The 138539-nt window shown below is 43.8% G+C and overlaps 1 protein-coding gene across 1 annotated transcript; it reads right to left on the bottom strand.

Annotated features, from left to right (window-relative positions):
* Positions 1–19413: 19413 nt before the first annotated feature.
* GUCY1A1 (guanylate cyclase 1 soluble subunit alpha 1) lies at positions 19414–99458 on the bottom strand. Its single transcript, XM_083172208.1, has 8 exons — positions 98940–99458; positions 86626–86693; positions 71475–71578; positions 68205–68911; positions 33500–33991; positions 28302–28445; positions 27115–27269; positions 19414–25869 (listed from the first exon to the last, which is right to left on the bottom strand). Exons 1-8 carry the CDS (start codon positions 99204–99206, stop codon positions 25686–25688), a joined length of 2121 nt encoding a protein of 706 aa, XP_083028334.1. The 5' UTR covers positions 99207–99458; the 3' UTR covers positions 19414–25685.
* Positions 99459–138539: the final 39081 nt, after the last annotated feature.

Below are 138539 nucleotides of genomic sequence, written 5' to 3'. Positions count from 1 at the left end.
AGCAAATAATAATACATTACACTTGCAGAGTTAAATTGAACACTTAAAACCAATTATTTCACATGTTCCGATAAAAGTTCACCACAAAAAGATGACGAGGGACACTCGGTGAGGAACGGCGATATGAAACAAGAAATAAGAATCGCCAACTTCTCATTGAATACACTTTTGGCGATTCCCGTCGACTACCGGCGAATCCCCATGAAAATCCCTATACACAAAAAACGGCGATTTGTAGAGAATAACATTTGGCGATTGGTGCTTCATTCACCGGTCGTCATCGGCGAATAGAAGACGTTGAATAGGGTGATTCGCTTATACAGCTCAAAAAATCGCCGGCACACATGAAAAAAACACAGAATCGCCATAAAACTTGGCGATTCTGCCTCATTGAATACCGCCCAATGTCTGATTTTGAACTATATTGTGCAGCAGGTGCAGCGCATCAGGGCCCCTGAGGGCTAAGAGTCCCACTGCTACTCCTGTCACCCGCTAACTGTCACCCACTGTTTTCCCCTGATACACTCTGCCTCCCCCTGCCTCTCTCTGTCTCCCTCTGCCTCTCTTTGTCACCCACTGCTGTGTTGCACATTGTGAACTTGGGTTGGGGTGGAAGAGGGGGGCCCAAATATTTTTTGCACCTGGGCTCACCATCCACAAGTTCCACAACTGGTTTGATTTTGTATATACCGATGTCTTTTCATAAACCTGACCTCAATACACCATGAAGCATGAGATACCCAACGCCTATTTCTTTACATTTGGCATCTTATTTCATACTTGTCTGCCCATATTCCACCTTCTGATAGGTGGAATGTGTTAGATCAAACATCCAGCCTGAACGGTCATGTGAACGCACTGAACGGTCAGGTGACCACATTATTCCTATAGCAATTATGTAAAAAGACACACAGAGTCCTCTGGGAAGAAGGTCACTGGAACTTCCTGTTACCAGAGGAGAGGCTGGCACAGGCTATTTGAATCAAGAAGTTATACACTATGTCTTCCCTGGTGTCTGATGTAGCACCTGTACACTGATGTGGCAGGTGAGGTGGGTTTTAGTGCCTACTGGGACGGCACTGCACCTTGGACCCTGATTGGGTCACTGAGGGTCTGTGGGCCAGATGTACTAAGCTTGAAAAGTGATAAAATAGAGAGTGATAAACCACTAGCCAATCAGCTGCCAACTGCCATGTCACAGGCTGTGTTTGAAAAAATGAGAGGTAGGAGCTGATTGGTTGGTGGTTTAACACTATTTTATCACTTTTCAAGGCTTAGTACATCACGCCCTAACAGTCCAATTGTAGTGCTGCTGGAGCTGTGGTGCGAGTGCCTGTGCAGTCAGTACACTAGAACATTGTGTTCTGGTGTAACAACTTGAATGTGATCCAGGCAATCAACCAGCAGCGGGCATCCTCATTTGGCTGCTTTGCTGGCTTATCTTCCCTTACCTCCTTATGGGCCTTATTTTGGTTCATTCTTTCTGACAAAATCCTTCTTAGATGGGCAAAACCATGTGCACTGCAGGTGGGGCAGGTGTTACTTGTGCAGAGAGAATTAGATTTGGGTGGGGTTTTACTTCAAAGTGAGATCTATATTGCAGTGTAAAAATAAAGCAGTCAGTATTTTCCCTGCACAGAAACAAAATTACTCACCCAAATCTAATTCTCTCTGCACATGTTACATCTGCCCCCCCTGCAGTGCACATGGTTTTGTCCATCTAAGAAGGATTTTGTCAGAAAGAATGAACCAAAATAAGGCCCTATGTATCATAGTGTTTTGAGCCAGATACATACTGGGGATTCAGGGCTGGCGCTACCCGCTCAGCAGAGGATGCAAAGCAGGTAGGCGCCGGGCAGGAGATCCACTGTCCCTGCTCTGCATCCCCTGCTGTCCTCTGTGGTTGCCGGCTGCTGCTGTGCCAGTCACACTTGATGACAGGAAGCACTGCCGGAGGCACAGAGCTCCCTCCAGGCTCCTACCTAAACATCAGGTCAGCAGTAGTACGTGCTAAAAGGGGTGGGGCTACACGAACAGAGGGGAAGGGCTACACGGGCAGATGGGGCTGGGCTACACAGCATAAAAGGGGCGGAGCTATGAGGGAGCAAGACTGAAGACACAGGAGAGGATGAGCTGCCAGGAGAGTAAAGTGTGAGTGTACTATGTCGGCAACTGGTGTGGGCATGTGTATAGGTAGTGCTACTAATGTGGGCAACTGGTGTGGGCACATGTATAGGCAGCTCTACTAATGTCGACAACTGGTGTGGGGATGTGTATAGGCAGCACTAATAATGTCGGCAACTGGTGTGGGCACGTCTATAGGCAGCAATACTAATGTCGGCAACTGGTGTGGGTACGTCTATAGGCAGCACTACTAATGTCTGCAACTGGTGTGAGCATGTGTGTAGACAGCTTTACTAATGTCGGCAACTGGTGTGGGCACGTGTATAGGCAGCGATACTGTCGGCAACTGGTGTGATCACGTGTATAGGCAGTGCTGCTACTGTTGGCAACTGGTGTGGGCATATTTGTATAGGCAGTGCTACTAATGTCGGCAACTAGTGTTGGCACTTGTATACTACTGTCGGCAAATGATGTAGGCATGTGTATAGGCAGCGCTACTAATGTCGGCAACTGGTGTGGGCATATTTGTATAGACAGTGCTACTAATGTCGGCAACTAGTGTTGGCATAAGGTTACGCAGCGCTACTAATGTCGGCAACTAGTGTGGGCATGTGTATAGGCAGCGCTACTGCTGTCGGCAACTGGTGTGGGCACATGTATAGGCAGCGCTACTGCTGTCGGCAACTGGTGTGGTCATCTGGTTACACAGTGCTTCTTATGTCGGCAACTGGTGTGAGCACTACGTATAAGCAGAGCAACTACTTTTGGCAACTGGTGTGGGCATTATGAATAAGCAGCCCTTCAAATATGGGCATATGCATGAGTTCTCGGGGCATTATGTGTAGCATAATGTGTGTCAATGTCATATGGGCATTATGGTGCATGGCAAATTTTGTAAGGGGTATTACGGTGTGCGGGGCATTATGGTGTGCTGCATATTGTGTAAGGGGCATCATGATGCGTGGCATAATGTATAATTTGCATTACTGTGTGTGGAATAATGGGCATTGAGGTGTGAAGCATAATGTGTTATGTGGATTACGGTGTAATTGGTACTTTTATGTGACCACATCCCTTCCCCATGAAGCATGCTCCTCAGGGCCAGCGCCACTACTAGGCAGCCTTAGGCATTTGCCTAGGGCACCGGCCACTGGAGGGCGGAAGTTAGAGCAGCTGTCCCCCCCTCCACCCCTGTGGCCGCCGCATCGCCCATCGCCGCCCCCCGTGGAGTGACAAGCCAGGCTGGGGTGAGTCTGCAAAAGCATTCCCAACCCAGCTGTACCAGCTGCCCGACACCCCCCTTTCCGGCTACTAGCCGGGTCCGACGCATGCCCGGCACCCCCCTCCGTGTAGCGGGTGCTTGACACCCCCCCCTCTCCCGGCTACTGTGTAGCACAGTAGCCTGGTTTAACGCACGCCCGGCACCTGTCCCCCCCCTCCGTGTAGCAGCCGCCCGACACCTCTCCTCCCCCGGCTACTGTGTAGCACAGTAGCCGGGCCACCACACACTCGCACCCCCTCCTCCGTGGACCGGGTGAGCGCCGGGGCGCCCCCCCACCCCCGCCTGGGGCGCTCCGGTGCCTTGCACCGGCCCTGACTATGGGGTTTATTCTAGTTCATTCTTTCTGACAAAATCCTTCTTAGATGGACAAAACCATGTGCACTGCGGGTGGGGCAGATGTAACTTGTGCAGATAGAATTAGATTTGGGTGAGTTATTTTGTTTCTGTGCAGGGAAAATACTGACTGCTTTATTTTACACTGCAGTATAGATCTCACTTTGAAGAAAAACCCCACCCAAATCTAATTCTCTCTGCACAAGTTACATCTGCCCCACCCGCAGTGCACATGGTTTTGTCCATCTAAGAAGGATTTTGTCAGAAAGAATGAACTAGAATAACCCCCTATATTCTAATGCTGCAGAAGGTGCATGATAACAAAATACGCCCCCTGACAGCATCTGCGAGGGTTGCAGCCCTCTGCCCTGCCGTTCTTGTTTTGTTGTTCTGCACACCATTACCCTGTTGGTCGTCCTGAGGAAGGGGATTGCTCCCCGAAACTGTTGACACCCATGACCTGATTTCTGCACTTTTTTGCCTGTTATGATTTAAATACAATTTATTTTGCACTAAATCCGGAGAGTGCCGCCTCGTGATTCCACAGCTGTGGATCCAAAGCCAGCTATATATATATATATATATATATATATATATATATATATATATATATATATATATATATATATATATATATATCATCATTACTAAATATATAATGTACAGAATGATTGATAATGAACAATAAAAAATGTTTTTATTAAAACGTAACTCTAAAATATTTTATTTCACTTCTGTTTGTTCAGTTCATTACAACAGTAAATGACATGAGATCAGTCCAAACCCTACGTGTTTTGTCTTATGCAGACTTTATCAGGGGTTGCACATACAAGCTGTATGTCAAAGAAAACCTAAAGCTAATTAATCCTTTAAGGATGTACGTTTAGGTGTTCAGTGTCCAAAAAAAAATATATATATATATATATATATATATATATATATATATATCTTATGAGCTTCAGCGATATTAAAAGGCAATAGTCTCAAACTGATTCAGTGCCAGGGAAAGGGTGTATCACAGAATCTCCTCTGACAACATTTATATATAAAATATATGTGTGTGTGTGTGTGTGTGTGTGTGTGTGTTTTCTAAGTGGGGAAAAAGCACATGAGGAGAGAGTTATCTATCTATTCTAGATGCACACATATACTGACACTACGTAGCATACTTTTTTCATGTGGACACTGAAATAGAGAATATTTTATCCTGCTTCCAAACATACTTGGTTTACATACTGTACATCTCCAGTTTAAATGATGCAAGCTAGAGTAGAGTTTAGGTCCTGTGCCGCAGGTTGATTGACTGCGTGTGGCCGCTTAATCATGGGGTGGGGGCTGTGGTGGAGAGACTTTCTTAAAAGCTGTGTTGTGTCACCTCCATTTTTTGAGGTAAATGCTGCGTCTTCCAACACATTTACTGACCGTCATTGTGAGTAGGCTTAGGTTTCCTCAGATGGTCAAAGGTAATCCGCTGATGCACCTTCTAAAGAGTATAAGTGAATGTTTTGCCCCTAGTAATCAATCACATTCTAGATTATTTTATATATTGTGCTAGATAAATCATAGCTAATCTCTGGTTTCAATGGTTAACTCAGTGGTTCCCAAACTGTGTGCTGTGGCACCCTGGGGTGCCTTGAGGGACTTGCAGGGGTGCCCTGGATTGGTGGTCCATGATCAAATTTAAGTTGTTTATGGCCAAAGTAATAGCCAAATTGTGGACAAACAGAGGTGAATCCTGATAATTACCACATAACTGACCCTAAGGATGAGATATAAACACAAATGTATTAACTTAATATTTTTCTGACTTTCTTAATGAGAAACTTTTGACCTAGGAGTGCCATGAAAAACGATCTGATACTCTGGGGTGCCGTGATTCCACAAAGTTTGGGAACCCCTGGGTTAACTCCTCCACTTGCTGTCTTTAGGCTTCATAAATGTAAAAATTTAAAAAGTAAAATAAAATCGCAAAAAATCATTAGGCTTCCAGCACATGGAGTGAAGGAGTGAGCAAAACAGAGCCTGAAGGTGCTTTATCATTTTTCTTGTACAGTAGTCAGTATCCCAGAATTTAGCTTTTAAAACTTTTTAAAATAAGTGTCCACATAGAACCTCTATGTTTTAGTAGTTACCATGGATGTTAAGGGTTTTTTTTTTCCCCTTGCTTCCATTTTCCATCTAGTATCCAGTATTTAACATGAAAGCTTGTGTGTACTGAAACCTATTCCTCATCAATAATGATTTGTCTTTGACGCAGTTAAGTGTAAGATATAGACATTTGAATGATATAGACATTTGAAACCCCGCCCGGCAAACGACCACCCCCCCCCCCCCCCCCCCCCGCCGCCCCCTCAAAGTGCGGCTTCGCCCGAACAGCTGCGAATGGATGTTTTGCATAAACATCCATTCGCATGGTTCGGGTAACCGCCCACATCTTTCAATGGTCACCGACCATTGAATGATGTTTAGCGTGCATGCATATATAAGTGACTTTTCAGTTACTTACATTTGGATTTGGTGGTTTGTGCTATTATCTGCTTGTGGCTGTTATCCCGAGGACGGGGCTGTTTGCTCCAAAAGCACTCGATACTATGCCTAATACAGCGTGATTTTTTTTGCAAGAAAAATCTGAGTGCCTCTTTCATTGAACTTATATTTATTGATATTTGAGTGCACCAGGCGAGCTGAGCTATTTTATTGGAGTGCCGGCATAAAAGGAAACATATATATATATATATATATATATATACATATATATATATATATATATATATATATATATATATATATATATAGCTTCGGTGTAACCGCGGCACTGGGGACTTCTAACAAAAACGAAACAGGAAGCTGCCTGTTTCGTTTTTGTTAGAAGTCCCCAGTGCCGCGGTTACACCGAAGCTATTATTGGACCCAACCCGGGTCTCTACCGAGGGCACGGGCCCTAAGTGGTTCAACATTTGGAGCTGAGTGCCGGCGCACCGTCTTTGTATATGTATATATATATATATATATATATATATATATATATATATAAAGAAAGATATGAGGAAGTAGACTAAATGCGTTTCATTTATAGATATATATATTTTTTCAGGAATTCTTGTATCCACCATACGACCGTTAAACAGATAAGAGCACTATTCTTTTCATACTTTCCACATAATATTTATAAATGCCTGATTTATTTGGGGATTTTTTTATTTGTAATATATTTATTTTGGTTATTTCATGTGAAGATAAATATAATTTCCATTGTTTTTATTTTTGTGTTCCAGTTTGTTGCAAAAAAGTAATAAAGAAACAAGCGTCACTGGTAATTGAGGAACAAACTACGTTGTAGTCTCTGTTGTAGTTTGCATTATGGATGACGATGATGAGAATCTCAATACTTTCCTAGCTTATACAAAGAGCCCGAAAACAGCAAAAAGAACCTCTTTCCAGGTATAGTTTCACTTTTTGTTTTTCAGCTATTTCAGTATTGTGTGAAAGGTACCTTACTACCTGTGTAAGTAATGAAAGATATCAAGGTAACACTTAAAAAATGGATAAATTAGCTGCAGGGGAGGCTTCAGAGGTGGGGCTGCCGCAAAGTTCAAAATTTAAATTGGGGGGGCAGATGGGCACAGCAACTGCCATTAACCATTCCAAATAGACTCACTGGCAGTTGGTTTTGCTCCCCTATTTGAATTTTGGACTGCATCCCCTCCTCCGGAGCCACCACTAAATTAAAGTGAGATCCATAAGTGGTGTAACTCATAGGAGAAATGGTAGTGTTTGCCTCTTTGTTCCAGCAACCCTGGTACAGGCAGGGTGCTGTGTGTATCATTAGACATCCCCTTCGCCTACACACAGGGCCGGCTCTACCACTAGGCAGCTTTAGGCAGCTGCCTAGGGCGCCGGGATCTGGGGGGAGGGGGGGGGGGCGGGGGCGCCACCAAGTCTACCTATCAAAAAATCAAGGATGTCTGATGATCCTTGTTGTACTTAATGCAGGTGGTTGTTGTGGAACTTCTAAGACCTCACCTCCATACTTTCTCTTGAGGCATACTTCCCTACTGTGCTGCCCTCTCTTCCTTGTACTCTGTTGTGGGTGGCAAAGGGGAGGGTGCTGGGGGCTTCCAGGGAAAGTATGGGACTTGCCCACCTTCCTGGGGGCTGGGAGGATCACTCAATTTTTGGGAGGCTCCCTGCCATTCCAGAATGTTAGGCAAGTATGCATTAAGGCATGGGTCTTCAAACTGTGGCCCTCCAGATGTTGTGAAACTACAAATCCCAGCATGCCTTGCCACAGTTTTGCTATAAGGGAGTGTTAAAACTGTGGCAAGGCATGCTGGGATTTGTAGTTTCACAACATCTGGAGGGCCAAAGTTTGAAGACCCATGCATTAAGGGGTTGCAAAATGGCTATTGGTGGCAGTATGGGGGGGGGGGGGGGGCAGCGGGTTGAAGTTTTGCCTAGGGTGCTGAGAAGCCTTACACCGGCCCTGATGCTCCTACATTTTTGCACGTGCCTACGGTGCGAACTCTCCCTGGTTTTTAACTCATGGCACCAAAATTGTGCTACTATGTGGTGTAATTTGGATTGGGAGTACTATTGTGTGGCCATTCCCCTTCCTCGTGAGATCACATGTTTTTCTGTTGGTGTGCGCTGTCCCTTTGTAAAGCTTGGGTGGGTGCAAATATATAGTTTGCAGGAGGGCACCTGCCCTGTGGGGATTGACAATACCGTTGCTTACTCTGTTTTCTTTCGGATCATTTTCCCTTTGCCCATCTCCCCACAGCTGTGTGTGGCCATTGTCCTTCTTATATGTTGCAGGTTATCACATCAGAATGGAAGGACTTGCCTAGCTGGCCATTGCTCCATGAACCCTGAAGAACTACTGTGTTGCATAACTCAGCTTGCTGTATTATCTGGCTTCCTCTGGTCCTAGAGGTGAAAGTGGCTGGCAGTCTATTATGTCATCTATCTGGGATCATTATTTATGGGGTATTATTATATTTTATTTATAAGGCACCATAAGTGGATCACAGCACTGTACATGTGGCACACATTAGAACAATACAGAGTAAACAAAACTAAACATAACAGTAACAAAAAAGCTAAAACAGAGCACAGGTAACAATTAGCAGCACAATTCTCAGTATACTATACAGCTGGGATGTAGGGAAGTGAAGTAGTTGTCCAGGGGCCGGCTGACATAGAGAGATGAATGATTACAAGTGAGAGGAGGTGCGGGTATAGATGGTAGCTGAGTAAGAGAACTGTAATTGAAATGTGAGACAATAGGGCAGTGAGACCAGGAGGAAAGAGGGCTCTGCTCCAATGAGTTTACAGTCTAGAGGGAGGGGTAGACAGACAGGTGACAGGAGGTGCAGGCAAGGAGCCCTGAAGGTAGGAAGTGGGCATGGCATGGACTGGCCTTGACATAAGGTTGCAAGTAGGAAGAGCGACATCAATACCAGGTTATGTGGTTGGGTACACTTTGATGAACAGGTTAGTTCTAGTGTTGTCAGGTGTTTATCAGGTGCTTCTTCTTTTGTCCGTCTCCTTGGGCAGTATGTCTTCTTGTTTACAAATGCTCTCAAGGTTGGGTGACTGTGCATCTGGTACGCCTGGATTCCAAGTGACATATTGATTAGCCCCATTTACTATTTTTTATGTATGCATCATCCAATGTTGCTTCCTGTTGCTTTTAGACGCTATTATTTAGTTTTGCCTTTTCTCTTGCATTTCTTGGTGTTTTTAAAGTGTGCGAACTGTTGGCATCTGGCATGTCTGCAGTGTTGGCTTTGTCTTTCCATAATGTTATGTGATGGATACTACTGAACTGCTATGTAAATTGCAGCGCTCTAAGATGGATCTGTTGGGTCATTGGGTTACTCTTCAGGTTTGTGATGATGCTAGTATTTGCCCAGTGTTGGTTTCCCATGTCTATATAGCTAGGAGGCCTCCCACAAGGCATCATTGCTGGTTCATGAGGTTGTATCGTCACTTTCAGAGTCTATGTGTAGGCTTTGTGTGGTGGCTTTAAGGCTGTCTTCTGATTATCATTATCTTTTTGAATGGCTTTGCTATATCTGAGGCTGCTGCACACATATTTGCTTAGCGCTTCCAGCATAGGTGTGCGCACATTGAGTGTTAGGGGTGCACAGGCACCCCCTAATGCTGTGCCCCTCTATTAACACCTCCCTGCCACTAGCAATACCAGCAGTACCTTTTACCAAAGCATTTAGATTTTAAGAACTGTATTCCATTAAAAGAATCGCCCATCAATGAAATATGTGTGTTTTGCATTGTTAATTGTACTAGACCATTGTCATATCACTACATACCTGCGTCATCCATATATGTTTTTGACTATATTTGCATGTACTGTTACACAGAGTAAAAAACTGAGAGACGCTTTATATTGTAGCGAGTGCCAATAGATGATGGTAGACATGCCTGATTGGCGGTGTTTGACATGCTCAATAGGTGGTGTTAGGCACACCTCTTTGAAGGTGCACCCCCTAATGTGCTGCGCACGCCTATGGCTTCCAGGTATTAGGTGCTACAGGTATGTCTTTACTCCTGCTGCATCCATGAATGTAGGGAACCTAAAGCTGCTGCCATCTCAGTGGCGTAACTATCGTCCCGCAGCCCCCGCGGTGGCGGGAGGCGCTGAGGGTATGTGGGCGCCGGGGGGGGGCTGCGGGACTTTTGTTACTCACTGGTTGCCTTCTGCCGCCGGTGGTTTAATTTGCACCAGGTCCCAGCTCTCCCGAGTCCCGGCTACTGCTGCAGCGCTTCTAATACAAAAAGGTGACACTTGGAAAATGGCTGCCCCCATACCGCAGACAGTTTTTCGTCTGCAGTATGGGGGCAGCCATTTTCCAAGTGTCACTTTTTCATTAGCAGCAGTAAACGGGAGAGCCGGGACCCGGCGCAGATGGATGCGGCCAGAGGTAACACATACACACACACACATACACACAAACACGTCACACACACACAAACACAACCCCCCTCCCCCCGCTCCGTACCCCGGCTCCCCTCCGCTCCGTGTTTTTTTTACCCGGGGGGGGGGGGGCGCCTCCTGCATTGTCGGCAGGGGGGCGCAGAAAAACTAGTTACGCCGCTGTGTCATCTTCAGTTAGCATGAGCTTTGTGGGAAGGCATTGAGGGTTATTTTGCCTTTTATGCTGTCCTATAAGGGATTAAAATAGGCTGTTGGTACCTGATAAGGGTTTCAGGAATGTTTTACCTTATATCATTTATGTGCCCCATTTGCATCCTATTTTGTTTCTTTGACAAATCAGTTGTTTTTGTGATGTTATTTACTTGGCATGGCCTTGACTGGCTCTTCTTTCACATTTCATTTTCACAGGTACAGGTGGTTTGGGCTGACGCAGTCGATAGATGAATCTAGTATTGCCTCTCGGGTGGGAAGTGGGGGTTAACTATGATGGGGCCCATTTTCTACTAGTCCAGGTGAGTTTTGTGGTTCACCACGCTCCCATTTGGTTTCATTATGGCCATCTCTACCAGCCTTACATGATCTGCTTGACTGACAATGTTCTCTTTCTTTTTTGGGGCACTTTAATTTCTGCATGGTTTGTTGGTTTACAAGTGGCATTTTGGCTTATAGCCTCTTGTTTGGAGGATAGCAACTCTATCTTACTGAATGGGTCTTACCTTATAGACATAGTAGGGGGGAGAGCTTGCTGTAACTGGGCCCCATTTTGAGGATGGTCGGTTACACCCCTTTTTGACGCCTTAAGGCTACTGCAGTTGCAGAGTCATTAATTCCATCTAAACAGCAAAGTTATCTGGCTGCCCTTTTGGGCTAATTCAGACCCGTTCGAATGTTTGGGGTCTGCGCATGTGACTGACATTTCCTCACTTTGGCCACATTCAGGGGGACGTGTTTGTATACACATCCCCTCGCATGCAAAGGCGGGGATTCAGGCGCCAGGGAGGGCGACGTTTAACTGCGAACATATGCAGCCTAGCAAACCAGTCTGAATCATGTCCCTTGATACCAAAGTTTCTAAGTTTATGTCATCAATAAAAGTGAAGACCTATATAACTCAGTTCTCTGTGTTTTTATTTGTAGTTTTAAGTGTAGCTAAGACCGTAAAATATGTTCTCCAGGTACAGTGTCTGTGTTTTTACATTGGAAACCAAAGTATATTTTTATTGCAAAGGTGCAAAAAGCTTTTCTAGGTCACTGCTTAATGTATGATTGACATTATTCTATGAATTACCGTGTACTTGGCTATTTTATGTCTCTAATTTGTATTTTTTTCCAGGGGATAGTTTCAGGCAATCTGCCATGTTTTATTGCTTCAGTAAGCATGGAGAGCTCAGAAATAGAAAAGTTGACCATTATACCATTTTTGATGTTTCCAGAAACCACAAATAGAGGAGCGTGAGAACATTTTCATTAGAGCACTGCAAGATTTCTGTGTCCTGGGAATTCTGGGCTTAATATACCCAGCACCTGGGAATCTGGCCAGAAGTTGTTAATGTTAACCACAAAGGATTTAATTCTCTCACTCTCCCTAGTCCAAAGACGGCTAGGATTGTGTTTTCTGCGCTGGAATGTGGAATAAAGAATTTGGTATGATTTACATAAAAAATAGAGTAATCACTTGGCCCTCTAATGTGCAACAAAAGCTGTGATGTTTGGTTGGAAACGTGCATGCCTTTTATTAAGTTAAATAAACAGTTCAATTTCAGTCACAAAACATAGAGCCAACATTTTTAAAACATTTATAAATAACTCAACATAACATTTTTACTATTGCCAGTTGTACCATCTAATGGGTGTGGATCATAAGTCGTAAGGGAATAGGTCAACCGCTCTTGGTCGACAGGCAGTGGCTGACACAGCAAAATAGGTCAACATGCATTAGATTGAAGTGGTCAAAAGGTCGACACAAGCAAAAGGTTGAATGGAAAAGGTTCGACACGTGAGTTGACATGAGTTTTTTATTTTTTTTTGGTCTATGGTGGCAGATATCGAAACTGTATGGGTGTACCGTGTCTCCTTGCCATGTTGCGCACATGCCCTTTATATTCTCCCTCTATGCCCACTGGGATGGTAAAGTAGGAACAAGTCAGTTTTAACAAACAAATCATGAAAAACTCAAGCTGACCATTTGAATGTAGATTTTTGATTATGTTAACCTTTAAACCACATCAACCTAATTATTTATTTCAGGGTTGCCGACCCTCCCGAAATTTCCGGGAGTCTCCCGAAAATCGGGGCTCCCTCCCGGCCCCCCGGAAGGGTGGGCAACCCTCCCGGATTCAGGGGGGACCCCCCTGTCCCCCGGATCGCGGCATTAAAATGCCGCAATCCTCGGGTCTCAGAGGAGGGGGCGGAGCTAAAATGTCACAATCGCGTCATTTTAGCCCCGCCCCCTCCACGGAGATCACTGAATTTGCTGGTTTAACAGCATGGGGGCGGGGCTTAGTGATGTCACGCTTAAGCCCCGCCCCCTGAGTGGTTACTGAATCTCTCCTCTCCGGGCTTCTCCCGGAGAGGAGAAAAAGAAAGTCGGCAACCCTGATTTATTTGTTACCAGTTATTTATATAGCGCACACATATTCTGCAGCGCTTTACAGGGAATATTTGAACAATCACATCGGTCCCTGCCCCAGTGGAGATTACAAACAGGTCTGCACATGCCCACATAAGCGCATGTGCTTGCATATACCCCCACCATCGGAGATGGGGCCAAATTGGGCCCCTTCCGAACAAGCCTGAATCATATTTTTTGTGGAAGGAAACCAGAGTAACTGGAGGAAACCCACGCAAGCACAGGGAGAATATACAAACCACACAGTTACGGCCATGGTGGGAATCAAACCCATGACCTCAGGCAGCAATGCTAACCATTACACCGTCCATGCTCCCCCATGCATGTCGGCCTGGTCATTGAGCTGCAGGTGCTCAGGTCTGGTGCACAGTTCCCATTGCTTTCACCACCAGGCATTGGGGCAGATGTTTTAAGCCTTAACAAGAGATAAATGTAAGGGTGATAAAGAAAGATAAACGTCCAGCCAATCAGCTCCTTACTGACTTTTTTCAAACACAGCCTGTAACATGGCAGTTAGCAGGTGATTGGCTGGATGTTTATCTCTCTTTACAACCCTTGCAATTATCTCTTGTTAAGGCTTAATACATCTGCCCCATTGTGAGCTCAGAGGGGAGAGTCTGCCTTGGCAGAAATAGAGGCTAACAGTGGTGTGGGCGGGATCATGGTACATACATGAATAGGCCTGTCACTCTCCGAGTCAGCTGTGCTCTCTGCTAACCCGATGCTGTTCCCCTTCCACTGGTGGCACATGGCTGACTGGGCTTCATGTTAGGAGGGAGGATTGCTACAGGGCACTGCACACCTAGCCTGGTGCTGCATGCTGTAGCAAAAATAATTGGTGTTGTGTGACCATTGTGGGTTCTACTGGGTGCATGACCTACCTGGCCTCATTTCAGCTCTGTCAGACAACATCTTTCATACATCTCCCCACCCTCTCGCTCAAGGGCCTGCCTTCTGTGTTATCCCAGTTATAATGGTCCTGTAATACTATACATGGCACCTTGTTATTATTATTATTTACAGCTATATATATAGCGCACACATATTCCGCAGCGCTTTACAGAGGATATTTGAACATTCACATCAGTCCCTGCCCCAGTGGAGCTTACACTCTATATTCCCTACCACATGTACATGCACACGCAGACATTCTAGTATTCATTTCTTGGGAGCCAGTTGACCTACCAGTATATTTTGGGGTTGTGAGAGGAACCCGTAGTACCCGGAGGAAACCCACACAAGCACAGGGAGAATATACAAACTCCACACAGTTAGGGCCATGGTGGGAATCGAACCTTTGACCTCAATGTTGTAAGGCAGTAATACTAACCATTATACTGTCTGTGCTGCCCTGACAGAATTGTATTGTATCGTTTTCTCCTCCCATCGGAGTGTTCTGTGATAAGATCTGCAAAGTTGGAACCACTACTCACCTGGTCACACTGCACCCTGTGAAGATAACATGTATGCTGCACACACCTCCCATCTCTATTCATGTTTCATCCAGTTGACTAGCATATGTTTTTCACAAAAGTTGCTATGTCTTGTGTGGTAAATAGGTTACTTTAATTCTTTAGATTTATTACATATAGGTGCTACACCCATTAAACACCTTTTTATCTAGTCTATAACGTCAAGCTAATTGCCATGCACACACTTTCTAAAAAGCTTACATTTTAGTATGGATCAACTGCAGTGTTAACCCAAACCACTCCACCAACCCTAATACCATAAACTTATTCCCTAATCTAACCCATATAATTATATAAAAGGCAGTACTGTGTGGTGTAAAGTGAATAAGGAATTGTGTTGGTGCAACATGAATAAGAAGCAAAATAGGGCGGTGCAATGTGAATGTGGGACACTAACGTATGATGTATCATGAATATGGGACATTATCATGTGATGTAATGTAATGGGTGGCGCAACGTGACACTATTGTGTGGCTAACTCCGTTCCCAGCGGGATTATGCCCCTTTTTGGCATGCACTGTCTCTATTTAGAATATGGGGGTGTAGATGCCAACATTCTTACTGACGCAGGGCAACAAAATGTCTATTTACCGCTCTGTGGATGAGGATTACAATGGGTAATGAGTGTTACTGACTGCTGCCATCATCTGTGCAGCTGAGTAATAGATGCTGTGCTGGAAGTGTGCAAGATGCAGAACTAGCGGCGGTACTAAGGAGTACCAGGAGTACTAAGGAGTAGGGCTGGCTCTGTGTGCATCTGTGTGTGACTGAGTCACAAATCTGTGTAAAAAAGGTTCCTGTAGAAATGATTCCTTCTGCGCATTTTTTTATGTTTTAGCTGTACATTTACACATATGTTATACCAATTTTTCTGCAACAAAAGTAGTAACCTAGCAGCCCTGGTACACTGTGGGTGGCTTTGTATCTGGCTACAATGCAACTAACAAGCAATATTTGGAATAAATATGCTGTACTACCCATTGCAGAGTGTCGGAGTTGTGCCAAGCATCTCGCACCATATGGCATGTCATAATCATTCATGTTATCCGATCCCAAAATACGGTATTACTTAAATTGTATATTTTATCAAAGAACAGTATATTCTATGAATATTTAATTAGAATCTAGATGGGGTAAATTTGCTATTAGGATGGGAGTTCTATTGAAGATCGGATGTTCTCCATAGCAAACAATCAGATTCGGCTTCTTATTTATTTTGCACCTTCTAGAACAGGGGTCAGGGAACTTTTTTACCTTTTACCCCAAAGTATATTTAGATACACCGAGGTTACCCCCTTGATTTGAAAGGAAGGAAATCATATAATTATAATACACACTGTACCCCCAGAATTGATGAGATATCCTGATGGTACTGTACACAGCCTGGCAGCCATTGATAATGATGATGACGATGATTACCATGTATGGCTGTGTGTGATAAAAAATTTGTACCACACACAGCCATACATGGTAATCATCATCATCAATGGCTGTCAGGCGGTGTTTGGTATAGCCATTGATAATGTGACGTCCAGGCAACTACAGTATGAGTGTCAGTATTTCAAGATATAGGGACAGTCTGTGCAAATTTTTTCCCTAGACTAGAGATGGGTATACCCTTACAGGAACCTTTAAGCAGGCAAAGAAACTCGGTGCCGCAATGGCAGTACAGACTGCACGCTGCCAAGGTGGTGCAGCAACTAGTCAACTCTACTGAAGAAGCGGGTGGACTTAGAGGCGGTGCCAGGGCATCACACATGGAAGCGTGTTATACACAAGGGCCTGATGCACTGCACTGCGTCAGGTCCTTGTACACTACAGTACTGTAACACACACAGCCAATCATGAATATATAATCTATATATAGATACTATAATTTGTGGACAGAAGCAGTCATGAAGAAGTAGGACAACCGCCCTCAGTTTCCTGCTCTTTTCTACTTTCAATCAAACAGTATTGTAACATACAAGGGGTGTGCAATATGTTTCCGGATTCTCAGTAAATAGGTAGAGTAGACAAAATGTGACTGTATGGTTGTGACCTGTAATCTTTAACTAAAGTTCTTGTGAAATGTCAAAGAACTGAACTGTATATAAGCAGCACTGCACACCAAAGAAAGCAGCATGGTCACTTTCTTCACAAACTCGCTGTGGAACTCAATAGAGGCCACAGAAGAACCATGATCTTCTATGACTACAAGAGTAGTCTGCGACAGCAGTAGCGTTTTGACTGACTGCAAGCTGTTTTTAAGGAGGAAGAGCCATCCATTGGGGGGGGGAGAGGGGCATTACCCCATGAATCCATGGCTAGGGCTGACTAGCTGGGGGGGGGTGTAATGCTATGATTTGTAGGGACCAATATAAACGTGTCTGCCGGCTGTGGCATTCCCTCCCTGGCCAGTGGAACCTGGTGCTGCTTTTAAACTACATTGGACCCCTACATCTTTTTTCCTGTAACTTTGGATACAGGACCATTCCAAGAGCCTGCTACTGTATTTTTTCAATCAGGGCCGACTCAGAGAGCCTAGGCTGTTCATGACCATGCGGCGGGTCGGAAGCACTTTATTTCTTACACTATCTTAGTTTAAGGGTTAAATTACCTAGTATGAGGGAACCCTTTCAAGAGAACTTTGCTCATTTTTGATAGCCCCTTTGACTTGTGAGCCAAAACAAGAAACTTTTCCTTCCCATTTTTTTCCATGCTGGTCTTACTCAGTTACATTTATTTCCTTGATGCAAAATATTACAGATCTCATTTGAGTCTCCATTTAATCCCATGCAGAGATCCATCTGATTTCATTCAGATCTATTGCCCCATGCAAATGTGTGTTGATGATGATGACTGCTACTTTAACTAGAGAATGGATATATTGGGATACGGTAATTAGGTCTACAGCAACTAGGTCGACAAGCATTGGGTCGACACCACTAGGTCAACAGGCAACAAGGTCAACGGGTCTTTAGGTCGACACAAGTATTAGGTGAACATGGGCAAGGTCGACAGTCAAAAGGTCGACATGGGGTTTTTCACTGTTTTTTTGAGCCGACATGTGCTGACAGGCGTTATTTCATGCCCTACCATCCACTAGAGTGTGGTGGGAGAATAAAATAGTGTGCCTGAAGCATTGCGAGTGAAGCGAGGGGATGCGGTGCACTTCAAACTGTGTCCATGTCGACATTTATTCAAAAAAAAATCCATGTCGACATTTTGACTGTCGGCCTTGCCCATGTTGACCTAATGCTTGTGTCGACCTAATGTCCTGTCGACCTAGACCCATGTTGACCTTGCTGCCTGTCAACCTAGTGGTGTCGACCCAATGCTTGTGGATCTAGTTGTTGTAGACCAAAGAAGCCACACCCGATATATTTGGCTGGTTGAATACAGGCAGAAATATGCATTGAATTTGTAAAGTGTGCAATTGCATCTGCTTTACATGCTGTACAGGCTTAAAGTAATCATATGCACAATGAAACATAATGCTTTACTGAATCTCCCCCTAATGCTCAGTATAAGTCTCATTGACCAGCCCACCTACTGTGTAACCGATTTCATAAGCTATACCCCCTAACCAATCAGCCACTCGATATGTCTGGCCAGACGTGACAACTGTGCTGTCATTTAAATTTGCCTGTCCAGTATTGATGTCAATGTCCGTGGGCAATCCCCTGCACCTCTTTTGCCTGCTTCTGCAGCAGTGGAGGCAGGAGACCTGATTATGAGACCTTCCACTGCCCGTGGCACCGCTGAGCTGGAGATCAAACAGATGGCGCCGCTATCCAGGAGACCGGGCTGCCGGTGAAAGGAAGCAGCCCCCCTGCTCCTTTCTCGGTCCTGCTCATGCTGCTGATCCTGTGAGTGTCCAGGACGTCCCTTCCCGGCTGCTGTCACTGTCTCCCTGCCGCCAGTGCTGCGTTATGCAGTGTGTGGTGAGTACTGCGTGGATAATGCTAGTGTACATGAAGGGGGATCCGGTGTGTCACCTCATTATGTGTGACCCTGTTCACCCTTTCTTGTACCTCCCTGTGCCCCTCTCACACACCATCTCCTGTGCCCACCCTATGCCCCCTCATGTGTGGCGACGGGACACACACACACACAAATGAATCACATGCACCAGGCCCCAACCCTCTACCAACTCTCCAATTACAGTAGCTTAAGAGGTCATGTTGTATCCATCCCTGCTGTCCTCCATGGCTTGTGTGTGTTTTCCATTTAGGGCCTCTATATATGTTTGTGTTTTTTTTTCAAATGCAACACTTGATTTTTGATGATTTTTTCCCCCTGTGGTGGCCAATGGGTCTTTCAATGGTATTTGTTATTTTCCTTTGGGGGTTCATGTGTTTTGTTTGATCAAATCACACAGGCCAGATGTGATAGCCTCGGAGTTCGGTGGCCGTGTGATATCCCAGCCAAACTATGCAAAATCTGGTGCTCAGATTCTGCTTGGCATTAAACTGCGCATGCGCAGGCCAATTCCGAAATTGGACGCTCCAATACTGGTATTCAAATCCTGGGATTGCGCTGATCCTGGGATTGGCCACCCTAAGTAAGTTATTGACTGTTACTTTGATGAAATCTAGCGACAGTAAAAAAAAAGACAACCACCGATAAATAATGACGTATAATAAAAACATTTATTGCTATGACAAGTACAGTTTACAATATGAGTTTCAAAATAGAATTTAATAAAAGTACAAAGCACATATTGCTTGATGCTCACATCCAGTAAGCCAATGCTTGTCTCATAACAAGTACATTCCAGGGACCAATGGTGAAAACACATTCTGCCTGAGAAGTGGTTATATCTTAGCTGGCCAATCAGTACAACACATTAACTCTGAGAAGTTCTCGGTGACATATTTGTTCTACAGTTGTTGTTGTTTTTAATTGCAGCATTACATAATAATAACGGATAACAATGTAATGATCGTATTACTTAAACATACCACAGTTTTTTCAAGGCATTCCCAAATAAATACCGCTACAAGCTGCAGAAGCAATATCAGTACAACAACTAAAACTAAATACTATTTTTATCGGAAGCTACTCATTGTAACAGTATTTGGCAACATCAGTAGGAAGACTGTTAAATTTCCATCTGCATAATCTCAGACACTTACATAGACAGTAATATTAATATTAAGTATATTTAAGCAACTTTTAACATTTAAAAATAACCATTGTTTTTGTAAAATATATTTATAAGAAACACAGAAAATATACTTGTTAATTGCATGCACTGTATATACTATACAAAAATGTATTATATATTTATATATAAAATGCAGCACTCCAAAGTGATTGGAGACAGCTGTATAGGTGCCTTACACATACGCACACACACAAGCGCGCGTGCGCACAAACATACAGTTTGGCAATCTCAGGGTTTAAAGCAACAATAGGAAGCATATTGTGATGTGAAGATTACCACTTACGCTAGCACACTTCTGTGTGTGTATGCTTTGTTTTGTATAAAAATAAGCTCTGCAAGTGTTAGGAGTATTGTATGTATTAGTACTTAGGGGGTTATTCAGGTTAGTTCGCACGGACCAGAACATTTGCACGGGGACCGATGGTGAACGTATGCGCATGGTCATTTCTAAGCATGTGCATATGCTGGGTGCGTGTGGCCATGGTGAATAGACTGTTCCCCCGGTGCACGCTCCCAAGGTGTTTCATGGGCGTTCCCATGGTAATCGAACCATGATGTTGGTGCCGGGTAGCTGACATCATCAGATGTCAGCTGCCCACCTACTTCCCCCCCGAAGTGCACGCAAATTGAATTGACCTGAGAATGTGATTGACCGGGCGGGTTTTATGACTGGCAAGGCTGCTAATTCGCAGCCTTGCAAATCAACCAGAATAACCCCCTTAGTGCATTACCTTAATTGTATACAACCTTTGTAAAAAAATAAATAAATAATGTTCATAGATTATGTTGTGTACAAATAGGCTAATGTGGTCAGATAATATAATGGGATTGGGAAAAATACGGAATTGACCGGACTGGCTCCGTACAGCAAACTCTGCCATTCAGAAGCTTGTAGTGCTGGTGTCTTGTCCTGGTGGGTGTTTGTGACAGCTATCACCAGGGAGATTAGATGTTAAGAGATTGCAGCCTCCCATTATGGGATGGGGTCATGGTAAAAACCCGGAACGGTCCAGACCATGGGCCTTATTCTGATCTGAGCTCAGTACAAATTTGTTTGGAAAATGGGCAAAACCATGTGCACTGCAGGTGGGAAAAATGTAACATGTGCAGAGAGAGTTAGATTTGGGTGAGTTATTTTGTTTCTGTGCAGGTTAAATACTGGCTGCATTATTTTTACACTGCAATTTAGATTTCAGTTTCAGCACACCCCACCCAAATTTTACTCTCTTTGCACAGGTTGCATCTGCTCCACCTGCAGTGCAAATGGTTTTGCCCATTTTCCGAACAAATTTGTACTGAGCTCAGATCAGAATAAGGCCCCATATGCCGATGCTCTAATATCTCCCTCCCTGGCTCTACATTAACAGATGTCACAGGCAACCCAGGGACAGGAAACCCCCTACACAGGGCTGAATGGGGGCTCGCACTACAAACTACAAGTTCCAGAGTTTGCTGCAGGGAGTTGATCCGTTACGGCGTACCAGGGTCCAGACAGCTCCGGTTTTTCCTCACTCCCTAATAAAATGCCTATGTCTTCCCTTACTGCCTATTATCGTGTTATGAGTTGTTTAAAAATGTTAATGCAGATACAGTATAAGCATGTGTTTATTAATGCACTTGAGAGTCATAATAGACATCTTAAAGGAAAAAAAAAACAGTCCAGTATCCAACTGTAATTAGCCACAAAATGTATTGGACATTTTGACTTCCATTTGTCTTAAATAAATGCTCCGTCTATAAATATAATAATTGTCTTTAATAAATCAAGCAGATGTTAAGATAAATAGTGTATCCTCACAGGTTTAAACGACCTCAAGGGTCTCATAGCATTTATTATTGAAGTTTTTTTTGGACTAGCACCAAATGGAAGACTCTTTTCGAAACAAAAACAGTGACCCTATATGGGATGTAGAGATATGGAAAAAAAAGTGAAATATGATATATATGAAGTCCTTGCAGTGAGACTGTTTAGATTTGCAATCTAGTATCCAGGAAGCATGTATCATTATAGTGCAGGAGGATAGTGTGAGAGTGGTGTGTAATTCAAAAACAGTGGGTAGATTCAAATACAGAGAAATACTTAAAAAATACAAGGAAGCCTTTTGCTAATATTGGTACATACATTCTATAATTTACCAAAATAGGACTACAGTACATGATTAGAGTGTGTATGTACAAAGAAAAACGGTGTTGATAAAAAAAAACAATCATAGAGTTAGGATTTTTGAAGATTTCACAAAAAGTTACATTCTCTGGGCTATCACATAAGGGGCATAATTCAGACTTTACCACTAATTAGAGAATTTGCAAATCAAGCGATTATCTCAACAACTGTGCCTGCAAACTGATCACATACGATGCATACGAGTGGGATATTAGCAGAAGAAAATGTGTATGGATTGCCAATGTAATCCTCTCGCAGTTTGAGAGACAGGAGCTGGTGTTTGTGGACAGAATCCTGCCATTTTCTGGGTGAGTTGGAAAAATTGCAGACATGCCCATATGTTTTTAAGTAGGGTCTGTGATATCAGCGATAACCACTTCCACCCTGTCTCAGTCCCAGATTAGTGCAAGCCTCAGACCTACTTACATTTGCACAGACAGTAAAATTGTTTCAATGGTTTGTGAATTGCAATTATCTTGCAATTTTGCAAATGGCGGTTACTCCTTCTATCTGGGTGCTTACTCCACAAATGCAAATTACTCCACAATGCAAATTCTCACGTTAGCGGTCAAGTCTAAATAAGGCCCATGTCTCCTCAGTACAGTGTGTTCTGTATTGTGGGGACTCTGGAGCAGATTCCTTAGTGTCACACATAAGTCAGCTGCAGATGCAACCACATTTTGTGCTCAGAAATGAATGCGGACCTTCATCTGTATTCAAATTAACCATCCATGTGGATGCACTTCTATATAGCTTTCAGAACTATCAGAGTTGATTTGCATCAGCTCTATACTTTGTGCCAATGATCCAACAGATGGATTTTCAGCATACGCACAATCCTAAATAGCGCACAACTGTGTCTAACCACCCATGTTGCACTTCTCTACTTCTCTACATGCCGCACGATTTATTGCATGTAAGCCTGGGGAGCTGAAGGCAGGGGACGGCAGAATTAAAAAAGGCCTATGCAAATGACTGGGCGGCCACTTATTGGCTGAGAGCTCTGTCAGACAATCAGCGGCCTCCTACTCGGACAGCCACTGTGAGCTCTCTCAGCCAGTCTTTTTAATTGAATTTTTCAATTCTTGTTATCGGAAACATTTGGAGTGCTAAATTTATCTTACATGCACTTGCGATTTGGGCCGATTTCATGCCTCGCATAGTGTATGGAGGCCTTTAAACCCATGGTAAAATTTGAGAAGGGCTTAAAACATTTTTTAAACGTGTCACTCTCTGCTAAAGGTTTTGTTTGTATTTTTTTCCTTAAAGCCCAACTTATAACAGTTCATTCCCATAGACATCATTATGGTTTTTAATCATTTATTTTTAACTGACACAGTACATTTTGTACCTTTTTTATTTACACGAATCTGGAATAATTTTCCTGGAAGTTGCACTATAACTCAGTGTTTCCATCATACTTGTAGATGACATTGCTATGGCTGCCACTGGCTGTTTGTACTCAGGAGACTCTGTAAGGTCCCAGGATGCCCTTCCACAGTTTTAACATGCCCTGATAGCAAAACTTTGGCAAGGCATGCTGAGAAATTAGTCCATCAGCAGCTCGAGGCTGCATATTGCCCAACTCTGCAGGAGCATAACCTGATCTGTTAGCCTACAGCAGTCAGTCACTAAGCTCTTTGGTGGTACTGTGATGGCAGAGAAAGATAGGGTGGGGCAGCAATGTTTAATTCTATCAACGTTCTAAAACCTCAGTTACATCTGGGCCGGGATGTAATGGGAAACAAATTTAGCAGCTGCGAAAAAGTCTAACAAAATTGGACATTATAATGCCCAACTTTTTACCGGTACTTGGCCAATGTAATGTAGATACAGTCTGCAGATACAGTCACAATTATACACACAAAAAAAAGACATGCCGCATATCATTGTATGTGACTGTATCTGCATACCAAATTATGTTACCGTGTTTTGCTGGAAAACACTGTAACAAAACATTTTCAGTTACATACATAATACACCATTCTGCATATCATTTAAATCGGCAGAAGCTGCTTGTGCATCCAATTCGCATAGTGATGCATTTTACAGGGGGGAAAAATGCACAAATGACAGTTCATTAGCTATTTTGAGCTATTTCGAAGTATATTTTGGATTTGTATGGATAGATCTATGTTTACTTGTTGTAAATGTGCTGTAAATATGTACTTGGAATTGAGTTTGAACTTTGCAGAATAGAACTCACCCCCCCCCCCCCCCCCAAAAAAAAAAGCAGCTCTATTTAGGTCTAACTTTGTAGCTCAGTTTTGTGTCCATCTTTCTAACTCAGACTATTTATTACTTTGGCCAAGTTGTATGTTTAACATGGACAAAACATCTGGATCCGACTATTTACTGGGTGCTCCTATTCGATCCAATAACTTTTAATGAACTCCCTGATTGGCCAACTTTGCAAAATGTCCGACTTTTGCAGAAAAATCTGACATTTCACAAAATCACATCACACTTGCCTCCCATTACATCCTGGCCCATGTATTATGTAGCTGAGTTTGCACAATACACTTAGTAGGCAATAAATCATTAATAAAATCTTTACTTAAACCCATAAGAAAAATTAACATCTCTATGTGATAAGTATAGTAAATTAAAGAACATACTCTTTACACTGGACTGTACCTTTAGATAAATGTCATAGGGATGGACCTATTACTTGGCAAACACTATCATGCAGAAAATATACCTACAGATGTTTCCTTATAGTACAAGTGTTCATATGCCCTATGCATTGAGAGGTGTAGGGTATTTATGTCACACACAGGTCTTGTTTGCATCACAAAATACCCTTCAGGGCACACTAAAGATGATGGGCAGTGACATTATACGCACAGGTATTACCTTTAAACGTGAAACTTGTTATGAGAAAAAGCCACGGTTGCTGCCGTACTGCACTTCTGCACTCAGATTCAGAATTATTCTCACACAGGCGTCGCAAATCAAATTGATCAGTGCAATTTAGCACGCTCATTGTGACTGCTTTGTCCGGGTCCTGATGCCCAGGCTATTTATCACCACTTGAGCTTCTGTGTACTGTATGAGTACACATCTGCAGTTTTTTTTAGAAATGTTAGTATGCCATTTTGATAAAAAAATAAATAAAAAAAATTGGCAATTGCAATACAAAAAAAAGTATATTAACAAAATAGGGAGCTTAAATAAATCTTTTTTTTTGGTGATGAAAATACATTTATCATGAATTGCGACTATATTATTTCCACAAGTTTAAAAAAATATATGCCTTAAAACATATTAGCTATTTTTCTACAAATGACTTATCACAAAAATTGGCATGACAAAAAAAAAACAACAAGTAGAAAATACACCTAATTTAATTTTAGTATAAATAGGCAATTCTTGTGATTTTTTTTTTTTTTTTTATAATTTTAGATCTGTGGAACCTTTTTTGTGTGCAGTTATATATCGGCATTGTGAATTACAAGCAAATCAGGAGATGTATGTTTAAAAAAAAAAATACAAATAAAAAGGAAGACCATATCATTTAAAGCAGTATTTCTACAGAAAATGGTACAAATAAATTAGATAAAAAAGGAGCCTATTTTGTTTTACTGAAATGTGAATCTTCAACAGGCTTTTTTTGGCACCAAGTATTGTTCAGCAGTTCTTTATCAGGAGCTTCAAGAAAATAACATATACCAGGAATATCAGAAGGAAAGTTTGGCGGAAGATCATCTCTTGATCGAGGTATGAACTTGAAACCTTCGAATTCCTTAAGCAAACTGAAAGAATAATGACATTTATGAATCGGATCACTAAATAAAAGAGGTGCATATACATTTATATGGTTTATATATTCCTTTTATGCATTTATACACACCACCATACTTAACCCTTTGAGTGCCAACATCTCCCTTAGAGATGTGCAAAATAACTGCTAAAAATACCAGCGTCATTCACATTTGTTATATAAATTCAAATAAAAAATGCTGTTTAAAAAAATATTTTATTTCCTATATAAGGTAAACTGAAAGGGTTAATTACTTTAAAGTATTCCCTATCTTGTCCTGTTTTTAAATTATTCATATAATGCATCTAAAAAATATACAGCTCCTTCCACTGGTTCTCTCCTTCACATAGGTATTGCACATTATTTTACATATACAGTATAGTTAATTTCCAACCATAATTAACTACACTATATACATAATAACTGGTTCTTTGAACCTACTATTTAGTATGCCGATAAATTATTTTAATTTTGAAAGTAGAATGGACATTGCGGCTATTGAACAAACATGTTTGTGAGTGGTTGTATGCGCTCAGGAGCAGGGCCCTTCACCTTCTTGTTCTCTCCCTGTTCTCTAGTGCATTCCCACGTACAGCCAGCAACTCTGTTCCTTCCAGGGCCCTGGGTCATGGAATATTGCTGTACTGTCACTCACTTATTGTAAAGTACTTGTCTAAAGATTTCATTATTGACTGTTTCCCCTCAAATTGTACCAGTTCATACTAAATAGTTTGGTTTTGACGCTGTTAACATTTCTTTTAACTTCTGAGTAAGACTGTGGCCATACACACGCAGATTTATCTTCAGATCTAGCTGGTTGGAACAAAAACATGGTTATGGATGAGAGCACATTACAGTTGACCATTTGCTTGGAAATGCTGGAAAGCTGACAAACTGTCACTCATCCATAACCATATTTTTGTTCCAACCAGCCAGATCTGAAGAGAAATCTTACTAGTGTATGGGCACCTTAAGACTGTGGCCACGTATTCTGAGCGACAGAACTGAGCCAACTGAGCCATTTTGTCTGCATATGGAATTGTAGCCAACACCCTTTACTGCCCATAAATGGTGCGTGACTGTCAATCACTTTACAAATAAACCCTCACATGCATGAGAAGTGGCTAAAAAAAATCACCTTTGTACAAAATCGACGCCCATTTCCAAATGAAGACCTTAGAATTTTCATTACATAGCACAGCACAAGATAATGTTGACGACAAGAAAGAAACTGTACCTGTAAGTCGTAGGGCTGACATTGATTTTTCTTGGTATACTGCATGATTCAAACTTATTGGCAAGAGTAACATTGTTTCCAAAAAGGCAATATCGTGGCATCCTTACTCCCACAACACCAGCAAACACTGAGCCAGAATGTAGACCAATACGCATCTATAGAAAAAAAAACATGAATATGTAATTCAATTCTCAGTATAGCATGTTTTGGGCCCCATACATCAGAAATCACAATTAATGGTTTTCCAGATCCAGTGATTTTTTTTGGCCAGATAAGTGGTTTCTACAATCTATTTGACTTGCCCACACATTACAGATTTATTTCAGTGATCGGCAGATTTTTCCCATCTAAATATTGCATCTTCATATCTGGAAAGTGCCCATACATCACCTCAATCGATTGTCATTTCAGATGTTACTTCTTTTCATAATTTAAATAGAAGAAGACGAAACGGGAATGCCCACACATATAAAAAAGAACCGCAGATAATAGATTATTAAACATGTTTAAAAATCTGATTCAGCAATCGATTGGCCATCCCGATCAATTTTTGATCGGGATTGAGCAAAACATGGACCTAAGATGGAAGGTCTCAGAGGTCATTAAGCAAGTCCCTTAAGTGAAAATAGGAACGGTTTATTACATTGCCGTAACTAGACATATTAGTACCCTGTGCCAGAAAGTGAATTGGTGAAACCCCCCCACAGTTAAATTAGGAACAGTTCGTGCTGAAGGTGCCCGTAAAAAATGTAGGGGTGAGTAGTGTGACTTGTACACAGTGGGGGTTATTCTGTTTCAATTGGTCTCCCGCACGTTCGCACGGGGGACCGATTTTTCGCGACTTCAAATGTGCATAGGTTTTTATGCGTATGTGCAGCCGTTGTGTGAGTGCCCACAGCGTTCGCACACAGAAGTCCGGGCGGGGGACGCAGAGAAGCATGGGGAGCCGGGCCTATGGGAATGTCCAGCATTTCACAGGCGTTTCCATGAGAATGCTAGCCGTTTACATGGTAATTCCCTGGTGACGTGGGTACGGGGGGGCGGGTAGCTGACGTCAGCTACCCGCCCCCTGTCCTCGCACAGGGCACCCGCAGGTCTAAAACACCATAAAGGTGCCATTTCTCCCCCCTACCAGCACACATTAATAATTAATACTTTACATGAATCTAAAGTATATGGTAACTGACCTTGATAGGCTCACCATGAGGGGACGTGACTTCATCTGAAAGTTCCATCATTTTCAAAGCCATCAGAGCAACCTGAAATGCATGTGTCTCACTTTCCCTATGTAATCCTCCGGCTACACAGTATGCATCACCAATAGTTTCCACCTACAAATATATTAAAGGATATCTGCTTTATAAACATATTCAATATGTATTGTAATTATGGCACTTTACCTGTGATTGCGGGATGCATGATGCCAACGCTCACATATGCCTAATGCAGCAAAAACACTATATACATATAGGGTGAGGAAAAAAGAACTCACAGATTTTAAAGATGAACAAAAAGTCATGGTAAATACTATTCAAAATTTTAGTACACAATCTTAAAGTGCACGGAATACAGTTTATTTCTAATTGGTTTTGAATATGATATTGTCATTTATTGGCATGTATCAACCTTCAGTTCATAAATGGTTCTTGGTTGATGCTTGTAGACCTCAGTTTGTGGATGGCCTCGTTGTCTGTGTCATAAAGCTGATGAGGATTGTTTTCCACCCCGCAAATGAAAACTGTGCTTGTTATTCCTTTTTAGTGCCAAGTGAATTTGTCAAAATAGGTGTGAAAATTGGCAAGCAAACATTTTTATTCAGCATAATGACCTGTAATGTGTACCTTATATGGGAAATAGAATCTTTTTACACATTGGCCCTTATTCTGGTTGGTGCGGTAATATCCGCGTGCGTTCTTGCCGCCGATGTTTTGTGTCTGCGCATGTGCAGAGGCGTCTCTGCTTATGTGCGAGCGGAACACACGGCCACATTCCGCATGAAATGTGTACACTACGAACAGGTGGAGAGGGGTGTGAAGGGCTGTTCGGGCTCATTACCATATGTTTACACCCCGCGTTTCATGGGCGTTCCCATGCAAACGCTGGGCGTACGTATGGTAATGCAGCCGTGACGCACGTGTAGGGGGCGGACATATGACATTGCCGGATGTCAGCTGCCCCCCCAGATCCCTGCTTTTGCACGGAGAAATGCCCGTGTGGTCTGAGGTTGCGGGAGCTGCCTGGCCATTCGGTCCTGCATTCATCGAATGATGGGGGAGGTTCCCTGAGATGGAGGAGGTGTATTCATGAGAAATACACGTGCGGTCCGTTCGGACAGCTTCTTACCGCGTACGGACGGAGTTGGCGATCCGTATGGAAGGCGGGGTTTAGGATGCACGGTGCTGGCCGCATATTCGCATCCGGCTGCACCGATCAGAATAAGGGCCATTATTTTTTATCTGCGTTTATATAACAAATGTGAGCGGCGCTGGCATTTTGACCGGATATTAGCACTCAAAGGGTTAACACAGCCAGACAAATGAAGGTGAGCTTCGTAAAGAAATCACACCTTAATGATTGGTCGAGTGATGTGAATCTTCTGAAATCAACTACAAAATGTGTATCACGAATAAAGACCAACATCTGGCTGATTTCATAAATTAGATTAAGAGCCTGATTCAGACCTGTTCGCTAGGCTGAACATATGTTCGCAGCATATCGAACAGGTAACCCCTATCTTGCCACCTGAATCCCCTCACTAGCATGTGAGGGGATGTGTACGCGAACACATCCCCGCGCATGAGGCTGCCTGGATGAAAAATAATTTGAGGGTCACTGACCAATCAAATGATCTTTCCTACGTTCGTGGATAAAAGTAAGTCTATACCGAGAAGTCTATACTTACGTTTAGCCAGGATGGAGATGGTCGAAAAGGCAACCTCGCTGACGTCATGTGACGTCAGTGGTGGGCTGGGCCAGGGGGCAGGGTGCCATGTGCCCCCCGGGCCACTTGGTGTCCTAGCGCTTTGGGCCACCTTAAAATGTCCTGGTGGTCCAGTGTTGCTACAGCGTCAGCTATGGCTGAGACCCTTCAACATTGCAGCAGCCGTGGCAGTCAACAGCCGCGGCAGTCACGCAGCCAGGAGAGGGTGCCAAGCAGCGCCGGGGAGACAGTGCAGAGCAGCGGCCGCCTGCTGGGAAGACCCGAGCAGCGGCCACCGGCCTGGAGAGAGTGCCGAGCAGCGGCCGGAGAGTGCCGAGGATCAAGACAGGCAGTGGTCAGGGAGCAGGTGCAAATCTGCGGCCAGGGAGCGGGAGCAGAGCAGCGGCTGGTGCTGGGGCCAAGAGACCAACTGATGCTGGTGAGAGGACTTGCCTCCCCTACCCACATCACTCCTCTTTCCCCTCACCCAACCACATCACCCCTATAATCTCACTCCCTCTTGCCCCCTATCATCTCCCCCCCTTCTCCCTCCAGCACCTCTCCTGTCAACTCACCCTCTCTGTCAACTTGTCACTTCACCCCCTTCTCAAGTAACCCCTGGCCACCTCACCCCCTCTTGCCCCCCCCCCATCACCTCACCCTCCCTTTGCCCCCCCCAGCACCTCAACCTCCCTTTGCCCCCCCAGCACCTCAACCTCCCTTTGCCCCCCCCCCAGCACCTCAACCTCCCTTTGCCCCCCCCCCCCAGCACCTCAACCTCCCTTCGCCCCCTCTCACCTAACCGTTGGGCACCTCACCCCGGGTCACCTAACCCCCTATCACCCCTCTATTACCTCAGCCCCCCCAGTGAGCTTAATGACATGCCTCCTTTTGAGCGACCACACCCCTTTTTTGGGCCGGTGCTCTGTACTTGCCCCCTAGGCTAATCGTTGCCAGCCAGCCCCTGTGTGACGTCAGCCCCATGCAGGCATCCAGAGCGACCATCTCGGTGAGTGCGAAACTCGGCAAAGCTGTTCTCTCCTGAGGTAAGAGCATACGCATATTTGTGCATGCACAACCCCAAACTTCGTGGGAAGGGGCTGAATTCGGACCTGTATGAATGGGTATGAATCGGCCCCTAAGAACTAACATTTATAAGAGCATTTACCATACCTTTTCTTGTTAACATTTAAAGTCTGGGAGGGTTTTTGTTGACTCACCCAGTATTGGAAACTGGTGCAGATGGCGGAACATGTACTGAGAAAAGGTTATGATCGCAACTTGTACATTACACTAAAACATTTATATTAACAGAATCTCTGCAGTGACAGCAGATGCTGGAAGAATGTTAGCGGCTAGCACTGATCTATGATGAAGTACTGTGAAAGAAATGGTACTGTGGGTTTGATAAAGAGTTAGGGGGAAATTTACGAAAGTACCCTGCAGAATTAAAAATTGGAAAAAAAAGTAGGAAAGGGGCACATCCTTGCTAAACTCTAAATTGCAGTGTAATTTAGAGTTTAGGGGTTATTTTGGTTCACTCTTTCTGACAAATTCCTTCTGAGATGGACAAAACCATGTGCACTGCAGGTGGGGCAGATGTTACTTGTGCAGAGAGAAATAGATTTGGGTGGGGTTTTATTTCAAAGTGAGATCTATATTGCAGTGTAAATGCAGCCAGTATTTTCCCTGCAGAGCAACAAAATAACTCACCCAAACCTAATTCTCTCTGCACATGTTATATCTGCAGTGCACATGGTTTTGTCCATCTTAGGATTTTGGCAGAAAGAGTGAACCAAAATAACCCCCATATTGAGGGTATCATTTTTACATGCTTGGAAAGCAAAAATTGCATTTGCACCTCTTAAATAGTAAAATACAGTAGTTTGTCCAGTTGAAATTTATCACCCTTAGGGCTATATTTACTAACAGGTGGCTTTTATAGAAACAGAGAAGTTGCCAATAGCAGCCAATCAGATTCTGGCTATTATGTTCCAAAAGGTGCTAATAGCAGTCTAGTGCAATGCAGCTAGGTGGCATAACATTGATAGGGAGGGAGGGGTATAGTGTAGAGCAGTGGTGTCAAACTCATGGTCCTCCAGCTGTTGTGGATGGATTGCTAAAACTGTGGCAGGGCATGCTGGTACGTGTAGTTCCACAACAGCTAGAGGGCCATGCGTTTGATACCACTGGTGTAGAGCAAGACATAAAGTTGAACAGAATACACATGGTGAGATTTGCTATTCGACTTGCTATGCAATCTTTGCTAACTCGTGCTTTTCACAACATACAATTCATGCTATCTACACGAGATTTGCACCATATAGTCACTGCTGCCCTATCTATCTGGGTTTCGATTTGTGCTGTCCCGAGAGCATGCATTGGGATCGCAAGGTAAAAAACCTGTGCGATCTGCATACGACCCCGATGCAATTTTGACGATTTTGTACACACCATAAGAGTATTGAAACTGAAATGATTTCTCCTTATGAAAAAGTTCCATGTGTCTTTACAATAGGCGTGTTTATACCATCAGGGACAGCCCCTAACATGTATAATACAATGGGCCAGATGCACTAAGCTTCAAAAGTGATAAAATGGAGAGTGATAAACAGCCAGCCAATCAGCTCCTACCTGCCATGTCACAGACTGTGTTTGAAAATTGTCAGGCAGGAGCTGATTGGTTGCTTATCACTTTCCATTTTATCACTTTTGAAGCTTAGTGCATCTGGCAGTCGTTGGGAGGCAGTCTGCAGGTGTTTTGTGCCGCGGGAGTGCTACACGGGTGGCAGAGGGTTCGGGTGGAGGAGATGCAGCATGCGCAGTGTGACCTATGATTAAGTCACACTGCGAAGGCCACATGCCGGGGTCAGGAACAGCCAGGCAGCACCTGAGCAGCATTAGACTGGACAACCCAGACATTTTGGGGCCACCCAACTCCTGATTCATGGCAAAATGCTTTTAGTAAAACTGTATAGTAACAAAAGACAAGTTCTGTCCAGTGGTGCCGAGAGGGGAGGCTGGTACTTTTCACCGTCTGATGGAGGGTCCCGGGTTCCGCTCCCCCATTGCAGGGAGCTGGGTAGTGGGGAGAGAAAAGACAGGCTGCCGCCACAGCACATCCTCTCTCCCCAGCTCAGCACAGGCTGCTCAGTGCTGTGTGCTGAGCTGAGGAGAGAGGTAGCTGCAGGGGCAGCCTGTCCTCCCTCTCCCTGCGCTGCGGTGTGACTTCAAACAAATTCTGGGTTTGCCTTGCCATGCGATGCGATCCCAATAGAATAGGAATTGAATAGCAAGGCTATAGCACTGTGTGTTCACAGCATTACTCTTACACTGATCCCCTATTCATAATTGTATTGCACTGATTCTAATGGAAATATTGTGATACAAAACCACACCACTATGGAATGGGTGGATCTAAGGGTAATGAAATGTCTGCTCAAATTAAATACAACAGAAAATTACCTTGTAGACATCTAGCTCTCCACACTGGTAATCAAAAAGTGTGTAAAGTTCATTAAGCATGGTAATAACTTGCATGGCTGAGCAATGTGAGCATATTGCTGTGAATCCCACAATGTCAGAGAACAGCATGGTCACATTGTTGAACTTCTTGGCTTGCACAGTTTGCCCTTGCCACAGCTGCTGAGCAACTTCACCAGGAAAGATTGAGAATAACAGATCAACCGTTTTCTTTTTCTCCTCTTCTAAAGCTTGGTGAGCAAGTTCCAGTGTAGCTTTCAGCTTCCCTAACCTCTTCTTCAGCCCATCTTGTGCTCTGGCCTGTTCTCCTATAAGCACAACATCCCTTAGAGCATTGTGGATTGGGATATCCGACAGGTAGAGGCCCCGACCTGTAAAATCTTCTAGACGATCCACACATGGAGATCCCAGAAAGAGAATGGCACTGGATTCAAAGACGTAGATCATCTGCCCTTTCAGATTCATTGAATGTGACTGCAAGAAAACAAAACAATAAAAAGAACATATAAGTAATTTGATGACACTAGGGTTCAGTTGGGTGTGGGTTATTTTTCTCACAACAAAATGTATCCAAAATGCATCAGAAATAAATGTAGGTAATGTAGGTAATATTCTCACTTCCCCCAGCTATATGCACACCTTTCTATGGCACTACAAAACAATGTTTTTGATTAACTCTAATTTATTAGGGCAGAACATTAACAGAAAATAAAAAGGAAACAGGAATTCGTATACCTGGTGGCAGTGTCTGCTGATTGGCTGAGAGAGGAGTGACTTAGTCAATCATTTCTCATGTGGCATGTCTTTGGGCAAGTACAGTATGTACAGCATGCACATACAGTCTGCATGGCTCGGAATTTGGTTTGATTCCGGCATGCCTTCTGGAGAAGAGGACTGACCTACGCCATGGAGTAGGTGTAAGTATGCAGTGTGAGTGTGGGTCAGTGTGAAATAAATGACTAACATTTAAGGGGTGATTCATGTTGGATTGGAACGGGACATATTCAGCTCCATTCCGATGGTGGGGAGTCTGCGCATGCCCGTGTTTGCGCATGCGCAGACCCAGGCAAGGAACGGCATCAGGAATTACACATTTGCCAGGCCGTTCGTTGCGGAGAGGCAGGGACGGGGTGGAAATGAGTCTCGACCATGTTAACGCCCAGCATTTTATGGGCGTCCCCATAAAATTAGTTGAGACGGACTTTGATTTCCGAAGGCAGGAGAAATCATTCGATGGTTGGCGAACAACGATTGATTTCTCCAGCTAGCGGAAATATGCGAGGGTTAGCGAACACCTCCCCTCGCATGGTATCAAGGGGACTCGGCGGCGGAGAGGGTGACCATTCAGCAAGGTGGTGTTTCAGTGCTCCGTAATCAGCAATTTTTGCTGCTTACTGAGCCAAGCAGAATTAGGCCCTTAGTGTGTGTTTTATTTTATTAAAAATTTCCTTTACAGTGGAACTACAGATGCCAGCAGGCCATTACTGCCCAGGCATGCCGGCACTTGTGGTTCCCCAAATGCCGTAGTATATGTAGGAGGATCCGCACAGACAATTATAATATATTTTAACGTTTTCTAAAGACCAATATAACAAACTACTTAAAACAAGTTTATGTGGTTATACATTGGTGGTGCGCCCAGCATTCAGTAAGTTGACTGAATATACAAGGGTTTGCTTGCGAGAGGGCAAACTGAACACAAAAAGTGCTTTTTGGGCTCGCTCTTTCTATACAGATACAGAAGTATAATGAATTAAAAATTAGCTTTTATTAAGACTTATAAAATAAGAGAACTTATTTTGCTCTCTCATAAACAAACCCTTGTATGTTCTACAAATGCTGCCATGTGGCGCAGGCTTGTTGGAACCCACCTATAACAAATGATAATTCGACTATTTTTACACAATCAATCTCACACCCACACCTACAATGGTAGAGGGGACAGTCTTTGGCTTCACACTGATCTTTGAATGCTTCAACACAACATGCTACATGGGCAGGTGTATTGGTTTTGGACCCATACAAGTAAACTTGGACATGACCAATCACAATTACAGTACATAGACTATTGAAAAACGCGATTCAGATAAATACAATTCTTAATACATTCGGGTGTTTGATCTTGAAAAACTCACACACACATGGACAAACACAATATTTAGTTGTAAATTTACTAAGATGGGAGTTCTATTGAAGATGGTATGTAGCGCATAGCAAACATTTAGATTCTAAATCTTGAAAATAATAGATAGTATCACATAGAAAACCCTAATATAAGAAAATAATTAGGACATCACCTACAGGAAGCTGCAAGTAAACATATTAGTGGTAACACAGCTTTGCGGGGGAAGGAAATGTGCAGTACATGGGGCAACTGCCAATAATTAAAAACTCACAAAAAAACGCTCTGATATTATTTATTTATTTATTTATTAACAGTTTCTTATATAGCGCATACATATTACGCAGCGCTGTACAGAGAGAATATTTGAACATTCACATCAGTCCCTGCCCCAGTGGAGCTTACAATCTATATTCCCTACCACATGTACACGCTCATGCAGACATTCTAGGGTTAATTTTTGTTGGAAGCCAATTAACCTATCTGTATATTTTTGGATTGTGGGAGGAAACCGGAGTACCCGGAGTAAACCCACGCAAGCACGGGGAGAATATACAAACTCCGCACAGTTAGAGCCATGGTGGGGATCGAACCCATGACCTCAGCGCTGTGAGGCAGTAATGCTAACCATTACACCATCCGTGCTGCCATATCAAACTCCCTTGTTCGGCGTGGCGATTGGCAGCAATTACCTGCTCTCTAGGCTGTGTATATTTACAGCCTAGCGAGCATGTAAATGGACAGGTCTGAATTAGTCCCTACAGATGCCAGCGTTTGCCAGAAAGTCCCCTCTGGCAAGCGCTGGCGGAGAGGGACTCCATTTTACTGGGACACGCGAGTTGGCGGCCAATCAGTCGGTGGCGAGACCCTGCCTGTCTCCGCTTCAAGGAGATGGGCAGGGTTAGGGGGGCTCAGCGTCCGGCGGCGGGGTGCTCCGTCGGAACGGGGTACGCGAAAGTCTCGTGCACGCACGCCCCCTTCCGATGTTTGCTGGGGCCTAGCGGCTGGCGATTCTATCACCAGCCCCTGCATGAATGAGCTGCGCTCCATTTGTATGTATTATGAATGTGGATGATCTGTAATGTGCTTTTGGCAAGGAAAACTTGGAATATGAGAACTAGTGTTAAACCTGGCCTATGAGAACTAGGGTTAAACAGCATTCCAGAGTTCTAAAAAGGTATATACAAAGCTTTAAAGAGACTCTCCAGGAATATTAACCCTGCATTCCCCACATCATGGTCAATGTTTGACAATTCTTTATTTTGATTTCAAACAATACATACGATCTATGTAACAATACACACATGGGCCCTTATTCTGATTGACGCGGACTTTACCGCGTACTTACGGATCGCGTCTTTATGGCGTCTGCGCATGCGTGGAGAACGCTACGCGCATGTGCCACGCCTTGACTCGGTACCAGTTCGGCCAAATCCCGTCCAAAACGGTTCACCGCTATCTGTCGGGAAATAGGGGCGTATTATGGGCGTCATGCGGAATGACACATGGGCGTAGTTTCAAAGTGGGCAAAACGGGGCGGAAACATGGGCGGACACGGGGGAGTACACTTATGTTGGGGGGCGTACATTCGGAAACCACTCCGAATGCACGCGATCAAAAAGGGCAGAAATGTGCGGTGTCCACAAGTGTACTATTGCTTTGCGGACACCACTCGTTCATGCGCTAGGCGAACGTACGCCTAATGACTACAACCATTAACACCTGAACCCAATAGAATCTACTCCTTTACTCATTACTCACTAATAGGACGCTTGTCAGTGCTTTAATTGAAACCATTGCTATATATGTATATGTGTAGATTGTTTATAATCTTTTACACAGGGTGTAATACAAAGCATTGCACTTACATTGCTGTAAGGGTTAATGTGTGCAATGCATGTGTTAGGCATGCTTGTAAGGATATATTGGCATCTAATTGATTCCAATTCCAAATAAGCAGTTTTTTATGAGGATAGGTAATTGAATAAGTGGGTCATGTGATGTATTGCAGAAGATACTTCATAGTGGGTTGTTTGGCGTAAATACTCCGCTTACGTGCGGTAGCACCGCTTGGCTCCCGTTCGGATGCGGTATTCCCGAGCATACCTGTAATATCGTGCCGAATCGGAGTGTTTCTCCCGCACACGCATGCTTTGTATGTCGTCCGTAAACACGCCCTGTTCTTAAAGAGTGAGTCCGTCCGAATGCGGAGGACACGTGGGCGTTTCGACGGACGATGGCCGCATGCGGCAAAACGCCGTGGCGTGCGGACCGCTCCGTAAGAATGCGGGAATTTCCGCACAGATCAGAATAAGGGCCATGGATAGCAGATGGAAACCATTTTACAGCATGTTCATAAACAGTAAGTTCCACTTGCATGAGAATAAAATGGAGCCTAAATACACCTAAAATACAGAATTCTCTACGTGGGGGAGGTGATGGAAACAAGTGAATCTGTGTTGTTGGGGGAGGGTGTAATAGGAGGTCCTTTTTATATGTTAAAATACCAATGGCCTTAAACAACTTGACTAATACCAAGCTCTAAAACTCCTGGTTTGATATAAGTTGCAGGAGAGCAGGTACAACCTACTTTACAGGCAACCTCATGGTTTAAAAAAAAAATTGGATTTGCACTTTGTAAACCTGTGTTTTCAAATGGAGAAAAATCTATGATAGTTTTCTAAAACAAAAAAAAAAACCCACGAGAAATAATTGAGATTTGTGGATTGAAAAACACTAAGACATTGCTATGGAAACCAAGTGTTTGAAAAAGAAGGAAAACCAGGGTGTTTGGTGCCGAAAAGCAATAGGAAACGCATCTGTCATACAACATATTTCAGGTGTTGACCAACAATTCCATTAGTGACTGATGTGGGCTAATTGAAACATCACTTGTCACCAGGGACCCCACAAGAGAATAATACACCTTGCAATGAATACACAATTTAGGCCTTCAGGCCAGTGTTACTCTGTATTTGCCGACAGCAGTGAGGAAAATCATTAACTGCCGTTCGAGCTGCCATTGTTCAAATCAGAATTCTAGTTAAATGTCAGGAGCACAGTATCCATAAATGAATAGCTATGTCTAGTGCAGTCACAACAGGTGCACATATATACCAGTTAAAGAGCTGAGTGATTAATATTAAAATAATGGCCATCAATAAAGAAAAATGTCTGTAAAAGTGTGTACACCTATAGAGCAATGCTTGGAAGTTTCAATAGAAAAGAAGATTGTCTGAGATGGTGTAACTGTAATGCTGGGTACACACCAGAACGATCATGCTTGTGAGCAGATCTTGAGACGATCATACGATGGTTGCACGAGCTGCACAAGATCCGATCATGATCTGTACCCAGTTGAAGGGATCTTTTACAAATCCTGACTGCAGCAATTAGGATCTCCAAAATTACCAATTGACCAGCGGGGACACGCATCGGATCGGATTCGGATCTAAAACATGCCCAATTTACATACAAACGGTTGGGATTGCATCAAAAGTGGGGAAATTGAGGCCAAATCATTCTGGTGTGTACCCAGCATAAGTATAGTTTGATAAAGTAGATCTCTAACCTGTACACTTCCGAGCAATGTGTTCCTGACCAATCTGATGTGCAATGGTACCCTGCATCATGAAGTGCACACACTTTTGCATGATGCAGGGGACGATGGCGCCATGTATAATGCCACTGTGCGCTCGGAATCATGGTGCAATCAGTGGTACAAACTCAACAATCCAGCCAATATGTTGTTCTGATTTGACTGGAAACGATATATTGTGACAAGATCATTCTAGTGTGTGCTGTGCCTATACATTATGGGGTTGCTTACAATATGTGTTCTTTTCCAGTCCACTAAGTGAAACAGGGTAACCTGATACCGAATTCAATTATATGGCCAATCAAATGCTTTTTCCATTTTTTTGATCAGACCTTTATAAAGTCACCAAATAATCCAGTGAGAGTGATATGGTTCCAGACATTGTGCAACTTGCAGATTCTAGCCTATTACAGGCCTGATTCAGTTTGGATCGGTTATGTTAAGCTGCTTGCAGTAGTTTAAGGAGCCCACAAACATATGTGACTTCCCAAGGGGAGAAGTGCCCAGCAGCTTCCCGGGCATCAGGATCACATACGATACACTGTATGCAGTCTTTTTGCATAAAATGTATCATATGCAATTCCAGCCAAGGCTGCCAGACCCGATAAATCTCTAAGGAACCCATACGCAATCTCAGACTTTTCATCTGATTTCTCAGACCATGTGTCGGAATCAGATGAAAAGGGCTCAAATTGTGCTAGTGTATGGCCAGCTGTTGCACATGCTATCCTTAAGTAATACAAATGCAGGTGGAGCTGCATACCTACCCCTGCCTGCATTTGTACTAGCTAAAAACTCCAATCACATCGCAGTTTAGAGGAACATCTGTCGCAATGTCCCTAGCTAAGTATAATCTTACTCAGGTTTGCAGTCGCAGGACGATTTGCCAGGCCTAGGAAACTGTGCCTTGTGGTGCAGTTCTTGGCCTGGTCACTCCTGAAAATGATTGCGGCACGACCCCCATTCCATAAATGCTGACCACCGTGGCCCCTTCCTGTAAACACCTCTGCCTGTCAATCATGCAGAAGAGGCTCTTGCTGTGCTGCAGGGGAAATTTGGTTACTGTAGCCAAGGTCTGGCGGAACACAAGGAAAGCTGAAGTGGTTTGTGGAGGCCATTGGCTGAAATTACTTCTACATATGTTTATGATTTTATAACAGTAGGTGGCAAACTATGCAGTGTTTGACTGATTGGCTCAATTCAGAATAAGTGAAACCTTTTCAGGATTGACCTGATATGCAATAAGAGTGAAGATAATATGTACAGTTTCACAAAAAGCTCTCAGATATTGCAATATTACCTTACTAAGTTGATGATGACAGGACAAATCTGAACACACAATGAAAACATCCAAGTAGATGATAGCAAACTAATTAGAAGTTAATGAAAAGTGTCACATTTTAAATACTACCTACTGTACTGTAGGCTAAAGACCAACGTAAGATATTTATAGTACAATCATGATTATGTGATCCACTCATTGCCTTTACTTATCTGAATTATCAGCTGCACAATGAGTACTGTGAAATCTGAAGCTCTACGGATGTGATCAAAAAGCTCAGATATCAAAGTAGTAGGATAACATGTTTTAATGGTGATTATATCTATGAAAGGTCTGAGAGCGCTTTTTACAGAGAAGAAACCTGCATTTGCAAGAGGGCTGGATTTCCAGATAAAGCCTTTGTCAAGACTTTCTGCAATATGTTCAGAGCAAGGAGCATAGAGAAATACAGTATTTGAGGATAAAGGAGCTAACGATTTGCCTTTTCTTTAAAAAGAGTCTTAAAAATAACCCTATTTCTGCATTCTTAACATCTTTTATTATATGAGCCCCACCACAACTGATGAAAACGATTCCAGGGGTCTACCACACTTCCTGTAAAAACATTTTTCCTTACTTTACCATTTTGCATTTTTCCCTTAAGATCCTAAATGTTATTTATAAATCATCAACTTTTTAAAATACTGCACTATCTTTCTGATACACTTTATTACCTCTGGTATGTTCAAATGTCTCGACTTCAATTCTAATATACTGTTCATGTTAAATGCTTATTTTTCCCAATCTGATTTGATAAAGAGATTCACGCACACATTTGGATTCGTTTTTTTTTTAAATATATATTATATTGGACATAGCGTGCCATTAAACATGGTATAAGTAAGAGAAGGAAGAGGGCCCTGCCTGTGAGAGCTTACATTCTAAAGGGGAGGGGCAGACAGACAGGGGCGACACACATAGGGTAGACAGAGAGCATGGATCAAAGGGTTAGTATGAGATATGGTTGGGTTTGGCGAAGAAGTCGGCCTTGAGAGACCATTTGAACTTTTGTAGAGAGTTGTCGAGACAGAGAGAGAGGTAGAGAATTCCAGAGAAAGGGAGCAGCACATGAAAAGTTTTTGGAGTTTAGAGGAACATCTGTCGCAATGTCCCTAGCTAAGTATAATCTTACTCAGGTTTGCAGTCGCAGGACGATTTGCCAGGCCTAGGAAACTGTGCCTTGTGGTGCAGTTCTTGGCCTGGTCACTCCTGAAAATGATTGCGGCACGACCCCCATTCCATAAATGCTGACCACCGTGGCCCCTTCCTGTAAACACCTCTGCCTGTCAATCATGCAGAAGAGGCTCTTGCTGTGCTGCAAGGGAAATTTGGTTACTGTAGCCAAGGTCTGGCGGAACACAAGGAAAGCTGAAGTGGTTTGTGGAGGCCATTGGCTGAAATTACTTCTACATATGTTTATGATTTTATAACAGTAGGTGGCAAACTATACAGTGTTTGACTGATTGGCTCAATTCAGAATAAGTGAAACCTTTTCAGGATTGACCTGATATGCAATAAGAGTGAAGATAATATGTACAGTTTCACAAAAAGCTCTCAGATATTGCAATATTACCTTACTAAGTTGATGATGACAGGACAAATCTGAACACACAATGAAAACATCCAAGTAGATGATAGCAAACTAATTAGAAGTTAATGAAAAGTGTCACATTTTAAATACTACCTACTGTACTGTAGGCTAAAGACCAACGTAAGATATTTATAGTACAATCATGATTATGTGATCCACTCATTGCCTTTACTTATCTGAATTATCAGCTGCACATTGAGTACTGTGAAATCTGAAGCTCTACGGATGTGATCAAAAAGCTCAGATATCAAAGTAGTAGGATAACATGTTTTAATGGTGATTATATCTATGAAAGGTCTGAGAGCACTTTTTACAGAGAAGAAACCTGCATTTGCAAGAGGGCTGGATTTCCAGATAAAGCCTTTGTCAAGACTTTCTGCAATATGTTCAGAGCAAGGAGCATAGAGAAATACAGTATTTGAGGATAAAGGAGCTAACGATTTGCCTTTTCTTTAAAAAGAGTCTTAAAAATAACCCTATTTCTGCATTCTTAACATCTTTTATTATATGAGCCCCACCACAACTGATGAAAACGATTCCAGGGGTCTACCACACTTCCTGTAAAAACATTTTTCCTTACTTTACCATTTTGCATTTTTCCCTTAAGATCCTAAATGTTATTTATAAATCATCAACTTTTTAAAATACTGCACTATCTTTCTGATACACTTTATTACCTCTGGTATGTTCAAATGTCTCGACTTCAATTCTAATATACTGTTCATGTTAAATGCTTATTTTTCCCAATCTGATTTGATAAAGAGATTCACGCACACATTTGGATTCGTTTTTTTTTTTAAATATATATTATATTGGACATAGCGTGCCATTAAACATGGTATAAGTAAGAGAAGGAAGAGGGCCCTGCCTGTGAGAGCTTACATTCTAAAGGGGAGGGGCAGACAGACAGGGGCGACACACATAGGGTAGACAGAGAGCATGGATCAAAGGGTTAGTATGAGATATGGTTGGGTTTGGCGAAGAAGTCGGCCTTGAGAGACCATTTGAACTTTTGTAGAGAGTTGTCGAGACAGAGAGAGAGGTAGAGAATTCCAGAGAAAGGGAGCAGCACATGAAAAGTTTTTGGAGTTAGGACTGGCTCAAAGTAATCAGTTGGCAGGAGAGGCTGCGTACACTAGTGGAGGGAAGAGGCCAAAAGTGTAAAGGGAGATGAGGTCAGATATGTAAATGGTAAGTGAGTGTGGGAAGCTTGAATTGGATTCTGAAAGGGAAGACAGTAAAAGGCTTGTAGGGGGAGGTGGATGTAGTGTGTTTAGTGAGGAAGGTCGAGTTTAGAGAGGAATTTTTCAGGGATGTCACATACGAGAAACTTACAGTAGTCCAGTCTGGAGATGACCAGTGAGTGGACAAGGGTCTTTGTAGCATCATGTGTGAGATAGGGTATGATCCGGGAAAGATTTCTGTGACGGGTGATGAATGTGTGGTTTGAAGGAGAGAGAGGAATCAAGGATTACTTTAAAACAGCGCACATGGAGGCTAGAGGAAATAGATTTTTTTATTATTTTATTTTTAGCCTTTGAATTTTCATGGCAAAAAGCAGGAAAAAATTAGAGTTGGAGTAGTTTGTTTTCAAATGAAAGGACTTTTTATATTGTGTGCATATGTTTTTTTTTTAGTATTTTTACTATGGCCCTGATTCTAGTTGGCTTGGCCCCCTGCGTGTTTGAACGGGGGACAGATGTTGATGCCCTGCGCATATTCGATCATGCGCATGGTAGGGGCGGGTTGGAGCCCGAAAGGGGGCGTTTGCATGCGAATGCCCTGTGTTTTCTGGGCGTACCCACAAAGCCGCATCCCCATTTGAATGCGGGTGGGCACCTGCCTTCCGGGGGTGGGCAGCTGAGGTCAACAGAGACTGACTTAGATTTGCAAGCACTGTACAAATCATTTAATGGTCAGTGTCCATCAAATTATTTTGGGCCCGCAGGCTACCCTGTGAATATATGTTTATGCAAAAGATCCATTCACAATGTTTGGCTAAGGAATTGGTGCAATGAGGAGAGATTTGGATGTTTAGGTCAAAGTCAATCCACCTGGCAAGACAGAGCCTTATAGATAGCCTGCACCCATCTTCAAGGGGAACAAGAATACTTAGTTATAAGTTTGGAAGCTTCATCAGCAACTATTTAAGCTAGCAGAGGGGGCAGTGAACCAAATAAGAATGAATAAATCTGCTCCCCCAACCTAGAGGTATTGTCTCTGCAGGCAAATAGAACAGGAAGCCTATCCACTGCAACAGAAGATAATGCAAATCAAAACCGAATAGATATAGGCAGAAAGATGAACATAGCTAGCACCAGGAGAAGCACAAACAAAACTTTTAGAGATATGTGTGCAAATGCTAGGAGCTTAGGAAATAAAATCCCAGAACTAATTGCAATTATAACAAGGGACGAACAGGATATTGTGGCTATTACAGAGACATGGTGCAATGCAAATCATGACTGGGACATAGCTATACCAGGATATACTTTATTTAGGAATGGGAAGAATCGGAAGAGGGGTTGCAATATATGTGAAAAAAAAAGCATAAAGACTTCCTTAATAAAAAGTATTGAAGCAAAAACGGAGGCCCTTTGGGTGATCATAGAAACAGGGGAGAAGGCGATTCTTCGTATAGGGGTGATCTACAGATCACCAGGTCAGGAAGAGGAACTTGACAAGAGCCTATTGCAGGACATCAATAAAATGGCATTAAAAAGAGAGCTGATAATCATGGGAGACTTTAATCTACCTGATGTAAACTGGGAGCTGCCTGTTGCAAGTTCCACCAAAAGTAGTGACATTCTGAATTCCTTGCAAGGAGCATCCCTTCAGCAATTGGTTAGGGAGCCCACTCGTAAGGATGCAATATTAGACTTAATACTTACAAATGGTGACAGAGGGGAAAATTTACTAAATTTACTAATTTTACACTTATTTTTGATCTTTACTATCCCGAAAATACGGCAATTCGTATTCGTATTGATAGCACATCAATACGAATACGAATTGCCGTATTTTCGGGATAGTAAACGTCCAAAATAAGTGTATTTCTGGATACAAATACACCTATTTTTTTTTTACAAATTTCCTTTAGTAACTTTCCCCCAGAATATCTGATGTAAATGTGGGTGAAAACCTGGGATACAGTGACCATCAAGCAGTATGGTTCAAAATAAAGACAGAGACAGACTCATCGCACACAAAAACAAAGGTGTTAGATTTTAGGAAGGCTGATTTTGTAGAGATGGGAAACTCGGTAAGGGATTCTTTGACAGAGTGGAGGAACTTGGAAGGAGTGCAGGAGAAATGGAAAAAAAAATAAAAAAGTGCAATACTAAAAGCAACAGAACTTTGTGTCAAAAGAGTTCGGAACACACAAGGAAAAGGAAGCCATTGTGGTTTGCAAAAGAAGTAGCAAGTATTGTGAAAGCAAAAAAGTTGGCCTTTAAGAAATGTAAGCAGACACAGAATAATGAGGACAAAGTGGTGTATCTTGTTAGCCAGAAGGAGGCAAAGAAGGTAATCAGATGTGCAAAAGCACAGGCTGAGGAGAAAATGGCCCAGTCAGTGGGTAAGGCAGGGAAAACTTTTTTTTAGGTATATAAGTGAAAGGAGAAAAACAAAAAGAGGAATAATAAGACTAAAGACAGAGGGTGGAAGTCTTCATGAGGGGTACAATGTAATAGCAGATCATATTAATAATTATTTCTGCTCAGTATTCTCTGCTGAAAGAGAGGGGAAGGGGCCATAGTTAAGTTGCAAGTATAGTCAGAAAACTGAGGTAGAAACAAGTACATTTACGGAGGAGAAAGACCTCACAGAACTCAATAAATAAATCAATGGGGCCAGATGAGATACATCCAAGGATACTAAAAGAGCTTAAAGGGGAGCTGGTAAAACCAATAACTGGCTTATTCAACCAGTCACTCGCTCTGGGAGTAATCCCAGAGGGCTGGAAAACAGCGAATGTAGTCCCACTGCACAAAAGTGGAAGCAAGGAAGAGGTAAGCAACTATCAACCAGTGAGCGTTACATCAGTAGTAGGGAAATTGATGGAAACAAAGAGTTGTAGAATATCTCAAAACCAGCAATTTACAGGATCCGAAACAGCATGGGTTTACTGGGGGAAGATCATGTCAATCAAATCTTATTGACTTTTTTGACTGGGTGATTAAAGTAATAGATCAAGGTGGGGCTGTAGATGTAGCTTATCTAGACTTTAGTAAGGTTTTTGACACTGTCCCACATCGCAGACTGTTAAATAAACTTGAAAGCTTGGGATTGGATTCTAAGATAGTTGAATGGATAAGAGCATGGTTGCAGGACAGAAAACAGAGAGTTATAGTAAACGGAGTACAATCAAAGGAGGGAAAGGTGACAAGTGGAGTACCCCATGGATCTGTACTTGGACCAATGCTTTTTGATATATTTATTGGTGATATTGCAAATGGAATTGAGGGTAAAATGTGCCTTTTTGCAGATGACACAAAGGTATGCAACAGGGGAGACACACCAGGAGGGGTAAAACAAATGATCTAGGTACAGATGGGGCTTGTGTCATCTTTGCACCAGCCCCGCAATCACGCCAGGGGGCGCGTGCGCACAAGACGCTTGTGCGCCCCCTGGGCAACAGAGCCTGCCTCCGGTCCCCGCCGCCCCCCTAACCCTGCCCGTCTCCCTGACGGGCAGGGACACGCAGCGTCCCCACCGAGAGACTGTGATGCGCGTGCGTGTGAGACGCACGCGCGTCCCAGTTCAGTGTAGCAGGGGCTACATCTGTAGATTAGAGGAATGGTCAAGAGCATGGCAACTACAGTTTAATGCCACAAAAATGCAAAATCATGCAATTGGGTCTCAAAAATCTAAAGACTAAATATAGTATAAATGGCACTATAATGGAAACTACAGAGTAAGAGAGGGATCTAGGTGTCACTATTTCAGGGGACTTAAAGGCAGGTAGGCAATGTAACAAAGCAGTGAAGAAGGCAAGTCAGATGCTTGGTTGCATAGGGAGAGGTATCAGCAGTAGAAAGAAAGAAGTAATAATGCCACTGTATAGGTCATTGGTACGACCTCATCTACAGTACTGTGTTCAGTTCTGGAGGCCATATCTCCAGAAGGATATAAATACATTAGAGACTGTACAAAGAACGGCAACTAAAATGGTGCATGGCCTACATCATGAAACGTATCAGGAAAGACTAAAAGATCTTTATATATATATATATATATATAGGTACAAACGAAGGTTGCGGCACACCATTCACTTAAACAGGAGATAATTTTATTGCATGAAAGCAACGTTTCAATGCCTAAACTGGCATTTTCATCAGGCTTTTTCATTAGGCTTAGTTTTTTAAAGCCTGATGAAAATGCCAGTTTAGGCATTGAAACGTTGCTTTCATGCAATAAAATTATCTCCTGTTTAAGTGAATGGTGTGCCGCAACCTTCGTTTGTACCTACCTATTTCTTCTTGCGGGCACCCATGCAGCAACTACCCTAGGAGGCTGTGCCGGACACCCAGGATCGTTATATATATATATATATATGCGTGTGGAAACGAACCGGCACTCCCTGCAAACAATCAAATGCCCCGGGTTCCTTCCATGCAGATGAGGTAGTGGTGTGGAATAATGGCGTCACTCCAGGGGTCTTGGTAAGAAATTTTTATGTATATTATACAAGACGTACAATTACATTGCGTACAATTACACGCTCAGCTGTGCAATGTAATTGTACATCTTGTATCATATACATACAAATTTCTTACCAAGACCCCTGGAGTGACTCCATTATTCCACACCACTATATATATATATATATATATATATATATATATATATATATATATATACATATACTTTAGAGCAGCGAAGGGAAAGGGGGGACATGATAGAAACTTTCAAATATATGAAGGGCTTTAACAAGGTACAGGTGGGAGACATTCGTCACAGGAAGAGAAGCAACAGAACACGAGGACATGCACTGACACTAGAGGGAGGAAGATTCAGGGTAAATTTGAGGAAGAATTACTTCACAGAAAGAGTAGTAGATACATGGAATAGCCTCCCAACAGAGGTGGTAGAGGCAAATACAGTAGTACAATGTAAACATGCTTAGGATAGGCATATTGATATCCTTACAAAAAAAGGATCAAATATGGTTTGAGGTAACATGTTTAAAAAAGGAGCAAACTAGATGGGCCAAGTGGTTCTTATCTGCCATCAAATTTCACAGTGCGGCCGGGATATTTGCTGGGCGGCAGGGGCAGGCATTCACACACCCAGCATGTAGGGTTACAAGGCTCACTAGGCAGCAAACTTCTGCTGCTTAGCAAGCCAACCAGAATCAGGCCTGATTTGTCCTCACAGGCTCTGGAAATCAGAACATGTTGGTGCTTGTAGTTCTATATTCACAAGTATATCCAAACACAGGTGCCAGGGTTAGCTGAGACCGGTAGTAAGACATAGGGAAATAACTATGGGTGAGGGATTGGTGGCACAGCACAATGCGACATGCAGACTACGGGGCATCACTGCCCTATGGTACCCATATTTGGCATATTAGGTGTCTGGAGCTGCAACCTGCAGCCTAGAAATCATCCTTAGGACTTTCTGGTCTCTTAGCTTCTTCTTCTTCCTGGTGCCAGCAGCAAGTCATTGCAGGGCTGCCGGTAGTGTTATGCTTTGGTCTGGTAATGGTGTCATGTATGTGGGGAAGGCACTGGCACAGGGTACATTTATGCCCTACTACAGTCCCACATACTGTACTGAAATATGGTTTACTGACATATTACAATAATAACCCCAACAGGAACTACCAGCGGCAGGTTTTTCCCAGAGGGGGCCATGTTTTCCACTATAGAAAATTAAAGCTTCTATTTAACACACTGGAAGTGTTACTATAGCATGTGTTTTCCTGCAGGTTTCACTGTTATAGCCTATGTGAAAGTCTAGGTGCACACACGCCATTTTGTGATAGTATGGCCGCCATTTTGGTTCGCAGAGTTGCGCAAATAAAGTTTCCATACCCGAGTATGTGTGACAATGTGGACCAGAAGAGTAGACATACTATCACACATAAATTCATAATAACACACTTACACGAAATTAAATATAGTTAAAAGGTTTAGAACGCCACACATAGCTTAGTTAGCCCTGCACACACCTGTCTGTATCGTGTTTAGTACCGTTCCGCTCAGTTCATTATGCGAAGTATTCCGGTCATTGCGAATATGTCGCAATGTACATTGCCCGATAGTTATGGACATAATCCATATTCCAGAGACAGTTTCTGTTGTAAGTAGTTAACAAAGGAAACTAGCTCAAACCGGTTCTTATCCTTGCTGACGCCGAAACCACCAAACAAAGGACTCTTAAAGTTCACTCCCCTGCACCTGGTCAGACCAGGTACAGCGTCTAACCTCCAATCACAGTGGACCGGACATATGATCTCTGACCAATGAGAATGGCCTTTGACCTCCCCCTTCTGACCCTATAAGATAGGCGACCCGGAGCAGGCTCGCTCTCTTCGGCACATCTACTTTCCCTGGACCTTCCTACCGGACTATAGTTCATTCCTGAACGATAGTGAGCTCTGACCGGACTGCGCTTTGCATACTTGATGAGACGGGTAAACGGTTGCATTTTACGGTATTTATTCTTAAAGTATTGTTGGCTGGTTGTGTCTTGTAACTGTATTCTTTCCCCTTAGTAAAGTCTGTTTAGTATTCATTGTTAGTATATTGTATCACCTGTTATACCTGTTTATTCTTATTTCTGTAACCCCCTTTTGTCCATTAGGGACTTAAATAAAAACCTTTTACGGAGTTCTAATCTCCTTATTCCTATTCAGTGGTCGTGTCTGTTTATTCGCATAATAGCGATAAGGTATATTACGGACACTGTCCTTTAAGGTATATTCGCAGAATAGAGACAAAGTACTGCGAAAGGATCTCGTATTAAGGTATTGTTTCTTGGTGCAAAATACTAAATAAAAGGTACACTGCGCTGCGCTACGTTTTGTTCGCACGTAGTTAGGTATAAAGGGTAAGCAGGTTACGGACACATTACGTAACCCGCGCTTTTCACTCATTGTCTCTCTGGTCATAATCAAATCGTCTTTAACAATTGAGGGCTCGTCCGTCCGCTCCACAGTCCAGAACTCAGTACCAGGCGTGCGGCTCGACCTATACCAGCAAAAGGGTGGAAGTATTTATTTGTTTCCATTGCTGGATAGGCCGAGTCCACGGCAGTGCGGGGTTCGGGAAGTGCTAGCGCTGAACCCGGAGTACAATGAGTGAAGGCCACATGTTTTAAAGCATATCATACCTAAGTGTTTAGTAAACTGTACTTCTGCCTGCCACAAGTAGTTTAACGGGGTATAGTGTCTTGGGCTGCTTGTTTATTACAGTATATGTACCACGTGCGATAAGGTTCGCACACGTGGAATCTGTGTTTATTATAGTACATAGAGGATCCCCTCTGTGCAAAACTATAATTGTTTATTGTTAGTTACCGCAAAAACAGGGACCACGCCACGTGGCGACAAGTCCTGGGCCTTTTGCAGTAACGTAAAGCGTCTATTGTATATTACGCAAGGTGCGCGCGCACGTGCCCACATAGGGAAAGTTTCGCATCTTTGTACGTGGTTTACGGATTAAGTACGGGATTTATTTCGCATCTTGATACGTAACTCTCGGACAGAGTTAAGGGATTTATTCCACATTTAGGCGCAATTACTGCGTATAGCGAAACCCGAGCGCAACCTTGCAAATACACTATAGAACACGTGGGTGGCCGATTCATCGGCGGCCTGTGAACAACGCACGTACACACGTGGCTGTTCATTGGTACTGCACATGCAGCACACATAGGAACTCAAAGGTGAACAGTATTAAACCATCAGCTTCATTTAAACAGTATAGTAATATACTGCGAATAAGGCGGTGATTAATAAAAGAAAATAAGTTTTTTTTCTTTTTGTTCATTTTTCATAAGCAAGCAACTCAAGCATTATTTTAATAGATTCCTATAGTTTATTATAAGGGATTTATACCTGCATAAGTATCTAGTGACAAGCTACCAGCCTGGGAAAAGTTTTCTGTACAGAAATATTTCAAAAATACGCATAAGACCAAGGTGTAACTAGCGCCCAGTGTGAAAAATAACTGAGGCGAACGGGTGTGTGACGGCACGACTCAGCGCAGTGTAGTCCAGTGTAGGACAGTCCAGTTAGGACCGGGTTCACGTGACGACGTGCCCATAGGAACTGCCCCTTCAGTGGAATTGATTCCGCTAGGAGGGTACAAGAAGATATATCGGAACGCACTTGTTTCCGATTAGCTACTTTAGAAATCCGATTTTTGGGGGTATAGGAAAGCAAGTTTGTTATACCCTGGAAAAATTGTGCCGCATCAAGCAAGTTGGCTAGAAGTTCGCTGCTAGTTGAAAGACTTGGTGATTGAGTACGTTACCTCGCATTGTGGGCTCTTCGCTTGATTGCGTTGAAGTGTCGCTGTGTGGAGAAGTGAGTGGTTGGGGAGCTCTCAACTTAAATAACCCACCGATTATCTATTAGGCGTGAACGTTTATTCCTGTAATTATGGGTAATAACGGGTCACGCTGTGATAACGTGCATGTTAGGGAGGAAGCAAGCCAGCCAAAAGGATCGGCTGCTTTTATTATGTGCAGGAAGCACGGTGAACTCGCAGTTGTTTACCAAAATAAATGGAGAAAAATGACACAAGGCAGCAAGTTAGAATTTCCCAGTGTTGGTAGCTTCGATCCAGAAATCTTATCGGCAGTAAAAGATGAAATATGCCTACTCTCCAGTCGTAAGGAGAGAGTGAAGCATATAGACATTCTTAAATTGTGGCAGAAGGAAGGACAGGAACAATGGGGAACCAGAGGTCTGGCAATACCGGACACAATCAGCCACAATAAAAATGCAACCGTTGCCGCAATAGAATCAACTCCCCCACCCCCATATGTGCCGAAGGGGTTAATGACTCATAAGAAAGATATGAGTAATAATGTATCCGTTACTAACTTGTACCCTGTCTTACCCCCTTATAAGGAAACCCGAGAGGAGAACGAGCAGCTGTTGGCACTGGCCGTCTCCCATGCCCTTAACATGCTTGAGGGAAAGGCGCAACCCACTGCTGGGGTCCCAGCACAGGAGGAGGAGACGGCTGATGTCAACAGCATAGTATTAGACACAGGTAAGTACACACAACACAGCACAGAGATAGTTGCTCCTGGGATGTTGTCCAATGGTGCAGGGGGGATACAGATCCACCCTCTGCACACAGTGGAACCTCCTTGTGGACGGGGAGACGGGGATGAGGTAATGCCTGTAAAGGATAGTGACATGCACAATACATGGACGCGATTGGAACGTCATTCAATCATCAAAAATTTCCCTGATCCCAGCAAAGATCTGGCAAAGTGTCAGAAATTTGTAAGGGAGCGAGGAAATTCAGATGAGCCCACCAATAAGGATTGGCGATACATGTTGAGAGCTTGCCTCCCTTCACATATAGATGTCCAGAAGTTCATTCGAGACAGTGGTGTGGAGGGCGATAAGATCTTAACTGAACAGGGCAACCAGGAAAATATACGCCTAATAAATATACAATTGGGTGTATATTTCCCAGGGACAGTTGAAAATACCCTAGGGTTCACCATCACACAGAAAGATGGTGAGTCCACCAGCGGATATTTCAACCGTGCTTTACAGGCGTTGCCAAAACACTCTGGTATCCACAGCCCCAGGGACAACATACATCTTAAGGGAGGGATTGTCTCTGTGCTGATACAAGGTCCTAGGGAAAATCTGAGAACCAACATAGAAACCATTCACCCCAACTGCAGACAGATGTCAGTACGCACTTTAAAGAAATCTGCTGTTGATCTGGACAAACAACTTATGACAGAAAGACAAAACCAAATGGTATGTTTCAAATGTGGAAACAAAGGACACATAGCCAGACATTGCAGGGTAAGTAACCATAGAAAACATAACACACATGTAAGTAACTGGGAGACACGATGAGGGAAGACAGGTAGGTCTCAACACATAGCCATAGCCCCACCTAGTAGCCAACACTGCCCTAAGCATGACACACATATGCAAACAGGGAGTAGGACACACGTACACCCCACATCCAGGTAACATAAGACAATATCTGAGGGAGGAGCCTCAGATATGGGTAAGTGGAATAGTTTAAATATAAAGTTTTTTTTGGTATCAAACCCGTTTAACAACATTCCCTCCTGGTCTAGGTTGTGCCAAGAAATTAGTAGCAGCAATTGGGGTAACAGGAAAAATACAGCATTACCCACTGACGAAACCAGCAGATGTTACAAGCGGGCCTCTGCATACCAAACACTCTTTTCTGTTGGCTGCAGCGGTCCCGACTAACCTCCTGGGTAGAGATTTACTATGCAAAATGGGATGTGTCATCTATTACACCCCCGATGGGGTATTCCTGGACACTCCTAGAAATCTTACACAAGAAGTGCAAGATATGCTGGACAGTCCTCAGAGGCAAATGTTGTATTCCACTGTTATAGAGTCAAATCCATCTAAGGTAGCTGAAAACTACAGCACAAATACCGAGTTCCCTTTGAACTAAAGATGGGAAGGACACAGGATCAATGGCAACCATAGCTTCAATAGAAACCCTGTTAAAAACAGAAAGTATAGCGCCCCAAAGTACAGCCTCACCATTCGAAATCTGAGGTTGAGCTGGAAAAATACCCAGTGAAATAACAAGGTTCCCAAAAGAGAACTTTTAGCTAAATACCCCTAGACACAGCCCATAGTCACAACCACACTGGGAAACAGAAAGAAAGGGAGGGCTTACGAATCAGAACAGGAGTTGAAAAGGGTAAGAACCAAATAGTTGAGAGCCAATTCCCCCATAGTGCTAAATCCTGGCGTCATCAAAATAAAAGAAAAATGTTTATGTTGAAAATAAATGTACACATTACTGTCATTAATATTTTCTACCCTTTTTGAGTTTTTCTCTCTCTCTTTTTCCAATTTTTTTCTCCTTCCCCTACCCTTCTGTTCCAGAAACCCACAAATCATAGATAAATAGTTCGAAGAATCTGTCGCACTCCCAGCAGAGAAATACCATTGTGAATATGCGGTACCCTGTAAAGCGAGTAGTCACAATATAGATATTTTTCAGTAAATCTTGAACAAAGTCCCAATAACTTTAAGCATTACTCCTAATGTTACCCAGGGCAACCACAGCCACCATCTTGTGAAAAGCAGTCCAAGTAATGCACAAAGCATTCCCCTTCTACAAAGAATGAAAAGGGTTGTAAAACGCATTTACATATAAATAGGTGCAATCACAATACCCATGTCTTCACAGACAGATGTGGATAATAAAGAAGGAGAAACAGGCCTGATTACAGCCTTTTGCCATGGGTAAAACTGACACAAGAGACCATGTGATTTAGAATATTAGACCTGCTGAGGGGGCGACAGATATAGTGACGTAAGAAACCTGGTGATGCCAGCCTGACCAATGTCGTACTGCAGTGTGCAATTAAACCCTATTACTTAAGCACTTCATACTTGTCTACACAGTGTAGTTGCCATAGCACTACTGGTAAACAAAACTGAGAATGTGGTGTTGGGGTGTGTTTTAACTGTTTATGCTCTTCATATAGTCTGGACACTCCTAAAATTCTGCCTAAACATGTGAAAGATATTCATCAGCCAAGTTCACTAAATGGGAACTTGCATTGATGTTACCATGTAAAATGGGTAATATTGTAAACCCAGCAACACTCTTACCAGGTGTGCCCGCCAAAGGCACAAAGGGTGGAGTGGTGCTGAGGTTGCTGGAATGGTGGAATTTAGTGGGAGCCGAGACGAATATGATTGCATGACATGTTTGAGTCAGACCTTTTGCAGCATGCCCCCAAAGGGTGGTAACAACCCATTGGAAGAGGTAATTCATTTTTTTTTCCGTTCTTTCCACAACACCGAGAGGGAAAATTGTACACTGGCTATACCGTAATAGATGGAAAAGGCATAGTAGAGGCTGAACCCATTGGACGTCTCACTCAGCAACAGCAGTCTCATTAATAGTACTGCGAACTGAGAGAAAAACAGCCAATATTCATGCCGACTCCAAGTATGTTTGTTGGGGTAATACAGAAGATCTTAGGCCCTATGGCGCCTCAGATGTTTTGTTTCAGTAGCTGGCACTCCAGTGGCGCAAGCGTTGTAAGTTTAAAAGATTCTTGACAGTCACACAGCTGCCGGACAGAGTGGCTGTTATCAAGTGTAAAAACCACATCTTCAATGAGGATTCAGTGTCACTTGATGATGAACATGCTGGCAAGACAGCTGGGTGAGCCATGCGCTCTGCGGATAATGTTTGTGTTCCCCCTATAAATGTCAGTATATTCACATAGTAATACAAGATTTGTGTCCCCTGCAGGAGAAGCAGTCTGGAAGCCGAAGGGATGTGGACAGGAATAGAAAGATGGACAAGGTAAACCAGTGACTCTAAGAACATGCCAAACTGTCAGGACAGAGATAGCCCATGGCCTGACTTGTCTTGACAGGGAAGGTATGTGGGAAAATTAGTCCGAAATTACTGGTGTGCCCACAGACAGGTAAGACGACAGAATCATGCCTTACTTGTCTGGGGGAAAGAAACTGCAACGGCTGTTCCCACAGAGCCATCTCCACATCCCTCCTCCAGCAGGATCCTCTGCAGGTAATACAAAATTGGCTTTGTACTGTCCACTCTAGAAGCATTATAGTTATTTATTTATTATTTTTTTATATATATATATATATATATATATATATATATACATGTATGTGTTGACGTTTGTGTGTATAGATATGGCAGCCCAGAAGCACCCTTGAGTATGCAAAAATATATATGAAAGGTTTAAGTCATGTGTTAACCTTCAGGGACTGATGGTACACCCCATAATCTCTTTTTGTAGTAGTAAAATCACTCTCAGAACTCCACCTCATTGGTCCCCATCGAAACATTGCTTGGCAGGCAGCCACAGGTTATGGTAATCCCACAAGGAGATCCTAGACCACAAATGCAAGTGACGTATCCACACCTGGAAAACTGCAGCAAAAGGACTTTGTTGACACCTGTTGTGAACTGTCATAACCATGAACCAGGAGATGTTGTTGTTGTTTCCCCTGCTTTGCCATATACAGGTTGCTTGATAGACCTTTGGAAAGGACCACCCCAGATCTTGTTGACCAGCACTACCTCAATAACAAAGTCGCAGAGAGAGAGATTCGGGTACGTTCGTCCTACTGCCAAAGGAACAGAAAACCAAAAGGTCCTTACACTCGAGGGCGAAAGAAAGAAATCGCTAAGAGGCACCATTTCGGGAGGACTGGAGAGCAGCTAAGGTCAAGCAACCTGTACAAGCTACATAAGGGACTGTGACACACCCCACTGGTAATAGGTTGGAAGGATCACTAACAAAATTTTTCCTTTCTCAGTTTTCTCTATTGTTGTGGGTCCTATTCTTGTCTTTCCCCCCCACTATCCGTTATCTTCAAAAGCAAGGATACCGCCGCCACACTGCTGCCAGGCATTGGACGGACGATACAGAGTTCTGAGAGTGTGTTACCCGTCCCAGCTTAGGTCAAGGTAGAATCTATAAACTTGACACCTTACCCAGGACTGGATGTTTGATAGTGATAATACCATCATACTTAAAAGCATACCAAAAAGAGAGACAACAAAGAGTTCAAGGGTCTGTTGTCACAAACAATACCTACCAAAGGATGCCATATTTGTGAATGTGTATATGTTGTAACCACCCCTGTTTTTATTTTTATCCCAAAATTGTACATTATCCTTCGTGACCCTGAGTAGATTGTTCGATAAATGCGGCCCATCGTTTATCCATGATCCTGGATCGGCCGAGAGCAGATGGTTTACTCCCCTTATATGTTTATTTCATGTATCCCAATTTCTCTGTTAGGATTATGAATTTCTGTTTTGTCGTGTGAAATGTTTTGTAATGTAACAGTTTTATATTTACTGTTAAAGGGTGGACTGTGAAAGTCTAGGTGCACACACGCCATTTTGTGATAGTATGGCCGCCATTTTGGTTCGCAGAGTTGCGCAAATAAAGTTTCCATACCCGAGTATGTGTGACAATGTGGACCAGAAGAGTAGACATACTATCACACATAAATTCATAATAACACACTTACACGAAATTAAATATAGTTAAAAGGTTTAGAACGCCACACATAGCTTAGTTAGCCCTGCACACACCTGTCTGTATCGTGTTTAGTACCGTTCCGCTCAGTTCATTATGCGAAGTATTCCGGTCATTGCGAATATGTCGCAATGTACATTGCCCGATAGTTATGGACATAATCCATATTCCAGAGACAGTTTCTGTTGTAAGTAGTTAACAAAGGAAACTAGCTCAAACCGGTTCTTATCCTTGCTGACGCCGAAACCACCAAACAAAGGACTCTTAAAGTTCACTCCCCTGCACCTGGTCAGACCAGGTACAGCGTCTAACCTCCAATCACAGTGGACCGGACATATGATCTCTGACCAATGAGAATGGCCTTTGACCTCCCCCTTCTGACCCTATAAGATAGGCGACCCGGAGCAGGCTCGCTCTCTTCGGCACATCTACTTTCCCTGGACCTTCCTACCGGACTATAGTTCATTCCTGAACGATAGTGAGCTCTGACCGGACTGCGCTTTGCATACTTGATGAGACGGGTAAACGGTTGCATTTTACGGTATTTATTCTTAAAGTATTGTTGGCTGGTTGTGTCTTGTAACTGTATTCTTTCCCCTTAGTAAAGTCTGTTTAGTATTCATTGTTAGTATATTGTATCACCTGTTATACCTGTTTATTCTTATTTCTGTAACCCCCTTTTGTCCATTAGGGACTTAAATACAAACCTTTTACGGAGTTCTAATCTCCTTATTCCTATTCAGTGGTCGTGTCTGTTTATTCGCATAATAGCGATAAGGTATATTACGGACACTGTCCTTTAAGGTATATTCGCAGAATAGAGACAAAGTACTGCGAAAGGATCTCGTATTAAGGTATTGTTTCTTGGTGCAAAATACTAAATAAAAGGTACACTGCGCTGCGCTACGTTTTGTTCGCACGTAGTTAGGTATAAAGGGTAAGCAGGTTACGGACACATTACGTAACCCGCGCTTTTCACTCATTGTCTCTCTGGTCATAATCAAATCGTCTTTAACACCTATGACAAGCTGTCTGGTCACATTATGAGTCCTAGCTATTAGTTGATTTGGTCAAGGTGACTGCTACCCTCTTTTTTGGATTCAATTATCTATTTACTTATTTTCAGATGCATGTGGATGATCATCATTATCAGAAAAGATCATGGCACACTTGAAGTGCGGCCATCTCAGCAATGGTGCATGTAAGATTAAGGTATTTAGGGTGGGATACATCAAGCATCATCATTTAGAATGTGATATATTCACAAGCTTATTTGCATTTATGGTACTTGTGAGTTATCCGGGCTGCCGATTTCTAAATCGGGTCGGATCGGGCACATCGCATCGCATCGCATGCGACCATCGGATGCGATGCGATGACCCGATTTTTCCATAGGAATCAATGTTAAAATGGACTGAGTCCATTTTAACATGGAATTCAATGGGAAAAAGGGGTCCTTTTCATACCCCTACTATCCAAGTGGGCATGGAGTTGGATATAAACCTGTGGCGAGCGTAGCGAGCCACCGAGCCCGAAGCGTGGCGAGCGTAGCGTGCCCCGCGAGGGGACACAGAATACCGTCCCCTCGCGGGGCTCGGTGGCTCGCTACGCTCGCCACAGGTTTATATCCAACTCCATGCCCACTTGGATAGTAGGGGTATGAAAAGGACCCCTTTTTCCCATTGAATTCCATGTTAAAATGGACTCAGTCCATTTTAACACTGATTCCTATGGAAAAATCGGGTCATCGCATCCGATGATCGCATGCGATGCGATGCGATATCGCATCGCATCGCATCTGATTGTATGCCTTAACTTAAGGCATACAATCAAAAAATCGGCAGCCCAGATAACTCACAAGTACCGCATTTATTAATGCCGCATGCATGCAGATTTCCATAAAGGACCACTCTCCCAAGAGCTGTCCTTTGCGACCCCTGGATCTGGAAGTCAACCCGCAGGGAGGGATCAAATTGTATCCCTCTCAGGGGGAAATGCAAAAAGCAGTCCATATTATTTTTGGAAAAATGTTCTATATGACCGCAAAATTAGATTTCCTAAATGTGTATTGCATGTTTTACCCTAATATAAGTGTGTATTGCATGTTTTACCCTAATTCTGAAAACATTTCAGCATGATAGTCCTAAATGCATGAAAACATATTTGATTGTAGAAATTCAGTATTTTACTGCACTAGGAACATACATAAGCTACTGTATGTATTTATTTTCCCACCTCTTTGAACTGAAAAAGAGAACACTGGGTACTGTACTTTCTCTGTTGCCATATTTTTCCTAATTTCAGACCTCTTGACACTGTTGCCCATGATGTCATAATCTAGTCCCATTTCTTCTAGACTTTGTCCAAGCTACTTAATGACTTAAAACAGGATTATCATGTACTCTATGAAGACTGAATTGATGGTTATAGAATGATGAAAGGCACTGTACTAAACGGCGAGCTCTGGAAAAAGACTTATGGTTCTGCTAATGAAAGGAAAAGGCCTTTCTCTGATGTCATTTGTCACGTGCAGTAAGAAATGCCAGATGGATGGACTTTAATAATGATCGCAGCAGTACACATGCACCTGCCCTCCTTGTTCTGTTATCACCATCTCAGGATGGGATCTAGTCACATGGTGAACCTGTTTTACATTCGTAATGCCAACAACACATGTTAATAGTCAATATGTTGACAGGCACTGCGTAGACATTCTCAGAATGTTGACATGTTACAATCTTGCCATGTGACATGTCAATATTCTCAGAATGCCGATGGTGGAGAGGTTTAGGGATCGTGGGAGAAAATTCAACTGAACTTCCGCTCAGCACTAATCAACATGACCACCGGGACCCAGAAGATGACTCTGGAGAAGCTGCAGCTGCCAGGAACTGATGAGCTACCACTAAGCCAATAGGAAAAAAGCTGCAGCTGCTAGCACTTTGTGGGCGATTCGGCAAATTCGTTCCCCCGCCCAATGGTGGGAACGCACATGGAAATGCATCCTCGGAATGGGCGGCTGACATCACATGACATCAGCGCCCACCCTGAATTCAGTGGATAGCGGGCATCTGTAAAGTATAGACTTACTTTACAGAGCAATGGCTGGAGAAATCAATCAATGGTGAGCGACCATCCAATGATTTTTCCTCTGTGCGTCCGCATGTGAGCGGCTGTGTAGGCGTGCACATACGCCCGCATGCTAGTGCGGAGTTTCACTCGGCGGCTGTGTGCGTTTGGCAGCTTTTACCTGCTCGCCAGGCAGTGAATATACTACGCTGCCTAGAGAAAAGGTCTGAATCGGGCACTTTGTACAGACGTGTTCTGCTACAACTTTGATGCTTTTACTTGTTTTTAGATCTAGAAGATTCCCACACAACCTGTTAGGTGTGACTGCTGCAAAGATGTACAGTATGAGGACATAACGCTAAGTAAAACAGGAAACATCTTGCTGTATAAAAATGAATTAATGTAAAAGTTTAGAAAGAAAAAAAAAATCAGTAAAAAATACATACGTGGGTTATTAATGTTTTCTTCTGCCGCTACCAGAGTAAAGAAGGGAAACTCCGGAAAGCATTTTTCTACCCCACAGTATTATATGTTTCTAATGCATTTGCATCTCTTTCTGTATTTTTCCCAAAACATGTATGCTTGATCCAACTTTCAACATAAGAAAAGGACCCACTGTGAGATAATAGTTTCTTTTGAATGCGAGAGAACAGTACAGAATAATTAACTAAAACAATAGAACAATGTGAAATAACTGTGTAACATATAATAGATAGACAACAAATAGAATACATTATTTTCTCTTCTGTAACTGTAATGGAAATACAACAAAGCCACATAACAACAGCTCCTGGAAATGAAAGCAGTCAATCTCTTGGGATACTCATTAAACAAGAGCTGCAATCAAAGTGTCATTTTGCATAAAACAATACACAGCTCCTGGTGATTGCAGCCAAACCTAATGTGAGGTCTGCATTTAAGGGAACTTGCCTTTAGGCCATCATAATATATGTGTCTATATAAAACTAATATCACAAAACAAATCAGTTAAAAATGGACGTCACTATAGTAAATAAGGAGAAGGAAGAGAAATCTCCATTGGATGAATAAAATAAATAATATACTGTATATTGAAAGGTACTGTATACAGTTAGAGCCAGTAAACTATGGCTAATGAGGATATGGAAACACATATATATATATATATACACATACATACACACACACAAACATATATATATATATATATATATATATATAATTTTATCTGTATGCTTGAGCTATGTTTACAGCTATCAGCAGGCCAAGATCATGAGATTCTTCTAGATTACTATTCCGCAATCCTGAGTTACTCCATAATATTTAGCACTTCTGGTGTGAATGAAGCAGGGCTCTCCTCACTCCAATCTGATACTACGGTCTCCTCACTCCAATCTGATACTGCAGTCATATACAAATAGCAGAGTGGCAAACTTAGGTCTGCAAAAGAAGCCATTTTAAACCATAATTTTCTAAGGTCAAAATTAGTTCGAATGAATACCAATTTTAATTCCCATTGTTGCTGTGGTGCTTTAAGGTCCATCTAACTCTGTGGACTGCAAATATTCACAAACTGTAACTTTCACTGTGTTTAGACTGAAATATCTGTCATTCAATAACACCTACTGTATGAAATGTCCCAATAGCAATACCGGAATAGGGAAACAGCGAGGGCTGACAGAAGTGTAGGTTTAAACTCAATTACATCCTTGGGTGCTAGCTGTTTACAAAAGCCAAGGAAGACGTTCCATTAAGATCCATTAAGGTCTTTGTGTATAGCAATTAATGCACATTACCTGCATTGTACAATTTTAGTCTGGCTTGATGAAAGAAATATGCAACTTAAGAAATGTTTAATACTTACCTATGTGTCACATCATAATACCCTAGGAATTTAAATGTACAGCTTCATGTTTTTCTCACCGTTTCTCCATTAGAACTGTGACATCAGCAAAAGATTTAACATTTTGTTTAGATAACTTTTATAAGGACGGACGCAGACATGTTAAGTGCAGACATTTGCAGTCATATACAAATAGCTTAACCATAAAAAGTAAAAGATATTGTGCCAGCACAGCTAATGATGTGATACGCAGTTTCATCAGGTGATATATAATATACTATATTAACATGTCAAAACAAAATGATATCAGTCTTACAGCAGAAGCTTCTCCAGGGATCAAAAAACAAAACAAAAACCAGCATAAAGTTGAACAAACCTCATAAAAAACACCTTCTAACCTACTAAACACATGTCACATTTAATTAAAGTTTTTGTGTATAAAATATAGGGAGCAGGTAAACACAGCCCTGCCGAATGCACACCCACCCTGCTGCACGAATCCCCGCGATATATACAGATCCGCTCGCATGCGCCCGCACAGAGGAGAAATCATTCGACGGTTACTCACCATCGTATCACTTTTCCTCTGTTCGTAATGACGGACTTATACCGCTTTCAGACCGCAAATGCAGTCCCGGGGTGACCCTGCATGTGCAGTCTGTTCAGATCGCATAAGCGAACCGGCAATATTGCCAGTTCACTGACTTCATGTGGGGGCGCGACAGAGCGTAATCGGGGGGCGGGGGAGGAGGCAGCGCTTAGAGCTGGCGTTGCTCCAAGCGCTGCCTCCTCCATAGTGTGAAATGGAAACCGGTTGCTCGACCCGATTAACCCGTTCACACTGCACAGCAACAAGGCAATGAACCGATAAGAACCCTTCTTTTTCCCGGTTCATATTGCCGTGTTGCTACCGTTAGCTGAAACCGTTAACCCCTTTCACGTTGCACCAATTACCAGGTCGAAACGGCAAGAAACCAGCATGAATGTGGTAATTTTTGCGATGTGAAAGGGATATTACTTTTCGGATGGATGAATTCAGGGTATGTGCTGATGACGTCATCCGAGTAACAAAGTAGAACAAGTTAGAAATCTAAAGCTAACTGTAATCCAGGGCATTTGTGGTAATCACGATTTTGGCTGTTTACAGAAGTTCTGGAAATGTTGCGGTTTGGCAGGTTTACAAAATAACTGGATTTGTACCATAGATGGCCATACAGTTGGAGATTCAGTTGTTTGCTGAAATAATGGAAATTGGGGGAGCTTCCAATGTGTTACGTGTGACTTATGACTGTATACTAAGTAAGCATACAGTAAACATACAACCATTAGAACAAAAGATTTTCCTACAGGTATGGGATTTTGACACCTAGTACAAATACAGGTGGTCTTCAGATCACAAGATTTGTAGATACAATAAATGGACTAAAAAAAAGCTGCAATCAATATACTTTCCCTCAACAAAGAATGGCATATTTATATATTTTGCTTCCAATGTCCATAAGACATGAAAAAATACTGTTTGTACGTTATGGATGTTATTGGGTCTGGTCTCATATGGAGAAGGATTAAAACTTTGTTGGATATTGTTATTATACATCTGGAGAGTTCTCCATTAAATACCCACAGATTAGGATATAAATACAGCATCTACTGAGAACGGCAACCAAGCATTTTGGAAGTAAAAGTTTGTGAGTGCGGTGTCTTCTACCAAGACAAAATGAAAAAAGTGAAAAGTCCAACAAGACTATAGCCAGAGACAGGTATACAGTTGGCTTTCGACAGGTCAACAACAAGATACAACAAGAAGTTTTTCTAGGCTAATACGGCCTACACACATGCCGATATTAAGGCATTTTCTAAGCGATTTTGCTTAGTTTTGCAAAGTCGCTTAGCAAATGCCCTCACATCGGTATATGTGTGGGGGCTGTATCTGCATCGGCGCGCGTCCCCGCGCGTCTTTATCGGTGGCCGAGATTGACGGACAGTGTCCATCAATCTCGGCATCGGCAGTGTTCTCCCACCGGAGAACACTGGTGCTGTCCGCTCGCTTAGCACACAGAGCTGACAGCTCGCTCTGTGTGTGGGCTGTCAGCTCTGTGTGCTAGGCGATAGCGGCGCAGCACAGCCCGACATAGCGCAGCTAGGTAGCCCTGCACACATCGGCATGTGTGTAGGGCCCATAAGACCGCATAGGTTTCAACATCTATATCAAAGTTCTAGTACATCACAAAGCAAAAATGTATACAATCCAATAGTAGTAAGAAAACTGTCCCTTTAAGGACAGTTATGGTGTGTCCACACGGTCGACGGCTGTGCGATTTGATCCCAGTGGGGGCACGCCAGAAGACAGGCCAGCAATTTTGACTATCTGTACTATATAGTCAATGCAGCCCTGTCTATCTGGCTTCGATTTGTGCTGTGCGGGAGTGCGCATCGGGATTGCTAGATTAAAAAACCTGTGCAATCTGCATGAAATCTGCATACAATCCAGATGTGATTTTGACTATATAGTCAAAATTGTCTGCTGAATTGTACTGTGTGTACACACCATAAGACGCACTTTGAACTTCTACTGAAAGAGGGCGGGGCAAAATAGGAGACAAAATAAATAATCACCCACACTGCAAAACAAAGAATTAGTTTTTCATTTTAACAAAGTTATACCGCCTTCTAAATTTGATCTATTATGGATGCCTATTGGATCAGAGGCAGAAAAAATATGACTCTCTGCACATGTTACATCTGCCCCACCTGCACTACAGCATGGTTTTGTTCATTACATAAATATATTGTTTTTTAGATTCTTACTGAATAATCCCCATAGGCAAGAGTGTAGGCACATGCCAATGACATGTTACGTTGTGTGTCGTATCAGCTGGGTATACACATTACATAGTGTGTACCTAGCTTTAGTGTTTTACATACTCGTCCACTGACATTTATGTCTTCAACACGAACCTGATCTTCTAACTCAGTGGTAGCCAACCCTAGCCCTCGAGAGCTACCAACAGTTCACATTTTCCAGACAACCTAGCTGCTGCACAGCTGCACTCATTAATCACTGACACATTTTAAAAGATACACAGATGGAGCTAATTAGCTCACTTGTGATTCTGTGAGGAGACCTGCAAAACATGCACTGTTGGTAGCTCTCGAGGACTAGGGTTGGCTACCCCAGTTCTAACTCAACACTATTATATTAACTTGAGTTCACTGTCTTAAACCAACACCATTATTTAAGACAAACAATCGAAGCTTGTTTTGGATACAATGTTTATTTGTTAAATACTATATTTTAATATCAGTTTTCTTATTTTGCCATCTCTCATTGAGATGTAGTGTAAATCCCGGCGGTCGGGATCCCGGCGTTCAGGATCCCGGCGTTCAGAATCCCGACGCTGAAATCCCGACACTTTCTCCCCCCGTGGGTTTCCACGACACCCCCGGAGGGAGAATAAATTAGTGTGCCGATCGTAGCGAGGCACCGGGCCCGCTGCATGGCGAGCGCAGCGAGCCCGCAAGGGGGGGCAATCCACGTCCCCCCTTGTCGGGATTTCGGCGGTCGGGATTCCAGCGTCGGGATTCTGAACGCCGGGATCCCGACCGCCGGGATTTAATACTGAATCCCTCTCATTAGCTGCTAAAAAAATGCAGATACTAATATGTTAAATTAGGAACAAATAATGCAGATAAAAAAAGAAAAGGAGAGGTGTGAAGCTACAGAAGGATGAATACATGGTTGAGAGCACTTACAAACTAGTTTATGCACCATTATGCATGATGCAGTAATTATTCTTAATTTTATAAAAATTCAGTGAGCTTCATATTAAATTGACAAATTCTGGGCTGCAGTGTTCACATGTTTATAACATAGAAGCGGTTTAAGGAGAAGAGAGGGCTTGTGTGCAGTTTTCGTGCAAGCCACTTCCACTCTGTTACCGCAGTAGATTCTGGCCTTTGTGCTTTCAGGAGACCACTTTTAAATAAATATTTATGCCGATTTAATGTCTTTAGCAGCAGGGCCAGTGCTAGGGTGTTCGGCGCCCCCATTGCAAACTATACTTTACAAATAGACAGCACATGACAAAGGCACATGCTGAAAAAAAAAAGGGTTGTACTGTATAATGCCCATAGTTGTATTGCCTCATACACTTGATATGCTCAGTAGCAGCAGTGTCATAAATAGATTAGAAATGTTGTTGCCCTATACCAGAAAATGAATTGGTGTCCACCCACACACACACACAGGCATGTGGCAAAAATTTACACTGTAATGCCCCTTATGCCACACATCATAATGCCCATTACACATTATGCCACACACCGTAATGCCCATTACACCACAAGCCACGTATTGCCATTGCACACACTGTAATGTCCATTACACATTATGCTACACATCGGTATGCTTGTTACACATTATACCACACATCATAATGCCAATTACACATTATACCACACACCATAATGCCTATTACATATTATTCCACATAAGTGCCACTACCTACATGCCAGGAGTTACATGCACATTGCCAGGGGTTACATGCTTGTTGTCAGGGGCTTCTTGCTCGATGCCAGGGGTTTCTTGCTACTGGCCACGGGGGATTACATGCTTGTTGCCAAGGGGGATTACATGCTCATTGCCAAGAGGGATACACGATTATTGCCATGGGGGTTTACATGATCATTACCTAGGGGAGGATTCTAATTGCCCAGGGGGGTTACATGTTGCCCAGGGGTAAGTACAGAGCGCTACCGGAATCCACACTTGTAGTGCTGGGCGCCCTGACAGACACTACTGGGCAGAGGGGGGACAGGTGCTGGGCCAAGAGAGGGGGAGAGATAGGAGCACAAAAAGGGTAGTGACAGATGCTGGGCAGATAGAGAGGGGGGACAAATGCTATGCAGAAAGAGGGGGAGACAGATGCTGGGCAAAGGAGAGGAGGGGACAGATTCTGGGAGAAGGATAGTTGACAGATGCTGGGCAGAGATATAAAGGGGGGGGGATGCTATTTAGACAGAGAGGGGGGACACATATGCAGAAAGAGGGGGGTCAGATGTTGGGCAGACACTATGTAAAGAGATGGGGACAGATGCTGGGCAGAGGGAGGGGGACAGATGCTGGGCAGAGAGAGAGAAGGACAGTTGATGGGCAGATGCTGGGCAGAGAGAGGAGGAGGGCAGATGCTGGGCAGAGAGAGGAGGAGGGCAGATGCTGGGCAGAGAGAGGAGGAGGGCAGATGCTGGGCAGAGAGGGGGGACAGATGCTGGACAGAGAGGATGGACATATGCTGGGCAGAGAGGGGGGAGAAGGTGGGCAGATTCTGGGTAGAGAGAGTGGGGCAGAAGTTGGGCACTGAAAATAGAGAAGAAATATAAAACATGCAAGAGAGAGAGAGAGCGAAAATGAGAGGGGGGGGGGGGGCAGGAGTTACAAATACAGAGTAGGTAGCGTGCTGGATGCATACTGTAACTCACAGATGGGGCCATTCTGTTAATGATCTAGAATAAGAATTTCAGGGGTCAGGGGAGCATGTGACCCCGTCCTCCAATTAGGGGCTCCTTTAATAAGCATCTACTGAGCTCCTCCAATCACAGCTCTGCACAGGCTGTTCTGACCCTGATGCTATGATCAGGGGGGAGGGACTCGGCATTGCAGTGAGCATGGGAGATGCCGGGACTTTCCCTGCTGCTGCTGTTCTCTGTTATGTAAGTCCTCCCCTCAGCAGGCGCCGCTGCCTTACAACACACAGCAGTCGGCAGCACTGTTCATGTAACTGCACACAACAGAATCGCAGAGCAGGGAGAGCACCTACACAACCTGGTGCCTCCCTGCTTTGCACGCCTGTTTGGCCCTACATTAAATGATTAGAATAAAAGAACAGGTTGTGGTGCTTGCCATTATTTTATCTCACCTTTGGCGATTTCTCAATTGTGTTGTCCCATCTTTTGACTGTTATAATGAACTGCATATTGAGCATAGTCATTATCCCACTGAAAGTGCTGCTTATCTTTGGGGAAATTATCTCAAAATGTTCCTCAAAATTGGATTTTCCAGGAATATCTTTTCTGTTGAGTAGTTTCTTCACGCCATTACCAATCTGTAGCATGTTCATGTCTGTGTCAAACATAAAATGGAAGGGAAACGTCTTACAGAAAATGGAAGCTGAGATAACAACATAGGACTGTGGCTTACAAGGCGATAAGGAAGGTTCTGTATTTTTGACCTGCACAGAATACAATAGATAGGGTTCCTTAATAAAGTCATTGCCATCGTTGACGTGATGTGGTATGAACTTCACTTCCACTTCAGTTTCGTACAAGGTCTTAGCTGCTGCCTTGATAATTCCAGGTAGGATCAGTGTAGTTATGTTATTAGGAAAAAAGTAATACACATTTAAGTGACCTGGTTCTTTTTCTAGGCAAAGAATTGACCCTTTTTGAAGTCCAACAGTATCTTCGTGTGGTTTGGAATGACCACTTTGCTTCAAATGGGTACTAAAACTGTTTAAAAAGTCCTTCAATGTCCCTCCAACAACTTCCAAGACATGTTCATCTTCTTCATAACATATTTTAAAAAGTTCTTCACCTAAAGATGCTTTGACATCTTCTTCAGGAACACCTGAAATTATAATACATTATGATATGAAACATGTGACTGAATACTTTTATGGATAATATAACGTGACAGCATGGATGTAACTAATTTCGAATTGAAAAGCAACAATGAACATATTTTACATATATTTTAATGAGTTTTAAATGACATCTTGCTTTCTGAAGAACAATATGCAATATTTGAACAGAAAATGTAGCTACGGCATATCACTCATGACTAGAGGTTTTACATTAAACTTGCTCTAGAACAGTGGTGGAGAACAAGGAGATATGAGTCACCCATGAAAGTTCTCTTGACCAGACAGATTTTGGATCAATTGTATTTTTACAGTATATATACAGATGCACCATGCGAAAAAATTAGCAATATGTATAATGTATGTGATCTGTTTAATTCTGTAGCAACTTGAGTCTTTTGCTACTTTTTCTTTTATTCTGCATTTTAGTACACACAATGGGGGTTATTCAGGTTGATTCGCAAGGCTTGCGAGTCCACCAAACCCCGCCCGGCGAACGCACGCGCCCCCCCCCCCTCGTCGCCCCAGCAAAGTGCGGCTTCGCCCGCACAGCAGCAAATGGATGTTTTGCATAAACATCCATTCGCTTTGCTGGGGTGTCTGCCCACATCATTCGATGGTCGGTGACCATCGAATGATGTTTAGCGTGCACGCTTATATAAGTGACTTTTGAGTTACTTACATTTGTGTGCACGCTGGCGTGATATGGGCGGGCAGCTGACATCCGGTGATGTCAGCTACCCGGCCCACACACCTGCGTTACTGCATCATTACCATGAGAACGCCCAGCGTTCTCATGGAAACGCCCATGGAACGCTGGGCATTCCCATATGGTAATGGGGCAACCCGGCGCTCCCCGCCCATCTCCGCCCCCCCCTCGCTGCCATGGGTGCGTGCGCCCGACGACCCGAAAGGTCGCCGTGGGTGCACGCACCATGCGCCTGCGCAGAAACACGCCTGCGCATGCGCAGACGCACAACATCGGTACTGCGTGCGAATGCGCGCAGTACCGATGAAATCTGAATAAGGACCATAGGGCCTTATTCTAGTTCACTCTTTCTGTCAAAATCCTTCTTAGATGGACAAAACCATGTGCACTGCAGGTGGGGCAGATGTTACTTGTGCAGAGAGAATTAGCTTTGTGTGAGTTATTTTGTTTCTGTGCAGGGTAAATACTGGCTGCTTTATTTATACACTGCAATATAGATCTCACTTTGAAGTAAAACCCCGCCCAAATCTAATTCTCTCTGCACAAGTAACATCTGCCCCACCTGCAGTGTACATGGTTTTGTCCATCTAAGAAAAAAAATTTTTTTCAAAAAATTACAACGGCCAGGGGGCTACCCAGAACAAAGCAAATCCACCCCGAACCCTGGTTACCACCCCGTGATGCACATTATACAGCAAATTGCCCATTTTATAATGAAGTGGTCACAAATTTAGGGTAGCCCCCTAGCTGCGAAACCAGTTGCAGTGCTGCTATCATTTGGATTACAGGGGCTGTGTGTGACATCAAGCAGCCACCACGTCTCCCCACCAAAAAAACATCAGAACACACCAGCATTGTGCAGGCCATGCCCCAGTTGACGGTCCCACAAACGCAGACTCTCCACTCTGTTGCCATGTCTTATGCTGGCCACACATCAGACCAACTTTCCTCCAACCATCAAACTAGTTGCCTGGATGGAATAAAAATATGGTACTGGATGGGAGCAAATGTAATATCCACTTCAGAACTTTGCTCCCAAAATCTGGAAAAGGACAAAAACTGTCGCTCAGACACGGTACTGTAGTTGAACCTGTTAGATTTAAACATTTTGACTGAACGTTTTTGTCAATTTTGCTGGGTTAATGAGCACATTTCTGATTGTCATTTGCACCCATCCAGTACCAGATTTTTATTCCATCCAAGCAACTAATTGGATGGTTGGAGGAAAGTTGGTCTGATGTGTGACCAGCATTAGACTGCAGTACCATTTTTAGTAATGCAACCACAATTAAGAGGTTGCACATGAGCACTGGCAGGTGCATGCATGCTCAGATTGTCAAAAATAGTGATTTGCGATTTTTGCTCATTTGCAAAACAAACCGAATAAGGCCATAGGGCACTTAGGACTTGCCATTTTTTTGTAGCAAATTTGTATAAAGTCACTGACTAATCTTAACAATGCATGGCGAGGGTTACTGACTTTTACTCTCAGTTGTATACTTCCTCCCTTTTAATATTTTGTCAATCAGTTTCTGTCATTCTGTTTCTGGCTGTGCTAGATACATTACAGTTAAAAGCCAATTTGTTGCTCTGTGCAAATTCTCCACTTTATGTCTTTCAAAGGCTTGATGTCCCCTGTAGTAAAGTACTAATATAACATTGAACTGAATCCCCCCCAGTCTGTTTTTTTTTTTTACTTTTAGCCTCTAAAAGCCCCTTTAACAGCGTTCCTAAGGAAACCTGTGCCCTTATTCTGCATATCTGCATATTCTGCCATAGTCTGCAAGGCGCAGCTTTAGTTTTATTGGTAGACATTTTGCGGTTTGCTATGTACCCCTCACCTGCTGCATTTGATTGCTGTATGACAATTTTCTCAAAATCCTCTTTTTCACCAGTTCTTCCACATATTGGAATACCAGGAAGCTTGAAAGAAATACAAGCTGATCTGCAGAACACACAATGGGATGTAATTGCATTCAGTACAATGAAAGCATGATAAATATAAACAGGCATCTGTTAAAATGCTCTATTGTGCCATGTCACAAGAAACAATAATTCATATGTAGGTGTAATTGTTTATTTCTAACACAGGGATGGCCCTTTGCTAATCTTGGTTTCTTTGTATGAGCTGAAAATAAAACATTTGCAGCCCACAGTGTAATGGGTCACATTTTGTTGAACACTTAAATATAAACTTGTGGTCCCATTGGAAATATTGATGTGGCAAAAACTGCATACTAGTGGTTAACCAGTGGCAGCACTGCTGGGGTGCACCCCCCGCACCCAGTGTCACCTGCCAAGGGGTGACACCTAAATGCTGGCTCCTGCTCAATAACAGAAGCCAGGTGCTGCAATGTAGAAGTGCATGCAGCACCTGGCTCCCATTACAGCATAGAAGCCGATTGCAAAAATATAATTTGGGCACCCTCCTCCACCCCAACCACAAGTTTACAATAAGCAACGCGGCAGTGGGTGAAAGGGAGGCAGACAAAAACAGTGGCTGACAGGGACAGCAGCTCTCAAGGGGCCCCGATGCACTGCAGAGGCTGCACCAATGTCCAATGCAATGTCTGCATAATACAGTGAGCATTGTGGGACATTTATACAATACAAAAAGCATTGTTATAACCAAAATACAAAACACAGAGCAATCTAGTAACAAATGTACAACCCTGAAAATATTTGAATAAATAATGAAAAAAGTAGAGAGACGCTAATTACCATAAACACAATTCTAAGATAATTTCTAATTTGAAGACACCATCGGCCAAATGTAATAGCCTCCGAGTTTGTCAGCCATGCGGCAAGGCAGGCCTAAATCAAGTATTATTTTAAAGGGGCAATCAATAACAAGGAAAAACCATGCCTTGTAAATCAGTGGTTCCCAACCCTGGTCCTCAAGTACCCCCAACAGTGCACGTTTTCCAGGTCTCCACATAGTGGGGGAAATTTACTAAAGGACATTTGTAAAAAATAGGTGTATTTGTATCCAGAAATACACTTATTTTTGACATTTACTATCCCGAAAATACGGCAATTCGTATTCGGATTGATAGCACATCAATACGTATACGAATTGACATATTTTCGGGATATAGTAAATGTCAAAAATAAGTGTATTTCTGGACACAAATACACCTATTTTTTTTACAAATTTCCTTTAGTAAATTTCCCCCAGAATCACAAGTGACACAATTAGCTCCACCTGTGGATCTTTTAAAATGTGTCTGAATAATGAGTGCACCTGCCGGGTGACCTGGAAAACGTGCACTGTTGGGGGTACTTGAGGAACAGGGTTGGGAACCACTGCTTGTAAATGATTGCCCCTTTAAAAAAAAACTAGAATTCATCTGGCATCCCGCAGGGCTATTACATTTGGCCGCATATGTCTAGATATTTTCAACTCATAAAAGAAAGAAAGTTTTCCATGCTACAGAATGTACAACAAGGATCTTTCTACAACCTTACATTCTTTTGTGATGCCTTATGAATCAGTGTGACTGTTTAGAATTGTCAAGCAAACATCACGGGTGGCCAAGTAACACATTTTTAGTTTAGTAAACTTCCAGGAGCCAGGCACAAAATATTTAGGACAGTGATTTTCAACCTTTTTACCTTGCGGCACACTAAATAAGATTTTTAAATTGCCAAGGCACACCATGAGATCCCCACAGGGCAAAACACATTGGCCCCCACAGGAAAAAAAAACAAACCTATTGGCTTCCATACAACAAACAATCACACTGGTCCCCACAGGTAACACAAATAAAATACATTGGCCTTTTACATGAAAAGAAGAGACCAGTAAATAACAGTTGAACTGGTGGTGGCTGTAAACTGGTTTGGGCATCTCAGATCTGGGGGCACACTTGAGAACAGCTCAAGGCACACTAGTGTGCCACGGCACAGTGGTTGAAAAACACTGATTTAGGATTTCCAATATCATTTATAAAATGGCAATGCTATTTGTGAGAACAACCTCTGTAACATATTCATACACCACAGAAAATAAACCAAGTATAACTAGATACACTTTTTTAATCATTCTAAGTAGCTACAATTGCCCCGCTACTTCCCAATTTGTAGCATCTTCACCTTACAAATAAACAAATGATGATAATAAAATATGTGATCAATTTGTGGAATAAAAAATGCAAAATATATAATATTTATTGTAACCTACAGTACTTACTGAAATTTTATTTGTTGAAAAATTCAACGTTTATAAGGGCACACATTTATATCTTATTCACATGCCAGGAAGCTAAAATGAGTAACATGGAGTAGGGATGAAAGCACTAGGGGACATGCATATGGAAACCAACCTGGGAGATGATATTGAGACAAATAAAATAAAAACATGTAAAAAAAAAGTGTTGAGAAGAAGGGGGACATTTACCAAAATGGATTCGTAGAAAAAAGGTGTATTCGTAGGGAGAAATACACCTTTTTTTTACGAATTTGTATTTTCGGGATTTACAATCTCAAAAATACAACAATTCGTAGTCCTAAAGATGGAACATTCGTATTTGTATTTACAAATACGAATGTCTACACCATCGATAGGATACGACAGAAATCACCATTCAAAAGAATGGTGGTTTCTGATTTACTAAGCAGCCGTACTGATAATACGGCTGCTTAGTGGTGTAAAACACCCACGCAAATACGACAGGAAAATAGAACACCATTTTCAAGTCGTATTTGCGTTTTAGCCTGCACGGATCAGTCAGATCCGTGCAGGCTTCAGTGTAAAAAAATAGAAAAATTAAATAAATAAAAAAAAAACGGCGTGGGGTCCCCCCCACAGCCGAAACCAGCACCAGGCTGACAGAGGCTGGAGCCGGTAATTAAAAATCAGGGAACCCGACAAATAGGGGTTCCCTGATTTTAAACAACCAGCCCCAGGCTCCTGCTCTGGGGCTGGTTCCCAAAATACGGGGGACAAAATGACTAGGGGTCCCCCGTATTTTAAGAACCAGCCCCAGGCAAAACCAGCCAGCAGGGTAATGCCACAGCCGGGGGGAGACTTTTTATGCAATCCCCCCGGCCAAAGCATTAACCCTACCGACCAGTCAGCCTGGCCAGGGGCCCTGGGGGAGTGGGGACCCCCCCAATAAAGGGGTCCCCCCCTCCAGGACTTACCTGACCAGGCTGAAGCCTGGTGCTGTCCTCGATGCCCCTGGGCGGTGGGCATCGAGCTGATAGCGGTGTAAAAAATAGAACAAACTATTGTTTTTTACTGTGGCACTACAAGTGCCAGCAAGCTGGGACTTGGAGAACCACAAGTCCCAGCCTGCTGGGCATTAAAGGGCCCGCTGGGTCTTGTAGTGCCACAGTAAAAAAAATAGTTAAATAAAACACACTGACACCCATTTTAAATAAAAGTTTAATACACACATTACATACATACTGATACTTACCTTTCTTGATCCCGTAGGTAGCCCTGGTGCTGATGTCCTGTGTCGTCCTCCAGGTCCATGTCGGCTGTCTGCGTCGTCCTCCAGGTCCATGTCGACGGTCCGTGTCGTCCTCCAGGTCCATGGCGGTGTCCGGGTCCGAAGAAATCCATGTTGGAGCTGTGGAAGGAAATCCTACTCACCTGGTCCTGCGCTGAAGAAGTCTTCTCTTGATCCGACGTAATCCAGGTAATCTTCACAGCTGTCGGCGCTCCCCGCTGTCTCCGCTGTCTCTGCATCGCGCTGAGGAGAGATGCTGAGAAGTTTCATATTCGGCGCCTCTCCTCAGACTGAATTCTATTGGCCGCCTAGCAGGCCAATCAGGAGCCGACTTTCTCGGCTCCTGATTGGCCTGCTAGGCGGCCAATAGAATTCAGTCTGAGGAGAGGCGCCGAATATGAAACTTCTCAGCATCTCTCCTCAGCGCGATGCAGAGACAGCGGAGACAGCGGGGAGCGCCGACAGCTGTGAAGATTACCTGGATTACGTCGGATCAAGAGAAGACTTCTTCAGCGCAGGACCAGGTGAGTAGGATTTCCTTCCACAGCTCCAACATGGATTTCTTCGGAACCGGACACCGCCATGGACCTGGAGGACGACACGGACCGTCGACATGGACCTGGAGGACGACGCAGACAGCCGACATGGACCTGGAGGACGACACAGGACATCAGGACCAGGGCTACCTACGGGATCAAGAAAGGTAAGTATCAGTATGTATGTAATGTGTGTATTAAACTTTTATTTAAAATGGGTGTCAGTGTGTTTTATTTAACTATTTTTTTTACTGTGGCACTACAAGACCCAGCAGGCCCTTTAATGCCCAGCAGGCTGGGACTTGTGGTTCTCCAAGTCCCAGCTTGCTGCGGAGGCTTGCTGGCACTTGTAGTGCAACAGTAAAAAACAATAGTTTGTTCTATTTTTTACACCGCTATCAGCTCGATGCCCACCGCCCAGGGGCATCGAGGACAGCACCAGGCTTCAGCCTGGTCAGGTAAGTCCTGGAGGGGGGGGACCCCTTTATTGGGGGGGTCCCCACTCCCCCAGGGCCCCTGGCCAGGCTGACTGGTCGGTAGGGTTAATGCTTTGGCCGGGGGGACTTGCATAAAAAGTCTCCCCCCGGCTGTGGCATTACCCTGCTGGCTGGTTTTGCCTGGGGCTGGTTCTTAAGATACGGGGGACCCCTAGTCATTTTGTCCCCCGTATTTTGGGAACCAGCCCCAGAGCAGGAGCCTGGGGCTGGTTGTTAAAAATCAGGGAACCCCTATTTGTCGGGTTCCCTGATTTTTAATTACCGGCTCCAGCCTCTGTCAGCCTGGTGCTGGTTTCGGCTGTGGAGGGGACCCCACGCCGTTTTTTTATTTATTTATTTATTTAATTTTTTTTTTACACCTTGCAGCCTGCACGGATCTGACTGATCCGTGCAGACTGCCTACAAATAATTCGTATTAGCAGCCGTATATACGGCTGCTAATACGAATTCCTACGACATCGGAGGGTTACAAAGCAGTCGTATATGACTGCTTTGTAACTGATCCTTCGGAACACGACTTTGCATACGACTTAAACAGTCGTATGCAGTCGTAGGGAAAATACCAATACGAAAAACTAGGTTTTTCATATTGGTAAATTTCCCCCGAAATGTCAAAAATAAGTGTATTTCTGGATACAAATACACCTATTTTTTTTACAAATTTCCTTTAATAAACTCCCCCAAAATGTCTGGAGCCATGCAAGCCTTAACGCCCATACACACTTTCACAATGTTGATCAATTTGGCAACATAAGCAAACAACCTGCATGTGTGGGCGCAGGTGACATCACCGAATGATATCTGCGGCCGATATATTGTTTACTGTGGAAGCACAATATCAGCTGCGGCCCTCGTCATCCAGTGTGTATGCGGCTTTATTGTGAAATGGTAAACAATTAGTTTGAAGGAAAATCACCATAAAGTATCTCCCAGGATCTTACAAAAATATAGGGCCAGATGCACCAAGCTTCAAAAGTTATAAATTGGAGAGTGATAAACAACCAACCAATCAGCGCCTGCCTGACATTTTTCAACATACAGATGGAGCAAGTGTCATCTTTGCAGGGGCTGGCGATTGTTTCGCCAGCCCCCACCAGCCATTGGAAGGGGGAGCGTGTGCCCTGTTACGACGGAGCTCCCCACCGCCATCCGTTACTGCCATCGCTGGTCCCCACCGCCACCCCAAAATCACCCTTCCCCCTAACCCTACCCGTCTCTCTGAAGCGGAGACGGGCATGGTTACACCACCCAACCGCCGAGTGACTGTCTGATGGAGTCCCTCTCCTCCTGCGGGGACGCTCTGGCGAGCGCCAACTAAGGAAGTGATGGTCTCCATCCGTAGCAGGTAGGAGCAGATTAGCTGGCTGTTTATCACTCCCCTTTTATCACTTTTGAAGCTTAGTGCATCTGGCCCATAGGTCGGTATCATAAAAACATAGTAGTTGAAAAATAACATCTGTCCTTAAAGTATCCTATTAGCGGCAGTAACTTACTGCTGCTAATTGGCTGGGGCTATCCATTTCGCCACAATATACAGCACTATCAGTAATTATGCGTCAGGTGCCTCAGGCTCGAAAAAGTGATAAAATGGTTGTTGATAATGCACAATCGTCTCCTAGCTGTCAAGTTACAGTCTGAGTTTGATAAATGACAGCTAGGAGCTGACTGGTGCGTTATCACCGGCCACTTTTTCACTTCACCAGGCTTAAAAAATCTATCCCAGGATTATGATCTTATGAATTTATCCAAGATTCCATGTGTTATTTCACGATCGCTGATCCTTTTTCAGCGAATAAAAATGGCCTTTAATTGGACAGTGCAATAAGGACCATCAGTCAATTTTCATTGGCTGTGGTAATTGGGCAAAAATGGATGATACCTAATTTGATACTAGTCATAGGATGTAGACTTCGCTTATCAGTCACCAATAACCCTCAGGAAAATGTCAAATCAAAAAGAGCTATGTATCGTGTATTTATTTGATTCCGATACAGGGTTCGCAAAAACACGCTATAGCGCGTATTTTACCCTAAAACGGTCCCCGGGGACTCAGTTTTTAAAACTAAAGGGGTCCCAGAGGACGCGCCGTGCTGAACCTGTGAGCCGCTGCGAGCCAATCACTGCAGCGGCCGCAGGGAACCAATCATGGAACAGTGGCCGCCCGGCAACCAATCACTGTTGGTTTTACACATTACGTTGCTGCCGCTGCGCACCCTGGGGTAGCAGCATGTTTTCTACATCTCCCGCATCCAGTAGCCTCCGCGTTTACCAGGCAGCGCCAGTATCTACCAGCCAGCGCCGGACACCATGGCGAGGTCTGGGACTCTGTGCTGGCCGCGGCGTGTGTCCAGTCCCCCGTGCACCCCCACACGCGGGGCCCGTTCACCATGTACGACAGGCAGGAGGCAGAGCGACAGCACTTCATCAGTGGCAGCAGGGCGCCCCCAGGAGAGGTGAGAGTCAGGTGTGCTCAGCACTGCCCGCAGTGTGTATTGGCTGATATTGCCCTTAGTGTGCCCTAAATGCCCAGAGGGGGGGACAGGATGGAATGCGGCTGTAACAGCCGCTCTCAGCAGAATCGGTGAGCGGGCTGTCAGGGTGGGGGGGGGGACTGGATGTGGCTAAAACAACTCAGAGCAGCGTGTCAGCTATTCCAGACACATCCAGCCCCCGCCGTGCTGATAGCCGGCTCACCTACTCTGCTGAGCAGCAGGTCGGTTTTTCCAGCCCTTAGGCAACAACCCCGCCCCCCCTCTGTGCCAATAAAAAATGCCCCCAACTGTGGCAACGACCAGAAAATGCCCTTGCCCCCCCCCCCCCCGCCTCATGGCAACCAGCATAAAACGTCCCCTCCCCTGTGGAAACCAGTATAAAATGCCCCCCCCCCAGCATGTAATCCCTGCAAGGAGCATATAACCCCTAGCAACAAGCATGTAGGTAAGCAGCACTTATGTGCTATAATATATACTGGGCATATCGGTGTGTGCTATAATATATACTGGGCATATCGGTGTGTGCTATAATATATACTGGGCATTTCATTGTGTACTATAATGTGTACTGGGCAAAACGGTGTGTGCTGGAATGTGTACTGGGCATTACTGTGTGTGCTGTAATGTGAATTGGTACTACTATGTGAACACCCCCCCCCCCCACACACACACACACAAAAAAAATGCGCACTGTCCCTGTTTTCAGGTTTATATAGTTTCTAGTATATATGTATATACGAGTGGGCCAATTGATACTCCCCCACCCCCCCCTACCCACATGTGCCATGCTGGGGAGAAGGGTAGAGGAGGCTTTAGTCCGTTGGGACCCAGAAAACATTGGGTAGGACCCCAATTTTTAGAAGTGAAGGGTCCCGGGACCCACTTTTTTGGGTGGTTTTCGCGAACACTGCCGATATACCGTAAATGTACACCACTCCAAACAAAGGCATACATTTATATCTGTATCAATGGTAATATACCAGGATATGTATAATTTATATTCATATGTGGCTCTTTTCTGAGATCTAGGAAGAGGTTTTACAGAGATTTTCCTTCAATACAATTGTTCATCATTTCATAATGAGGCTTTCATGCCCCTGGACATGCTTTCTTATTGAGAATGCTGCCTTTTCTTTCTTGTTTTATTTTCCTTTTATTTGTTTCAAAATCATCTGCCAGGTTAGTTTCCATCTGCATATCCCTCTGTGCTTTCAGTTGAACCATATTACATAAGGTTACAGAGAATAATTTTGCACATGATGTGATTTTACTGGGATGACTACAGCTGCTCGTTTGGAGCGCTTTATTTGCCTGAAATATATATTTTTTCTAGTAAAAACAAATTACCCAAATTGTTGCCATTTTTAAATATGACACATTCTCATCACAGACACACTACTCTGTGTTAGAGTAACAGCTATGTAACAAAGTTAGACGGGGCTCACCTCTTTCAGTAAAGAAACAAACACAGTCATATAATACCCCTTTTCCACTAGCAAGCCGGGTTGCACCCAGGATTTTGGACCCAGCTTGCAAAAGTTTTTCCACTAGAAGCCGCCCCGGCATTAAGCCTGGCAGATGACATCATCGGGAGGCGGGGATGAGGTAGCACTGGGAGATGACACCCGGGTTACCCATTTCCACTACCCCTGGACCCACGAGCATCCTGGGTCCAACCCAGGTAACTACTAGGGTAACTACCAGGGTTGGAGTCATTTTGCGTTTCCACTAGGAAAAAAACTGGGTTATTTTTGCTAGTAGAAAAGGGGTATTAACCTTAACAAAATACCCTTTTACAGTACACTGCAGATTTGACTTTGCACAGAGAAAATAGGTCGACGAACCTAAGATCGACAGGGTTGGAAGGTCGACACAAGCATTACGTTGACAATAGCAAGGTCGACAGTCAAAAGGTCAAGATGAGTTTTTCAGGGTTTTTTTAGCCAACATTTGCTGACAGGCGGGTGCCCTACCATCCACTATGGCGTGGTGGGAAAATCAAATAGTATGCCAAGCGCAGCAGGGCACCGTGCCCGAAGCATGTTGAGTGCAGTGAGCCATGCGAGGGGACGCGGCACACTTTGATGGTGTCCATGTCACCAAAAATACCCTCGAAAACTCACGTCGACCTTCCAACCCTGTCAACCTTAGCCATGTCTCCCTATTTTAGGTGTCAATGCATGCTGAACTAAATAAGGTCGAACCAATGACCCATACCCAGAGAAATGACAAAAACCTGTACATCACTCTCACAAATAGATTAATGTAAAGGTAAAGAGACCAATGCCACTTTTATGCCAAATTAATAAATCAAGTTCAGTGAGGAGAAGAAATAAGATATTGGTACAGTAGGCAGCACTATTACAGCAGAGCAAAGGTGTCAATCATACACTTTATGGACAGTTTCCTTGTACAGGGCAGTGGACAATGTGGAATTACATGGGACTGATCATTACATGGGACCTTCATTGTACAATAGTGCTCTACTTATTTCAAAATATATTTTTTTAAACTCAATACTTTATTATTGAAGAAAACGTTGCAGTACATGTGGTAGGAAACATTGCTCAAAATATAGTTTACAAAGCAGAATGTTGTGTTATAAATTGAGTATATGAAAATCTCAAGGCAGAGAGCAAACAGCAAATGAAAACCCACCCATAAAATCCTGAATGCACAAATTAAATCAAATTCTATACAACCTAGACCACTGTGAAACTAGCCAATCGGAGTCCTGTTGTATATCTATATGTGCGCCCCCACCGCACAACATAGTCAGTGCTGCAGCCACTGTGTCACATTCCAGTGCTGTTTACCATACTGCTGGTTTACCTACCGCGCCTGGCAAGCTTATGGAATTATGAAATTGTGTCAGCGTCTTCTGTCCATTTTAAGATTCTTAGGCTTCAGCTTTATTTGCCTACTAGTTCTCAATCTACATCAGCCTAACCTGGAGTACTGCTGTGACAGGTTCCAATCACTTAACCATGCTCCATCAAACCCAAGCCAGACTGAGACTCCCTGAATCACCTGACTGCTCATCCTCTCACAGCTACCCAGTGGCATAAGTCCAAGCCACAGACTTTAGCAAAAAGCCAGCTAGTCGTAGCTCCGTTCCACTGTGCTGCTATACTACTACAAAATAGTGGTACCCTAAACAGTGCAGTTCTGCTATCCAGCTGTAGTGCTGCGGTTTAACCCAGCCCTTACTGGGTGCAGCTTCCCAGTGTACTTTGTGACTAGTTTCCTAACTGGTGCCTCTCCAAGTACCAGTGCAATATCCCAACCAACAGCTATTTGTATCCAGTTTCCAGACTGAGGATGCTTTCATGCATTTCCAGTTTACTTTCCAGAGCAATTATTGGTTAGTTGCAAGATTCCTATATAGTATAAATGGACACTTTCCCTGCTGTTACTTTAATCACCACCTATATGATTCACCTACACTTTCCTCTGCTACAAGGAATCCTGAAACCACAGCAGTGCAACTAACCCATACCTCCCAACTGTCCCAATTTTCGGGGCACAGTCCCGTTTTTTGGGACTGTCCGCATCCTACCCAAAGCTAGCAATATCTCGTGGTGGGGGGACATTTGTGAGACCCCTCTGCTACCCGCTGCTCTGCACAGCAGAGCAGTGGTGAATAGACACTATGCGCATACACACAGCATCTATTTAGTGACACAGGGTCTAGGGGAATGGCCAGCAGCTCTCAGAGTGCTGCCCATTTCCCCACAGCAGCGAAAACAGGGGCATGGCCTTGCAGGAGCATCATTCCAGCTAGGCCACTTTAGATGAGGTCACGCCCCTTTGCTGGCAGGATACATCGCTTACTGGTCCTGATCACAGAGGCCTCTATGTGATCGGGACTAAGTATGATTAACCTCTGGACTCTCAGCTTTGATCCAGTATTCATCACCATTGTTTCTTGCTTCACTGGTTTAGTTTCTGGTAACCCAAAGTTACTATCCCTCCCAGTCTACAGTTTGTATCTAAGTAAGGAGAACATTTTATTATTACCTACAGTACCAATCCACTATACAGCCAGGTTATCTACGGCTCCCCTCCCTGCTTCATTCTGTCATCACCACTAAAGTCCCTGGTGTTCCAGTGGTCAGAATACATCTCTCTCACTCTGCCGAGACCCATGTTTGATTCCCGGTCAGGGATTGCACCCTCTCTTCCATTACATACCCAGGGTTTCCCAGACCAGCCAGTCTCACATACCCCTAGCCCCTAACACAGACTTATACCGACTCCGGGTCCACAAACAAAGTATGCGACACACTGCTACAGATGGAGCCACTCTCATGTTCCATCCCCCGCCTGTCTGCCAGAACAGGTGGGGAAGGGCGGCTGATGTCACAGGACGTCAGCCACCCGCCCAGTTCTCGGACCCAGACGCCCAGACTGACTTACCTTTGCGAGCGGGGAAAAAACCATTTGATGGTCGGCGACCATCAAAATATTTTGCCCTCGTATGCTACCCTGTAATTGGATGTTTATGGAAAACATCCATTCGCAAAGCGACGGGGATGTTCAGAGCGCGGCGGGGGGGCGGGCATTCAATGGCTCCAAACGATAGACTGGAGTCTATGGAACTGGAGCATTAACCGTACTTTTCATTTCAATCCTAGGGAAACATTTAATATATTCTAGTGCACAATTCCAACTTCAGCTAACAATACCTCTACAATAAATACATATGTGTATAAATACAATGGTCAGCCAAAATTAGGGATCATTTTTATGAGAGTTTTTTTTATTTGCTTTTACAGTCTGTGTGTGACATACTCAAGGGTTTGTAATGCTAGAAGACCTGGCTTTCAGCAGCTTTGTTTATCTGCTAGGTTACAATGAAACCAGTAACATTAATCAGTGTTAGACACTTTGCAGCCAGGGTGCCAGCAGATTACTTGGAATATAATGACTGAAATTAGAAGCTTTTTACCGACAAATGCAGGTCTGCTTATAAGATGAAGGTGACACCTGTATTATGCAAGTCCTTCATTTTTAGAGTAGCAATCTCATGAAATAATGGGCCTGATTCAGTACCGCTCGCTTACCAGCGGTCGTTTGCTGCTTAGCGAGTGAACGCCACTAGGCTGAAGAGGCAGCAACTACAGACTGGTAGGGCACTGCACTACTGGATAATAACTCCCATGAGGCTGTGCTGAGGGGGTCAGAAGAGCATGTGCTTAGCAATCATAGGTGGAGCCCATCACATACTCCTCTTACCCATGGAGAAGATCAGCAGCAGCTTCATGGGAGGCACACAGGTGTGAGGCTGCCCTTCCAGCTTGCTGGGGCAGTACAGTGTGACATTGGCCCCTATTCTGATTCCCAAGCTCCCCTGTGTATTCGCGCAGTGGAGTGATGGCGAGCGTCTGCGCATGTGCATTTATGAGCATGTGCAGATGCTTGGTGCGAGCAGGCACAGCAATTTGCCATCCCATTCGCTCCTAGCAGTGTGGGCGTGGGGCATAGGGTGGCAGTAACGGGCTGCGCCCATGGCAACACCCAACGTTTCATGGGCGTTCCCATGAAAATGCTGGGTGTTCCCATGCAAATGGCCCGGTGATGTGGGTGCGGGGGGTGGGCAGCTGACTTCAGTGGCTGTCTGCTGCCTGCCCACTTCCCGCACAGGGCGCTCTCTGGTGTCTTACCTCTGCGGGCGCTGGAGTACTCATTCGATGGTCCGGCGACCATGGACTGATTTCTCACTTGCACCCAAGGCTGCTAATTTATGTTTATGATAAACATCCATTCGCAGCCATGTGGGGAACTGGGCTTGCAAGGGAAGGGGGCAGCTTTGTGAGTCAACCAGAATAAAGGCCATAATGTGTGGGGACTACAGTGTGGTATAATGTGGGGGCAGTGCAATGTGCCATAATGGGTGGGGACTACAGTGTGGCATAATGTACGGGTGCAGTACAGTGTGGTATAATGTGTGGGGAGTACAGTGTGGTGCAATGTGGAGGCAGTACAGTGTGGCATAATGTGTGGGGTCCACAGTGTGGTATAATGTGAGTGACACCCTGTACCTCCTTTTCCTCTGTGTGACACTCTGTACCCCCTTACATAATTTGTATGACACATTGTCTACCCACTTCTCCTGTGTGACTATGACACCCTTAAATCCCCCCCACCAAGTATTGCACAGTGTACACCTGAAACACTTTGTACTCTACCCATGTGTGAGTCACCTGTCGCCCCATTATACCTGTGTGTGTGTGCCACCCTATAACTCACCTCTCAGTAATAGGGGGTCCCTTTCAAAATGTTGCTATAGGGCCCGGATTGTGAGTCTAAGCTAATATGGGCAAGAGCTAACCTGCTGTCTCATCATTTCCATGTGATGGTGTCTAAATGCATTGGTGTCATGTCGGAGAAACTGAGTGCCTCTGTAGACTTTCAGGCTGAGCTGCTCTCCTGGGATGCAAAGGGCTCTCCAGTAGCAAGTGAGAATGAAACTGCTTATTAATGCACACTCCGGAAAACGCCATCTGATTGTCCATGACACACCTGTTTACCCGACCCTCCTCACTACTGTATCACCCCCAAAATCTGTCTATACATTACTCACTTTGCAACTAAACCCTCCTTGTGATGGCCATCACAATTTAAATGCTAGGGCCGAAACTAGGATTTCCGATGCCCGGGGAAAGGCAGTAAATTGGTGTCCCCACCCCCCATATTTTCAAATGCAGTACGCCAAGGCCATATTTGTATCAATAAACACCTAGACAAGTTAGAGATGAATTTCAGCCAGGGTTGCCTACTTTTAGGGCAGCCAGCTAGAGGAAGAAGGGGGCAGTTAGTCCAATAGCAGGTTAGGCCAACCATGTCACGGCCCAGTGTGATCCGGGGTCCCGACTCTTACCAGTCAGGTTTATCTCTTGGTCAGGTCCCCGCATCACTCCACACCATCAGCCAAAGCCAGGTTCTCGCACTCTGCCGAGCCCTCGGTTGGCGGCTAGTGCTCACTCTGCTCCAGTTGTCATGCACTGGGTCTCCTGTGTCCTCTGCTGAATGGCAGAGCCAGTGTCACCCCGCAGCTTCTCAGCACTACAGCAGCAGGACACCAACTTTGGGAAGCCCAGCCAATAGGATGCTGGCTTTCCTTTCTCTAACTAATCAGCTCACCCCATGCCCTCCTAACCCAGTGCCAAGGTTGCATGGCCCCCTAGCCCCCTTCTAGTTATGTCCCTGTTCATAAACAGTAAGGAAACATTGATTAGTTTGTGTACAATAGTAGCTTTGCAACTGCATCTGAATTAAGCCCCCTGTGAGATGCTATAGGGAGTTGTGTCTGGAATCTGATCCCTAGAGGAGATCCCCACTGGGGTTTCCCCTGTACCCTTGTAGGCCAGTCTGACCCTAGCAACCACATAATGTAGCTAGCAGCTTTGCAATTCCTCCCTCTGCTATAACATGGCCACAGACGCTACCTACACAGTAAACAAAACAGAGTAGCTGCAAATAGGATACAGCTGTTTCAGTGGCTGGCAGCCATTCTTGTTTGCCGTATATTTACTAAATGTCGATTTTTTTTATATATATATTAATTTTGACATTTAAGTAAATGTGTGTTTTAGCCCAATATCGATAAAGATTGATCTGAAATTTATACAAATCTGCCATTTAGTAAATATAGCCTTAGTATGACAATGATAAATAATGGCTATCCAATGAATGCATAAAAGTAATGAAGCTTGCTAATTACAGAAAAAAATCTGCATTGAATGGCTGAAGCAGCTGCCATATACTGTAATGCTAGCTCTTAACTCACTGTTCCCTTTTTAATATGATTAGTTTTAGCTTAGATGGCTTTGAAAGGCAGGTCAACAGTTGGAGATTTAGAAGGACTTACACATGTCTATTTTTATTCTGCCTGTATAGGACTAAACAGAGAACAAGACGTACATTAAATATCCTACGAGTGCGTCTGTTTGTAACCTGTGTCTACTTAAAATGCAATAAAGTAAGAGATAAATAAGCAGCTTACCTATTGGTGTTACATGTTGGTTTGTGTCTTGTAATTGTTCTTTGAAGAGCAAGATTCAGCCTCTCCAACTGAGAAACAGACCAGGTACAGTAAATTAGTATCACTAATACAGTAATTACTGATACACAATGACTTCTGGCTGGCTGAAAAAGAATAAACTGGAGAATGGATAGTCTAATAATTACTTCAGTAATGCAAACATTGCCATAAATATAATTTTTATTTCATTTCAGCATTTTTAATAAGCAGCAAGCTGTTACACTCAAAAATAGTACAAGAACTATCTGGCTGTACTCTGGTGGAGAAATTGCTAATTTTGTTTAAAGATTTGATTCCAACACTAATTTCTGCTTTATATCAGAAAACACAAATCACTGATTAACACATTTTGACTTCCAGGAAATCTGTGACTGACTAATAACCCCTTCAGACCAAAGTACCAGTCCAGCCTAAATCACTTAGGAGTTTCACGCTGTGACACAGTGGCTTAAAACCACGACGCAAGCTTGATTTGGGATACTGCCGGAACTTCCCTCTACCAGTGCTCGGAGATGACATCATCTCCAAGCGCCAGGAATGTGGCTTTACTGTACCTATACTGTGAATAAGACCCTGTTCGGTCAAAAACCCAGGCTTCCCGTTCACACTGCCTGGGGACAGTCAACCTTCCGGGGTCAACCTAATGACTGTCGACCTAAGTCTGGTCTGACAGATGACCGTTTCCCGCCTCGTGGTAGCAAGGTACCTTGCCAGAAGCATGGCAAGTGAAGTGAGACATGCGAGGGGACGCTGTACACTGGGCTACAAGGTAAAAATTAACCACTTCTAAAACCTTGAAAACCCATGTTGAACTTTTCATGTCAACTATCTTTATGCCAAACTTTTGCCTGCGTTGTCCTTTCTTCCATCTCAATCTTAAGAATTTTTACCTTTAGGGGTCAACATAGACACTGTCAACCCAATAACAGTTGGCCATATGAGCTGCGACAATTGCAAAATAGAACTTTTAATCATATGGTGGTAGATTAGTAGGGACTGATGTGAATGTTAAACTATACTCTGTAAAGTGCTGGGGAATATGTATGCACTATATAAGAAACTGTTAATAAATACTGTTAATTAATAAATAAATAATATGCTTTCCGCAGCCTACCCAGCAGTATTCCCATTATGTGTAGCGAGCCCTAGGTTAACCCCTCTAATTTTGTAATTTAAGGTAAAATGTGAAACAACACCAGCGTAGGTCCTTAGGCCGGCTTCCTCTACACACCCCAGCTCTAGGAATGAGGGATATGTCTGCTTTTAAGGCAATTGGAAAGAAGAAAATACGCTGTAGAACATTATAGTTTATTGTAAACAAAGTCTACCATTAAAAATGAATGCAGAATCAAACTGGCAATATAACATGCCCCTAGAGACTATAAACATATTTACATATATGGAATTTTGTATAATATTCAAATCTATTATTTATTATATTTCCTTAAAATTGATTTCTACGTGTAATATTATTTTGCATCACGTATCCTCCCATTTCTCCCAATTATCTGTCCATGATAGTAATTCAGCAATAGAAGGTGACCTTTCGCTCGTTGCTTTGCTGCGTACTTATCAGTCTTCACAATCGTCATTGACTGTAAAATACAAATATTGTTCTTTGATACCAAATTTATGTATGCAATTTTTTTTTATATTAACCCCACTTACAGAAAAAATACAGAAAATATCTATGCTCATATGGGAATGTGAAAACGAAGTAATGTCCTTCTGAATTACCCTGTAATTATAATTCACCTCATACAGTATCTACAGTATATATATTTGGCAGACATTTTTGTTAATCAAATTACTGATCCAGTATTCAGTACAACATATGTAACTTTAAACAACATAAAATAATGAAAGTTCTAAAATTCCTTTGATGCAGCAAGCAGCATTGATTGGATGCTCCTATTAGTCTAACATCTGTATTTTTTACTTGTCCATACTGATCATTGTAATTAATCATGACACCTCCTCTTGTGCACAACACTGTCCAATATTTGCACATAGAGATAAATATAACATCAGCATCCCTGTAACAGCCTGCAGCAGTTTCTTTTCAAATATCATTAAGCTATGGCTTCAATGTGACTGAGAACAAGACAGCAGAGGTTCACACTGAAGGTTACACTGCTCTGCTGCTCGGTCTTCAACAGACGATTAACAGTGAGCCAAATCTAAAGGCTTTTTTTTCTGCTGTCAGAAGATTTCTATGAAACCTGTGAATGTGTCAATGTAGCTGTAGGAGAGTGACAATAACCTGTGCTTGCCCTTCCTGTGCATTTTTAAATATCCATTGGGGTTTAGCAGTGTTTTTTAACCTACAGTACAATGACATTAGCTCAGATACTATAGTAAGGACATTAGGATTCATGGTTAAATATCTGCATTTATTGACTACAGCAGGTTGGGATTGAAGAGCAGGTTGGGATTGCAGTTACCCAGGTAGAAGTGGGCGGGTCCAGCGGGGAGGTGGCAACGGAGTGCAGCCAGCAGAGAATGGAAGGCTAGCTGGTGGGAGCAACGGAGGTCTATGGGCTGATGGCCTGTATTCAGATCTGATCGCAGTACAAATTTGTTCTCAAAATGGGCAAAACCATGTGCACTGCAGGTGGGGAAGATGTAACATGTGCAGAGGGTTAAATTTGGGTGGGGTGTGTTGAAATCTAAATTGCAGTGTAAAGATAATGCAGCCTGTATTTACCCTGCACAGAAACGAAATAACTCACCCAAATCTAACTCTCTCTATACATGTTACATCTGCCCCACCTGCAGTGCACATGGTTTTGTCCATTTTGAGAACAAATTTGTACTGCGATCAGACCTGAATAAGGGCTGATGTGTATTCATTTCTTAAGGTACAGATTATATAATACAACCCTTTCTGTTAATTGTCCTGCTTTAAGTCTATCCATAGATATTCTGGGTGAACAACACTATTACTGTATGTAGTAGGTCACATATTGATAGCTACTTAAAAATCAATAGCTTAATATTGGCTGAATATCTCACCAGGTAATAGAGCCTACAGATGTAGCGATTTAGGGGCATTTTAGAAAATGCTGCTACATTGCTCTGCGTGTAGGGGCCTTAGAGATAGCAATGTGCGGCCCTGTGCATCGATATCACCCGGCGATTAATATCCAGCAAGCTGGATATTAATTGGTCAGGGTCAGTGTTCTCGCTGGAGGACACCGGCCCTGACAGATTGCTCAACACGCAGCGCTGACACATCCCTGTGTGCTGAGCGATCTTGCTGAGCGTTCTGAGTGATTTAGCATTGCTCAGAACACTCAGAAAATCTCCCCGTGTGTAGGGCCCATAAGATTATAGCTAAGGTCATTTGCACAATTACTGCTAGACAGTGTTTCGGCACCCTAGGTGAAACATCAGCTTGTTGTAACTATTCCCGCACCTAGTTATACTTCCAGCTCATTTCCTCATAGTCCAAATATGCTGTTTCATCTCACTGACTTGGGTATTGCCCTTGGGTCAATTCTGTTGTACAGTAGTTATGCAACGTTTACGTATTTATTACCAGTTATTTATATAGCGCACACATATTCCACAGCGCTTTACAGAGAATATTTGAATGTTCGCATCAGTCCCTGCCCCATTGGAGCTTACAATCTGTATTCCCTACCACATGCACACACACACACACACATAAATTCTAGGGTTCATTTTGTTGGGAGTCAACCTACCAGTGTACCCTACACTAATTAACCTACCAGTATATTTTTGTATTGTGGAATAAAACGGTAGTACCAGGAAGAAATCCACGCAAGCATGGGGATAATATTGAAACTCAGCACAGTTGGGGCCATGGTGGGAATCGAACACATGACCTCTGCGCTGTGAGGCAGTAATTCTAACCATTTAACTGATCGCTCTGCACATTAACCTAAGAGACCAATCACCATTCCTGATGGTACACCAGCTTGTACAACAGCCAGTCAAATTGCGGGGCCCTGGACAAGATCCAAATAATGTCCTTGGATCAAGAACTGTTACATTTTGACAAGTGTTCAATCATCCTGCTACCGGGGAGAATGTGCAGGATGCCACAATGGAGACCTTCGTGGCTGACATCTTTTCAAGGTTTAATGCTCATGTATTTGCCTATGGCTCAACAGGCACAGGGAAGATCTTTACTATGATTGGTAAGAATAGGCTACTGTGTGTGGAACAATCACACAAGACAACAATATTCAATTATGTATGAACAATAGGCCCCCTGTTCTGACCACAATGAGCTAATAGTAGCTTTCTAGGATTGTTGTTAGGGGTGTGCTACCACAGAATACTTCCAAAAATTGGAAGTATTCAAGAGAGAAAAAAGTTTGTCTAGGTGTGGTGCACCTGAAAAAATTGGACCTCAATAAAATGTAACTTTTATTTATAATTCAGAATTAAAAACTGCGAAATATGCAACACATAACATATAAAAAACAAGTGAATAAAGTGGGTGTTTTAAAAGCACGTGTGTGTTTTATTATCTCCTTTTATTATAGAAGTGCTTGGCTTATTGTTTACCGGTTATTAATTCTGTTGTTTATAATTATCTCGTGTCCATATAACTTTTTACACTTTAATAACTAGTTCACCAATTAAACGTTAATTGAAACCTTTTGTAACTTTTGTTGTATGTCACATCATTTTGTGTGTTAGTGCTTCACATTTACACTGTAAAGCCCCGTACACACGGGGGAGATATGAGCAATATTTTGAAACTGAGCAATATTTTGCTCAGCCATATATTGCTCAGCAATATATGGCTGAGCAATATATTGCTCAGTTTCTCCTTTTCATCAGCGACCAGAGATGGTCGCTGATGAAAAAGAAACTGCCGGGGGAGCCCGGCAGTGGTAATCAGTTGGTCGCAGGAGCATGTTCCTGCGACCAGCAATCACTACAGGGGTAAAAACGGGAGCGCGCACACCATATTTCCCGCGATATTGTAGAAAATCGCCCCCGTGTGTATGCACCTTTAGAACCGTGAAATTTAATTGCTAGCTGTTATTGTTTTAATTAACACAGGTCATGTTACAACAGTGTGATATGACTGCAGTCCAAATATATTGCTGTCCGTTGGTCAGGATGCCTGGTATCAACTCAGAAGAGTTCACTCTCCTGTCAGCGGCATAAATATCTCGCTGGGGGAGGTAACATACTGTATATCTTACACTGTTTAGACCGCGAGTTATAATTGTAAGCTGTTATTGCTTTAGTTAACACAGGTCATATACCAACAGTGTGAGTTAAATGCAATTTAAATGTTTTTATGCCCTTTTGGTCAGTGTACTAAGTCTCAGCTCAGGAGACCGCAAATCACTCCCCGGTCAGCGGCACAAGTGTCTCGCTGGGGGAAGTGTATTGACATCGCCATGTGTATTAAACACTGCGGTGTCCACTGCCAATGGGAATATATAATTATATAATTGCAGGGGGGAGCACAATAACATTAGAGTCCTTACAAGGACTGATATGCAGTATAGTATATCTGTAGATTTTTTTTTTTCAAGTAACAAATTTCTGCCACACCACACTCACTGAGGGGGTGTGGTATAGGGGTCCGACAGTCGGGATCCCGACAGTCATTATCCCGACGTCGGGATCCCGACTGGCCGGACCCAGACAGCATGGTGAGCGCAACAAAGCCCCTTGCGGGCTCGCTGCACTCGCTGCCACGCTGCGGGCACAGTGGCTCGCTACGCGAGCCACCTATTCTATTCTCTCTCTATGGGGGTCGTGGACCCCCATGAGGGAAAATAGCCGACGGCCATCGGGAACCCGGCTGTCGGTGTTTTGACAGTTGGGATCCCGACGTCGGGTGAATGCCTGTCGGGATCCCGACTGTTGGGACCCCGTCCGGCACCCCACTGAGGGATAGATGTACTAAGCTCAAAAAGTGATAAAATGGAGAGTGATAAACCGCCAGCCACTCAGCTCCTAACTGCCATGTCACAGGCTGTGTTTAGTGACTGATAGTTGGTGGGTTATCACTCTCCACTTTATCACTTTTCTAGGCTTAGTACATCTGACCCTGAATCTGCATATTTCCACCCACATGAGAATTATGTAGTCATGGGAAAAACGTGGGAAATATGGCCTGATTATCGAGAATGCCCACATATTACATGATACTGGGAGACGGATGCTGTGATTTTCTGTCTGATGCTTGGTACACAATGGACGATGGGTCAGAAATATTGTCCAGAATGTACGCGCAATGTTGCTGCATGCTTCCGCACATCATCAGTAACTTCCTCCACGGGGTCACCTGCTAGCATGGACCCGCTCCCCCTCACTCCATCGCTCAACGCCGCCAGCATCAGCAAATGTGTATGTACTGGCCAATGTGTTGCCAACGAGGCCGTAGGGTACACAATGTTTAGTGTGCGCTCGGCTTTAGTAGACTAAACAGATAATCAAAGAAGCATGTTTGAGGGCATGTTTTTCTGGTTTATCAGTTTAAAAAACAACAACTGTACACTATAATATAGAACAGGCCAAGTACCGGATTATTGACAAATTGGTATTTGTTCTATAGCAGGGGTTCTCACATTCAGTCGTCAGGACCCCACACTGTTAGCGTTTTCCAGGTCACCCGGCAGGGGCACAGGTGCACTCATTACTCATTGACACATTTTAAAAGATCCGCAGATGGAGCTAATAATTTCACTTGTGATTCTGTGAGGAGACCTGCAAAACATGCACTGTGTGGGGTCCTGAGGACCGAGTTTGAGAACCTGTGTTCTATAGAATCAGTACCTTTCCAACCAAAGAAAATAATTAGTGATGATATGATTGGTTATAAAATAGTGCCAGTTTAAATTATTATATTTCTAAACATACAAAATAAAGAAGTGTATTACAAATAGAAGTACAGTATAACATGGCTGAGCAATACCCTGCAACTTTTAAAAGCGGGAAAGAGTATACTACAAGCAGCTGTGAATTGTTAATGACATGTACCAGGCTATTCCAAAAAAGTATATTTGCCAATGGAATATATATATATATATATATATATATATATATATATATATATATATATATAGAAGCAGTGTTGCGGCTTGGCACTCCAGCTTAATAGGACAGCTACCCAGGTGCCTTCAGGAAACAGATAGATAGTCCAGTGGTATAGCAAAGTATACACAAACAGCGGCACTCGGTGGGTTTTTTCAAAAGGTGTATTTCAAGCGGTCCAACGTTTCGGGGACTAGCCCCTTTGTCAAGGTGCAGGAAACTAACTAAGTTTCCTGCACCTTGACAAAGGGGCTAGTCCCCGAAACGTATGACCGCTTGAAATACACCTTTTGAAAAAACCCACCGAGTGCCGCTGTTTGTGTATACTTTGCTATACCACCAGACTATATATATATATATATATATATATATATATATATATATATATACTAGGTGATTCATCGCGCCCTACGGGCGCTCTTCGCACCGTCGTAAGGGGCTGCGCCCCCTTAATTTGTGAACGTTTGTATATGAGAAATATGGTTAGAATTGTATGAAAGATGCCCTGTATTGCAACCTTAGGTGTCCGCGAATCGCGGGAGGGGGGGTTGCGGAGGGTGCCGCGAATTGCAGGAGGGGGGGTCGCGGGGGGTGCCGCGAATTACAGGAGGGGGGGTTGTGGGGGGGTGGATGCTGCGAATCGCGGGAGGGGAGGGATTGCAGAGAATCGCGGGAGGGGGGTCGCGGGGTGGGTTGCTGCAAATCGCGGGAGGGGGGTTACGGGGGCGGGGGTTGCGGCGAATCATGGTAAGGGGGTCGCGGGGGGTGTGCCGTGAATCACGGGAGGGGGGGTCACGGGGTGGGGTGCCGGGAATCGCGGGGGGGTGTGTGTGTGCCGTGAATCGCGGGAGTGGGGGTTGCGGGGGGGGTGGGGGGGTGTGACGCGAATCGCCACAAGAAAAAATCAACACAGAAAGGTCAACACATGTAAATGTTGACATAAGTGTGGCACTTCATTGGTGTCCATGTCGACACATGAGAATGAATATGAAAACATTCAAAAAATGAAAAAAAAAAACTTCAAAAACTCATGTCAACCTTTTTCATTGTCGACCATAGCCATGTCAGTGTTTTCCATGTGCAATTTAATTCTGGAGCTGCCGCGAATCGCGGGGGGTGCCGCGAATTGCGGGAGGGGGGGTCGCGTGGGTGCCGCGAATCGCGGGAGGGGGGGTTACGGGGCGGGGGTTGCGGCGAATCATGGGAGGGGGGGTCGCGGGGGTGTGCCGTGAATCACGGGAGGGGGGGTCACGGGGTGGGGTGCCGAGAATCGCGGGGGAGGTGTGTGTGTGTGTGCCGTGAATCGCGGGAGTGGGGGTTGTGGGGGGGGGGGTGTGACGCAAATCGCCACAAGAAAAAATCAACACAGAAAGGTCAACACATGTAAATGTTGACATAAGTGTGGCACTTCATTGGTGTCCATGTCGACACATGAGAATGAATATGAAAATATTCAAAAAATGAAAAAAAAAACTTCAAAAACTCATGTCAACCTTTTTCATTGTCGACCATAGCCATGTCAGTGTTTTCCTTGTGCAATTTAATTCTGGAGCTGCCGCGAATCACGGGGGGTGCCGCGAATTGCGGGAGGGGGGGGGTCGCGGGGTTGGGTGCCGCGAATCGCGGGAGGGCGGGGTTCACAGGGGTTCCGGTGGGGGGTTGCCGCGAATTGCGGGAGGTGGGGGGTCACGGGGGGTGCCGCGAATCGCGGGGGGGGGGGTTGCGGGGGGGTGTGACGCGAATCGCCACAAGAAAAAATCAACACAGAAAGGTCAACACATGTAAATGTTGACATAAGTGTGCCACTTCATTGGTGTCCATGTTGACACATGACAATGAATATGAAAACATTCAAAAAATGAAATAAATCTTCAAAAACTCATGTCAACCTTTTTCATTGTCGACCATAGCCGTGCCAGTGTTTTGCATGTGCCATTTAATCCTGGGGCTGCCGCGAATCGCGGGGGGTGCCGCGATTTGCGGGAGGGGGGGGGTTGCGGGGGTGGGTGCCGCGAATCGCGGGAGGGGGGGGGTCGCAGGGGGGTGCCGGGGTGCCGCGAATCGCCGGAGGGGGGGTTGCGGGGGGTGTGACGCAAATCGCCACAAGAAAAAAATCAACACAGAAAGGTCAACACATGTAAATGTTGACATAAGTGTGGCACTTCATTGGTGTCCATGTCGACACATGAGAATAAATATGAAAATATTCAAAAAATGACAAAAAAACTTCAAAAACTCATGTCAACCTTTTTCATTGTCGACCATAGCCATGTCAGTGTTTTCCATGTGCAATTTAATTCTGGAGCTGCCGCGAATCACGGGGGGGGGTGCCGCGAATTGCGGGAGGGGGGGTCGCGGGGGTGGGTGCCGCGAATCGCGGGAGGGCGGGGTTCACAGTGGATCCGGTGGGGGGTTGCCGTGAATTGCGGGAGGTGGGGGGTCACGGGGGGTGCCGCGAATCGCGGGAGGGGGGATTGCGGGGGGGGGGGGGTGTGACGCGAATCGCCACAAGAAAAAATCAACACAGAAAGGTCAACACATGTAAATGTTGACATAAGTGTGCCACTTCATTGGTGTCCATGTCGACACATGACAATGAATATGAAAAAATTAAAAAAATTAAAAATAAATCTTCAAAAACTCATGTCAACCTTTTTCATTGTCGACCATAGCCATGTCAGTGTTTTGCATGTGCCATTTAATCCTGGGGCTGCTGCGAATTGCGGGGGGGGGGGGTGCCGCGAATCGCGGGAGGGGGTCGCAGGGGGGGTGCCGCCAATCGTGCAAGGGGGGGGGCGCGGGAGGGAGGTCGCGGGGGGGGGGTTTTTTTCCGCGAATCGGGGGGGGGGGGGGTCACGGGGGAGGGTTTGCCGCGATTCGCGGGAGGGGGGGGTCGCGGGGTGGTGGTTATGCCGCGAATTGCGGGAGGGGTCGTGGGGGGTTCTTTTTTGCAGCGAATCGCGGGAGGGGGGGTCGCGGGGGTGTTTTTGCTGCGAATCGCAGTAGGGGGGGTCGCGGGGGAGCGGGTGTTTTTGCCGCGAATCGCGGGAGGGGGGGGGCGCGCGGGGGGGGAGGTTTTGCCGCAAATCGCGGGAGGGGGGCGCTCACCTGGTGGCTGTGGAGTAGCAGTGCTGGGCAACATGGGAAGGCAGTGGGTGTCTGGCACTGTCTGTGGGCTCACTGGGCTGGTTCTCTGTCACATACCTCCCAACATGACCCTCTCCAGGAGGGACACAATGCTCTGTTTCTAGACTTCCCCTTAATGTATGATTGCCATCACCTGTTTTAAACAGGTTAATTTCTCAGAAAGGTGTTCAGCACAGATGAAGGCAAGCACACATTAAGAGGAAAGTCCAGGAACAGAGCGTTATAGACACAGACACCCACTTTGAGTGACAGATGTAGCCAAATATATAGGAGATATATATATATATATATAGATATAAAGCAGCCAATCATGTGTGATCCTCCTTGTAGAACACCACTGTTTATCTGAGTGTGCTGAATAATATGTACTCATGCAAGATAACGTATCGCTAAAGAAAAATAATGTAGAGCAAAGATACAAGAAACTAGACAAGAAAACCGAAAACAAGTGTACAAATTGCTGTTGTGTCTGTTTTCCGCATCCACTGCCAATGACAAAAGTAATATAGCTGATGAAGCCACAAGTTATGAAGAACCACCGGTGTAAAACATATTTACTACACTGCATGTTCATATATAGGTTGCAAAGATTATTTTGCAGTTAATTATTTGAGTAACAATGAAAAAGCAGTCAATATATGGAAGATACTTGATCACATACATACACCCATAGGTTTGTCTGTTGTGAGATTTGTCATACCATAAAAATGCTAATTAGGAAACACTGCAGAATGACGTAAATAACCAAGTAGGCCAATAAAAGTGCGTCACTTATAGCGTCAGTTCTGGCACACCAGCCTGATAAATCGGTACTACAGAGGACACAATGGATACCATGACATATTTATTCCTTTCATGCAATGCACAAACACACAAATAAGCAGAACACAGCAAGAGCAGAACAAGGCACAATAGTTAATGTGTATCACCTACATGTAAACACATCAATTCTACGTGGTCATAAGATTGTAATCACTAGCCCTTACATTCTAACACATCCTATCATACCCAGACAGTGGGAGTGAGCTGTGCTTTGGAGCTAGGCTAGTTTGTCTTTGTATAAAGCAACAGCTGGGAACGCAATGATGCGGAGGTTTGTTTGCAAACTGAGGGCAGTCCCGGGGGGGAACGTAGCCAAAAGGTTGAAAATAACAATGTCGACAGTCATAATGTTGACACCACAATCTTGGCAGGTATACATTGTTAAAAAGTCAAAATGTAAGATGTCAACTAGGAGGGCTAGGCTGTGGTAAGGGGGGGGGGGGGGGTTAGGCTGCTTTTTTAGGGTTAGGCACTAGAAGGATGGCTAGGGGTAGTAACACGGAAGTTACACTCAAATGACCACCAGGTAAAGGTATGTTGATGCTGGGCCACGACAACAAAATGCCAAAATTCTAACATGTTGACATTTCATCATTGTCTACAGGATGAATGTCAACATGGTCAATGTTGACATTGTGATCATGTCAGCATAAAGAATTTTGTCATTTTGTACTCAACCCTTTCTGGGCATGTAGCTTCAGAAAGTCAGATTGTACCAGTTAATTGGAAAACGTGATAGGGTGACCCTGATTTTTAATAAACTATGGATTTTACTTTGTTTCATAAGAATAATAAACTACTTACACTGTTGCAATAGCATTATAATGTATTAGCACACAGTATGCAGATCTTATGTATGTATGTATGTAGGTATGTACTGTAGGTATGTATATATGTACTGTAGGTATGTATGTACTGTAGATAGGGATGTATGCATGCATGTACAGTATGTATGTACTGTAGGTATGTATATATGTACTGTAGGTCTGTATGTATGTACTGTAGGTAGGTATGCATGTACTGTAGGTATGTATGTATGTATGTACTGTACAGTAGTTATGTAATCTCTGGATCGCTCGCTATAAAGTTGCTGTCTATTACTAGTGCTAGCATGGGGCTTAGATGTGATATTTGCCACACATCCCCAAGTGCTTGTTGCTGGCACCTGGCAGTGGTGCGGAGGGAGTGGGATGTGAGTGTGCCTGGGGATAGTGCATCCTGTATGTACAGTTATAATGTGCCATGTGCTTGTTATTACAGTGGGATATTACCTCGGGGAAGATTAATTTGCAGATGCTCTCGGCTAAAGTGTGCAGATAGACCCGGGTCCGGCTGCTCTTCCTGTGGGGGGCGTCCTCCTCTGGTCTCCTGTGGCGGACACTGCTCTCGGCCACCTCAGTGCAGATGGGTAGCTCTGTGGCAGCACTGCCAGGGGGCCCCTCATCCTCGGCTTCCTCTGATGCCCGGCTGTGGGCTGTGAGCATAGAGAAGGGGCATTCTCCGGACAGCGTCAGGTCTGTGAGCTTGGCGCAGAACATCTTGTCCTCACTGGGCGCTCATGTGACTATTGAGTGTCAGCTCCTCTGGTTCCTAGCTGTCCTCTCCCGGGCTCTCACTCCCCGGCCGCACAGCCTAGCAGCGGGAGCCGGACCCCATCCTCCTGCTCGCAGGCTCTCTGGCTGGCTGGGCTGGGAGAGCTGCTGCTGGGGTGCGGGGGGCGGAGAGGAGCTGGGGGAGGCTCCCGCACTCGCTGCAGCAGCCACAGACCACCCTCTACTTGCACTTTCACCCGTGTTCAGCTGGTCGGGAAGCTGGTGTCAGATCGTCACGCAGCTTTCTGCTGCCTGTGATAAGGCTGGGTATAGGAAGCTGTGGTTACAGCTGCAAAGGGTTATATCCTAGTCCTACAAGCTACTGTATATACAGTACTGGCCATTTACTGCCCGTGTGCCGTCTCACAGTGCCCATGTATGTAATAAGAAACTTATCACTTATAATGTAGGAGTGAGATATATATGTCGTTAAAACTGACAGCAATTTTATAACTGGGAATAAAAACTATTAGGATCAGCAGGATGTACTAACAAAACTATGAAAACTGTTTTTGGAGGGTTGACCCCATTCCACGGCCTTACTGTATGTGTCTGGCCCCTGGAAAGCAAAACTATCTGAAACTTGTTGTATCCTATAGGCCAGTGGTTCCCAACCTTTTTTTCTCTCCCGTACCCCTTGATTAGGCTTTTCATTTATAAGTACCCCTCCTCTCAATTTGAAATATCCACAGTACTTATGAGTGGAAGTGCACAGTATGCGTCCCCTAATATTAAGGATTAGCCCCAGGAATCGGGTCCCTCTTTGTCTGGCAGCTGGCTGTGTATTGTCTCCAGAGTTCCCGCTAACGCCTGTAAAATGAATGCTTCTTCCAGCCATGTCAGTGCGGGGCAGATTTTTGCAGGTAGCTCTCAGTGCATTGCTGGTTGGGCAAAAGCACGAGGAGACGCCGATGACGCTGCAGATGTAACCGTAAATGACACAACATGGTTCGTCTCCATGTGAATGGTAGACTTTTTCTTCTTAGGCCATTACCAATATTATTTTCAAGTACCCCCAACTGGTCTGCAGAGTACCCCCAGGGGTACTAGTACCCCAGGTTGGGAACCACTGCTATAGGCAATGCCATCTATTCTGTTGCTTATAGAAGCCTATTGGCTACTTTCTGCATAAATCCCACGAGAAGAAGGGGCAAATTTACTAAAGTGGCCGAGCCACTGTACGAATGGCTACAAACTGGATCATCCATTTGGCAACTTTACAAATCTGCCAAGTTCTCAGGATTCTTATTTTCTGATGGTGAAGTCATTCGGATTTGGATTTGGCTGCCGAGTTTCCCAGAAGCCAAATACGGACGACCCTGAAGCATTACACAGATGCTTCATAATGAAGGTCCCCCTGTGCTGATTTATGAAATACAGGGGGGCCCTATGAATTTTGGCCCGTGTAGTTCAGAAACCAGGACCGGCTCATGTTTACACAGAGCATGCACGGATCTGACTCATGCCTCATGCCTCAGCAAATATGGATGTGTTGTCTTTTCCATTTGTATTTTGAGCTGATTTCACAGATGAATTCAGCCATACGAATGATTGTAAATTGCACAATCTGATGTCCCAGCGCTTTCTTAAACTAAACATGTCTAAAGGCCCTCATACACCAGTCCGACTTGTCCTAAGGACAAGTCGGAACAATTTGCCCTTGAGCTCCCCTAACAGCTCCCTGGGAGGCTCACTTACGATTTGGCATTTTTACATGCAATAAATCACATGCAATTTATTGCATGTTAACTCCCAGGGAGCTGCAGCAGTGGCAGGGGGTGGGCAGTGGTGATTTGCGGAGCTGACAGCGGCAGGGTTCGAGCAGCAGCGAGGAGCTGCTCGCGGCAGGTGTGTCAGGGTGGGAGCGGCTGCTGAATTTAAATAAATATTTTTTTTAAAGACTGGCCGGCCGGTTATTGGCTGAAAGAATTCTCTCAGCCAATAAGCAGTCTCCCATCTGATTGCCTGAGAGAATTCTCTCAGCCAATCAGCCCCGGCACTCGCCGATGTCCGTCCCTGCACATAGGTGTGTGCCAGTGGTGCTTCGGACCCAAAACATTGCGGGTGCTAAAAAGCACCAGGGATGTGCCACTCATGGGCGCCGGAACGGGGGGGGCGAGGGGGCAGCTTGCCCCCCCCCTAAAATTACTGAGGCGCTAAAGTACCGTTGTCTGGGGGCGCTGTCAGGGCCGGCGACAGGGGGGGGTCAAGGGGGACATGTGTGACGGGCCCCGGCGATCTGAAGGGCCCCAGAGCCCGGCCGGGGCCCGTCTGTGTCTTGATGTATGTGTGAGGTCTTTTCTACACTCACATATCCTGCAGTGCTATGCGCGCTGGCGCCGCTGCGCCGGGTCTCTCCATCCGTCCTCCCTGTCAGACTCAGTCCCCTCCCTGCCAGCCGCCCTGCCCAGCGGTGTTTGATTGACACTTACAGTGTCCGACGCCGCGGCCGCCCGCCCCCTGCTGCTTCAGCGACGAGCGTCGCATGGGCATGGCATCCAGCATCCAGGTCCCCAGCGCGCTCCAACCCCATCCTGCTGCTGCCAGCGTGTCTGCCCTGCTGTGTATGGGAGGGATCCAGGCAGCAAAACAAAAAAAGTAAGTTGAGGAGATCTCTAAACTTGCTCACAATTTGAGTTAATGTACATTGGGGATGTATTAAGTTATGGGGAGTGTGTGAACAATTGATGTTCTGGGCATATGAGTGGTGTGGGGACATGTTCTGGGCAAATGAGGGTTATAGGGACATGTGCTGAACATATGAGGGATGTGGGGACATGTGCTGGACATATGAGGGATGTAGGGGCATGTGCTGGGCATATGAGGGATGTGGGGGCATGTGCTGGACATATGAGGAATGTGGGGGCATGTGCTGGACATATGAGGGATGTGGGGGCATGTGCTGGACATATGAGGGTTATAGGGACATGTGCTGGACATATGAGGGATGTGGGGGCATGTGCTGGACATATGAGGGATGTGGGGACATGTGCTGGACAAATGTTATTTTGTTACTAATAAAACTATAGTGTTTTTCTGTTACTCTATTACTATTGATGAAAACATTTCATTAACTATCAGGGGGTAACATATAGCAATTTAGGGGGCGCCAAAATGAGATTATATCTTGCCCCCCCAACCTAAAAACGTTCCAGCGCCACTGGTGCCACTGAAGGGTCCGTTCCAATAGGTTGAACCTGCAGCAGGTTCAATCTGTAGGTTCCGACCCTATGTGCATGGGACCGCGCATCAGGTCAGAGGGGATGTCAAACACATCCGAATTCTCGGCCCAATCCTCCTCTCTGCCAACAGGTTAATTCCTCCCATTCCTGCCGCCAAGATTTAGACCGTTGTGCTCCTTGTCTCTGGAATTCTCTACCCCTCCCTATCAGAATTCCATCTCTCTACAAAACTTTAAATGGGCTCTCAAGACCCACTTCTTCATTAAATATAACCATTTCTCATCCTAGCCTTCTGATTATGCTCACTTCTATCCTATCTGTTTCACTCCTGTCTGTCTGCCCCTCCCCTTTAGAATGTAAGCTCTCACGAGCAGGACCCCCTCTCACGAGCAGGACCCCCTGTCGACATGGGCAAGGTCGACAATCAAAAGGTCGATATAGGGTTTTTCACTGTTTTTTGAGCCGACAGGCGGTATTTCATGCCCTACCATGCCCTATTAGATGGGGGGTCTCCCAACTGCCACCCCCCGCAGCGGGACAATGCCTGCCGCGGGTGGGACAGCGGGACAGGACCCAAAAATCGTGACAGTTGGGAGGTATGGTATTAGGCCTGGTGAAGTGATAAAGTGGAACATACCTTCCAATGAATAGAGGTGAAGGCACGCACCCTAACTGTTGAGGCTTAAACTCACGATCTTGGCCCTACTGTGAAGCCCCACCCCCTTTTGCCACTGTGTGGGCATGGCCAGCACTCTGTGTGGGTTGGATACAGTGCAGATTTCCAGTGTGGGCTGGATAGAGTGCAGTTCAGATACAGTGCGGGTTGGACACTGTGTACTGCAAAAAATTGTTTACGTAGTGTGACAGCAGATGTCACCTCCCCATTTGCAAATGGTGGTGTCTGTGAGCAGCCTAACCCTAACATTCTTCTCATCACAGCCTAACCCTAATTCCCCTCACTATTGCTTAAGCCTAACCCCCCTTTTCCTGTCTACATGCCTGCCCACCCCGCATACTTACAGATTGGTATGTCGGCTGTCGGTATTTCAACATCGGTATCCTGTTCAAGGTTCTGGTACCAATCTTCTGACAGCAGTCAGGATGCCCCGGCCTGAGCATTCAGGATGCTGACCCCATCTCATGTGATGTAGACTGTGGCTGCCTCAGCCTCTGGGTGGACAAGAATGCAGAATGCTAGCAAGTTTCAAAGTCCTGTTGTACTCAATGGGCTGAATGCTGATTGGCTGAGAATGGCTTTCACAGCCAATCGGCGTTAAGGCATTGATTTTATAATTGCCATCAGAATCTAAACCAGCCAGATCCAACAGCAGGAAGGTGATATTATTACCTTCTTGCAGGATTTGAACACAATGGGGAGATCTGAGTCCTGACCTGAATCCACTGGGATTTGGTAAGTTTGGGTGGGCACGATTCTCTAAAGACCAAACCTGCTTATCTGTAATGGTGGTATGCATGGCACTGCTCCTTCATATTGGCCCTCTGTTTTTTGTTCCCAGGTTAGAATCCAAATACAATAACACTTCAGCATCCAATGCCAGCACCAGTGTCCAGGGTACTCATGCAGCTAAATTCGGTACAAAACTGTGTGGTTGGATGAATTACATGCCTTATGTAGGTCATATATAAGCCAGGCATTTCCATGATTTCCCAATGTAAATCAAAAATGCTGATCAACGGGCATCGATGATCAGAGACTCATATGGGAATTGTCAAAATCCAGATTATTTAAAATACAATATTTTTTTTCCAGGGATCTGTATTAACTGTATGAAATTGAGATAGCCACATTGCATAGTGGTAACATATGTTCCTGCATTAATGCATTGGCCAACATTCAGCTATGGTATTCAGATACGTTTGTAAATAATCCATAAATATATATTATGTGTGTGCCAAGTAACAATGAATAAATGTGGGCTATTTACAGTTATTTCAATAAAATAATTCTGTATAAAAATGTAAAGGCAGACAACATATGTAAATGTTAAGGATACGATATGTGGATCTTCCCTTTTATTTAAATATTGTGTATTTCAATTGTCATTGCATCCCACAAAAAACCTGTTAAACATGTTTTACTATAACTACTTAAACAAGACGCATTGAGGGAATAACCTATGCTTTACGGCAGTGAGCAATCAATAATATTGTGACAAATGCACAGAATCAGAACATTTTAGCATTACAAAAGGTATTATTTTAATAGTTAAGATCCTGAAATAAAGTCTATCTCCTTAAAAATGAATTAAAGTTACCCCATGCTGAGTCATGGCCATCATTTGTATGCATCTGGGATTTCTCAATACTTATTCATTTACCAGACAGATAGTGAGCAGAATACCAAAAAGCTAAATTCCCGCATTAATCAGTTAAATGGATATTGAATTATATGCCAAGTTGATGTCATTGTCATTACGCTAGGCTGATAGCTCATGAAACCCATTCTTTTTATTGCTGTCTCGCTCAACAGGCTGAAATAAGCCACCTGCTTATTTATTTGCAGTAAGATGATTCATAATAATTATTTTGCAGTAGTTAAAGCAAAACAAAACAATGCATTAAATATCCGGGTGTACGAATAATCTGGAACATTTTACTTTATAATATTTCAGAATATATCAAATTCACTAATGGTTATTCCCCATTTATATATATTGTGACAAGGATCACATACAAGGGGATTCATCTGAAGACTTTGATCTTTATTTTTATATAGCAGGTCATAGCATACCAGATTAATTCCATAGGCAAGTGTAGTTACAGGCGGCAGCATACAGGAAATCACAGCATAAACAGACTCTTGATCCAGTGGTCCCTACCAAGCGTACACCCCAGCCTATCACTTGGGCAGCTAATCCACAATCAAGATCATTTGCACTTATATCAGTAGATCACAGGTGCTGCTGACACACACTAGCACCTTTTCTTCTGGTTTAAAAGACCAGTTGACTGCGGTAACATCATAACTACATTATTGACACTGCTGAGCCCTTTCCATATGTTCATTGTGGAGTGGCGCAATCTGTTTTAGGCGGCCACACAACTGGGACACAAACTGAATGATGTTGGGTTCTTGGCATGGTTGTTGCTCCCACCTTTCCTTTATCAGATCCAGAATTCCATAGAGGAGTTCAAAGGGACTAAACCTGTAGAATATTGGGGTACCGCTCTAACTGCAAACATTAAATACAGTAGGAGTAAGTCCAAATATTGGTTTTCTTGAGACACCGCCCTCTGATTATGGGTCTGATTAAACCTTTCTACCAAGCCATCTGTTGGCAGGTGATAAACTGAGGTAGTAATCATATCTACCTTTATCGACCGGCTGGGATCTTTTATGAGCTTAGAAACAAAGGAGTATCTCCTTCGGTATTCCCAGACTGGTATACAGTGTTAGCAATAGCCTTTGGGTATCGGGTGGTAAAATCCACTACCACAAGAATGTTGTCACGTTTCATGAAGAACCAGCTGAAGTATAATGGAGGCTAGGTGCTTTAATATAAGGATGTTGCATGAACGACAGAAGTGATGAACAATGCTGTAAAATAAACCTTATTTATTAAGGTACTGTAATACAGGTTGTAAATGATGGCACATAAATATACTGAATGTCTGTGAAATGATAAGTGTTAATAATATAAGTCTCTATTGAAGAAGATGAAGGATGATTGACAATTGGAAGAAGTATTGCAGGATTGGTTGAAGAATTGGATGATTGGTTTCCAGGTTGAAGGATTGGATGAAGAATTGGATGATTGAAGAATAGGTTGAATGATTGAAAGAGGATTGGATGAAGGATTGGATGGTTGAATGAAGGATTGGATGATTGGATGAAAGATTGGATGATTGGATGAAGGATTGGATGATTGGATGAAAGATTGGATGGTTGGATGAAGGATTGGATGATTGGATAAGGAGTGGATGATTGGTGATAAAGTCTGGGAGTCCTTGCTGAGTGTGATCGTGGCTGCTGAACCAGAAGTAACCGTGGAGATTAACCGTCAGAAATTAGGAAGAAGATAATTACCCCTTTGGGGGGCTAACCTTGTCCAGTCCGTATTGGCGGCAGAAGGTTCCTTGGTGTTCAGTAAGGCAGTAGACTATCGACAGGATCAGAGAAGACTTTCACCGGAGGCACAAGAACTGTAGTATTACCACAGACAGCCAGGAGTGAGCAATGATGTTAGGCATGGACATCATTGTACTGACTGCCGGTCTGTCCGGCCAGTCAGTACTTAAGAGGGGAGCTGTTGGCCAGCCACTTGACAGGCGGAGGTGGAGCCGCACAGTACTGGATGGGGAAACCAAAAAGATGGCGGCCGCCAGCGGAGGCGACAGAATCCAGCCGGCGTTGGATGTGCGCAGCTGCCGGCGTTTCCAGCCAGGGCCTAAACAGGAACGGACACACATGGCGTCTCACACACACCACCCATGTCCTCCGCGGCACTGGAGCACAGCGTACCACTGTCACCTCGCGGTGTGAGACATGCTGCTGCAGGGCCCAGAGCTAGGCACAGCATAGGGGATCAGGATAGCAGCCATGGTGGTCGTGACAAATGTATTGATGCCCTTATGCAAATTTTTCCACTGGCCCTATCAAAATCATACCAATTATCTCAAATGGTACAGACTAAAATTTCTGCGTGTGCGTGTACATGAGGTAGTGAATATAGATTGTAAGCTCCACTCGGGCAAGGACTGAGGTGATCGTACAAATATTCTATGTAAAGCGCTGCAGAATATGTGTGCGCTATATAAGAAACTGTTAATAAATAAATAAATACCATTAACCACTATCACAGCTTCAAAGGCATGTATTAGATTGCTATCATAATGTTGGTCTCACCCAAAGTCCTGTAGTGATACACCAACAGGGTTCCAATACAATCATACATTACCAGGGATGTCCAGGAACAGAGCATTTGCTCCCTGAAGGAGAGGGTCAGGTAGGCAACCCTGTGTAAAGGTGCCCACACACTAGAAAGATCTGTGATCTTAAGATGTGCGCATAAATTAGCCTTCAAATCTTTTGTCCGTCCTGGACAAAAGATTTCAAGCAAACGCACATCTTTACCAAAGAATTTTCTTAAGATCCCATGTGCGTCCCTATGGATCTTTTAAATCTTCTGATCTTTCATGCAGCATGTAAGATCAGAAGATTTAGCAAAAGATCCACGGGAGCGCGGATCTGACTGATATCGGCCGATTTTCGACTGATTATTAGTAAACATCAGATGATATGTCGTCCAAAAAATCGTTCTAGTGTGTGGGCACCTTTAGACTTCAGGCATGTTATCTGGTCTAATGCTCACAGCAACTTTGCTTTTTTTAAAGGTGAGGCAAATACCAACACACCTGTTGCAAAGTACCTAGTGAAATAGTTGACAATGGCTATGATAATGTTAAAACAGGGTGCATGATAGAATGTGACCACAAAGAGACTAATTAAAAATTAATCAAATAAACAAAAAGCACTTATCATCAACACTCACCATTCCTAGATTTGGGTGCCCTATGCCCACATTGTTTAAATAGAAATCACATATACTGTATATACAAACACACAGAGATGAGACTGGCAGCACTCATATAATCATACTGCAAGCCCTGGTGCCTGAAGAACAAGAACATGCAGAATCCAAAAGGAATACCGGCACTTCAGAGGCACATATAAATGCAAAAAATGGAAGTGCATTAAACAAGCTTTTAGGGAGTAACCCCCATCGTCAGGACTTGCAAGCCGGTATATTGCCGTTTTTTTTTTGTATTTTAAAACAGTACCAGCTGCAGTGTGACCGCTCCACAGCCAATTTACTGGTTAGAGAATACCGGTATTTCAACACGTTTCAAAAGCAGGATCCTACATGGATCTGAGATGTTTTTCCTGCAGTCTGAATGGCCCAGAACCGGTATGAACCGGTATGAACTACACATAATAATCTGCACAAGAGTCATTGGTTGTCTCCCTGCATGTTGTCACCACCCACAAGCAGGAATTGCACAACAGAGTTTTATTGCAAAGAAGCCGTTTTTTTATGGGTGAAACGGGTTGAATGTGAAAGGTACAAAAAAGGTATATAAACAGTAATATACTGGTTACAACATGCAATGCGAAAGGGGTTTAACTGGCTTTTGACCCGTTTTATGAAACGTTTACAAAAATGGGTTGAAAGCAGGGTTGCAATGTGAAAGCAGTATAAGGGTTCTACTAAAGGGGGGGGGGTGTAATTTATTTTATTTGACTAAAGGGAGAAAAGATAATTATTACATTTTTATATAAAACTAAAGAGGGCACAGATTATCACTATTATTGCATAAAAGGGGAGGACTATTATTACCTCCCGCGCCCGCCATCTTCACTCCAGTCTAGGAGCGGGTTGGGAGATGACAGATGTTCTTTTATTTACCCCTGAGTGCTGCAGTTTGTGATTGTATATATAATTGTTTCCCATTGAATCCACCATCTACTATAAAGAGGGGGTTGAAAGTGGGTTAAGATTTCTGTCACTGGGTAATCCATCCAACATGTAGAGATGCAGCAACCATTCATATTTCACTATGACTTTCAACACCTCCCTCCTTACCTTGCCACCATCCCCCATCCCACTTTAGTTCGCTGAAAGGATTGGCCCGTTGAATTACTAATTTTTAGACTTTCTCAAATACTATGATTTAAAAGATTTTTCTTTCTAAATTTAAATGGCCTGATCACATATGAAACAGCCAGATAACATATGAAAATAAACGTGGAAATAGATTTCCAAAACTTTTTTTTTACATTGACCTCTTTTAAATGTAAGGGTCCATCCATTTGTTTTTAAAATGGCATCTCATTTTCTACTTTGAAATAAATACCAGACCCTAAAGAGACAGTCCTAATTATAATTGGCAACTATCAGCATCTAATGCTAACCCTGACTTCAGTCTCTATATCAAATGCCCGTCATGCTACAGTTTTTCTAATATTTTTGTATATATTTCTTTATTTAATGTAAGTGAAAGAGCTATCATTCTTGCAGGATACATTAATATCATGGTAAATTATGAAATAAGACTGCGCATGGGAGCACAAGATGTGTGGCAATTACTTTCATAAATGAACAAGAAAAGTTAAAACTTTTATATTTATTACTGAGAAGGCATACTGGATAATTATACGTATTCAGGGAAATTAAATATACAATAATTCCTCAACTGCATATAATTAGAGTCCTTTAAGTTGAGGACTAAGATTTTTTTATATAAAATGTCCTGTTTTTAAAAAGAGGAAGCAATTGTTCCTTGTGAATAAGTAAGGAAATTATTAACTTATACTGTACACCTAATGTTTATTCTGAAGCTGATATTCTGGTCCTCTGGGCGTCCCCAGTCTGGCAGGATGTGGGAAGGTGAGCTCATTTGGGCTTTAAATGTCTCTGTTGTCTTTATATTTTGCCTCAGCCTGTGGATTGATCTGTGGTCTAGGATGATAGGTGACAATTAGCAGCATAAAGAGACCTGTACTCTGTAATGCTGGATCTCGTGCACCGGGGAGTTCCCTTCCTCTCAAAAGGTCGCCGCTGGCCTCAGGAGCAGATGGACTGGTGAGTGCTGGCCATCGCCCCGCACTCACCCTACCCTTTTATCGAGGAGCTGTCTTCCACTTCCAGCTCCATGGCTAGAAGGTTGAGTAATTCTTCAGGTGCCGACTGTCTGTAGGGAGTTGGTACATCTACGCCAGAAGAGCCGACCGACCCAGAGGAGGCGAGTCACAAAAGAACATTAAGAACTGTCATGTCACTTCAGGATTTCAGGAGCGACCGGAACCTCACGAAGGCTTTCCAGAACATTTGTATTTACAATGGAAAAATGTATTCACCCTTACTCAGGGGGGCAGCCCTTATGTCATAGTAGAAAAGGATTTACTATATAGGGTTGTCGAGGAACGGGGTAAGACAATTGAGCAGCTTATAATACAACAGGTCCATCAGCCTCTGGTCCTGGAAGCTGCCCATTCACAGTTGTGGGGAGGACATTTGAGGGAGGAGAAAACTCTGCAGATTGTACAGCAGCGGTTTTATTGGCTGGGAATCCGGGCGTCTGTAGCAAAGTACTGTCAGAAGTGTTCCATTTGCCAGCGTACCGCACCAAAGCCCCAGTACAGAGCACCTCTTCTGGTAATCTCCATCCCTTTGAAAGGATTGGGATGGATATTATTAGATTGTTAGGTCACCCTGATGCTTTTCAGTATTGCAGGGAGACTCCCTGCAATACTGAAAAGCATCAGGGTGACCTAACAATCTGGATTGGAAAGCAGAAGTGACTTGTATCATAGTTCCCATACACAACCAACCTGGTACTCTCATTTGACACTATTGCCGTACGTTACCTATATACCCCAGCTCGGGCCAGAATCCAGCAGTGCAGAATCCAGCAGTGCCAACCAGAGAGGAGACCCCCGGTGAACAACTGGTATGGTAACACAGGCATGGTGATCAAACAGTAGATACACAGGAGCCACCGGTTGTGGGAGCACTTTTCACGTGGGACTTTGCTGATGACTAGTATCTATCAGATTGGGACACAACTATCCCCTGTATAGAGCACCAACAACTAATATTGAAACCAGATTACATATAAAGAAGTGTGTGGGATTACCTGGGCAAGCTGGCGAAGCCGAGTAATGTAAAATAATGTTATTTGCTAAGGCAATTGAAACAGGACACATGAGTGTACAAACAAAAGTCTGAAAAGTCACAAATAAGGTTATCACACCATAAAGGCCCATACACACTAGAAGATTTTGGTTTCCAAAGACTTTGCCAAAATCTATGAAAGATATATCTGTCACCAAAGTAGTGCGTACACACTGAGCTATTTTCCCCAAAGAGCAAAAGATTTTCAGGAGGTGAAAGACTTTGCTGAAAATCTTTCATATAAAAGGATATTTACATAATGGGCAGGGTTAGAATTCCAAGGGTTGGAGCAGGGGCCATTTTATTCAATGCATTTCTGTTTTTGGGGCCTGATTCAGAACTGATCGCTGGGCTGTGTATATTAGGAGCCAAGCGATCAGGTAAATGCCGCCCTGCCCAAGGAAATCCCACCCATGTGCATAGCTATGATTTTATTTGTAGCCGTATTGCCCCTTACACGTTATGCCACACATCATAATGCCCATTATATGTTATACACACCAGTACACCTTATGCCACACACCGCAATGCCCATTACACATTATGCCACACACCATGATGCCAGGGGCTTCATGCTCAACGCCAGGAGCTTAATGCTCAATCCCAGGGTCCTTCATGCTCGATCCCAGGGCCCTTCATGATGATGCCAGGGGTGGGGGTGAAGTGCTTGTTGCAACGGGGGAGTTAAAGAGCATTGATAGTGGCAGCCCAGTCGATAGTGTGTATACATTGCTGCCATAAAAAATATTCATTGGTGACCAGTATTGCCAGTAATATATACATTGCTGGCATGTTCCAACAATGTATATATTACTGCATTTAAAATAACATATGTGCCCATTGGTGCCACTAAAATATATATATATATATATATATATATATATATATATATATATATATATATATTTTACTGGCTTATTAATTACATTGGTGCCCAGTGGTGACAGTAATATCTACATTGCTGGCATGTGCCAGCAATGTAGATATTACTGGCAATATATATATATATATATATATATATATATATATATATATACAAATCCAGAAAAGAGGGCACTCGGGGACTCCAACTCGGTGAAAACAGTGGACTGGTTTATTAAACAGTCATAGATGTCAACGTTTCGGGGTCGCCCCCGTCGTCACTATCACTGTCCTGACGACGGGGGCGACCCCGAAACGTTGACATCTATGACTGTTTAATAAACCAGTCCACTGTTTTCACCGAGTTGGAGTCCCCGAGTGCCCTCTTTTCTGGATTTGTACATTTGGGACTGCAAGGTTCCTAAACTGCAGGCACCGGGGCAAGCTACGCCAGGCTCCATCTAAGCCCGGGAGTGCCAGTTCTCTTGGACTCTATATATATATATATATATATATATACTGCATTATAAATATCATTGGTGGCCAGTGGTGCTATTAATATATACATTGCTGGCATGTGCCAGCAATGTATATATTACTGGCTTATGTGTCATTGGTTCCCAGTGGTATAGTAATATATATATATGTTGCTGGCATGTGTCAGCAATGTATAGATTACTGCTTTAAATCAAATTCATTGGTGCCCAGTGGTGCCCAGTGGTGCAGTAATATATACATTGCTGGCATGTGCCAGCAATGTATATATCACTGCCTTAAAACGCCTTCATTGGTGGTCAGTGGGGTTATGCTCCACAAAGAAGTAGCAGGGAGCAAGCAAGTCAGCCGGGGGCGGGGCTTTCTGCTAGGGGCGGGGTGTCCTGCCGAGCTGTATGTCTGGCCGGGGGGAGTGGAGCAGAGAACCTGTCACTGTGCAGCAGCAGCAGCAGCGTTGGAGCCAGAGGACAGAGAGGCAGGCAGCGTTGGAGCGGGGAGGGGTGAGTATGAACAGGGGGAGGGAGCGGGCTGTCAGCTGGACTGAAAGACTTTCATCTTTCAGCCCGGCTGCTGTACACACTTGGCGATGATGGCTAAAAAACCAGCCATTATCGCTAGGTGTGCTGGTAAAACCAGCAGATTGCCCACCTCATTAGCGATGATGCGGGAGCGCGCATCATCGCTAGTCGGCAATCTGGCGGGCATACACACCAGGCGATTTTCAGCTGAAAATCGCTCAAAACGGCTGTTTTGAGCGATTTTCAGCTGAAAATCGTCAAGTGTGTATGGGCCTTAAGACAAAAAAATCATGTGTATCTATGTATGTTTTGTTTTGTGTTGTGGGTTGTTTGATTGACAGTCTAATCATAATGTGTTAAACGACTGATCAATAATCAATTAATGCTCCGTATATTTAACATTAAGAAGTCCATTAAAAGTTATGTTTTAATTAACCCCTTCCCGCCCGCGGACGTACCTGTATGTCACGGCAGCGGGGTAGTTCGCGCACCTTGCCGTACAGGTACGTCCCCGCTGTGTCATGTCGCCTTGTCAAGTGACAAGGCGACATAGTATAGATGGCTGCTGTCATCAACAGCAGCCGATCGTGTCAGTGCGCCCGCGGACCAATCAGAGTGGTCCCGCCCCGCCGATCGCTGTGATTGGTCAGTCAGTCCTGACTACACCAATCACAGCCTTTCTATTGTAAAAGGGGTGTTTTGCTTCTCTTCCCGGGCTCTAACCCTCTCACTGTGTTAGAGCTTTGGAAGGAGAAGCTGTGTCAGAGCTGTGTCAGAGTTTAGGCTGTGTTTAGGCTGTGTGAAATTGCGCTGATCACCACAATACCCCTGCCTATATCACCCTCCCTGTGGTCATCTGTGCAGGGATCATCCTCCCTGTGGTCACCCCTGCCTATATCACCCTCCCTGTGGTCATCTGTGCAGGGATCACCCTCCCTGTGGTAACCCCTGCCTATATCACCCTCCCTGTGGTCATCTGTGCAGGGATCACCCTCCCTGTGGTCACCCCTGCCTATATCACCCTCCCTGTGGTCATCTGTGCTGGGATCACCCTCCCTGTGGTCACCCCTGCCTATATCACCCTCGCTGTGGTCATCTGTGCAGGGATCACCCTCCCTGTGGTCACCCCTGCCTATATCACCCTCCCTGTGGTCATCTGTGCAGGGATCACCCTCCCTGTGGTAACCCCTGCCTATATCACCCTCCCTGTGGTCATCTGTGCAGGGATCACCCTCCCTGTGGTCACCCCTGCCTATATCACCCTCCCTGTGGTCATCTGTGCAGGGATCACCCTCCCTGTGGTCATCTGTGCTGTGATCACCCTCCCTGTGGTCATCTGTGCTGGGATCACCCTCCCTGTGGTCATCTGTGCTGTGATCACCCTCCCTGTAGTCACCACCTAATTTTGTGTGTTGTGATCCGTATAATTTTTCTGTACCTTATCCGTACACCATAATTTTTCTGTGCGTTATTCGTACCCCATAATTTTTCGGTGCATTTGTACCCCATAATTTTTTATGTGCGTTACTCGTACCCCATAATTTTTCTGTGCATTTGTACCCCATAATTTTTTCTGTGCGTTATTCGTACCCCATAATTTTTCGGTGCATTTGTACCCCATAATTTTTTCTGTGCGTTACTCGTACCCCATAATTTTTCGGTGCATTTGTACCCCATAATTTTTTCTGTGCGTTATTCGTACCCCATAATTTTTCGGTGCATTTGTACCCCATAATTTTTTCTGTGCGTTACTTGTACACCATAATTTTTCAGTGCATTTGTACCCCATAATTTTTCAGTGCATTCGCACACCATAATTTTTGCAGTGCATTTGCACATTGTCAGTGCTACAAAACCCCACACGTGTTGAAGCACCTCATAAATACATACACCAATAAAACTATGGCCCAACGAACATATACTGCCGAGGAGGCATACGAGTTTCTGGCCTCTGATACTGAGTCTGCTAGCGAGGATGAGACAAATTTCCGTTTGTCATCCTCTTCATCATCTAGTGACTCTGATGAACCCCCGAGGAGGCAACGCAGGACTCCCACTGCAGTAGTCGAGTCCTCTGACCCCACATGGACAACCCCTGAAAACTACGTACCCCAGGTCCCTGAGTTCACAGGGAATCCAGGAATACAATTTAATTCAGCAGGGTTCAGAGAGCTGGACTTTTTTAAATTTTTTTTTAGTGATGATTTAGTTGATCTAATGGTCACCCAGACTAATGTTTATGCCCAACAATTTATTGAGCAAAACCCCACCTCTAATTATGCCCAGCCCCGCAAGTGGACTCCTGTACATAAAAATGAAATGGTTATATTTTGGGGCCTTGTACTGTGCATGGGGCTAGTGAAGAAGCCCACGATTAGGTCCTACTGGAGCACAGACATCTTATACAATACACCAATGTTCCGTGTGGCTATGTCAAGGACCCGCTTCGAAGCGATCCTTAGGTTTCTCCATTATAGGGATAATGCACAGTGCCCACCCCGGGATGACCCCAATTATGACCGGTTATATAAACTTAGACCCCTAATAGACCATTTTAGTACCAAGTTTGCCCAGGCATACATCCCCGAGAAGCACATTTCAATAGATGAGTCCCTGGTACATTTCAAAGGGAGGCTCCAATTCCGCCAGTACCTGCCAAGTAAGAGGGCAAGGTATGGCGTGAAGATGTACAAGCTGTGTGAGAGTACATCAGGGTACACACACAAATTTAGGATATATGAAGGTAGAGACACAAAAATAGACCCCCCACAATGCCCCCCCTTACTCGGAATTAGTGGGAAGATAGTGTGGGATTTGGTGCACCCACTGCTGGACCAGGGATACCACCTGTACCTGGATAATTTCTATACCAGCGTCCCACTATTCAAAAGCCTCGCTTCCAGAAGTACTGTGGCATGCGGCACTGCACGGAAAAATAATAGAAGCCTCCCTAGGTCGCTGCTTGGGCAAACACTTAGAAGGGGCGAGAGCAGGGCATTATGCAGCGACAATGTACTGTGTGTCAAGTATAGGGACAAGAGAGATGTCCTTATCTTGACAACAGTGCATGGCCATAGCAGCACCCCTGTCCCAGTGCGGGGCACAAGTACCGAAACTACAAAACCCAACTGCATTTTGGATTATAATAGGTACATGGGGGGGGTCGACCTGTCAGATCAAGTGCTGAAGCCTTACAGTGCTATGAGAAAAACAAGGTTCTGGTATAAAAAATTAGCTGTACACATAGTACAAATGGCACTGTACAACGCATTTGTACTACATCGATGTGCAGGCCAAAGGGGGACATTCCTGGATTACCAAGAGGCAGTAATAAAGGCCCTTATTTTTGGCAACCAGGAACAGGGGGGCCCTAGTACTTCTGGAAGCGAGGCCTCGCGAATTGTACCAGGGCAACATTTTCCGAGTGAAGTCCCCCACACTGGAAAGAAAGGAAGGTCCCAGAAACGATGTAGAGTATGCTACAAAAAGGGGATAAGAAAGGACACAACTTACCATTGTGAAACCTGCCCCACACAACCAGGCTTGTGTATCAAAGATTGTTTTAAGATATATCACACTTCCCTTGAATTTTAATGTACTCCACACAGCTTGTACAAAGAGCCGCATGCCATTACCTTCCCTTCTGAGTCTTGCCATGTGTCCAAACAGAAATTTACAAACACATATATGCTATTGCCATACTCAGGAGAAAAAGCACCCCATAATATGTTACACAATTTCTCCTATTAACCCTTGTGAAAATGGCACATTTTGATCTAAAGTTACATATTAATGTAAAAAATTAGTTTTTTTTTTTATTTTCACAGCCCATAACAATTTGACAAAACACCAGTGGGGTCAAAATGCTCACTACGGCCGTAAGTGAGTTCCATGAGGGGGGCTAGTAACAAAAAGGTATCACTTGCTTGGGATTTCCACTGCACAGGTACAATATGGGCTCTGCAAATGCAAGATGGCGCCCGAAAACCATTCCAGCAAACTCTATGATAAAATGGCACTCCTTCCCTTCTGAAGCCTGCTGTCTGCCCAAATAGCGTTTTACAACCATATATGGGGTATTGCCATACTCAGGAGAAATTGTGTAACAAATTTTGGGGTGCTTTTTCTACTATTGCCCTTTGTGGAAGTATAAAATTATGGGGTGAATCTACAAATTAATGGAAAAAATTACATTTTTCATTTTCACGTATCGATGCCTAACAATTTGACAAAACACCAGTGGGGTCAAAGTACTCACTATACCCATAGATGAGTTCCTTGAGGGGTGTAGTTTACAAAATGGTATCACTTGTTGGGGTTTTTGACTGCTCTGATACAACAGGGGTTCTGCAAATGCAACATGGTGCATGAAAACCATTCCAGCAAAATCTGCGCCAAAAACGCCAAATGGTGCACCTTCCCTTCTGAAGCCTGCTGTCTGCCCAAATAGCGTTTTACAACCATATATGGGGTATTGCCATACTCAGGAGAAATTGTGTAACAAATTTTGGGGTGCTTTTTCTACTATTGCCCTTTGTGGAAGTATAAAATTATGGGGTGAATCTACAAATTAATGGAAAAAATGACATTTTTCATTTTCACGTATCGATGCCTAACAATTTGACAAAACACCAGTGGGGTCAAAGTACTCACTATACCCATAGATGAATTCCCTGAGGGGTGTAGTTTGCAAAATGGGGTCACTTGTGGGGGGGTTCCACTGTATTGGTGCTTCGGGGGTCTTGCTAATGCGACATAGCACCCACCAACATTCCACCAGAATCTGAGCTGCAAAATCCAAAAATCACTCCTTCCCGTCTGAGTCCTGCCATGCACCCAACTGGTATTTTTTGGTCACATGTGAGGCATTGCCGTACTCGGGAGAAATTGGGCCACAGATTTTGGGGTGCTTTTTCTCCTTCATTCCTTGTTAAAATGACACATTTTGAGCCAGAACTGCATTTTTGTGTAAAAAAATGTAATTTTTCATTTTCACTGCCCAGTTGTATCAAAATTGGTGAAACCCCTGGGGGTTTGAAATGTACACTATACCCCTAGATGAATTCCCTGAGGGGTGTACTTTGCAAAATGGGGTGACTTGTGGGGGGGTTCCACTGTATTGGTGCTTTGGGAGTCTTGCTAATGCAACATGGCACCCACCATTCATTCCACCAAAATCTGTGCTGCCAAATCCAAAAATCACTCCTTCCCTTCTGAGTCCTGCCATGCACCCAACTGGTATTTTTTGGTCACATGTGAGGCATTGCCGTACTCGGGAGAAATTGGGCCACAGATTTTGGGGTGCTTTTTCTCCTTCATTCCTTGTTAAAATGACACATTTTGAGCCAGAACTGCATTTTTGTGTAAAAAAATGTAATTTTTCATTTTCACTGCCCAGTTGTATCAAAATTGGTAAAACCCCTGGGGGTTTGAAATGTACACTATACCCCTAGATGAATTCCCTGAGGGGTGTACTTTGCAAAATGGGGTGACTTGTGGGGGGGTTCCACTGTATTGGTGCAACATAGCACCCACCATTCATTCCACCAAAATCTGTGCTGCAAAATCCAAAAATCACTCCTTCCCTTCTGAGTCCTGCCATGCACCCAACTGGTATTTTTTGGTCACATGTGAGGCATTGCCGTACTCGGGAGAAATTGGGCCACAGATTTTGGGGTGCTTTTTCTCCTTCATTCCTTGTTAAAATGACACATTTTGAGCCAGAACTGCATTTTTGTGTAAAAAAATGTAATTTTTCATTTTCACTGCCCAGTTGTATCAAAATTGGTGAAACCCCTGGGGGTTTGAAATGTACACTATACCCCTAGATGAATTCCCTGAGGGGTGTACTTTGCAAAATGGGGTGACTTGTGGGGGGGTTCCACTGTATTGGTGCTTTGGGAGTCTTGCTAATGCAACATGGCACCCACCATTCATTCCACCAAAATCTGTGCTGCCAAATCCAAAAATCACTCCTTCCCTTCTGAGTCCTGCCATGCGCCCAACTGGTATTTTTTGGTCACATGTGAGGCATTGCCGTACTCGGGAGAAATTGGGGCACAGACTTTGGGGTGCTTTGTCTCCTTCATTCCTTGTGAAAATGAAAAATTTTGAGCCAGAACTGCATGTTTGTGTAAAAAAATGTAATTTTCCATTTTCACATCCCAGTTGTACCAAAATTGGTGAAACCCCTGGGGGTTTGAAATGTACACTATACCCCTAGATGAATTCCCTGAGGGGTGTAGATTGCAAAATGGGGTGACTTGTGGGGGAGGTTCCTAACTTTTAGCACTTATGGTGCCTAGAAACCTACATGGTGCCTAAAAAAAAATCTCATAAAAAGGAGGCTCCAAAATCAAGTAGGTGCTCCTTCTATTATGAAGCCTGTGGTTTGGTCAACGTGCACACTAGGGCCACATATAGGATATTTTTGAAAACAAAAGAATTGGGGGAATCAATTTTTAGTCACATTTCTCTAGTAAAATCTACTGTATTCGTTAGAAAAATGTATTAAAATTGAAACTCTGCAAAAAAAAAGAAATTTTGAAATTTCACCTACACTTTGTTTTAATTCCTGTGAAACACCTAAAGGGTTAACAAACTTCCAAAATGCTGTTTTGAATACTGTGAGGGGTGCAGTTTTTGAAATGGCATCATTTATGGGGGTGTCTCACATACAAGTCCCTCAAAGTCACATCAGAACTGAACTGGTCCCTAAAAAAATCAGTGTTTGAAATTTTCTTGAAAATTTGAGAATTTGCTAGTCATATTTGAAGCCTCCTAGTGTCCAAAAAAATGAAAAGGAGGTTGAAATAATGATTGCAACATAAAGTAGACATATGGTCTTTGTTAGTTATTAACTATTTTGAGTGGTATGATTATTTGTCTCACAAGCAGAAAATGTGACATTTTGCATATTGCTAAATTTTCCATTTTTTCACGATATTTTGGTATTTTTCACAAAAAAACACAGACTGTATCGCCCAAAATTTACCACTAACTTGAAGTACAATGTGTCACGAGAAAACAATTTCAAAATCACTGGGATAAGTAAAAGCAAAAAAAAGTTATCCCCACTTAAGTGAGACATGTCAGATTTGAAAAAAAGGGCTCTGTCATGAAGGCACAAACTGGCTCTGTCATGAAGGGGTTAAATAATCAAATCATATAATTTATAGAATAAAGAGTGCGCCCAAAAAGGCACATTTGTCTTATAATTTGCCTCTTTCAAACAAACCCCCTTTGATTCCCTTTATGTCCCAGCTGATGAGCGACTTGTACCAGATGCTGGGGGTTAAAAAGATTCACACCTCAGTGTATCATCCCCAGACCAATAGCTTGGAGATTACATAGACATAGTTACATAGTACGTAAGGTTGAAAAAAGACTTGTGTCCATCAAGTTCAACCTAGGTTTTAATCGCTTATCCCTTGCTGTATTGTATGTTGTTAAAGACAGATTATGATTACTATTTGTACCCATGGATGTTTTTAACCAATACATGTTTATCCAACCTTAATTTGAACATATTTATTGTCTCTGCCGAGACCACTTCCCCAGGAAGATTGTTCCATAGTTTGACTGCTCTGACCGAAAATAAGTTTTTTCTTCTAAGGGAACAAAATATTTTTTTCTTCTAATCTAAACTTGTGCCCTCGTGTCCTAGATTCCTTTCTAGCAGTAAAAAAGGGTTTTTGACAGTTCCTTATATTGGCCCCTGATATATTTGTACATGTTGAGCATGTCCCCCCTCTAGTGTAAATAGTCCCAAATTTCTCAATCTCTCCTCATAGCTTAAATTTTTCATTCCCCTAATTAGTTTTGTTGCTCTTCTTTGTATTTTTCTAATTCTATGATGTCCTTTTTATAGTGTGGGGCCCAGAAGTGTACTCCATATTCAAGGTGGGGTCTAACCAATGCTTTGTACAGTGGCATAATTACTTTTGAGTGTCTAATTTTCATGCCCCTTGTAATACATGCTAGAATTCTGTTGGCCTTTTTTGTTGCTATGTGACATTGAGCAATACACCCCAGTTTGTCATCTATTTGGACTCCCAGATCCTTTTCCAGTACCGAATTACCCAATGTCTCCCTGGTTAGGTTATAACTAGAGACAGGATTATATGCATTTGCATATTTGCATATGCATTTGCATATTTTGGCCATTCTCACTGGTTATTGCATATTTTACCTAAAATCTGGTGATGGTGCATATTTTAGGCCCAGCCCTCTTCCTACCCGCGAGTCACAGCACTGCTTTGCCCTGCTGCTGCTGGCCAGGTAGTGGTAGAGTGTGCAGGCTGGGGCAATATGTGCGCAGAGTGGGGAACCTTGGATGTACGATATGTCTGACACTGCTCTAGGCTGCCAATCCATGTTGATAAAAGTCAGTCAGGGCGGATGCCATTACGAAGCTCTTGAACCTTTGCCTGCCCCTGGCCTGGGACTTTACACCAAGAGATAGACTTCTGCAGCAGAGGAGGCGGGCGAAAGGGTTGTGACATCACGCGGCGCAGAGAAAATGCTGTGTCACAGTGAGTATGCGGTGCAGGGAGGAAGCCTTCCACTGCGCCGCCCTCACATGCTATGCTGACATTTGATCCATCGGCGCTGGAGATGAGGGTCCGTGCAGTTGATGCAAGAAGGGCTTTGGACGCTGCAGTATGCTGTAGCAGCCAGCATCCTGACATCTGCAGATGCTGTGGGCCTATTTTTGAGGTTTATTTGCAACTAATCGTATGCTGATTTTAAAATAAATAAGTTAAAAATTACTTTTTTATTATTTAATGTAGCATATTTTAACACTTTTCATGCATATTTTAAGTATTTTTCATGCATATTTGCATGCATATTTCAGGCTTTTTTTGTTGCATATAATCCTGTCTCTAGTTATAACTAGCACACTGGTTATGTCTCCCAAGGTGCATAACCTTGCATTTATCCACATTGAACCTCATCTTCCACATTTTTGCCCACTCATCTAGAGTGTCAAGACACGTCAAGCTCAAGACATGGTAAGGAGAAACTTAGATGTCTTTTTTGGCAATTCCAGGGAGGACTAAGATCATCGTGCACGACATCTTGACTCCTCCAGGGGTACTGGTCAATATGCGGTTGTACCAGGTACCCAAGGCAAAGAGGGATGCAGTAAGCAAGAAAGTGGAAGATATGTTAAGCCTGGGGGTTATTGAAGAGTCCACCAGCGGGTGGAATAACCCCATAGTGCTGGTTCCCAAGCCATCTACAGCATTGCGCTTCTGCAACGATTTCTGCAGGTTGAACCAGGTATCTAAATTTGATGCCTATCCCATGCCACACGTTTGATGAGATGATCGAGCAATTGGCCCAAAGCCAATACTTGACAACTATTGACCATGCCAAAGGTTATTGGCAGATTCCCCTCACCGAGGCTTCCAAGGCAAAAATGGCCTTTTCCACCCCAGATGGCCTCTTTCAGTATAGAGTATTTCCATTTGGTCTTCATGGGGCCCCATCTACATTCCAGCAGGCTATGAATAAGCTCACTCAGCTCCATCGAAAGTACACAGCCACATACCAAGATGACATTGTTGTCTTCAGCGATGACTGGGAGTCTCATTTGGCCAAGGTGGAAGCCGTGTTAAAGAGTCTGTGCTTCCACAAGGCCAACCCAGGGAAGTGTGCGATAGGTATGTCGAAGGCTAAGTACTTGGGGTACATGGTAGGCTGGGGTCAAATAAAACCTCAGGTCAATAAGGTGTAGGCGGTTGCTGCCTGGTCAAGGCCTGAGAGGTAGACTCAGCTCAGGGCCTTCTTAGGCCTGGTGTTGTATTACCGCAAGTTTGTTCCAAACTTTGTTCCCAGAGCAGATCCGCTCACCGATTGCTTGAAAAAGCAATGTCCTGACAAGCTTGTCTGGACGTTCCAGGCATATGAAGCCTTAAAGGACTTAAAAATGGCCTGTGTAAAGCACCTGTGCTGATAGCCCCGGACTTCAACAAAAGGTTCATCCTGCAAACAAATGCATCAGGAACAGGCCTGGGAGCAGTGTTGTCTCAGGTCAGAAGGGGGTGAGGAGAGACCAGTCCTCTACCTCAGCAGGAAACTTCTGCCTAGTGAACAGTGATATGCCTCATTAGAGCGAGAATGCCTGGCTATAAAGTGGGCAGTGGAGACTCGGAGATACAATCTCCTGGGATGAGAATTCACCTTAATCACTGATCATGCTCTGCTCCAATGGATGTGCCTAAATAGGTAGACCAAAGCCCAGAAAACATAGTTATTCCTTGCCCACCAGCCATAATGCTTCAGGGTACAGCATAGAGCAGGAGGATAACCGGGCAATGCGGATGCCCTTTCGAGTAAGTTCCTCTCCTCAGAAGCTGCAGAGCCCTGTAGGGTGAAGCTAGGGGGTGGGGAAAGAAGGGTTCAGAGAGAGACTGACCCGAATAGGAGTGCACCTGCTGTGATTGGCAGGTATGTGTGCCAAAGAAGGACTCATCTTCACCCGTAGGCTCGTAGAGGTGGATATGTAAGGGGAGGATATGTGACAGTCCAGTCTAGATGCCACCCTGGGTGTTTGCAGGGCACAGTTGTTTAGTTTCCGCAAGCCAAAACTACCTGGGTTTAGAACTAAGAGAAATAGCCTGCAATTTCGTACCTGAGATCGCATCCATGCAGATCCAGTTCAGGTGTTGGAGCAAGCACTTCCAGCAATCAGTCACACATTTCTTTATTAAGTACCGCTACTGAAATGCATGATATGTACAAGATTAATAGTATCAATGGTCTGCGGAGAGTACACGATAGCCCTGTGCTGTATACATAGGTATTATTCAACTGCACAGGTAGGAGCATGATCCCTTAATAGAGGATGTGTCCCCCGTGGAGTCTCCCAACTGTTTCTACTCTAAACCGGTGGGCCGGTTCGACCCTTTGTGTCGAACCGAGTAACTGCCATTATGTATTTTATTTTCTGCATAGTAAGATCATTTCTTAGTGTACAGTTTCATTCCAATATCCCTTTAACATGATCCTTAACACAAACAGGAAACAAGGTCAGTAGAACAATAGTACAACAAACTAACCTGATTTCCTGTGTGCATCTGGAATATTTCTTAATAATTTAACATGTTGCATTAGCAAATAGTAAGAAAAAGCTGAAGTTAAGAAATTCAACTTTTTCAAGCCATAAAATGCTGTTCGGAAACAATGAATTGCTCCCATAGTGTCAAGGTTAAATGCACTTTACAGTACTTAAGAGAACTTGACCTCTGCAGACGTTACATACTTGTATGCTAATTCCATACTTGTCTGAACCTGCTTCTGAGAATTGCTGGTACAGAAATGACCCGTTAATTAGCATTGGTGGTCAAGATTTTAGCTTTGAGCAATTAAAATGTAACCTTCCGATTTTTTCAGTATATGCAAAATGTTATTAAGTATTCAATATTTTGATGATACCGTTAAATCCACACCAGGCAAAACATGAACTGTACCGTATTAAATGGTTGCCTCTTTTATATAGAAAATCTGCTTCATTAAAATAGAAATCTCTACCTTTCCATGTTAATGAACTGTGAACATATGCACTGACCTATCATCTAGCTCAGTGAGCTCATTTGCTGATAGATGAGTCTTTCAAACCCTTTCAAGGTCTATTTCCAATATTTTTTAGGTAATTTGTTAATTTGCTGGTTCTATTATTACGTTATTACAATTGGATGGTTAGTGGTGTCAAGGAAAAATGACCAACTATTTGCACAATGTAACCCCAGCTGCTAATAAAAGCTGAACTGTTTGCATTGTCGGTCATACATAGGGTGGTTTAAATGATTAGTAGTACCAAGGTTTAGGGAAAAAAGAGAATGCAAGGAATACGTGTCAGATTGACCCTTTTAAACTAGGCACATATAAAATAATCAGTAATCAATAATGTTTGCTTGCAAAATTGATTAAAAAAACATTATTGACGTGGAGTATTTGTTGAGGTCATTATCTGACATTAAGCACTGTTTATATCTGTGTATACCATTGTTGTAACTAAAATTGAGTATGAATCCATTTATCATTGATCACATTTGCAATGCAATATGGGTGTGATATTAGTGCCCAGGATCGCATTGCAGTATACGTTGATATCGGTCCGATGTATAGTTTTTAGCACATCAGTGGCGGAACTACGATAAACAACGGACTCCACCACCGCTGGGCTCCTGCACCAAAGGGGAAACTTCTCCTTTGCCTACCGCTGTCCACTGACCCATCGCCGCATCTGGAAGAGATGTCAGTGGCACTGAACTGCCTCCTTATATTCACTCAGAGAGCTGTCAGCTGGCTGACGCAAGGGAGAGCTTCAGCTCTTCCCAAGCACTTCCAGGGTTTCTGCGGGCTGGCGGTAAAGCCCTCTCTTCCTTGGTGATAGCCACAGGTAGGCATTGGCAGCATTCATATTATGGTGCGTGGGTGTGTGGCGGGTGCCAGGGGTGGGTGTCTTTAATAAATGTTGGCAGTACTATGTTTATGTTTGCTGGTTTTTAAGTGAGATGTGTGTGTTTAAATGAGGCATATGTATGTGTGCGCGTTGAGTTATAGGTGTGTGTGTGTGTCCATATAAGTGAGAGATATGTGTTTGTGTGTGCATTTAAGTGAGATGTATGTGTTTAAGTGAAATGTGTATGTGTGTGTGCATTTAGTGAGAGACATATGTCTGTTTAAGTGAGAAGCATATGTGTGTGTTTGTGAAAGAGGCAGGTTTTGGAGGAAGGTGGAAGTCCTGCTAATTTGAGTCAATGTAACAGTTGGTAGAAGGACAACAGCATTCTGAAGACTCGGTTATTAAAATAAGCGTATCATGAAAAATAGCATAAAAGACGACGGTCTTTTATGCTATTTTTCACAATAAACTTATTTTGATAACTGAGTCTCGAGTGCCACTGTTCTTCTACTGAATATATATACAGGTTGAGTATCCCGTATCCAAAATGCTCGGGACCAGGAGAATTTTGGATAACGGATTATTCCGTATTTCGGAATATTTTAATATTTCAATGATGTATTTTGAAGTATCTTGCATTTATGCTGTATAAACACATAATATACACACAAATATATTTTATTACCACATAAAATACACACAAACATATTTTAATTGTTCAAAAAACGTGAAACAAAATGTGTGTACTATCTCAGCACTGAATTTGAATGCCAAGCAATCATTGTCTTGCACATATATAGTGCCAGTTACATATCATGTCCCCAGTGATGCTGTTACATATGTCCCCAGTGAGTTTTTAGCAAAAAAAAATTTTTTTTTCACTTTCTGGAATGTCCGTATTTCGGAATAATTCGGATAACGGATATTCGGATACGGGATACTCGACCTGTATATATAATATTATATATTAAAACACAACACTGCCGGCGCTCACTTCACCAACACAGCAGCTAGCCCCGATGCCCAAAAGATAGTCCATATATCACTCCCAAAAAAATCAGCACTCCAGAGGCAATATGCGATTAAAGCAGAATGGTGTATTTAGATCATTACAACAAGCTTTCGGGGTATTAGCCCCTTCTTCAGGTCAATAACACCTACAGCAATGTATATATTATATATACATATAAAAGGATTGGGGGGCACCAACATTTATTGTGCCTCCGGGTGACTGGGGATAACTTATGCCACTGGCAGGGGGTCCCTAACATGTGTCCAGGCTACTGCACATGTGCGGTCTTTCTACCAATGCTTGTGTAGCAATTTTTCTGGTTAGGGTTTCACGGGAACCCTAAGTTGACTAAAAATGTGAAGTGTAGCCCATCAAAGAAAAGCTTCATTGTGACCTTTTGGTTTCAAAAGCAATCTGGAGAGTTGTGAATAATGGTGTGGTCACCACATTTCCCAGCATGAACTCAGTCTAGCATTTATGGGAAATGGTGGAGATATCCATTGACACCCAATATCTACAAATATCATGGATTAGTGGGAAGCTATCCAGATGGCATGATTCAATGGTATTCAATCTCGGATTCCAACTGACGGAACATCCCAACAGTCATAATCCCGGGCCGTTTTCATCTGATCAAACACTAACTCAACAGTTAGAATTCAATGTTCCAACTGTTGATTGTTGGAAAGTTCATAATTTGTCGGAAACAGCTACGGATTGCCGGAAAATGGCCGTGAGTTCAACAATCCACAGTCGTTTCCAACAAAAAAGTTGGATCTGACACCTTTTAATGCTGTCGCTAATGAAAACATTGAATAGGTGAGTGCTGATATTTCCCCTGTTGGGAAATATTGGCGCAGATTGAATACCCCCAATACTGTATCTCTCCAGAGATGTGGAATTAATGTCATGTGGAGTTGCTGCACTTCACTAGGTATTTCTGCAACAGGATCCATAAAAACTACAATTATTTTCTTTAATTTATTTATTATTCTTAAATATCTTTATAATTCTGTTCGATGATGTAATCACAATGACAACCTATGTGCCAATTAATGCCTGTATAGGATATATAGAATACTGTAGCTGTGCATTATGCCTGAACTCTCTGCAAGTGACAGCACTGACACTGGTGGGAGGGGTCAAAGTTCAAACTAACTGTTAGTAACGGCCGACATGTCAACAGTTTTTATCAGCATTTGACACACATGTATCTATCTATACATATTTACTCAAATATACAGTTATGTAACAGTTATATAGAACAATTATTTTTAACACAAAAGGCCTGATTCAGAGCTGAACTAAAGTGATCACTTTCTTGCTTGGATAAACACAAATATCTTCATGGCTAAAGAGTCGGCTTCATTTAAACAACCGCACTGCCCCATCGACCGGCTTATAAACATTGCTGCGTTCATTATCAGCGTGTGATGAAAAGTTTACATATACATAACATAACATGCTTTTTATATGATAACACATAACAAATCACTGCAGTGGAAAATGAATCCAATAGCTACAGCAATATACATGCATGCTACCTTAGAAAGTGCCTCATTACTAGTACAGCAACATCTAAGGGCTCATTTAAATCCCAATTTTTGAATCATAGGCTCTTGAACTGCTTCATTATTGAAATGAATTATCCATGAGAGAAAGTAACGCTCAGTACATTTATATAATACTTTTTAAATGCTGAAATGGGTGTACCATGAGTGAAAGCAAACTCTGAGTATATTTATACAACATACACTAAATGGCCAAAAGGGGATACGGTCATTGGGTGACCACCAAGTAGGTTGACAAGCATTAGGTCGACATGAGTTTAGGTCGACAAGCAGTAAGGTCCACATGACTTTTGGTCGACATGAGTTAGGTCGACAGGGTCATTAGGTCAACAGGGTCATTAAGTCGACAGGGTCATTAGGTCAACATGGGGAAGGTCGACAGTCAAAAGGTCGACATGGATTTTTTTTTACTGTTTTTTGAGTGACATGTGTCAACAGGTGGTATTTCATGCCCTACCCAGGGCCGGCGCCACCACTAGGCAGCTCTAGGCATTTGCACCTGGAGGGCGGCAGTTCGCCCCTCACCCCCAGCATGGAGGGTTAGCGCACTGTGCATATAGCTGGCGGCGTTGGCGTCCCTGCAGGTGCTGGAGCAGGCAGATGCTGGATCGGGGGTACCTGCGGCGCTGTCACTGTGTATAAAGCTGGCGGAAGGGTCCCTGCAGTGAATAGAAAATAACTAGCGCTATGTGGCGGCGCGGGAAGCGCTTCTGGGTTTGAAACACTTGCCGCACGCTGATTGGCAAGTGTTTTCAAAATCAGAAGCGCTTCCCGCGCCGCCGTGCGCATAGCGCTAGTTATTTTCTATTCACTGCAGGGACCCCGCCGCCAGCTTTATACACAGTGACAGCGCCGCAGGTACCCCCGCTCCAGCACCTGCCTGCTCCAGCACTGCAGTGGCCCCGCCGCCAGCTTTATACACAGTCACAGAGACCCCCCCGGCACCGGGGCGCCCCCACCCCGACTTGCCTGGGGCGCTCCGGTGCCTTGCACCGGCCCTGGCCCTACCATCCACTAGGGTGTGGTGGGAGAATAAAATAGTGTGCCGAGTGTAGCAAGTAAGCCATGCGAGGGGATGCAGTGGTACATTTCGGTGTCCATGTCGACACAACATGTGCCGACAGGCAATATTTCATGCCCTACCATCCACTAGGGCATGGTGGGAGAATAAAATAGTGTGCCCGAAGCTTGGTGAGCGCAGCGAGCCAGGTGAGGGGATGCAGTGTTTATGTTGATTGTGTCAACATAAGGGTAATAAAAATAAAATCGCAACAATCCCAACTTTCAGCGGAGATCTTCATTTCACCGCTATATCACTTTCTAGGATAGACCTAATCTTGGTGCTCAGTCCCCACTCTACTCTAGACACTCCATAAAGGTTGTAATGAAGGAGAATCCTACTCTCACGTAGTACCAAGCTCCCTAGCTCTGCGATGCCTGTGGAGCATATCAGTGTGGAGCTTTATCACGTGGGAAAGACAGAGACCACCACCTATATAATAGAAGATGAACCCCCCTTTTTTCAAGATCGGTCATGGGTCCGACCCAGTTCCTTTTTAGGCAGTTAACTACAGTATATAAGCCCTGTGTTTGGGGCCCCTTTTGCCCCTGCACCCACTCTAGCTAATTCCAAGCGTCTGAACACGACTCCCAAATGTTCGTCTTGAACATCATTCTATAAGTCTATAGCCATTTATATGGAGTTGGTTAAACTTTTGCTGCTGCATGACAGAAAGGTTCTGTCAGTTCTGGTTTGACATAGATGCATAGGGGTATTTTTACTAAGATGGGAGTTCTATTTCAGATGGGATGTTGGCAACCAATCAAAGTCTATCTATTATCTTCTAGAAGGTGCAAGTAGATTCTGATTGGTTGCCCATAACAACATCCCATGTGAAATAAAACTCCCATTTTAACAAATATACCCCATAGAACATAAATGGGTCACTTTTTTTTTTTTTTAACTTATCTCTGGGCAAGCACCAGGCGTGACTTTAGGGAAAACGGAAGACGAGCACTGGAGAGTTATAAGGTGCTATTGAACAGCTGGGGTAGGAACCGCAATTCCATAGAGAGCCGCCTAGTAGGATTTGGAACTTTAATTTACTGTGTAAATAATAGCAATAATAGAAATGAAGCTGAGGCACTGCACATCTTAAGATGTTCAGAATACTTAAGTACAACACATTAAAGTAATCAGTAGAATACTGGAGCTGTTACACAGTTGGGAACTAGGGGTGTGCACCGGATACTTTTCGCATTTTGTGTTTTGTGTTTTGGGTCTGTATCTCCGGCCGTGTATTGGATGTGGATCTTTTCCAAAACATCGCCCTTCCGTGTTTTTCGACCTAATGACTGTTGACCAACATTCTGGTGACCCAATGACTGTATCCCCTTAATTGTTATAACATTTAGGTTGTTGGATTTTACATTACAACTGCTCAGGTTTTAACTATGTACAGGGAAACACTAACTTGGCAACATGTTATTTACATCAGGAAATGGCAAGGAAACCTTGTCTGGTGGTTCAGCTTCTCATGGAGATGGAAGACCTCCTCCCTCTCTAAAAATAAAAAAAACAATAAAGCTTGTTAAACGCAGTCACAGGAACTAACTGTGCATTCAGATATCACATATCCCCAAGCAGAGTCCAAGTGTGTCCACAGTTTGCGATGTCTAGGCCTGACCCTACCAATTCTGTACGGTAACTGCACTTGGCTGGTGGGAAAATTATTCTGCTTTGAAATACTATTTAGTTTTACAAGGAACAAGAAAGATGAAGTATGACAGCAGTCACCCAGCTGCAAAGCAGATTACTGAGGCCATAGCCACTATGGTGCTGTTTGACGTTCATCCAGTATCAGCCATGAATGCAGTGGGATTTACACAGTTGAATGACGTACTGTGGGCCCACTCTGGATTCAACTTCACTACACAAGCAATTCCAAGACTGTACAAGAAACATTTTAAAAAAAGGACATTAGTGTCCTCACTCAGAAATGCAGTTGTACCCACTGTCCACTTAACCACCCACATGTGGACAGGACAATTTGGAGCTTATTATCCGTATTCCCATACCACATGTCTTATGGTACGCATTCATTGTAAGGATAATTTATGTTGTGAGACGGATAACTGCAAATTCCAAAAAGTCCCATGTTTTTCTGACACAATTTATTTGATAGTGGAGGCTAATTGTATTCCATAAAATGACAAGGGCATGCAGAAGATGCTGTCAGTGGCCCGAAAAGGGTGCTCAATCTGTTGAAATCAGATCACTGTATTTTGGGCACTGTACTTAATCCCGGTTATTGTAAACCCGTATGTTTATTTCTGATGGACAAAATCTGCAGAGGTGCAAAGAGCTGTTGGTGAGAAAATGGTCAGCTCAATTGGAACGTGATATGGCAACATCTCCTTCTTTCAACTGCTTGAGAAAACAAAATTTTCTAAATCCACCCACTGCAATAGACTCTGCCACAGTGCCCGGATAACTCTCCAGTGTTAGACTTTAATGGCAGTATCAATGGACTTAAATGGTAGTATCACTGGACTGGACTTATGTAGCAGTATCACTGAGCTGGACTTAACTGCAGTACCATGGGACTGAACTTATGCAGAAGTATCACTGAGTGGACTTTAACTGTAGTACCACTGGACTGAACTTATGCAGCAGTATCACTGGACTGGACTTTAACTGCAGTACCACTGGACTTTAACAGCAGTACCACTGGACTTTAACAGCAGTACCACTGGACTTTAACAGCAGTACCACTGGACTTTAACGGCAGTACCACTGGACTTTAACGGGAGTACCGCTGGACTTTAATGGTAGAACCAATGGACTTTAACGGCAGTACCAATGGACTTTAATGGCAGTACCACTAGACTGGACTGATGAAGCAGTATCAATTGACTGGACTTTAACTGCAGTACCACTGGACTAAACTTATGCAGCAGTATCACTGGACTAAATTTATGCAACAGTATCACTGGACTTGACTACAAATTAGTGAAGTGTGATTTGTCGTTCCAGAGAATGCTTACCACTACTCCAGTTCCCTTAACAGCACTGAGAATGGAAACCCAATTCATGAAGCTCCAGAAGCAACATCACCTCAATTTTACAGATCGACAGATGAGCCATCTGATTTTTAGTTTCTAGACTATACTTTTCTCCTAAAGTTAATTTTTTAAGGTAGATGATGATGATTATTACTGTATATAACTTATTCATACAAATACATAGGTGAGAGAAGGAAATCCAGGCACCTGGGAAAATACCATTATCAGAAATTGTTGTAAATGTTATTTTTATGTGTTTTAACATACAAGTATTCACACAAAAGGCAGAAATATGAATACAGTATCTCTTTAATGTGCTGCAAAATTACCTATTTCCACAAATGGTACAGTCTACACTACGTATGTGCTCTACATTTTGTTCTGCAACAAGCCTGTCCTGTCCTACCACTAAGATGTTCTAAATTTACACTTCATCCCAATTATAATTTCCTCTCTAGTTAATGGCAGTAAATATTTATGAACAAAATTCCCCTTCACAGCCTTGAAATATTTACATATTAAATTAAAAGCCACCTGCCATATTTAATGCATGATCACAAGGAATAAATTGAAGATAACTGTACATCTGATCAATTTATTCATGAATGATCTTTAGTTAGCCTATGCGCTGTTAAGTGTACATGATTTTTCTTTAGCAGGTTTCCACAGAGTTTGGAAATAGAATATTTCAAAGAGTCTATTTCAAAAGACCGATGGGGGGTTTAGGGTCTCTTAAACCGAACGGTTCTGATTGTGTTTATGCCAAATATTTAAAAGGGAAATGTTTTCACTAGTAGCACAGAGCTTGTAAAAGCATTGCCATTTTAAATATCAGGTGCAAACACTATCAGAGGTTCCGGGTCTAACAACCCGATGCTTCGTAAATAAATAATTTTGTATATATTTCATTTTAAAGCATTGCAACGCATTTCATGTACAGTACAGTACGTTTAAAATTGTGAGTCTCCAGCAGTTTGATACCTATAGCAATAACAAAGATATTCGATATGTGTTTGATATGAGATTAGTATACAGCAACTTCTCCATGCAGGGTAATCCGTTGTCAGTCAGTCCTATCAACCCTCTCCAGTGATGCACCACTTGGAGATAAGAGGGGGCAAGGATAGTTTTTATTGTTGGTTCCCCAGGAGAAAATTTGATCAACACAAGATGTTGTCCTTCATCTTTCCACGCTGACACACATTAGCACACACGGGGGGGGGGGGGGGGGGGTTCCTGAGTACCCAGAAACACTTCTTTCTTCAATCCCCCAATCGGCCAAATAATATTTTTTTTTTCCAGAGACAGCTGTGTCTTTTTCTCTACACATACTGCAACCTCTGGCAAGATCACAGATGCTGCTGCAAGGGGCTATGGATCTGCACTGAAAATTGACATTAATGCAATGTCAATGAAATATGTGTGAATGGTTCCAGGTATGTGTGTGTGTAGTTGTATGTACAGATGGAGCCATCCTTATGTAGCCTTTTAATAGGATAAAGTGAGTAATATAATTAATTGCTAATCCCCTACTGTATTGTTCTATGTATTGTATTGCATCTGAGAACAATAGGCCTTGATTAGCCATGTCATACAAACCTAGTACTATAGACATGGCTCACCATGGCTATCCAGAGATGGCTAGATGAGGATGGCTCCATCTGTATGTGGTGTGTTATGTATGTGTATGCAATATATATATATAAATAAGGTCTCCAATTATTAGTATTGTAAAACACTCCACCTATCAATACGGGGTGTCAGCAGGAGGCCAAGAAAGACAGAGGTGGACCGTCTACATGGTAGGTGTGGTTTTATAAAAAAGTGTTTGAAACTCGGCGACGTGTGTTTACTCAAGTTATAGAAACTAATGAGTTATATATGAAAAAAGAGGTTTATTTACAAACAATCAAAGGAAGGGTTACAAGAACAGAAAATACACATAATGGGATGGGGACTATCAACTAGGGTTAATTAACTAAGAAAGTTAAGTTAAAAAATGCTGATAAGTTAAACATTTTTGTATAATATAACTAGGAGCACAATAAGTTAATGAAGGATACAACTTCACGTATAAAAAAAAGGTTATATAAAGAACCGCTTAGCTTAGTGTAGGAGGTGAGTTCTCAGAAGCTGCCCTTCATGTATTGTCGCATAGGACTTCCACCTGAGGAAGTCCAATGAGGATACTCAGGGGCGGATTGGGAATTAAAAGCAGCCCGGGAAACATGTCGAAGCAGCCCTAGTGGGGGGGGTGGCGCGCCCGATTTTTTTGGGGGGTGTGGCCTAGGGATATGGGGGTGTGGCCTGTTTCAACAAGGTCACGCCCCATTTACGCAGCTGTGGGGGCATGGCTAGTGGCTCGCTGAACTGCTGGCTATGTCCCCAGCCCCTCCTCAGGCTGCAGAATAGGCGCATGGGAGGGGGGACGCAGGGTGGCGTAGGATGTAGGGTGACAGAGGGGAGACATGGGGTGGCGGAGGAAGCAGGGTGGGAGGGGGTATGCAGGGTGGTATATATATAATAATCCCACTCCAGGGGATTTAGTTATGGTAATAAAGAATCTTTATAGTATCATAACAAGCATATGTCAAATGTGTTGACGTTTCAATACACCTATATGGAATAAATTATTTTTCTCAAGACAACACATGCTCAGAAATACATGACTCTCACGGCAGCGAGATAACATATGAGCGCTCGGCACACACACTGGCGAGTACGCTCATATGTTATCTCGCTGCCGTGAGAGTCATGTATTTCTGAGCATGTGTTGTCTTGAGAAAAATAATTTATTACTCGGAGACTAAAGGAAGTCACTTTGAAAACTGTAGAAGTGCTTTAATGAACAACGTTTTGGGGCTCTTGTCCCCTTCGTCAGGATGCTTAACAAATGTCACACACAGTGAATAAATAACTTCAATTTACCCCCCCATCGTGCCGCTCCTCCCGCTGCTCCGGTCTTCCGGCTAGGCAGAGCGGTCCCCACGGCCGTCCAGTTGCTGCTGCTTCCGGCGGATGTGCGTCGCCTCCAGCCTGCCGGTTCCCTAGACAACGGGGGGAGTTTACAATCTGTGCACACAAAGAAAACAGACATGAGAAATCCTGTGATCGGGTATCATACTCAAAAACAGTAAGCATATTGCTATACTGATGATCAGTGCAGACAGATTAGTAAATTATTATTATTTATTTAGTTTCTTATATAGCGCACACATATTCCGCAGCGCTGTACAGAGAATATTTGAACAGTCACATCAGTCCCTGCCCCAGTGGAGCTTACAATCTATATTCCCTACCACAGGTACACGCACGCACACACACAGACATTCTAGGGTTAATTTTGTTGGAAGCCAAATAACCTATCTGTATATTTTCGGATTGTGGGAGGAAACCGGAATACCCGGAGTAAACCCACGCAACTACGGGGGGAATATGCAAACTCCGCACAGTTAGAGCCATGGTGGGGATCAAACCCATGACCTCAGTGCTGTGAGGCACCATCCGTGCTGCGATCAAACATCTTAAAAAAGCTGCTGCTCCATTGAGGGCAGCTGCTATCGGCGGACTACAGCTGCTTCCATCACAACAACATGCTGGTCACCCACTATTGTGCTAAAATGAAGACAAATATATGACATTTGTGAAGGTGCAAAAATTTTTTTTTTATTCATATATTAAAAAAAGGAACATTGCCTGCATCTGCAGACGTCCACCCTCCTCTTATGTTATCAATACTGTAGGGTTCATTCTAGAGTAGAAACTTGGGGTTGTGTCGACACGCCGTGTCGGATATTCCCCTTCATGATCTCTTAACACGTCCACAACATTTAGCAATCTGCTGCCAGTGATATCATGGTTAGCAATAGAAATAGAAAATGGCTATTGAGCACACAATCGGACAGAAAAAAGTATATACAGATAGTGGTAGATGCTCAATTAGTTCAGTAGCATTTCCCAGGTGCATGAGGGAGGGGTTAAATACTGGGTAAGTAAAACAAGACATTTTTTCCCTCAGCACACTGAGCAATGCTAGTAACCAATCTAGAACACTACATGATAATAGAATTCAGAGATATTGGTTACATATACCTGCGCAGGTGTATGCTATGCCCCCAAGCCGCGTCAAGGCTTCTCTGTATATTGGGGGTCCCTAGCGCTATATCTAGGTGCAGGGTGCGGCACCCCCAAAAAAAATCATAAGCTGGGAAGCACAGTGCGGCATACCAGTGATATACTAAGTGTTAATAATTAGTGATAGGAAGCCGAAGCTATATAAAAAGAGAGAGATAAATGAATGTAATTAAAATAGAATAGATATAGTGTTAGTGAGGGGAAAGTGTTAATAGAATGTAAGGGCATGCCGCACTAAAGCCACCCAGCCCATCCAGTCCAGGAGCACCGCACCCCACACCACCGTTACCCTAAATTGGGTCTACGATTAACCAGCAAGGAGCCACATGATAATGGCTCCTTACTTGATATATCCAAACTAAGAGCTACCTACCTTGGAGCAACCCCAGACTACTCCATGTGGCATATCAGGACCCACATCTCCTCCTAATATGGGCTCCCTTCTGCCTCTAACAACATACATACAGATAGTGGTAGATGCTCAATTAGTTCAGTAGCATTTCCCAGGTGCATGAGGGAGGGGTTAAATACTGGGTAAGTAAAACAAGACAATTTTTCCCAAGGCACACTGAGCAATGTTAGTAACCAATCTAGAACACTACATGATAATAGAATTCAGAGATATTGGTTACATATACCTGCGCAGGTGTATGCTATGCCCCCAAGCCGCGTCAAGGCTTCTCTGTATATGTTGGTGGTTTAAGAAAACCTGTGATACCATGGCTGGCAAATAACCCAAGAGGCACCCACTGAGCGCAGGGGTGCAGTGTGTCACCATGCGCCTTGTTCTCAATGCCCTAACTATGAGGCCAACGGTTCCCTGTACTGACATGGCATAAACACGAATTGCATATTCAATAAAATCCCACAATTTGCCAGTGTGTCTACAGTCACTGGCAATGTCATCAGGTTTCATGCGCTGTATATCAAACTGGCAATATTGCTAGCATACCAATACATGGTAATGACATATGTAACAGCAATGATTCCATTCCTCATTAACATTGCTCAGTGTGTACCCAGGTTCTGATATGCTGACAGATTGGCTAGATACACATCACTTGTGTGTACCAGCTCAACAAGGGTACCTCCAGAAGAGATGATCCATGTAGAAGCATATCGAACCATCGAGAGCATCAGGGATTGCTGAGTCTGGGAAGGCAAGCATGTTGTAAGGCATTGACTTGCAGGCCCTTTTAACATGTGTACACCACATCCAGATGGCGATTTTAGAGCTTGAGCGGCGATGGTGATGCACGCCCGGGGGGGGGGGGGGGGGGAGAGGGGGCTGGGGGGGAGACATGGCTCACCTTCCTTCCTCCCGGCGGCTGGGCAGTGATAGAGCCGGCCGGCGGGTATCTTCAATCAGGCAGCGGGGGAGGGAGCTGGGAGCCTGGGAGGTGCTGTGCGCGCGTGCGCAGCAGCCCTCCTGCGGCCATTTTTGTTTTGGGCAAAGTGCTGCGGCCGCTGCCCGCGGCCCAGCCAGCCCAGGGGCGAGTGCTGCCCCTTTTTGATGAGTTTTGGGCCGGCCCACCGGGAAATGGCCCGGTTTCCCGGTGGGCCAATCCGCCCCTGAGGATACTGCCTGGTGTATACAATCCTAGAAACTATGGGGCCCATTTATTATTGGATCTCATATGCAATGCGATCTGGGTAGCATTTACCGCCTAGGATCACATTACAATATATGATCCTTTTGGACAAATGTATCATCGCTGGGTGCAGGGGTCTGAGCATGTGTGGCTAGCGCTGACTCCCGGCAGACCCCGGCAGTGTGGTTTGTAGCTCATTGGCTACAATGGGCTAATACCATCTTATCTGGAGGTAGCCAAGGGACCCACTGTGATGCTGCCCTATGCTGATACATTGGGCAGCATAGCATCCCCCATAACACCTACGGGGGATGCGGTGACCGGTGGAGCAGGAGGGATTGCAGCAAGGATCGGAGATTCAGGTGCAGTCCCTCCTACATACATTTGGGGAATACTTAATATTTGAGGCTGACCCTCAAAAACACCTGTTCGCTGCAAATATTATATGATAAATTGGCCCCTATAGCAGTCCAGTGAGGCTGCTGCCTTGTGCATACAGTCCAGGAGAGACTGTGGAAGTCAAGAGAGGCTGACCAGAGTACAGAGTACGGATGATGCTGCAGAAACCATAGGTTAAGCAAGGACAGGCTAATACAGTGACTTTGCTTTCACAGCAGAAATTAAGGCAAGGGAATAAGTGACAATGGACTGGAAGAAGTGAGGCTACCTGCCAATAGTGTCCCTAGGTTAACATGACTTACTCTTCCCTCCACTCTATTTCCCATCTCAGATTCAGCC

The sequence above is a fragment of the Crinia signifera genome, chromosome 1 (assembly GCF_055691185.1).
Source record: "Crinia signifera chromosome 1, ASM5569118v1, whole genome shotgun sequence".
NCBI classification, from domain to species: Eukaryota; Metazoa; Chordata; class Amphibia; order Anura; family Myobatrachidae; genus Crinia; species Crinia signifera.
This window is presented reverse-complemented; position numbering and strand designations above follow the sequence as displayed.

Bases quoted from the DNA above. Each gene is read 5' to 3' on its own strand.
- GUCY1A1 (XM_083172208.1), bottom strand. From the start codon at position 99,206: ATGTTCTGCGCCAAGCTCACAGACCTGACGCTGTCCGGAGAATGCCCC. The intron at 68,912-71,474 runs GTGAGGGGTACA...TTATAATTTCAG, and splicing joins ACAGCAATCAAATGCAGCAG to GTGTTCCTGAAGAAGATGTC. The intron at 28,446-33,499 runs GTAATTTTCTGT...ATATATTTGTAG, and splicing joins GAGAGCTAGATGTCTACAAG to GTGGAAACTATTGGTGATGC.